The sequence below is a fragment of the Athene noctua genome, chromosome 22 (genome assembly GCF_965140245.1).
Source record: "Athene noctua chromosome 22, bAthNoc1.hap1.1, whole genome shotgun sequence".
Lineage (NCBI taxonomy): Eukaryota > Metazoa > Chordata > Aves > Strigiformes > Strigidae > Athene > Athene noctua.
The window spans coordinates 5830521-5964454 of NC_134058.1; the positions used below are offsets into that span (position 1 = coordinate 5830521).

Here is a 133934-nt window from a genome sequence, read left to right on the forward strand (position 1 = left end):
CACTGTGCTGAAGTGGTTGTGTGAAACAGCCTGTTACCAGTTTCATTCCCTGAATGTTCAGTGTGTCTCAACCCCTCTGTTCCTGAGCCTAGAGAAGGATTAAAAATCCCATAGACTCTCTTCTATGTGTTCATCATATAGCAAGCAGATTATATGAGGCGCTATAAGTCCCCAGGCTAAGAATTCAGTTCTGCAAAACTCTAAGCTGTTCCTGAGAGTCCAAGAGAGTCAATTGGAGTTCTGCATCTTGGACACTAAAATCTCAGCAGTGTTCCTCTGTGAGTACCTGTCTCTTGCTCAGGAACTGTTGGCTAATGGGGATGCCACTGCTGAAAAAAAGAATTAGACCCTCATGAGCGAGTCCAGTTCTTCAGGTCTTTGATTTGGACACTCATTCAAGGGCCTGCTGCTGGTGCACCATGTTACATGTTATGCTATAATGGTTGAAAAGACTTCACTCGATGAGAGCAGGGACTCCCTGCTCCTGCTTCCCAACTTACTCCGCTTTTAACTCTCTCTGGCTATTAGTGCCACTTAGGAGGCAGAGGAGTTTTTAATCACCCTTTTCTCCAGTACCATCTCTCTCTTGATTTTTCTTTCAGGTTTCCCTTGCTTATTCTGCCTGTTCTGGGTGATCTGCTCCAGCTCTGGTTATTTATTTTCCTTCGTCTTATGCTCCTTTCTCTTTTTCTTTCACACAGACACAAATGCACCTTTAGCCATTAGTCTACAGTAAAACTCACAGCTCTGTGTTGTAGCTCAACTCAGATCAATCCTTGTCCTTGTGTTTTGAACAGTAACCTCCATTTTGTTTGTACCAAACAAAGAGACATACAAGTGTTCTTTGATTTAGCCTGAATCAGAGACAGCTGCTCTTCTCACTGGTTCCAATGAGATTTAACCTAGCCTCTAACAACAAGGTCCATACTGCCATCTCCCTTCTGCTTTGCCCCTGTGCCAGAGTGATCCTGTTTTCCAAGCAGCCACCTGCCCCCCTGTTTTTCCAGCTGCCTCCATCTGTTCTCAGTAGAGTCCCCAGTTCCTTAAGAGCTGTTTCCTGGCTGGTCTAAACCAGACTCATCCGTACCCTTGGAATAAATTGTACGATTGTTTTGGCATTTCTCCAAGAACAGTTTGGCCCCTTCATGTTGGACTGTGGTGGAGGATGGTTTTCTGCTCTGTCTCCCCTTCTGTAATGTGTTCAAATGTGCTGTTTCAGATGGCCTCTCCAATCCTGCTATTGCTGCCTTCAATGAGACGGAGGAGGTGAAAGAAATAGATCCGTAATTTGGTTCTAAATCACTTCCCCAACAAAGCCAGTGCTGAAGGTCACTTGTAATGAAGCTGTCATATGGGTAGGGCCTCACAATCAGGGAGAAAAAGAGGAAAAAGAAAATGAGGCTGAAGATGAGTTCATGGTAATCTTGAAGCAATTTCATGGAGATGCAGGTGCTTGGATTGGAGTCTGGGATGCTAACAGGAAGGTCACAAGAGAGAAACTGCTTCTGGGGAGTTTCTCTGTTGTGGGAGGAAAGACTGTGCAGTCCTTGAGGGGTGTTTAGCCCTAACTGCATGAAAATTTATGAGCAGATCCCCATACTCCAAGATTTTCAGGGGAAGCAAATTAGGAGATTAAACCCTTGTGACCCTGCCCGCGTGCCTCCAAAGTGACTAGGCATAGATTCACGTCCTCTCAGAATTGCAGGAGGGTTTGCATGGAGATTTGCCGCTCTAATTTGGAAACTCCAAGAGTGGTAGTGTGGAGAAAAGAAGTTCTGATTTGCAGGAAAAGGAGGAAATAGAATTTCTTAATCAAAAGCATTTATAAATTGTTGAAATTACTCTTTTTTTGCATTTAAAATTCATGCTTTCAAACAAGAAATTAGTTTACAAAAAAAAAGTAAGTATGTCTTTTAAAGGCTGACATAAAATGAGTTGGTTTAAAATTATTGCCAGAATACCTATTAATTGCCTCAACTTTAGTTTTTTTAGACAGGGAGTTTAGGTTCGGGAAGATTTTTGTGGTATTTGATTTTCCATCTGGTTTGAGGATGGAAATTATTGTTTGTCAAGACTGACATTCTCTGGCTTCCATCTCAGGCTAGCACTGTGTCTGGGTGTGGGCTGCTTAGGGCTTTGGTGTCCTGTATGAATCCGCTCCCTCTGCTGCAGTTCAGCTCAGACCAGAAGTCTTTGTTGGCACAAAAAACTGTACCCAAAGCTTCGGAGCTCAATTTGCCCATCCAACAGCAGACCTAGGACATTGAGAAAAATGCTGTGTGCACAGGCCTGAGACTTGCATGTGAATCTTGAGCACTCCCCTTAGTGCTGCTTGTCCCACAGCTCAGTGCCTCTGTTCTCATCTGCCAAAGTCTCATCCTGGATCCCAGTGAAACAAATTGTTCATTGATGCAGCTTTTGATTAAAATTCTTACCTCTTTTCTAGAATTATTTGCCCTGGAATTTCCCAGAAAAGCACTGTAGCAGAGAGAAGTGGGGCTGAGGGAAGGAAGAACAAGCAAGGTTCCCTCGGATACACAGCTCTGAGAGCTACAGAGGTGTTCAAGAGAGTGGGATGGGATGATCTGCCTTTGTGGTGACCCTGTAGGGTGCATCATAATAGCTCTTCATTGAAATCCATGGGAGGGGGTGTGAAATTTAGTGTGAAAATATTTCCTGCTGGTGTCCTGGATCTAACTCCCTCCCTTCCTCCTTCTCACCCACCATCACGTATTTCTTGTGATCTCTGTAGAACTCAGATCCCCAGCCCAAAGAGAGCATTATTTTAACTTGGCACTTAGCCCCCAGGACTCAGGGTGATATTTATATTGGCAATGGTGGGAAGAGGAAAAGAAATAGTGCACTTGCTGGGTTTTACGGTGCCTGTCATGTTTATCATCATTGAAGTTCACTGGAAAAAGACTTCAGGAAAGACAAGCAGGAAGTAAATCTCTTTCTTCTCTGGGGAGGCTGTTTGGATTGTGAGAGATTTCCATGGCTAGGTTCAGAAGAAACTTTATGAACTGCTAGGCAGGGGAATTTTATATCATAAACCATGGATTTCAGGGGGTATCCTCAACAAATAGTGGTGTGTCTCTTGGGTACAGTGCCTTTTGGGGAGGGCTTTGGGCCACTGATGATGAAAAGGCATCAGTCATCCTTTACAGCAACATTTGACAGTTGCTTAACTGTGGTGTAAGAAATTGCATGAGAAACCTGGCATGTTGAACTAGACTTTTACGTGTCTTTCAGGGCTTCTGGAATGAAGCCTAAAAGGAAAAGTCTTGAGGGTGTTTTGTCATAGGCTTTTGTTGGGGGAAGATCTCAAGTGTCTGTTCTTTGGACATCACAAAGCCGCCATCCTTGGAGAGCTTATTATCACAACTCCTTGAACAACTGGCCACTCCCAGAGGGCCCGTGGGTACAACAATGTAATGAAGAACTGTTCAGTCTCAGGCTAGAGCTCCTCTACATCACACCCCCTGCCTCTTCATACAGCTCTGTAAGTGGGGCCTTTGTTTGTTTAGTGAAGCTATCTGGAGCTTTGAAAGTCCAAGCATTCTCCTAGTGCTCATTGCCTGGCTGCTACAGCAGGAGCCTCCACCAGTAGCAGCCTATCTTAAATACCTGTTATTTCATCAGAACTAAAAGGATCAATGTAATTGGGAAAGGAAGCTTGGAGATGCAGTCATTTCATGGGGAAAACAGTGCAGGTAAATAGACTTGACAAAACTTTTTGGTAAGTGACTACTGCACCATTGAGGGGAACATGAGCATCGTGTCTGTACCCCGAGTAGTACCACATGTGCATATATAGACACAATGACAGGCACACATGCATGTTTGTCTTTGAACACATGCCAATGTATATGCAGTATACACGGCTGATAGGCAATATCATGAGCTTGTGCATGTAAAGAAATATTCTTGGTCATAATACGGCATAATGCTGCTCATGTGTGTGTAAGTTGTGATGTGCACATGTGACAGAAGCTTGGAAATGACAGAGAAATAGTTAATAACTCCCATGCTCTGCTTACATTTTCTGCAGTTAACAAAATATTCTGTAGCCAAATAAGTTGTTTTGTCTGATGGAATTTTCCATCAGCATCCCTCTGTCCTCGTGTGTGGTTTTATTTTAGTTATTTATTTGCATGCCACACCTGTGACGATGCCTTTGTCACCATCCAAAGGAAGCCTGTGAATGTGGAAAAATAAACAAGCCACCAAGATCTAGCTTACATACGTTCAGATAAGCAGATCTCACAAAAGCGTACTTTTGAGTGGCGTCACCTGGTGTTGCCCTGTGGCATAGCAGTGAGAATGGATCTCTTCCAATATTAAAAAAAAAAAAATCTGAAATTTTCCTGCAGAGTTTTTGTGCTAGAAAATCGTGTCCTTGGTTGCAGGCTCATCTGTTAGACAATGCACCTTGACGTCATACATCCTGAGCCAAGCTGTGGTCCATCGTTTCCTGCTAGAACACATAATTGGGCTGGGGAGCAAAGAGCCATTGTGGGATACAAAACCAACTCTCCATGGGACTCTTTACAAAGATTTTTCACAGTGGGAGCTGGCCACATTCCCCTGAGCTGCACAGATGCTTGAAAAGGAGGCTTGAATTTCCATGGCAACAGGCTGCATTCTGCTGACTCTGGTAGTCTGTCACTCTCCGGATATGTCTGTCACCCCTGGTGCTCTGAGTTTCAAGGCCAACAATGTGTGATGGACAAAGACTGAAGTGGGGTTGTGCAAGGGGTCAGACATCCTGGTCAAGGGAATGTACTGCAAACACACCGAGGGAGAGGCACTGTGAAGTTGAGATGATACAGGCAAATCCTCTGGTCTGGCTCAGACATCAGTTACAATAGGATCTTGCTAGTTGAGCCATTGTCTGGTTACTAGGAAGCTCAAAGGCATCATGTCACAATATGATTGTGTCCTTGTCTAGCTCCTTTCATCTGAAGAGTTCAGTTTTTTATATATGTCAGATCACTAAGTCTCACAGTGTTTCTGTGAGGCAGTCACAGTGGGGAAACTGAGGCAGCCCTAGGAAGTAGCGAGATGTACAGAAAATGCTAGTACCAGAGCTAAGAGCAGGATCAAGAAGTTCTCGTTTCCTCTGTTTCCCCACCTCACAGTGAGGAGTTATCACCTCTCATGGAACTTGTGAAGTAGGAGGATATTCCTGGTTATTTCTTGAATCGCTTCTAAGAAGAAATAACATTTAACATGCACATACTCAAAATAGTATGTAAAAATGTTATAGTGAAATAGAGGACAGTGGCTATGGACAAATCTGAGGAAAGGGAATTGTGTGCTAAGAGGTAAGGGCGAGATGGTGGTGTGCTTTAACCCCAGCCAGTAACTAAGTGCCATGCAGCTACTCTCTCACTCCTCCCCTGCTGACCCCCAGTGGGATGGGAGGAGAACCGAAAACAAGTAAAACTCGTGGTTTGAGATGAGAACAGTTTAATAACTGAAATAAAAAATATAATAATAATAATAATGATGATGATGATGAAAAGGAAGGTAAGAAGAGAGTGAAATAAAACACAAGAAAGACAAGTGAGGAACAATGCAATTGCTTACCCCTTGCAGACTGATGCTCAGCCAGTCCCTGAGCAGCGATCCACCTGTCCTGGCCAACTCCCCCCAGTTTATATACTGGGTATGACATCATATGGTATAGAATATTCCTTTGTCCAGTTTGGGTCAGCTGTCCTGGCTCTGACCCCTCACAACTTCAGCCTTCTTGCTGGGAGGCATGAGAAGCTGAAAAATCCTTGACTTTAGTATAAACACTACTTAGCAACAACTGAAAACATCAGTGTGTTATCAACATTATTCTCTAAATCCAAAACACAGCACTATACCAGCTACTAGGAAGAAAATTAACTCCATCCTAGCCAAAACCAGGACAGATGGACTGAGGATTTTTCTATTTCTGGGTGGGATTGAAGCAGAGGAGGGCAAGGTATATTAACGGTGGGGTGAGGCTGAGTGCAAACTCAGAGGGATAGGAAAGGCCTTGTCTGTTTTGAGTTTATCCTGAGGTCAGTGCAAGCTCAAGAGCTGGCACAAATTTTGCTTCCCATGACCCATGTATTTCCCATGAGCTGCAGGAAAAATATGGGTTATAGCTTACAAGAGTGTTTACTGAAAGGGCTGTGCATTACTGGAGCCAGAACACTGGGCCTGGGGGAGAGGGCAGAGGGGATCGTAAAGGACATTGCTGTGATGATCGCCGAGATCTCTACCAAGCTGTCTGGAAATGTCTTCTTTTAGACATGTGTATGAGGATCCTGGATTTCTGTTGTCACAGGAAGCCACTCCAGCACAGAGGCACTACACCTGGCAAGCTGGGCTGAGAGGAGGAGCTGCGGGAGGGGGAAGATGTGGTGTCCTCTTCCATCATGTGGGAATGTATTGGTGTGGCTGTGCTGCAAAATGGAGGGCTGGCAGGCAGAGCACTAGCCTCAACTAGCTATGCTAAGGGAAAAAAACACATCTTGGCCCCTGTGGACACCACTCATACTGTGAAAGAGATATCCAATGAATATGTCACTTCTGTGTGCAAATGGGAGAGGAGTGGGATGGAAAAAGTTGCATCCCCTTTGAGAACTGGGTTATCCTTAGGGAACTGGCATGCAGGGGAGGCTGAGCATCTGTGGGGTGGCAGGCAGCATTTGCCTCCACTGAGCAAGTGTGTTTATCTCTAGAGCTCTCAGCAATGTTTATGGCTGAGGAAGGGTGTAAATCTCATTGAATTCAAGTCCTTGGTGGATAATTATTCCCTCCTTCTTCCTCCCCAACTCCCCATGCCCTCCTGCCCCGGATATGAGACACTGTTCACAGACTATAAATGGATGCAGTGCTATGCTTAATGTGGAAAGACACCTTATGATCAGGTGAGGCACAGAGTGGGAGGTGAGGCACAGGGTGGGAGGCAGCTTGCCAATTCCTGCTTCTTCTCGCATGTATTCAGTCCCTGAGCCTCCTATCACGCTTATCTGTGGGAAGCTCATTTCTTCCATTTCCCCTTAAAATGACTTGTAGCCTATAAAGCCTGGAGCAGGACAGCTGCGTGCTCAGAATCCTAAGGTGCTGTCCCTAAAGGAGAAGGTGGTGGGGTGCAGGGAGGGAAGCCATGCCACTCTAATTCCACATCAGGACTCTAGTTTGGCTCTTGCGGCTTATGAGGCTATGAAAGCCTCTCACTTAATTACAGCCATAGCAATCAATCTTTCTTCCTGTTCATTATGCTTCCAGCCAGGGTTAGCAGTATTTTTATTCTTGAAGCCTCAAGAGAATTTTCAGCTCATAAGGAATCACAGCAAACCATAGTGATTCGTACAGGCTGTGTCTGTAGGACTGTATTCCTGCCCCATGACTGGAGGAAAAGTGCAGGGCAGTAAAGCTTGGGACATCTGGCACTGCGAGATTTGATTCTGTTTTGCACCATGAAGGCCTATTGAATGGGCCCTGTGCCTAGAGAGGCGTACAGGGCTTTGCATTACCTGGACATGACCAGCTGAGATGCTAGAGCCCTCACACAGTGGCAGTTAGTTGTTCCAAGGCATTATGACTGGGCTGGTGTAACATATCAAGTCATTACGGCATTATCTCTTCATTACACGCAAAGTGCTGTTGGAGCTCAGGGAGCAGAGCAGGGACAAAGATGGAGAGGAGGGAAGCGGCTCATTAGCTGCCCAGAGGAATCAAGGTGAACATCTCTTTTTCTCAGGCAGATGCTCTGTCATCACCTGCAAAGGACGAGTCGATTAGAAATGAGGGCTTGGCTCAAGGACAGCTGTGTGTATCAGTGTGTACGTGTGCTAATGCACAAAGAGAGCATGTCACCTACACACCCCCCTACCCCTGCACCAACACACACACATACAGTGCACATCTTGGATACTCCCATAATGCAAGAACAAGCATCTTCCGTCACTGTCCACTCAAACTTAGAAACACATGTACCAAAGCATGCTCTTGCATCCACAGACATGTTCATCTGTTTTATAGGGACTGCTTACAACCATGGCCAGCACAGTTACATCTAACAATCTCACAAGTGCCTAGCCTCCTACCAGAGAACATGCATAGCAACTTCATCGGGCCTGCTCCTTATGGACAGGGAGTTGTTTCTCCCTGTGTTCATTCCTCTGTTCTCACACTGTGCATTCTGTCCTTTCAGCTGTGAAATCTGCTCCTACACAGACGCATTCACCAGCGCAAGTATGTTCTTGCTTTTCCCTTCCTTCCAATTTTCCTTTATCCTGATTTCCCTGAGTTCTGCTGGCATGTACTGGTGCTCCTGCAGGTTTCCCCACAATCTGCCCTGTCAGAACCAGCCGGAGCTCTTGCAGCACATACGAGGACTGGCAGAGTGAGCTGACACCACAGCTGGGTGAGCTTTCTGGTGTAAAGAACCCTTTCATGGGGGCCAGGAAGCATTGCAGTTTGCATGTTATTCTGGAAGAAGCGTGGGAAACAAACTCCCAGTGGTCTCTTAGCTCACCCACCAGCTGCTGGACTTTGTCTGCAGTGACTTTGCAGCACTGCTTATCCCTGCTGCTGCCCCTCTTCAGACATGGATCAGGAGGCCATTAACTTGTTTACTCCATGCTAGCCCCAGCCTCACAGACTTCTTGCTGGACAATATATCAACAGAAAGCATTTGGCAAGATTTATGGGGCTGTTGCTGCCAACTGTGGACTGTGGAAAGTAAAAAATGTCCTTTCTGAGGCAATAAAATATAAAACGGGACCCAATTTCTCTCCAGGGTAGGAATCATTATGTTTGACAATGCTGTAAAACACATGGTGCTACAGCACGGGTGTGAGAACCAGAGTAAACGCTGCCTTCGGAAACCTCATTCATTGCAAAGCTGGGATGTGTGATTCATTACAAAGACAGGAAGGGTCTAGGGTGGAGATAGTCTCCCTTCAGTTTTTCTCTTCTCTGAAAGAACCGGAAATCCCTTTACAAGCTTTGCACAGCTTTTCAGAAACTGATTTTAAATTCATTCAGTTAAATGGGAGCAAGGACTCTGGGTATATACAGCAAGACTGGTTTGCTCCTTTATTAAATCAGTTTACCTTAACTGGCTCACAGAATGATTAAACTGATGAAGTTATATGAAGGAGTTTTCACTAGTTACACTGTACCAATTAGAAATCAGGCCTGATAGACCCGAATCCTCTTTGTGTCTGGCACCTGAGCTTGTAGAAAGACTTTGTACAAGGACTTTGTCTAGGGGAGAAAATGAGTAACAGCTCTCGGCTGATTAATTTCCACTTGTGCTTCTGCCTGTTTATCCTTTATTTTGTCTATACAGATTATTGTGCTGTCTGTATATACTGTGCATCTCTGGCAATGTTACTGTAGTGAAATGCTAGCTACAACATTTTGATTTAAGTTACACTATCCTAGGGAAGACCTATATTTCTAAAATCTATCTGAGGCAAGGGAAAGAGGAGGTGTAATGTCAGGCAGGAATAGAAAATGAAGAAGAGATGAGAAAGATGTAGCTGTAGGGCTCAGTTGTTCCCCTGAGTGTGGATGGGAAAGAGATGTTCATGCCAGAAATACAGTGCAAACGGTATTGTCTCATCCCCTATGCACTGTGCTCTGCAGAGCATGTGTGCTTAGCAAAGTTGTGTCAGCCTGGTGGGAGAAGCATCTTCTCTGGGTCCTTTTAACTTCATGTCAACATTTCCAATTCTTAATAAAATCAGATTGCCTCAGGACTGAAAACTTGTGATGTTCAGTTCTAGGAGGGCAATAATGAAAAGAAAGCCCTCTGAAAGGAAGAAAAAATGTACTATGTCTGAGATTTCTGTCCTTTTCTCTAGGCTGACTTCTGCAAATACACCCTGTTCTTGCTTTGTGAGCACTAACCACTGGCCCTGCAGTAGTAGTGGTGTCCCAACAGTCTCGTGTTTGGCTGAGATTGATGCTGGATGTCCCTTTGTAGACAGACAATTATGTTATAAAGGGGGGTGGAGAAAATGTAAGGTGGACCTGTCCTTCATTCTTATGTATCTCAGGAAATTCAGTGTAAAAGCAAGAGGCAGTGAGATCACCTGAAGCCAAGACAGCAGGGGTTTTGGCTTACCAAGAGCACACCTTGTACGGACAGGAGACAGAGTACTCCAATAAATGCTTACTTTAACGGCGTTTGTAGATGCAGACGTTTACCTGAGTTGGGGCACTGTAATCACTGACAGCTCCCAGTAGCACAGTAATAAAATTGTGAACAAATGCTGTTCTGGATTAATAGCTTTGGTTACCACTACTAGCAGGCCAAGATTCCTTTGATCCTCAGCAGGGCACATTATTGTTAGCTTTTTCTTTCTCAGGGGGTTCCTTCTTTAAGGAAGAAGTTTATTTTCTGAAATATTCTCAGATTCTACTTATCTGGTGTCAAATGCTTTGTATCCAGCCAGGGCTTAATTTACTCCAGTATTGAATATGCCATATAGCCTGTAGTATGTGTTCCATTATATCCTAATAAATCTGTAGAATATGGACTATATGGGTTAAATTTTGACATGGTCAAAGCTAATGCCAAACTGTTTGGAAGAGATAAGCACTCCTTTGATATCTCACATGCTGAACTATTTGGGAATTCTGATCCACGTGGTGATGAACTGCATCTCCCTGTGCCAGCCTCCTCTTGCTTCTCCACAGCCCCTTCCACAATCTGTCTTTCGTACATCACAGCAGTTTGGTAGACACGCAAAAATCCCAGTCCCCACTGGCTCTAAAACACCGTAACGTTCTCACACAGCAAGTGTTGCAGTGTTGGTAAGTGTATCACACAAGGCACTCTTAATGTCAGGCAAAGGTGGTGGTGTGATTATGATGTGTGAAAGACAAAGCAAAGAACGCTTAAAAACAAAGAGAAAAGAGGTGAAAAAACCCCACGTTGAGGGCAGCAGTTTCTCGTTTGGACAAAAACTGGTTTTAGTGAAGAACCCTATTTTTTTATTTCCCCTGCTTCCCCTTATCATCTCCCAACACTGTATCTCCCTCCTTCTATCAGGAACCTGCTCTGGGGTTTATTCTTTACTATGCAAGCTTGTCATGTCTGTGTTTAATGAAGTTTAATTATCTTCTGAGATTCAATGAATAATTATAAATCTCTTCAAGATGCAATCACAAGCACTTCATGGTTCATTAACAGTGGAAAATCAATTGTAATTCACGTAATCCCTCTCTCCTGACCAGCCATACGCTTGTCCCCGCTGTGCACCTTGTTGTTCCTCCCTCATTTCAACACTGGGGAATACATTAATCTATTTTCCTATGAAACAAGTTAGGGTAAGGGCAAAGAACTGGAGAATGCAGGAAGTGGGAAATGGGAGCCTCGCGAGGTTAGATAAGCCTACACGTGAACAATGTCTCATGCTGTGGATGCTTTGGAGCCGTCATGAGCTTCAGATTGCCAGCTTCCTCGGTTTGGAGACACCTCCAAGAGTGCAGTGCTCTCCCTTTGGGAATTGCCTTTGGTTGGATACATCTTGTCTTCCTCTTGACCCAGTCTTCAATCTTAAGTTACAATTTTCCCTGTTGAAAAATCTCCTGACATCTGTGAGCCTTTGCACTATTTGAAAAGTAAGGATTTAAAGTTTATTTTTGTTGGGATTGAAAAAGGTGGAGGTGTCAGCCCTGGCGCAGGAAGCTATTCAGAGCTATCTTTAACTTTCTGAACGGCAGGCAGCATGTGAATCCAGCTGCACAATGATCCTGGAGTGACCTTTCTAATTGAAACTCTTTAACCTTTCTGCACAATTATAGCTACAAAATTTTACTGAATGCAGAAAAGATGGTTGTTTTTTAATTTTTTTTTATAAAGGTTAAAAGATTGAAAAATAAAAGAGAAAGTGAGATAGAGAAAGGGAGATGGAAATTAATGCAGTTGAGTTGCAGTTTCCAGCAGCCCCAGGAGAGCTCTGCAATGAAGATGACATTTCCATACAATTGACATTTCCCGGCTGGAGCAGTCCTCTGATTTGCAGCTGCTTGTGTGTGAAGACCATAATGAAGAGGATCATTTAGTTTCTCATATTCATCAAATGGGATTTAATTTTCCCCTATCCCCACATACCCCACATCTCCTTTCCAGAACTGGCACAAGTTGTAACTCTGCCTTTCCTTCACCTTTTGTAGGGGTGACCTTTGCCAGACCTCCTGCTTTTTCAGCTCTCTGTGGAGTCTTGCAGAAGTGAGAACTTGGTTTTTACTGAAAAGATGGATGTGATGGGAACAATGTCTCTCATGATTTCAACTTCCAGTTTTGGAAGTGAGTTTCTGTGTATTTTTCCATTTATTTGTGTGTTTGCATGTTTGTGGTTGTGTATGCACATCTCTTCTTGGCAAAAGTTGCTGTATGGCACTACAAGGACTCCTCACAGAGCATAGCTTTGTGGCTTTCAGGGTCTGCTCATACATAGGCTTCCAGCATCTTACACACAAGTCCTTCATGGGTGATACTTCCTCCTGGACACAGGTTGCTGTTGTGGGACAGAACAGCTTTTCTTCCAGATTGTAGAAATTTTTCCAAAGTGCACGTATCAAACTGGAGATGTATGCTCTGTGACACTACATCACTTTGAATCTGCTTAACTCAATTTAGATGAGTAGGATATGCATCTTCAGCTGAATTATTCCTCTTCAATAAATATGTTGCTGCAGTAATCAATTGGAACATAATTAACAAACAATAACTATCATATTAAATCTAAATGAAATGCAAATGCAATTCGGATTCATTTAGATTCCCAGTGATGAGTTCTTTTGCTTCCCCTTCAGCCACTGCTGCTCTTGAACAAGAGCTGCTGCACGGCTGTCACTAGATACAATAATTGGCATGCTGCCTTCTAGGGCAGTGTTGAACCAATGTTTCATGCATGCCTTGTGCTTGCACAGCAAGTCACTATGGGCAAAGCTGGATCAATTCAGTCAGCAGCTGTAGGCCACAAGGCACAGTGCTTTTATTAACCCTCTAATCCTGATGCTTTCCTATAGGGACACTTCAGACAGCACAGAGATCAAGGCCAGCCCTTTCTTTTCACTCCTTGCCACCAGCGCTGTAGCTTCTGTCTTTGCCCCAAACCATGGCTATTCTCAGCCTCTGCCTCCGTCTCTCTAATCAGTGCTTTGCTACCCCTCAGCACCTAGCTGGGGTGCAGCTGCAGCACTTGCCTAGACTGGAGCCACAGCTGCCGTATCTGTGCTAACTGCTTGCCCTGTCAGCCCGCTGTCCCTTACTGCAGCTGCTCCCCTGCCTGCCTCCCCAGACCGGGCTTTCTGAACATTGCTGCTCACTGAGCACGAGGGTGGATTAATGCCGTTCCGGGCTGGGAGCTGTTGTGTTGCTGGGAGCCCTGATGGATGGATGAGAGTAAACTAGAAACCCCAGCAACCTGGTGACACAGGCTTTGCTAGCAGTCAGATATATGTTGTCCTTCCTGCTCAAATCTGAACTCAGGTTTTTACAACTGTGTACTATGTGGTAGGATTTTCAATTGGATGACACAAATTGGAGACAACATCCAAATCGCCGTTGTCCTAAATTGCCAGGTAACATTGGTACACAGTGCTCATAGCACACAGTGTCAGCTGAGAAACGGTTGTGTTCAGTGGTGAAGGAGCTGATCTTTACCTGGTGTCATCCAGAGCATTGGAGCAATGCTCCAGGCACTTGAGTTTGTTTCTGGCTTGGGCAGTAATCTGCTCTAATACCTTAAGTGGGTCGTTTAATCTCTCTGTGCTTTCATTTTCCTGTTTATAAAATGGTGATAATGATACACACTTTCTGCATAAAAAGCTTCAATATCTTTTGCTGAAAAGAGCTGTGCAAGACTAGATGTTTTCTTTAATATCCTCTAGTTTGATGTTTTGCTAAAATAAAAGAGGCTACAGATGACATGATTAGATACAAGTTTGATAAGTGTTGACAGATTGTTATTAGCAAGAAAGCCACTGGAAAGCATTCCTTGCAGATTTTGACCATCACAGGCAAATTCTTTCCTATAAAAGTACCTCCCAAATTTTACTTGAGTGCAGATTACCTTTTGACCCTGCTTACACTGAGAGAATTGATGACTGACAACAAACTTAATTATTTAGGAGAGAAGCTGAAGATAGGAATGTTATGCTGGTAATTGTGCTTCAGTTACACAGAGTAACAGAAAGACTTTGATGAGTGGTATTCCCGTTGTCTTAAATGTGTCTCCAAAGAAGGCTACTCCTGTAAAACTAAATTGCCTCTGAACTTCTTTCAGAGCAGAGATATAATGACAGAAATACTTTGGCATCTTTTAGAGAAGAAGTGCCAAACAAAATGGAAACTTCTGCCTTAAATTTTCAGACTAGGATCTCCAAGCCATATTCACACAGCTTTTAGTTAACTGATGGTTCAATTCCTGGCATCTTGCAGGTGCAAGGTAAGGCAGTCCCAGAGCACACGTCTGATATTTCTCAATTCCTCATGCTGATTTAGGCCTTATTCTCAGCCCAGAGGAGCTGAATAGGAGTTTATCCTTGGATTCAATGGAGCAGGGGCAAGCCCTTTACAGAAGGAGGCTTTGATTACTGTGCTGTGGTGGAAAGGGTCACTTACAGGACCAGAATATTTCACTGGTAATGTGTCAGAAAGAAATGCGTGTATGCTTCTGACACAGAATACACAGAGCCCAGCATCCAGGAGCTACCAGATCCATTGTGCATAGGCTATGGTGGAGATAAACTAGCAATGAGCCATTAATGTGCAGACTTACAGCTGCTGAAGATCTGGTCTAGGGTGATAAACTGAAAAAATATGTACTTTTGTCCTTATGAGATGCTCTGTATTTGTAAGGAATCTAGCAACTGCCGAGATTGAACTATGGCTTTTGAGAGGGTCTGTACAAAACTGAAGGAGTGATTTCATACTCTGTCATAGTGGTCCAGGCTCATTACTGAGCAGAATGTCATCTACTACATGCCAAGAATCTTGTTTACATAAATTTTTAAAGAAATTTTAATCTCAACACTTTAATGCACTTGCAAGTAATATGGGAGATGAAACTGGGAGGAAGCCACAGGGGACTCTGATAGGAAAAGAACTGGTTTATGCATTTAGAAATGGAATATTACTGCCAATGTAAAATGCAGTGGGCCAAATGCAGGGTCTGCCTGAAAGCATTAGAACAAGGGCTGCAAAAAGGTTATAAAACATGTATTTGTTTTCCCCAGTCCTGCAGCTGTCTGCCACGCTACTGAGTGGGAAACTGCTGAGGAATTCTGTAACGTGTGCTGGTTGCCTTATGAAGGTCTGTGTCCTTGCTCCTGGCCATACCAGAAGTGGGTGTATTTTTCCATGTATTTGAGTAGAAAGAAAGAAGGAGAGATCACCTTCCATCCTTGTAATTTTGATGCTGACACTCTGGAATATATCCCACCAAGGGGAGCAGCCCCTGGACCCGTTTCCTTATTGCTTCTTATACACTTTCATTATTTTTTATCAGGGTGCAACACAGTCTCGCTCCCAGTGGTGACTGTTCACAACTGGTTTGCACTGATATAAACTGGGATACAAGAACAAGGTGAAGAACAGACAAGGCCAGTACCTGGTAGGAATTTGCCCTACGTCCTGGAAGTTCCCTGTACTGCAAACTCTTGCCCTGCTCTTCTTCGGGGAGCAGGGCTAAGGGATGACTTGTGTTAAGTGAGGGAGCTGCTGTTTGGGAATCATCTCTATTACAGACCCATTAGATAGATGTTCCTGAAATAGCAGCAGATCAATTGATTCATAAGTAATTAATGCATTCCCCTCCCCTTGGGCAATTCAAAATCTATAGCTCAGGAATTAGATTACACAGCTCAGCTCTGTTCAGTTGAGAAAACATTGGCACTTGTGTTCCTCTCAGCTCTGCACATACTCCTGTGAGCACCATCTCTTCTACTGCAGAGACCTTCCCTTCTTGTGTTGGGAGCCCTGACAATTAACTTCTGTGTGAAATGGAGCATCTCCTTCTGTAGTTGCTGGAGAGTTCTGGGTTTAGCTGTTTAAAGGATGAATCACCCGCATGCCCCCCAAATGCTGCAGCTGTCTCACCTTTTCCCCATTTGTCCCACTTTCAGTGTTGTTGCCTGCAGCAGTCTGCAGAGTGAAAGAGCAAAAGATGCTTCTGATCAACGCCAGTGTCGCTGAGAACAGAATCTGTTCCTCTGCAATGTTACAGCAAGAGCGCTGCAGAACTTTAGAAAGGGAACAATGTCTGGTGCATCCATCTATGGAGACTGGTGCACAGAGATGGGCTTGAGTTCTGCAGAGGTTTCTGTATCTCTCTTAGTGGAGCACCAGGACTCTACAGCTGTGTACCCAGGAACAACTTTTCCTAGGCTATATAACTTCTGACTTCAGAGTAGAAGAAAATAACTCCTTCTTTTGATTCCTGACCATAAACAACCTGTTCATAGCAGTGGTCCTTGTATGAGAAGAGACGAGCAGCAAAAACCAGTGAACCTGCAATGTGGCCAGCTGGGGGGCATGGTTCTTGGGAATTCCAGTGGTGTTCTCTGCTGTCAGGGACAGTTAGATTAAATGGAAACAAAGACCTTCAAAAACTTAGGCTGAGTTACTACAGCTTTCTAATCTTCTAATATCCTGCAGATGCTCTGATTTAAACTATCTGGGTATGCAGTAAGAAATGAGCAGTGAGCATGCCTTGGACAGAAGGGAACCCAGCTCCTAATATTTCTGAAGCATACAGGAATATTATTATTTTTATTTATTATTTGCAGTCACTACAAACACTAATTAGCAGCCTCCCAGGGGAATCTGCTAGCTGTGCATCCTGCTGGGCTTGAAAGCTACTGCATTCATTTTGTGTTTAAGTTGATGTTTTAATTAAACTGCCCCCTAATTATCTTAACTACCTTTTAAATAATAACTTTCCACTGAACCATTCACATCAGCTGCTAATTGACTCCCTTCTGTTTACATAGATCTGGCTGGCTCAAACAAATGTGGCAATGGAATGGCAGGTAGGTTTGGGAAGGGACTATGCTCCCTTTCATACACCATGCTTCTGCTATGTTTGTCTTCACAATAATGAATCAGATTCCAGGGTGAAATGGAGATGGCTATGCTGGCAAGTACTTCACCGTTTATTCATGTGCTATGTGTGATGAGGTTATATTATATGCTCATGTTTCCACAAGTTACTCCATCTTCAGGGCATCTGATCACTGGCCCAATGGCAAATTATTCTGTTTCTGTGTTCACCCAGTTTGGACTGATTCACGGTGCATAATTAATAGACCTTGACCTTGGCTGGGAGCGGGGTCAGTTCTTGGCACAGACAGTGGCATTAATAATGTATGCAGTGGCTGCTGCATATTGTAGAGGTCACCACCACACAAGCTCAGTAGTTCAGGGGCTTGCTGTGTCTTGTACTCAGTAGGACTGGAAGAAGGAGCAGTGTATCCAGAATTCGTATCCCTCAGCATGCTCAAGTTCTGCCTCCCCTGGGGCAGTATTTCCTGTGCTGGGAGGAGGCAAGTGTTGCCTGACTCTCTCCCATTGCAGCCTTTCCCCTGCAACCCACAACAACCTTTCGAGTGATGCTCTGTGGTGGCACTGCCCACCACTGACTCATAAAGCTGGGCTGAGAAGAGCTGAAGTGCAGACAGGACATCTGATGCAGTGCTACGCAAATGTGTCTTTGGTTGCTGGCGTGTGCTGGAGTTTGGGGGTGTCTGTGTTTAGGAAGGACTAGGTGTGTATGTGTGGGGTCCTTTATGTGCGCTGCAGGTGAGGCCTGTGGCCACATCTGCACGTGGCTGCACGCTTGTTAGCACGTGGGGATCAGATTTGATTCAGAGCTCTGTAGTCGAGTGTTATTTAAATGTTCTCTGCTGGATTGCATTCCCAAGGTTCTGATCTATATATTACATCTTGTTCAGTTTGTCAGCCTGCTTCTTCCTTCTTGTTTTCCTGCTTTTGTTTAAAACTTCTACCACAAAACCAACAAAACATGGTGTGAAGAAAAGCGGTAGCAGGTAAATGTATGTAATCCTTCACTACTTGTGTCACCAATGCAAAACCATCTTAGGTGCCATTAGCTCCCATATGGAGATGTGTGCTAATTAGACTTTTATTACAACGTGTATTTGAAAACAATTAGAATTACAGTGCCAGCATGTGGCTAATTCAACCTCACGATGTTGATTCGGTTAAGTCAGCAACTGGAGACTTAGTCTGATTGCCAGAGTGCATGTGTGTGTGCATAGCCTTTGATCAGGTGCTACTGCAGCCACCTGCCAGCGGAGAGGGACACACATACTCTTCAGCACCCCTTAGTGTCGTACAGGGTCTGTCTAAATTTTGGGCCTCTAAATGTCCCAGGGCCCTTGAACATTTATGTTGAGCCAGGAGTAAAAAGTATGCATGGTGGGTGACATGCCAGAATTGGGTGGGCTGCAGACAGTCTGTCCTTTACCTTAACATCAATCAATTTTCTTCTGAGAACAGTGGGGATATTACGTCAGTATTTGCACCCGTATGCTCCAGCACCAGGCGGTTGGAATGCAGAGATCATCCAGCTAAGGGTGGAGCAGCACAGATCTCTGTCACATTTCTTTTGAGTCAGAACTCCAGAAGTGCTTTTAGAAGGGACAGCTCTGGAATTATTGATGTGCGCTTGTTTCTGTGGTTTTCTATAGCTTTATGGAATGAGACAGGACCGAGACCACCAATTTAACGTGTCTGACCTGAGAGCATCTGCAAACCTTGGGGCAGTGACCACTGCTGGCTGACTAGAACCATTACCCGAAAGAGAAAGGCTTTCCCTTCATTGCTATTCCCCTGATTCGTCTGGCATTGCTCCAAAGATCTCTGTTGCCAGAGGATGCTGAGCAGAACATATTCTTGGAGATAAGTGATTCTTCCCCCTTGAGGAATTTGCATTCAGCAATCCTCATCTTATTAATTTCCATGTCACAAGACAAAATAAAGGCCTACATCTTCTAAATTTCCAAACAGCAGAATTTTGCCTGCCTTATAGGAGAGGCCTCCTTTTGCCATCATCACCGTCTGCTTCCAAATAGTCTGTCAGGGAATCAGGTTTGGTTTAACGGAGAAGACTTGCTGTTTGTCTATAAATCATTTTCCCTTTGTAAAGGCAGCACTATTTCACGTCATAATCATGACAGGTTTAACCTCTGTAGCTGTACTTTCATGCTTTACATCCTGTATGTGGTCTTTCTGAACTGTGGTTGTTAAATCCAGAGCTCTGGAAAAGGGAGAACGGGAAGAAAAAAGCCATGTGTTTTGCAGGGAATGGCTACTAACTTATGTGCATGGTCTGCCCAGCCTCCTCCTTTGAATGCATTAACAGGTGCCTTCTTTGGCAGCCTTTGTCTTAGCTTCCAGTCTCCGCCTGGATTAATGCAGTGGTAACACGGGTTTTAAGCACCATGCATGCACATCAATAGCTGTAATTGTCAGTTAAAATTTGGTACTGGAATAAAATACAGACCCTTGAAGGTATAAAAAAATCTAAATCTGGAGATAAGAAACTGTTTCATATTGACTTTCATTCCAGATGCTGGAAGAAGAACATAGGTTTTTGCCATCTGAGCAAAACCTTTATGCACCAAAAAGTACAAAAAAGCAGACAGAAATACAGAGGCTGATGGATGAACAGGAGGACAGTGGGGAGGATGCATAGAAAATAGAGTGGTGAAAGGGATGCTTTCCTGTGATTTCAATTCTATATTAATAGACATTAAGTTGCTTTCTCTAATGGCACCTTCGTAATTCCAGAGCAGTGCAGATGTGAGCACAATGGCCCTTCAGCATTTTGCTGGCACCTAAGGGGAGCTTGTGGGGCTTGTTTAACAACACACACAAATGTCTGATGAGAGAACTACCAATTTTTGCATGCAGGCAAGAAAATGAATGGGATGAGGTTTGTTCTCCCTTTGTGCATCTTCAACAGAGCACGGTGAGGCATGTCTTTTTTGACAAGCTCTTTTTGTCAGGAATATGAGAGCTTTGATCTGCCCAATGCTCACCCTGGTGAACTGTCCTTACTGATCTCAATACGCAGAATATAGCCCAGAGTTAACACAGTCGAGAACGAGGGTAAATTCTTTTACCTTGAGTCAGTAAATCAAGACTCAAGCAGACATTTTCCACTGAAATTTCTGAACATTTTGGCACCAGATTCAGTAGAATCAGGGTTTCACCTTAGCAGTCTCACTGAAAGGCACACTTTAAGCTAACCACAGACTCCTGGACTCTGTGCAGCAATGTTTGCCTGAAATGCTACACGCTGTCCTATGCACACTAGATTACTGCAGGACTTTTAGAGCTGATAGCATCTCAGAATAATCCAGAAGACCAAATCCTCGGTTGGGCCCCATGATTTATCTCCTTCCCTAAACTCACTGTACCTGTCTATTTTAACTCTTGCTATGGCTGGAAGCCAGAACATGCTGAGAGCTTCATTCTTCTTAACCAAAACCTCACATTTTCCTTCCTTTCTCAGGGAGGCCAAAAGAACTGAATTATATTCTTTAGCTTCCTTAACTTTATTTAAGACAAGCTGTGCTCATTTTCTCCGTTAATCAGTTTGCACTATTAACACCACAACACAGAAACAGAATCACAGAATCGTCTAGGTTGGAAAAGACCTTGAAGCTCCTCCAGTCCAACCATTGACCTAACACTGACAGTTCCCAACTACACCATATCTCTAAGCGCTAAGTCAACCCTACTCTTCAACCCCTCCAGGGATGGGGACTCCACCACCTCCCTGGGCAGCCCATTCCAACGCCCAACAACCCCTTCTGGAAATCTAGTTTAAACCTTCCCTGGAGCAACTTGAGGCCATTACCTCTTGTCCTATCACTTATTACTTGGTTAAAGAGACTCATCCCCCCTCTTTGCACCCTCCTGTCAGGGAGTTGCAGAGGGCCAGGAGGTCTCCCCTCAGCCTCCTCTTCTCCAGACTAAACCCCCCGTTCCCTCAGCCGTTCCCCAGCAGACCTGTGCTCCAGACCCTGCCCCAGCTCCGTTGCCCTTCTCTGGACACGCTCGAGTCATTCAATGGCCTTTTTGGGGTGAGGGGCCCAAAACTGAACCCAGGAATCGAGGGGCGGCCTCACCAGTGCCCAGCACAGGGCTCAGATCCCTTCCCTGTCCCTGCTGGCCATGCTATGGCTGACACAAGCCAGGATGCCATTGGCCTTCTTGGCCACCTGGGCACACTGCTGGCTCATGTCCAGCCGGCTGTCAATCAACACCCCCAGGTCCCTCTCTGACTGGCAGCTCTCCAGCCACTCCGCCCCAAGCCTGTAGCACTGTTGGGGGTTGTTGTGGCCAAAACAGTGAGACTTTATGCCTGGACAGGAGTCAGATTAATGAGTACACTGGAGCTATAACACAAATGAACTTTGCCGTGAACACAAATCTTGTGAGAGCTCATGTGAGTACCAGGTGTTATCTAGTGCTTTGCCATCCTGGAATGATGGAGGTACAGAAGGCTTGCTGGATTTTGCTGTAATGGAGAAACGGGTCTTTGGGGATAGCTTGATCCCTTTACAGCTTTAATGTTAGCAGAACTTACTCATTTTGGCCTGTCTGTTACACTCATTGTAAAACTGAGCTTCACCATTAAAACATTGTAACTGAAAAAATTGGAGAAAGGAAAAGATTGAATTTTCTTGGTTACATAATTTTCTTTTAAAACAAACAAGCCATTTTCCATCTGACAGGATTTATGTGGCTACTTAATCTGGAACCAGTCATAATCTCTAAAAATGCAGCTTCCTAGTAGCTGGCGTTCTGTAATACCAAAAGTTTATAGAATTGATGCAGCCAATCTGGGACCCTCAGAGAATCATATCACCCCAGTTCCTTCTGCTGAGAGAAGCAGCTTGCTTCTTTTTATGATGTTCTCCCACCCTTTCAGCTTCCCTTGATTACTGTTTTCTTGAAATTAGCTCCTTAAAATTCTTATAGCCAATCTCCTAGACCTCCCAGCTGACACATCTATCTTATACTGCTGTTCTCCTCCTTCATAAGAATTCACACAGAGCATGTGAAGTACTTCACATTTTGTTTGCTAATAAAGACCATGGAGGGATGTTAAACGAATAGAAACCACCTTACAAGAAGATGGGTTGAAAAAGATTATGTCGCCATATCCTTTCTTTGATTCATAAGCTCAACTCCCAGTCTGGCAGTGGTTTAAAGCTTGATGTTCCTAAGAAAAACAAGAAATAGAGGTGGAAATAGAAGGCACTGTGGTTTAATGGTGAATGCACCAGCTGCCAATTTTGCCATCAGCTCAGTTCTGTGGCTTCAATGTCTTTATGTGTTTTTATTTCCCTGTGTGTGAAAAAACAATGTCATATTGCATTTTCTTTCATTTTCCTGTGATAATCCCCCCCTCCAAGGTATTTCTGGTATTTTATTCAGGGCGCTTTAGTAAATCTGTAGAGTGCAGACCTGCTTTAAAACTTGAACTACTGTGGAGATGATTGGGTAATGTCTTGCAATTTGTTTATCTTTTATTTAGGACTCCAGGGTGAAGCATCTGGAAACCATTCCCTCTGCCATGCTCTTGTCTCTTCACTCAGTTTATTAATTAAATATTTCTTTCTTTACTTCATTATTTCAGATTTTTTGTTGCCTCTCACATCTAGAGGAACTGAGAGAAATATTTAATTCATTGCCTCCTGTATATGCTGTTTCCTGGGGAATTCCTCCTGAAAGTGCTGGGCTTCTTTGGTGCTTTGTTGAGTTGCCATTTCTGAGGAGTTTTATATTTACTCAATTAGGCAAAGGTGATTATTTATTCAACCGGAAGAAAAAAAATCATAAGCAGCTGGGAAGCTTTATTTGTACTTGCGTTTTTCTCCTCAAATCTGCAGTTTGTTAAAACCCGCTGTATGAGTATTTAACAATCATTTTTTCCCTCATGCATGCCTATTTATGAGAGGAAAAATAGACACTGATTGCATGGTGTAGCTGATTAGTTAAACAAATGCTCTGCAAGCCTCAGCCATACTGGAGCGTTCTGTATTGACCCCATATACTATTTCTCTGCACATAACAAATACCAGCGTGGTCTATATTCACACTCGGCATAAACTGGCATAGCAAGTGCTGCTGATTTATGCCACCTAAAGACGTATTTACCCTTCTGGTAATGATGGATTTCATCAAAACTCCTGCTGCCACTAGCAGAGCAGATTGTAATGAGAACAGGATGGGCTGGGATCAATAGCATTTTGATTTCCTTAGGTCTGCAGTCCTGTAGCAAGCACATTTTTTTCATTATGATTCTTTCAGAACCATGGCCGGCAGCCAGAGTGGTTCCATGCACTGCACTGAGCTCTCTGAGGTATTAAGTTGTGTCTCTTGGTTACTGACAACAGCATGTGAGTCTCTGGTGGGAATGTATAAATTCACTGCAGGCCTGAAAAATGGAGAAATGGCTCCCCAAATACATTTTCCTAATCCAGAAATGCAGTAGAGTCCAAAGCAATAAAAGGAAACAGACTCTGCCTTGTTCTAACAAAGTTTTGCCTTCCCCGTATCTCTGGGGATCTAGTGTTCTCATTATCACTAATGTGGTGGTAGCAGTCACAAAGTGACTGAATGCATGGGAGATACTCATTTATTCTTACAGATGAGACAAATACAGAGAGAGCAGGCAGGGGGAGTTGGCAGGGAAGATGCAATACTGCCATCTGCAACTGCTGCAGCTTGAAGACACATCTTTAGAAGATGTTCCCAAGACACAATTAAGAAGATAATTAGATAATCCTGTGAGAAAGTATATTGTTGGCAAGAGCTGAAGAAGTAGTATACTGCTGTCCATGGCAGGGGGTAGGCATGAAAACAATCTGTTCTTCTTTCTACCATTGCAATGATTCACAAAGTCTAGTCCCAATTCTGTAGAAGTCCAAACAGAACTAAACTAATGAGAAGTGGGTTGGTGAAAGGGCTCTTCATCCAAGGGACTTTGGGCAGAATAATGGATTTGTCTAATCTGAAGTCTTGGATTGACATGTTATCGCAGTGAACCTAGCATTTGCATCTTTTGTTTAGCTTTTCCAGATAACAATAGCAGATGAGATGCAGTGGGAATGCAGCCACAGAAAGATGCAATGGAATGGATGTAAGCATAGGTGAGCCACGCACCCCAGGACACCTGGAAAGTGTGTGCAGCCCATACTGAAATTTATCCTTCTGTCTGAAGCTAGCTGAGATACTCACATGGCAGACAGACTCCAGTTCCATGGCAGGTGAAAGTAACAGGATAAATTAGCTGCTAGTACTCTTTTTTACAGGATAAGGGAATGCAGAATTCCACAATGATCACATCCAACTGGAGTAATATCAAGGCACAGGCAGGACTGTTTACATTTTCTGGGTTGCTTTTTTGTCAGGGGACCTCAACACTCTGAATTGTGTAGCAATTACGGATGCAATAACTTGACAATGTTAAATATCATTAATGTCTGATCTAAGGGAACTTGCAAATGACCATGTAGTTACACAGTGTTTGCAGCATAAATAGCAATTAACGTTGTAGCTGTAGCTGTTTGTACTTGGTAGATTATATCAGGGAATCACACAGAGTGGGAAGGAGTGTCAAATGATCTAACACAGGAGGAAAGGGGGGTAATATGAAACTGATAATTAAGGAAAATCTTGGTCTTCCCTATGATACATCTGCTAAAGCAATAGGGATGCTCAGGAGTCATATGCAGAAACCTGAAAAGCAGTATTTATGTGTCTGTATCTACATCCATCCATCTGTCCCTACCAAATTAGGCAAGGTAGAGGAACTACTCTGGCAGTTAGCTCAAGGAATTTTTCTTTCGCATAAGCTGCCGAGGCTGTATTCTTGGAGGTAAAATCTTGGAACTCTGGATTTTGCTCTCAGGGATTTATACAGTAATTGTCTGCAGTATGTAGCACATACATTTATTTCAACAGGAAGCTGGAACATGCTCCAGCGCAAAGATACTTCTGGACTCCCTGCAGAGCCCACACTGAAGGCCAGTGAGTGTCTGTCACAGTCACAAGCTGCAGTGCTCTGGGAGCACCAAAATGATACATCAGCTCATCAATTTCAGCAGAATTTGTATCTCTGACTGATGCTTCTACTAGATGTTTGTCACTCTCACGGAAAGGGGAGAAAGCAGCCAGTTATCCAGGGTTTGCTTCACGAGGAAGCTTGGGAAGAAGAGTTTGTATTTCACTGTAGGCAGAAATTGCTGATGCTGTTTCTTTCCCCTTCCCTTGGCTATAGATGTGACCAGGAGAGAGGCATGGAGAGAATAAGGAAAAAGAACTGATAAAATGCTATACTCATCTTTGGTCAATAAACCTATTTCTAATTAGGAGCTACAGCAGCAGCAGGTGCACAGTGCATGTTCTGCTGCAGGGTAATCATCCTAGCGGTAAGATACCAAACTCTAATAATATTTGCATCAGCATGAATCTGAAGTAATCCCAGCAAAATCATGGCATTTATCCTGCATTTGTACCAGTGTCAAAGAAAGAAAAATCTGTCTGATTTACGTCAAAGACCTTCTTTACTGTAATGACTAAGACAGCCCTGCATTGCAGCTTCCCTTTCTGCAGGCTCAAGGATGCCCTTCTCTTTAGTACAGGGTTTGGGGATTTCATGTCTTGGCCCAGTGGTAAACACTTCTTCCCTTCAGAGATGGTGGACACTTTCCTAATTGGAATTCTTGATTTTATGTTCAGTCCTAGTATATGTAAGAGTAACTCCATGCCAAGTGTTGGAGGCAACATCTTTTGTGCCTGGCCTGGTATCCCCATTTCCTGCTGGGGACAGTAGCAATCAGGCATTTGTATTTGAAAGAAAGAAGCTGTAAAAGGATTAAGCAAGTAGAAGCGTAAAGGAAGGTTTGCAACTTGTACGGAAGAGGCAGGAAGAATAAGAGAGGAGAGATGCAGTGGAAAATTGAAGTGACAGGGGTGGGGCATTAGGTGATGCAGATGAGCATCTGGAATTCTTCCATATCACATCAGAAGAGGCCTTGTCCCAGAACTCCCACCTCAACGACTGTTGCATTAAAAATCTATCTAGCAAATCAATCTCAAGTGAAAACCAGCAGCAAAAGGCATGTTGTAGGGTGAAGTCTAAAGACCTAGATGAATAGATGTGAATATCAAATGTACATAAGAAGTGGCAAAAGGCTTCAAATGTGGTGACTAGGACATGAGCATGGGAGAGCAGTACAAGGGAGAGCAGCACAGGAAACACTGCACTCTCTAGATGTGTCAGTCTCAGAGAGGTGACAGCTGTCAAGGCAGATGACAGCCTGACGGATTGTCACCTTCACTGACAGACAAATGAGCTCTGCTTATTATGGAAGACTTTATTTTAATGATGTGCGCTTTTTTTCCCTGTTTTCCAGAATCAGAGAGAGTTGGTCTCAATTCTGATCTCTGTAAGATGCCGTTAGTGGTTTCCACTGAAATCGAAAAGCCTTTTACATCTCATCAGAAGCATGATTTGGTTCTACCTCCACTGGTCTCACTGGAGTTGGTCTTCTCTGAGTGGAGTCAGAAGGATTCTAACACAAATGCATGCAAGATGAGGGGATGTCCATAAAACCTGAGGATGGCACTCTGATGTGGCCTCAAATTAGTGTAACCTAGCAGCTCGGAGAATCCATTCAATTTTTCTTCTTTTTTCTCCTTTCTCCTTTGTGGAATTGAGAAGAGGTTGAACTGCAATGCTAACCACTAATTCAGAAGACATTATCTACAACTCTGCTTTATTAAACGATTCAGTTCTGCACAAGGATTAAAAAAATCTCCCTGCCAAAACATGCCTGTTCTGCTCAGTGTGTTGGCTGACAGGCAAGAGCAAGCAGCCTTGGAAAAGCATTGTTCATCATCAGACAGGCCAGGCAGGGAGACACCACCTATCCAGCAATTTCTGGAGCAGATTGTCGGGACATCAGTGTTTTGTTGACACTGTTGCATCTTTTTCCCTACCAGAGAAGTGATAGCAAGGGAGGGCCTGGTGATTGTTTAGTTCTGCCATAGCTAGGAAGGGAGCGGGGCCATACTTCATTCTTGTTTTATTATTAGAAGCTCACTCAGTTTGTTCTTTCTGTATGTTTCTTTGTTTTGTGTGTGAAGTTAACCCTCTAGAAGTACCAGCAAACCTTTCTGCACTCTTGCAGAGTCATTCACTGTGCATAGTACCTTAACTAGGTCTTGGCTCTTGTCCTGGAAAGATGTTCTGTAGCAGGAAGGACTCAAGTTTTATACCTGACCTGCCATTCTGTGTTTAGCTCTTGCCATCTCTGTGAGCATCTGCAGATGCTATCTGCAGCTGTGATTCCACAATCATTGTACAATATCAATACAATCCCAGTTCTTCGGGCAGGATAAATTGGATTTTTGCACTCTGTTACACATGGCTGCATTTCTGTTGGATTAACCCATGCACGTAGATTAGACTTCAGGCCAGTTTCACTTTTATGTCAGCTTACATGCTGCCTGTGGGAGGACAAGCAATATGGCAGACAGATAATATGCACGTTGCTTGGCAATGTCATGTTTTGTCCAGGACTGTCCTCCCAGCTGGGGAGAGTACAGGGTTTGAACAGAAGGGACATTGTGGAAGATACCTGGAAAGGGAGTGGGCGACTGGCTAAGCTGAAAAAAGAATGGCAGAATGAACTAGAGACAGAAAAGCAAACAGGACCTAATCCTGTATTGTACTGAGTTCTCTTTAAGAAGCATCAAATGCCCTCACCTCCCAGTGACTGCAGAAAAGGTGGTTTTTACTGAGTATTTATATCACTTTGTTATTATTCTCACTCCAGAGTTACAGACAGGATTAGGGTGGAGGCGGGGAATGCTTAGTACCATGTTGGATCTGACCCATGATGAAAGAGAACAATAAGGGCACAGCTCAGGGGTTGCAAAAGAGCCAGAGACCGGGGACAGGCAGGAAATCTACTCTACCATTTATCACTCCTGCTCCATGGCCTCTTACCAAATACGAACAAACATCCCTTGCACTCTCCAAAGAGCAGGAAACCATTTTACAGGAGGGGAAACAGAGGTGGGCAGAAAAAGGAAATCTCCATTTTCCAAATGAGGCTATCCGTTTTGGATGACTCCGTTTCCTCCTAAGACACGCACCAGGTTTGTGTGAGATCCCTCATATTGCCAAAAGAGAGACAGAAACTGAACCCAGAAAACCAGGTTGCCTGAACAGGGCATGGTGCAGTCACATCCCAAAGCAGCTGTAAGTACAATCCCTCCATCAGAGCAGAGAGGAATCTGCAGCTGGGGTGCAAGCTGAAATAGTTAATGGAAGAAAATATTCACCTAATCCTTAATTATTTAGAATGAGAGTTAATTTTGCAGTTCCTCTGGCAGGTTTCTCTGGTCATTAGGGCACTGGCAATGAGTCTTTCCCAGCAATCCAGCTATCGATCAATCTCTCTGAAGGCTAATGTGTCACTGAGAGGTTGGAGATAGCTGTGTCTCAGGGCAGAAGCTGAGCAAGGTAGAATTTATCCGTGCTCTTAAACTTTACTTTTCCTTCTTTCCGCCCCCTCCTCTCAGAGAGATGATAAAAATAAAGACACATAAACTCAAAAAGAAAGAATAATGGCTTCATCCTGCCGAGGGACTATATTTTGAGATTTTGGCTAGCTTTCATCATAAGTGCTGCTGACTTGAAGAAATTCTTTTGATCATCTAAACCTTGGCTGGAGCAAATTGCCAAATCCCATTAGATTCCTTGGGATTTACAACAGATGCTGAATGAAAGATTTATCTGTGGCCCACCAGGCCTGCATGGCTATTCAGAGCTCTGCTGTCCCCAGAGGCATAGGGCAGCATTGGAGGAATCATCTTTAACTCCTCATCTATTGTGCAAAGGTCTGAGAAGGTAGAGGGGTCACCTGATCCCACCCAGGGCACGAGGATAATTTCTGTTGGAAGGAGGTCCTCAACAGGGACACTCCAGCTTCCCTGGGAGAGGAGCGATCTGTCTGTGCGAACCCTGGAGGGACAGAGTAGCAGTGTGTAGGAAAAAGGAATTCATTCTGGGCAACACTCTTGCACGATTTGTTTGCATTAGCTCTCTACTTTCTTGCTTTCTCCTCCTGTCCACACTTTTAACATCACACAAAGGTCTGGGAGTACTGGGAGTAGCTTGTATGTTATTAATGCTTGTAACCAGTGGCCAGGCTAACGGAGCCATTAGAAAGTCAGCTCCATTTCATGCCCTCTTCCCACTTTCTCTGGCTTGACTTTTCTGCTCTGTTTGTCTGAAACGAACAAAGATGAAGTGAAATGACTTACAGCCTCTCCCTGTTTTCCATGCTCAAGACCTAGAGGGAGAGTAGAGTGTTTCTGTGTCTGGCTCACAATTCGTAGCTCTACTGCAACATAGCCTTTCCCCAGCAAGCGCTAGCATGCACAGAATCCTTCTCTTCCATTCAAAACCTAATTTGCATGCACCACCCCCTTCCTTTTTGCTCTTGCTATCCCTATGCTCTGTACACTTTTCTTCCACAGGCTCAAATCTGCCAGATGTTGCGTGATCTCTGAGAATTCCAGCAGTGCACAAGACTACACCAGGAGTCCATATGTGATAAGTGAACTAATACTTATGTGCTTCCTCACTCAAAGCCAGAGGGATCTTGGGGACTCAGTGGGATCCTTGCCCAGACTCCAGGGAATAAGCAAAAAGTCTACAAGGAGAAAACAACAGTGGCATTCATTTTCATGAGGCTTTTTCCTCTGGGATCTGGCTGTAGCTTGCATTGCAATTGTAAGGTAGACACACAACATCCACAACCCCCACTGGGATGCGATATTACAGCATTGCTGCTGTTGAGGCTTCTGCCTTGCCATGCTGTGTGAAGAAGTTGCCTGGAGTCAGCCAGCAGTGGGAAGCCACCACACACTGGGGTTGCATGAAGAACACCCACCAAGCATGTCTTCTTGTGCTCTTTGCTGGTTGAGAAATTGTTCCGGCTCTAAGTTTTAATCCTTTCCATATAGAAGCTTCCAACTGGTACAGCTCATTCTTCCTGCTTAGCTAAATGTGTTTTCAAACACTAGCCTGAAACTTAGCGCATGGTAATTACACTTTGACATTAATATTTAAACCACAAACACAGTTAGCACTCTAATACCATCCCCAAAGGCTACTGCTCATTTAAGTTTCATCCTTATGAGACTTAATTATTGTCAGGGATGAATCCTAAAAGGCAAGAAATATTACAGCTCAAAGACTAAACATTCCCTTGATTATTAGAGCTACAGGATTTGGGCACAGAATATGGAAAGGACCTTGGCTATGCTGGTAACATTTATACAGCTACTAAAATCCCATGAGTTTATAAATCTTAAAGCCTGATTTTAAATGGCTGCTGAGATTTCTTTGTACTTACAATTATACAGAGAACACAGTGTTCAGTTAGTTTAGCCAAATAATATCTTTGCAAAACTTAGACGTCATTACCTGTTGTACAGATGGAGAAACAGCAGTGTTTTGAGGGCCTGACCCAAGGCAGCATCAGAACTCTTGTCATCTTGGCCTTCCCCTCTCTGGAATAAGTAGCTGAGGTGGCAAGAGTAGCAAGTGTCTGATGTTTCAAGTCTGTCACTTTAACTATTCTTCAAGCTATTTTTCCAACATAACGTCTTTATAGACCTTTTATAAGAAAGAACCCTGGGATCACACATTTTCAAATCAGTTTGTGCAGCTGCAGTTAAGTTCCCAGGATACGAAGAGCTAGCCAGCCATTTTAGATGCTTTTTGGCATTCTGAAACACACTTTATTGTTTGCAGTACAATAGGGCAATCTGTTACAGAAACACCAGTAAAAAAGTTAGATTTTCTGCTGGTGTAACTCCAGAAGCATCAAGAGACTGAGCTGTGAAGGGAGTTTGGCTAAAACACCACTGATGTGATCCTCAGACAAAAATGAGTCTGTTCGGTTACTCCCGGAATGTCTCATGTCTCTGAGATAACAGCTGCATGCTGGGTCAGAGGAGAACAGTGAGCTGGAGCATGGAGGAAGAGCTCCTCATGAGTCCCTACATTGACAGGCATCCCCGAGAGATGCCACCCAGCAATAGGATGCCAACTGTTCTTGAGGAGACAGGCTGCTCAATAAAAGCATGTGCTCCCAGGGTTGTCATGGGAGATCTATGAACTCAACCAAGTTCTGCCCTGAAAACCAGATAGGATCAGAGGATTTTCTCAATCAACAGTTAAGATTTGTTGCCCTTATCAGGTTTCAGATGAAGGCTTGAATCAGAGTCAAATCAGGTGCGGGTTATAGATCTACAACATATTTATAACACATAACGGCTCTGCGGTTATTCATTCTTTTCTGTCATGCTGCGTTAAAGGAGGAGTCAGTGTGGGTAGACCAGTTCATGGCTGGGGTGGATCAGGATCAGGGTGTGTGTACAGAGGTGGATCTCCCCATTTTTGTTTTGACTGCCAACAGATAATGAGCTGAGATCGCCACTTCCACCTGGCTTAAACATAGCAGTTGTAAAATGGCTTGTTTCCAGTCTTCTGAAGGAAACTCATGAATTCCCAGAGGTCTGATCAGAACTGAAGCCAGGTTTAAATTTGCCACCTTCTGTTTGGAATTGGGTCTTGGACAATGTTGCGCTGGACCCAAGCTTACTCCAAATTTTGCAAGTCTTGGCAAGCCTCTGGCTCAGCCTGGGATGAAATTCAAACCTGAGGCTGTACCCCGAAGTATGTGAGCTTTCCCATATTGAGATGTCATTATTTACATTTTCCATGATTCTAATAAAAATCACAGCCAGAAAGCTGAATTTTGTTTTTCCTTCTGCCTCCCTCCCTCTTTCTCTCAGCTTCTGTGCTGTGCTGGCTACCTAGTGATAAGTAATGTGGGGGGAAACCCAGACCTCAAGGAAGAAAAGAAACCTTTTGACATGTATCTTTAGATTAATTGCTAGTTTGTTGAACAGTCTCAAAGTCTTTAATGAAGGGTGGTGCGGAGTCAGCCACCTGTGTCCAAGGAAAGTTAAGTCTGCTGCCATCTGCTCCCTCAGCCTAAAACTAATGAGTGCCTTAACTTCCAGAGAGAGATTCATAAACTTACACTGCCTGAGGATGCTATGAGTTGTTGATGTTTAAAGAGTAGCCTCCAAAGATGGCTTAGCCAACTGTGCTCCATTTTCTGTAGAGAAACCCCTCAGAAGGCTCCCATTATTCACAAAAAGGTGTGTGATTTTTCTGGGGGTGATAACTGTGTTATAGTAGATTAAACCCATCATTTACGTTGCTCAGGAAGCAGGGCTAGGAAGCTCACTCCTACCACTCTAGCAAATGATTTAAAAAATAAGGAATACAGGCACAGTGGATATGAAGTCTCTGTCCCCCTGCACAAAGGCGCGATGTGCGCGATGTGCGTAGGATGCTGGAGCACCAGAGTGGCTATTTGTGTATTGATGTAAATGAGGATCCAAGGAGCAGTGAAACCAGGAGGGTGTCAAGAACTCATGAAAGGAAGCGAGTATCAGGAGCAAGAACAGAAGTCACAGGTCCTATTCCGCTTCCACTTTAACCAGCGTGAAAGGCTTTTTTCCATACTGCCACAGCACTGCATTAATTTTCTCCATCTCCTTCTAGTCAAATTAGATTTGTCCTCCCTTTGAGTGTCTAATTAGTCTCTATTTAACATGCAAGTGCAATGTTTTAAATGAGAAGCCTTGATTTGTGGAAAGAGGCATTGACGTTCAATCTATATTTAAATTCATGGGCAAACAGCCTGTGGACTGAGATACAAGCTGACAGAGTCATTGAAGTCCCCGCGGAGGCTGACACTGAGAACCTGAATCACTGGTGTGTTTACCCCCATAAATTGATGGTATAAATGCAGATTAATACAGGGGTGACTCACATACTTTGACTTTAACCCATCTTGTTCGGCTGGCGTAGAGGTGGGGTGCACACTAATACGCCTGCTTTGAATGGCCCAGCATGTTTTGACTTGTATCTCAGCTAAACGCTGACCTAAACCATTTCATGTATGGTTTTCTCATTTTTAAATACCAAGCCCCAAAATTTTCCAAGTAGCTCTTTGGGGCTTTAACCATGTGACTCCCATTAAAGACAACAGCAGTCACGTACTACATTCTCATGTGCAAATTTATCCCATAGCATCCTGGGATGCAGCTATCTGGTACCATTCTGCTTTTTGGCTGTTGCAAATCAGGGAAGGGTGTTGAATTTCCCTGTTGTGTTGTCAGGTGAAACGTTATACTGCGTGAAGTTGTTGAGCACCTGCTTCTTCACAAAGGGAGAAGGTTGAAACTGCTCCCTGATGCCCTGTCGACGTGCTAAAAAGGTAAGGAGGGAGTTGGGGTCAGATGGGTAATTGCTAAAATGAGCAGCGTGCTAAGTGCTTATAGATTTTGGCATTGGAGCTTTGTGCAGAGTGGGTTTAATGAAATTTAAAAATGAGAGAAAGCAAGTTTTTGTTGTTGCCATTGCTGGAGCTGACGTTCTCCTAGAGCGTGTGATGTTAAGCACTAATGCAAAGAACACAGCAGAGACCATTTGCTCTACACAATCTTTCTTATGTGTAATACACAACTTTCAGAGTGTGGTCTACCGGCCCCTTATTTGTTAGTCAGCTGCATGTAAACAGATGTCTGGGTAGCATTTGGGTAATATTTGAGATGCTAGTGACCCAGTGGTGGCTGGTACAGGAGTTTGGAGAATGACACAGCCTATAAAAATGGAAATGATACACCGCAGTTTTAAATCTCATTTTGTTAGAGACATGACACCATTTCTGAGGTGGAGAGGTTAGGTTTTTTTCCCTTGGATGAATGTGCCTAGTGCTTTAAAGAAAATATTCAGTGATTTCCAAGACCGACTTCTTCTATACATGGGTGAGAGGTGCCCTGGGAATACTGATGATCAGACCAGCTCAATGAAGGGCCTGATTCTGTCATAGCACCTGACTCTATTTAAGCAGTTGGATTTGTTGTGACATAAAATCCTATTGATGACTCTGAGAGAGACTTGCCAAGAGATAATAAAGAATAAAAGTGGAAGAGTGTTCATCTGCAATTACCTTAGCTGCTTTTAGTAACAAAAGAATGAATAATTTTGCATTCAAGTGAAGTTATGTAGCGATTAATTTGGCCTAAAGCTTTATTTTTTTGTGAGTTCCCGGTACATTTTTCTTTTCAAAGTCTATTTTCCTGCTCACTATTTGCAAAGAGAGATTGGCCATGACACAGAATGAGCACATGGTAGTTTTAGGTGTAGCCTGACATGGCCTGTTTATCCTTTGATTTCAAAAGCACATCAGGTAGAACTATCTGTCTAGTCCTCCTTCTGTAATTCCCTCATTTTCTTACTTTTTTTCCTGTTCTTGAAAATTATAATAGTAAAATTGCATGGGAGCTGAGATCTGCTTGGCCAAATTGTAGCACAGGAGTAAGCTTTCTGTGCCAAGACATGAAAAAGAAAACCTCAGAGGAAAGGATATAGGGAGTTAAGATGGAAGTGCTGATACGACCTTAACTCAAGTGTCATCCACAGCAATGCTTTAATTTATTCAATCAATTTCAGGGCCCTTAGGCTGGGAAAGGATAATGCTAGGATATTAAATCTGTCCCTCTCTCCAATCTGTCACTGGTGTGTCAGAACACATTGATTCTTCTAGTCTTGCTTTTATTAACTGTCTCCTCAATGTGGCCTCTCAGTCTATCACACACTAACCTGCAATTGCTTGCTGAGTTCAAGACCCCTGGAAAACCTCTGGATTCTCTGCTGACCCCATTTTTTAGCACTGTCAGTACAGATGTGATGGCCTGCTATTACTGTCTGTCATTCATCCCCACATACCTGGGAATTTCCGTGGAAGACTAGACTGGAAGTCTACTTTGTCTTCTACTTTCTCATAGACTAGTGATAGGCGCATCAAAAAAGACATACTGAGCCTAACTGTGCTGTAAATCCCATGGCATGAGGAAGGGAGGTCTGAGGGATGTTCCTCCCAGATCCCCGTTGATGATGGTGTGTGGGCTGCAGGGTGGGAGCTGATCACCCTTGTATTTTGTCTGCAGCTTAGTTAGTTTAATTGCACATGCCATTCCTGCAGATGACATTTCCAGCTTGGAGCTGTATTAGACCCTGGGGCAATCTCTGTCAGGCAAGTGGCCGCCTAGGGCAGTAGAAGGTTTAATAGTTACTCACTGTGTAAATAGCTCAGAGCTGAAGGGAAGGCATTTCCCAGTTTGACTAAAGCGTCGAAGCACCTAAGGTTGGCCTGACTGTCCTTAAACTTAACTAAGTGCTTCAGAGTATTATAAAAAGGGCTAAACTCATCCCTGCTGCAGCTTGCTTAGTATAGATTCAAGTCCTTTTTAAAGGCTAAATCTACTTGTAAGCTTCCTGTGGTTGTTTCCAATGGTACTAGTTGTTGTTGTCACTAGTTTTTTGGATGTCCACCTCAGTGGCCAACGCTGGCACACATTTATGCCTCTGCACAGCTTTACCTCAGTGATTACTGACCTCCAACAGCACAATGAAGCACACAGTCCTGAACATTAAAGCTGGAAGCAACGTTTTGATCACCCACTGTGGCCTGCTGCCTAACACAAGCTAAGTACTCTAACCCAGGCTACCTGACTCCTCAGTCTGGACTGACCAATTAATTTTGGTTTTAGAAACTGCCAGAGCTGGAAAATCTACAAGGCGTCTTTTGTACAAGTTGAAATGGATCAGATTAATCAGAGAAAGTAAATTGCCCGGGTTGCTCAGCAGAGTAAGGGTGCAGCACACCCCGTGTCACATCATGAGTGAGAGACTGAGAAAGTCTTGCCTCACAAACTTTGTCGCGATGGCTTCATCTAGCCCTGCTACTCCTACAAAATGGGGGGGGAGGGGGGCAATTGTTTAAGGTTCCCATACTCACCTTCCTAGCTGCAGCATCCAAATCCATTCGCAGCTTTGAAAACGTCAGCCTTTTGGCTATTTCCCAAATACATTATCCACAGCCCCAGAGTGCTTTAGAGATGGTCCTAGTGTTTTAAACACTGCAAAACTGGGCCCGGGCAGTGGGCTGCTTTGAAAAGCTATGAATTTTTTACCATTACTGAAAACTCTCTGCTGTAAAGAGAGGTACTTTTCCCCTCTGCAGTCTGAGTAATTGAGACACCTCTCTTTCTTGATTTATTTGCCCATAAAATTCCAGGTGTTTTTGGCACTGTTTCTTTCCCCTGTAGCATGAGCAAATATTTAGCAGCAAATCCTCACCTTAATTTCATTAATTATCTGCTAGGGCTGGAAGCCTCTGAAATAATGTTGGATTTTGATAGAGATCTCACAGGCAAAATAACTCCCAGCGCTTCCACTTCTTTCAGAGGTCTTTTTCTCCTTTTACTTTGAATCTGGGTTTAACTCCCTCTCCTTCACCTTCCAAGGACCTTCAGGTTTCTTTGGTCTCATCTGAGATGGAGAAGAATAGGTAATTGTGTTTCATTACCATGTGCAATACAGTCTGATCCAGGGTAAGTTTCACACTCCCACAAACAATTAAATAAAGTCCCTAATTCATCCAAGCAATTTTTCTTATTAATGCCTGCATGCATAATTATTCACTGTATCTGTTTGTGAAGATCAGGTTGGAAAGAAAGAAGCCATCTTGCTTTACTGTACACATCCTAACTTGAATAATACACAGAGTGAGGAAAGGAAGTGGAGGAGAAACAGCTGACTAAAGTCTTCCTGAAATGATCCTATTCAAGATGCAGACTCTTATTAGCTGAAGTTCTGGCCAGGGACACTAAAGCAGCTGAGAAATCAAGATTTTTTTCTAGACAAGTCCCTGATGCCTGGGATTCTTATGAAGTTGAATCTCACTTTGATAATCTGTGATAGTCCTGATGTGTTCTGCTGCCCCTTACTTCCCTCCTGCTGCTGCAGCAGCACTGGGACTGAGAGGAAATTAGCAAAATGAAAAGACTCCCTGTTGTTTAATTAAAAATTAAATATTCGTGGTGATGGAGGATGGTGCTGAGTGTCCAGATCCTCACTAGCTTGCTGATAGAAACACCCGTGTAATCACTTTGAAAGCAGAGTTGCCTAGGAAAAATACCAGAACAGCTAAATAGGTGAAGGCCAGCTTAAGGCAGTCTCCACTGGTTGACGGTGCCTTGAGGGAAACTGTTGCAGGCTATGGATTTCTCTCATTATTTGTAATTGGTAGGGAAGAACTCCAGGTGACTGAAAAGGCCATTTCTCCTCTGATAGAATTTGACTGTCAGCTTTCCCTTCTTCTCAACCCTCCCCTCTGCAATCATTCAGCCAGGGCCTACAGTGATGGGCTTTGGGAATAGTCTTGGTCTCTGAAAAGAATAATGCCTTTGTCCTGGGCTTTGTCCAGGCCTAAAGTTGGCCAGCTCACTTTCCAAGTATTGTACCATGTGCTTTGGGGGACCCAAAGACCACATTTCTCACCATCTGATCCACAGTTTTACACTGGCATCACTCTCTCTTTATTTAGATGGCATTCTCTGGGTATGCTGGTTGCAGCCTCTTGCAGCCAAGAAGCAAGACTTTAGTCTGATTGTCCTTTTGGTTGCAGGCAGGCTATGCTGAACAGTGATCAAAAAGCTAAGCAGGGTCACTTGTCAGATGGAAGCTCTCCATGGCATCTCGGGGAAATAATCTATTTATTTTAATAGATCAAAGGCTGATCCATAGCTCCAGGCACAGAGACGACTCAGTAGCACTCCTCCATCCAAGCCAGCTTGAAATTAAAGCCCAGCATGACATTTGATTATGGAGAACGCACATGTGCAGGATAGACACCCTCTCTATCATGACCAGCTGTTGAAAAGTTGTATTGTTTTTCATCAGTTGCAGAGATTTGTCCAACTGCAATGTATGTAATTACATCCTGCCTGCCCGTGCTTTCCTGTTCTTCCATTGCATTCCTGGCTCTTACAGTGGGGGGCCTGGCACAGCTTCTCTCTTCTCAGTGGCAAAACCTTGTCTCGCTTCAGCAGAGCAGGGCCAGACTCACACAGTCCAGATATCCTTGTGCGTCACATCATTAAACGCAGTTTTAAGTAGCAGTTGTGTTCCTCCCCAGACGTGACTGTACTGCAGGGAGTGGAGCCTTTCTGTTAGAAGACACAGAGCAACGCTCATGGAAGTCAGGGGAAATCTCCACTGGCTACAGTGATGCCTTTCAGGCAGCCTGGTACTGCCTTGCTGCAGCAGCATCGCTGACAACCCCCGTGTGACTCCATCTGTGTTACTGTGCTACCCCGTGTAGCATCTTAAAATGGCAACAATCCTCATTTTTCAAAACTTGACTTACAGCTTTTTAGAAAGCAGGAACAGGTTACTGTCATTCTGTTTGTGCCTCTCTGCTTCTCCATTCTTGTCCCTTTCAAGAAACATCCAGCCCCTTGGCCTTTAGCCCAGAGGAAAACCCTGTCCTGCTGTGCCCAGCTAACAGGCTCAGAGATGAGCTGGGTTTCTGTGGTTTTATTCCCCAGGGTGAGGAATAGTGCTCTGTATTTACAGCCACCTTTTAGGTAGGAATAGGTGGCTGTTCAAGGCACTGCTGGGTTTCCAGATAGGGAAGTTGGTGGCTATCATAGCAAATCAATCTCTTGCACATAAAATATCGCTATAAAGAGGGAACACATTTCTCATCTAGTCACTCTTTCTCCTGGGACAAATAGGCATATCAGAAGTTCCAGGAAAATGAAATACATCTTGCAGAGGATAGATCGATGTTCTCGTTTATAGGGAAGAGCAAAGTGCGGACTGTGTGCAGGTGTAATGGGGTGACAGCTGCTATCAAGTGCTTTCCAAATCCTATTAAAAATGTTGCACTGAAGAGCTTGTGCAGGAGAAGGCTCTGTGAGAAGGATGAGGGAGCCTGAGAAAGGGAGGAATGTAGGTTTCATTGAGTAAATTTTCTTACTATCACTCCTGAGAGCAGTCTGTGATATGTATGAAGATGTGGTAGATTGGTGTGTTAGTGAATTTTAAGTGGAAAAAATCACTTTCGTAGGAAATGCTTTAAGACAGGATTTCAATCACCGTGAGCATGGAGAACACAGTCATTTGCAGAGTGCTTGTAACTAATTAAATACACAGAGGGAGGACAGTTGATCCATCAGGACAGAAATCCCAGAACTGGGAGAACTCACTTTAAGAGTGTCATGGGAAAATAATTTAGAAGGTCCCTCAGAATAATTAGTGTTGTCTCTTATCTTCACTCCTTAACATATTTGTTGGGTTGTCTCTTTTTTTATCTAAATTTAATTTTCCCATACATGTAACAGGGGATATTAGCAGAGAGCCTTTGGGGACTAAATACACCAGCCATTAACACAGCACACAAACATCCTGGCTGGAAGAACTGGCAGCAGTGGGTGCACAAATAGGTAAGCAGGTAGTGGTAGGTAGATAGATAGGTAGATAGAGACAAGCAGACAAGCAAAAAATGGCTATGTGCTGGATGTTTTGCTCCTATACTTTATATGAGACTCACTGTTGCAAATCACTTTCTGAATTTCTGCTCCCATCAGGATATGACTGTGTGGTTTGGGGCCCAGTCATGAGCACCCTGACATTTAAGGGCTTCAGTGAAACCAGATATTTGCTTGATATTGTGCTTGTGGCATTTCTTTCTGAACTTGGTGGCTCCATCAAGTTAAAGGGAGAATTGCAGCAATTGTTGCAATCAACTGATAGCAACATAGGTTTCTGAAGAAGTACGTTACATGGGGGAATAGCACACCTCAGGTGGAAAAATTAGGGCTAACATCTGTTTCTAGGCCTTGAAGCAAGATCAAAGTATTTGGGCTGGAAGAGAAGGATATAGTTCCCATAAATACCTTTGCAGGCACTGACTAGCATACATGCACCGTCTAGAACATGTTCCTAATTGTCTCTCATCAGAACAGTGGCAGTCCCAAACTGAATTGCCTAGTTAGGTCATCTCTGTGTCTCCTAATCATATGTGACATTAAACACTTATTCAATGAAACTCTTTTCTCCAGCACTAATTATTAAGCCTGAAAAGTTGATATTGAGCGAGGCCATTGAGCCAAGACAATTCAATAACTAGCAGGGAGGGGAGATTATTTCAATAAAATAAGTTCGCTTGAGCCAGATGGAGTTCCCAGGATGCACTGGGACAATATGACACATGAAATTGTCCTCTGGCTTGTGTTGACAACTCTAACTGTGCTATTAAAAAGCCATCAACGAACTGGAGTGAGGAGTTGCAAGAAAGGACACAATGAGGGGGAAATTGAAGGCATTTTAGACAAAATGTAGGTAACTGGTGAATATAAAATGCAGCAAGGCATGTCTGGGAGACTCCAAATTCCTCTGTGATCCTCAGAGAGCGAGATCAAAGAAAACTGCTGTATTTCTACAGGATGAACAGGCAGCCATTACGCGACCTGCCCCTGCACAGTGGGACAGACTTGTCCACCCAGTGAATTTCTAGCTAAAAGACCTCTGCATCCTAGCCCCCAGTTTAAGGAGGAAATGTTTTGTGTTTGTGCTGGGAAATACCACCCAGTAAATCAGTCCTCCCTTTAGATGCGGAGGCTGTTCCCAAAGCTGTGACTGGAAGACCAGTGTCAGTATCTGCCATGTGAGACCTACACATGTCCTCTCAGCTCTGGAGGTGCTAGTGTACTGAAAGACACAGTCAGAAAAACAGAAACAACATTTTGAAACCAAGTTCCTTCTTCTACCTTCTCCTCCTCCTTTTCTCTCCTCTTTTAGATTTGCTCCTTTCCCTTCCATTTTTTCATGTCCTTCTCATTCCATACGCCTTGCCTTGTCCTGTTTTTCACCCTCTCCATCACCAACCTGACCCCAAGAGGTCCAGTTAGTAGCCAGGACTGCTCAGAGCCAACACCTCTGTGTCCTTACTTTTTTCCCCATACTTCATGGGACCTGTGCCTTGTGTTCTCTGTCCTGGGATGCTACTAACAGCCTCTTTAGGGAAGGAGATGCCATCCTATAACAAGTCGGGTGGTATATGACATCCAATTATCCAAATAGAATATAATGTAATTTCACCCATGGGCAGCGCTGAAAGGAATGAATTTCCTCTGAGTGTGATGTATGAAGCCGCCTCTGCTATCTCTGTTTGCTGAGCCTCTTGCTTCATTCCTAGCTCCCCGGCAAATCTCTAAAGCTCAGAAGACGCTGGAGCACAGCACGTTTCACAGCTGAGGAACCAAGATAAACCAGAGACATAGCAGCTTGTTGTTTAAATCCCAGAGCAAACAGAGGCAAATTAATGGGTCTATCTATATCCCTCCCTTTCACTCTTCTGTTTGTCTTTTCCTTTCTTGTTTTCTCTCCTCTTTCCCTTTTCCTTTGTTCTCTTCCTTCTTTGTTTCTTGTTATGATAAACATGATTCATGCCACAGTGGCATTCAGCCTTAGAGGCTTTGCTTTACATCAGGGGAGTGGCTAGGACAAGACAGGACAGTTCAGGGGATTTAGCAACTTGTACTTAACCTGCATTTCCCAGGGATGAGGGGCTGGTTGGGAAAGAGAATGGAGCTGTGCTGAGATGGTTTAGTTAAATCCTGAAGGGAAGGGTCAGCAAAGGTGCTGGGCTTTTTCCAGTCTTGTATACCACAGATTTTTGATAATGCTCTTAAATAATTTAATACTTACCCTCCAGTGAGGAAGTCTATAGCATTCCCAACTGACTCCAGTTTGGGACAAAAGTTCAAAGGTATGAGGGCATCTACAGAAAGACATCTAGCAAAATGATCAAAGCACCTAATCAGTTTGGGTGTCTGACTGAATAGGAAGGAGTCGCTCAGCTCTTTGGATGCTTACTGGGGTCTAGCTGCATGACTACCTGCATTGTTAGGTGCCAACACAGTAACTCTGGCTTTGTGTTTTAGCTCTGGCCGGTGGAGCCTGTTGTGTTGCCTCTGAGTGCTTGCACCGTGTGCCTGCTCTAAGCATCACATTGTTGCTCCTGAGTTAGAAACAAACCATAGTTAGAGCAAACCATATTCCTGAAAGTACAGTGCCTCGGGCAGCTTTGGGAGGGGTAAACAGAGACCTGGATATTATTAACATACTACCCCGAGCACTTAAAACTCTCCTCTTAGCAGAAAATTGTCCAGATGAGAGTACCAAATTATGCCATGATTAATGAATTACAGGTGTGAGAAAAGAGGAGGAAAGGAGAGAAGAGTTGCTGTGAAGGAACATGTTGGGTGTTTGTCTGATCCCTGGTCCCAGCTCTGCTCCCTGACCAGCTGGGTGCTGCCCCAGTGGTTGCTGTGTGATTCCTCAGGTCAAAATTGGGCCCAGAGCTTCTGTGCTTCGTGATGAAATGCCTTTGTTGCAGAATGGAATTAATGAGACTAAGGGTTGATTTTAGTCTTTTTGAGGCTCTGCTCTAGCATAAGCTTTAGGACTTCTCTGTGGGCTGTCACTAATTTTGCGAGCTGAAGGTGGTGTCATTTATGCCACTACAAAGTTAGAGCCACTCAGGTCCAAGCAGAGGAGCTGCTTCTAATGAGTACTAGTCTGTCTGAGATCAGCTGCGGGATTACCAGAATGTAACAGAGTGATGGTTTGTCTAATCCAGGACTGTGCCACTGGAAAAGGACCATGCTACACGCTTCAGAGGGAAACATAAAATGTGTACACTGCACAGCATTCATCATACAGAGGCATGCAAGTGGAACACTGAGGACTGTTTGCAAGACACTCTCAGTGTGAAATTACTTTGGCTAATGCATCATGGCCGTGCCTCCTCTCAGGCATTCCCTGGATTGGCACTGGCTCTGTGCAAGCTGCTAACTGCCTGATAAAAGGCCAGGGTACCTCTCTGACCTCTCTGCCCTGCAGCAGGTTGCTGGTAGATTCTTCCCTTCTCGGAGTTTAAAAAGGGGTGAGGAGGGTCTCCTCTATGCAGCACTGGCGGGAGACTTAGGAAAGGCTGTGCTGCAGTGAAAGGAGCACCCAGCACTGCCCTGCACAGTCAGGAAACATGAAAGCAAAAGTTGTGCTAATCCTTCTGGGCTGGACTGTGATGCAGCCTTTAATTGTAGGATCACACACAATCTCCTGCATCTTGCAACACATCAAACGGCATGCTCTGCAGACTCCAGCTGTATTCTCCTAAGCTGCTGCCTTCATGTTTATTTAAAAGAGCTGACTGAAGCTTGTTTAAAAGTACATCCAATGGAAAAAGACAGCAAATGGTGCTGAGAGCAATTGTGCAGATCTCAAAGGCCTGAACGTGAGGGAAACCCCTTTCCTATGGGTGCAGCACATGGAGGATTCAGGAGAGCCAGTCCTGCCAGCCATTTTAATATTTCTCTTCCACCTTCCTCTGCCTTTCTCCTTGCTGTTTAAGGTAAATACCAACCGGTTGCTCGAGGCATCTTTGGCCCCCTGAAGTGGTGGTGCCTATTTGATCTGCCATTTGAAAGGACGCTGTCGCAGTTTGGCATGTGTACGTCTTTTCTGCTTCCTTGCTGTGTCTTTGTCAGGGGTATAATTTGGGACTAATTAGTTCTCAGCTCTCAGGCCTCACAAAGGAGCATCAGCACCTGGTGGACTCTATTTGCTAAAGCCTTTATGAAATGGGAACATGTTGTTCTTTCATCTTATTGTACAAATAATTAGAATAACTTAGCCAAAGTCCCCTGGGATGCAGTTTGTGCTTAAAACACTTCCCTTCAGTGACCAGCTTACTGTGGCAGCCAGAGTACAGAAGAGCTGGAGGGGCCAAGACCTCTTGCCTGTAGATGCTGCCAGCCTTTCGTCTGTACCCCTGTGGGCTCCAATCCTTTCTAAGAAGCTGTATTTCAGAATTGTGCCTCTCCTAGAGAGCAGCTGAAAAGGCTTGGAAGAGGCAGGATGGATGACAGATTGTGTATGTGAATGCAGCAGATCCTCTAATGACTCTTCTAGCTTTCTGATCTGGTACACAGTGTGTGCTCTGTTCTGGGTGGCGTGGGGGCCTGTTGCCTTTCTGTCAGACACTTCAACTCTCTGCGGTTCTGGGTCACCCCATCAGCTCTGTACGATGGAGAAGCGCACGCACATCTGCTCAGTGGCACTATCTTCGGCTCTGGAGTACCTTAGCATCTTTGAGGCCAGTGGAGTTCAACACTAAAGGTAACACCACCCCAGTCAAGTGGTTCTGCATGTTGCAAGGCTGAATCCTATTTATGTCCATGGAGATCAAGATCTCCGAGATCTCTTCTTTTTTTTTGATGTGACATCTTGTCACAGACAGACCTGAAATGTTTCACATCTCTGGGATTTCAACCTTTCGCAGTCCTTCCACTGTCAGTAACATAATCCCCTCACGCATATTCAATTGCTGCCTTGGGTGATAATTTCCCTGCTTTTAATGTATGTGCACATTGAGGTTGAGTTACAGTTGCTGTGGGAACCATAACTTTGAGTTTTATGATTCAAAAAGAAGAAAAAGAGTATATTTATATACTTTCTTTATTTTGCTTATGAATCAACATGTTAATATTGATGCAATGGAAGAAGAAAGAGAAACATCTTCTAAACAGAAAGCGTAACATCAAATACTGATCTGTTTATTTTCCTTTCTGCAAGTTCCCCTAACAGGCAGGTTATCCCCGCAATAAAAAGGGAAAAATTATGAATTAGGAAGAAGACAAAGGTGAAGAAAAAGCAGCAGATAGCTGAGAGGTTAAATTAAGTTGTTGAGAGATAATATGTTTGCATTTATCAGTCATAGATCACAACATGGTAGGAACCTTTGTATAAAGCCAGCCAGTAACTTGAGGCACTGAGATGGGCAGAGTCCAGAACTTATTGTGGGTAATTCAAATCACACTGTTGTTGTGGTTCGGGGGAGTATACAGGGAAACCAGACAGACACTGAAAAGCACATGGGGGAGACCTAAAATCTGTTTATGGTGTCTCTCCCACTGCCCTGGGGGAGCTCACGGGTTTGTGAATTTAAAGCAGAAAGGTTTGTTCCTCACAGACTCAGAGGAACTGGAAAATATTTGTAGGAGGCTCGAGCAGGAGACTGCATTACACTCTCTTCTGTTTCTTAGAATGAGGAATCTGGTTTTGATCTTGTACTGGTGTTAAGTCAGAAGGAACTTTCTTCAAGTTAATGATATTAGATGGCATAAATCAGAAGTAATGGGGGAGAACCAGGCTGTGTAGTGTACTACACAGGTGTTTCACTTTCTAGCAGTGGCCAATATCGTATCCTAGTCACAAGTTAATATGATGTAGGATGCTAAAGTACATTCTGTGTATACCAGTACCTTTCTAAAATGGCTACTTCTGATGAAGCCACAATGTTATCTTTTTTCAATTTCTCTCTAATTTAAAAAAATACAAACCCTTTCCCTCTCACAGCCCACAGCCACTCTTTCACTGGTAATACTGCCTACTGTGATTTAATTTGTTATTGATTTTTACTGAAGTAGTGTCCATAACGGAAGTGAAGCAGCCCAAATCACAAGTCACTTTTGAAAACTGTGACCAGCCTCCTACCAACCTGCGAAGAGGATGATAAAAAAAGTAACTGGAAAGGCAAAATCAATTGGGCCCCTTCAGAAAGTTGTTTGGGTGCACAAAAACAAAAAGCAAACATTAGCGATATTAAAATCAGATTCTTTCAAAAGCTTCAGCTGGTCTCCTGTGTGACAGAAATAGCTTTGTTTCCTAAACACAGAGCAGGGATTTATTTCCACAGCAGACAGTGATGGCTGAGGAGGAGTCACTCTAGTGTGTCAGATAAATAACGTCTGTTTCTAGCATTATTTTGCACTCCAAAGCTCACAAAAGTCATAACGGCCTTCAGGGCAATAAATCTAGAGAGTGTGTTATGGATTTAACATTTTAGCTCCTGGATAGCTGCTGTGAGAGAGATATTAAATGGGCACACTGGTAGATCAATGGATTCTCAAGACACTTGTCCCTGCTCAGTTAGGCTCTGACTCCGCTGTGGTGAAAGCACTCAGAAGACTCCTGTGGAGCTCACTTGTAGCCCCATGCACTCATCCCAGGACCAGCTCCAACTCCTGTTGGGATCAAGCATAGTTTCAGTGATGTATCCACAGGGTCACTATTTTCCTATGAGCACAGCATGTGGATATTTATAGATGTAACCCCAAGTGAGGCGTTACCATACCTGTGGGAATCAGACTGTGACTTAGCTGGTGCGGCCCAGTGCCTCATTCAGCACTTACCATCAAGGTCCTCAGTGGATATAAACTACTCTAAATCTATCAGATCCACTGGCAATACAGTGACCACACTGATCAACGCCATGAGAGCTGGTGATTGCGGTCTCAGATGGAGTTGAGGTGGTTGCTGACTATGAGAAGTGTCTCTCATCAGGCTCGGCTGGATGATGTATTGTGGTATGTTGATAAAGCAGGTGACTGCAGGGAGAGAAGTCCAGCAAAATCTCTGCATCTCCTCTTGTAAGGCATGAGTAAGGTTTGTCCAGGCCGTTTCTGTTCTAGCCTGTCAAATATGCTAGTTCTGCATTTCTGTTACATCAATTATGGCCACAGCAAATATCTGATTTCAGTGAAACGTGAAAGGAAAGAAAACTCCTTCTCCTTCCTGGCTCAGGGTGGGCTGGATGTGAGTAAAGGAGATGAGGAGAGAGCTGGGGAAGCAGCTCTCAGTCTGTGGATGAAGTGCCAGGAATATATACAAGACTGTAATTGACTCCCACATGTAACCGAGGTGCCTGAAGGCCCAGGTGTCCTGTCTAATTGTTGTAGACAATTAATAACTTAGATTCTACTAATTCCGTATCATGCTGTGCAACTCATTACAGTAGCAGAGTGAGATTCTCTGCAAAAGCTGCTTGGAGATAGGGAGTGTTTGGGGATCCAGGCTCAGGGGCAGAGAATGTCACAACTGGGCTGGCACCATTCTTGGCTCAAAGAACATTGAAGAGTCATCTTAAATCACAGCCTCAGCAGGAGACAGGGACACTCAGTCTGTCCATCAGCCTTTGGCTGAGTTCTGGAGTCACACTGAGGGAGAGCTCTCACCCTCTTGCTCCTCCCTGGAAACAGGAGCTGCATAATGAGTCTGAGGATTTAGTAAAGCACAGAGCAGATCAAGCCACATCCTTGCCCAGTGACCTGGCTTACACATAGACCTTTCTTGGGATGATCTGAATCCCATAAGTCAAAAACATAATTAGACTCCATTGTGTCCCACCCACAGGGATCCCCTGCAAACTGGATGACCAGTGGTGATATGTGACTTCCTGAAGCCCACCTGAGGCTTTCATGATAACCTGCCACTAAAACCAAGTCTCCTTGATAGGAATCACCAGTAATTGTAAGAAGGGGATGCGGCAGCTACCCAGGTTGCTCTCTGTTGCAGGGCTGGGAAGAGATGCAGACAGTGTATGTGGGAAGACTCATGCTGGCACAAGCAATGCCTCCCTGCGTGCCCTGGGGAAAGCTGGTATCGCTCTCAAGCCAGACTGTTGTGTAAGTACTCTGAGCAAGTGATGGATCCTGGTTTTCAGGGTTTAATAAAGCTCACTTTTCCTGGGTTTAATGCACTTCTCACAGCAGCATTCATCAAAAACAAACAGCACCCGAGAGAGTGCAGCTCCCTGGTGCCTGAGCACCCAGGAAACGGGTGGTGTTCCAGGCTGAGATTTTTCAGGCAGCATAGAGCACATTACATTTGGAAGCAACTGATTTTTTATGGTGTTCCAACAAGCTCCTAGATTAGCTACCTTTTCCTTCCCCTTTCTCCAGCATTCATATACTTGGGCTTGCTGGGGTTTTACCTGCACAACCTCACTGTATTTCTGTCTCCTATTCCTATTTTAACTTTCTCCTTTTTCTATTAATTTTTTTCCTGGGGTTTCATGATAGACAAAAGAAAGTTTCTCCTCTGCAACTTTTCTATCCATCTAGCACAAATTCTGTAGCAGCGACTATAGGTACCAGTCCTATGCTGTAGTTTTCCTCTTCTGTTTTACCATTTTTAATCCCTTCATCTGTCTCCTTCGCTCTTTTTTGTCTATTCTCCTTCCTATACCCATGTATTCTCCTGCTTTTTCACTTTCCTTCCTGCTCTTTTGGACAGCCTGACCATGGCAGAGGAGGTTCTGCAAGGCCACAGTCCTATCTCTGTGGGCTGAAAGGGGCTGAAGTGTCTCACAGATTGATGCCTGGGCTTGGATTACAAGGGGGATCCTGGGAGGGATCCTGGATGCCCTCTTTTGGGGCAGAGTCATGTGAGCTACACTAGATGATTATAGAGATCTAAATAACTACAATTCTAAAAAGTAACTGCAGGGAAAAATGTGAAATAATTATAAATGAATGAACGTAACAGACTGCTGATGGGCACTGGTGGAACTTTAATCTCTGGGCCTTATTAAAGTAAACACATCCATGCCACCCACTAGCTCTGGCCATTCTCACTGCTTTGCCATCTGTTGCAGGATGGCTGGATGGACAAAATTACCATAATTTGCAGAATGTCCTCATGCAAAGCGCAGTAGGAAGGCTGCTGATAGTTTCTGGTCTTCTGGCTCTGAGGAGACAAAGCTGGGCTTTCACTATAGGAAGGAGATCCAGACTACTTCATGTATAAATCTTTCTCTTTTGAGTTGCAGAACTTGCAGAACTTTTCCAGAATTTTATGAAGCTCTTCTCATTTTTCCCCAGGGACAATAAATTTCCAAAACATCCCATGGACTGCAACTTCGACAAAACAATTCTCTGCTAGCACCTGAGGCAGTCTAGGAAGCAAAATAAACAAGTAAAGCCCAAGCCACACACACTCCTGGAGCTTAATGCAAATAAATCACAGAAGTATTAAGTTCAGTTCTAAATCTCTCTCTCCATCTTCCTGTCTTTCATGCTGTCTGTTTCTTGCCTAAGAATATTTTATCAATCTGCCAATCTCGGTTTATGTACAGTTTAGCTTTTTCCTATGGCTATGTTTTGTCTGTCTGCTTCCCTGCTTATACTTCCCACTTTACCTTTATCGTAATAACACTGTTGGTAGATAGGAGCATGCCACCAAAAACAACTGCAAAAGGTATTTCTCCAGCCCCACCTCCCAAGGGACACTTTTATTCATTTTGAGAGACATGGGGCTCTTTTGCAGCGGTGGTTCTACAGCTGCAGCCTCCGCTGGAGGTGACCACTTCCACACTGGAGGCAGCACAGCTGGATCTGGCCCCACACTGCCATGGCTGCAGTTCACAGCCTTCCGTATGGACGCAAACCCATGACAGTGGAGCGAAGGGCTCTGGTGAATGACGTGGAGCCACCACAACAGTCAGGGCTGGCCTGTCAGAGTCTGAAGCCACCCTCTTTGGCAAAAAGCAATCCACATCCTCTGTCTGCCTGGGCTGCGGTGCTCACACACACATGGCCCCTTTTCGTGCTTCCTCTGAGAGAACCAGACCATTTGTTAGCTTCCTCACCCACGGGGCAGAACAGCCTTTCTCCCACATCAGCAGTTCAAGAAGGCTGATGTTCAGATGGAAATGTCTGCACAAAGCAAAATACAAAGCTTCACTGAGAATAGGTGGAGGGTTTCGATTGCACTCCCTGTTTGCTCGGGGTATGAAAAGAGCACAAGGTTTTATTGTGTTTCATCATCTAAAGCAAGATGCTTTTCTTGGCTAGGTGGAAGGACCCAGAGATGAAAGGAGCACTTAGCTGCTTAGCTTCCCAATATATAAATAGCTGTTGCTGAGATAATTCTGTGTGTGCTATTTTAGAGGGGGGACAAAAGATTTGTTTGCCAAGCGGATACCATACAGATCTCCCTGCTACTGGGTGTTTGAATAGACAGGTAATGAGTCATATGCTCCATTGCTAGGAACTGGCTTACCATTCTGAGATCAAAATGGAATGGGATTGATTTACAACAGCTATGAATTTTGTCCATGTTTCCGCCCCACGATTAATTTTTTTCCACAGTGGTAACATGAACATTAACAGGAAAAATACCCAAGATAAATGTGTGGAATTTGAATGGCATCTTCTCTTGCATTAATCATTAGGCTAGAATATGCCCAGTGTTTGTTATGTGCACACTGGAACATTTCCCACATATTTTTCATGGTGATTTACACCAGGAGAAGAAAGTTTGATTTTGAGGAATCTTTTTGCTTGCTAGGAATTTCTGACCTAGAATCTTCCTAGGAATTTTCTGTTCTATAGGAATTTTTTGCTTTCTGGTAATTTTCTGACCCATAATCACTTCTGCAAGCTCTCCTCGTTCTCCAGTAGTTGAAGAAATTGGTAACATTTCCAGGTGTTTCCAAAGTGTTTCAGCATGGGAATGGGTTAGTTTTATTGCTTGTCCTCTTTTTTTTTTTTTTGATTCTTAGTCTGTACAGAAGCACTTTTCTACTACCACTGCCAATATGGAAAACCTTTGGATCGTCCCCACTGCACAGCTGGTGGGGAAGGAATAAGAAAGGGTGTTTTGCTTAAGAATATTTAATTTTTATTACTTAAAAAAGGAAGATCTGAAACCCCAAATTTCAGCTTAAACTAATATATTTTGGCTCCAGACAGTGCCTCTTAAAGATTTGTGTTTCCAGTGAAGAGATGAAATTTTTTGCTGGTACAGTAAAGCATTTTTTGAGAAGCTCTTTTTTTCCTGTTTATGTGTTTGGAAACAAATGGCCAGGTTTGAAAAGCTTTGAACACTCATAAATTCTTTTACAGGTAATGGGAGCTTCAGGTCTGATGCTTAAGCATTTAAATATAGATTTGACTACCTTTTGGCATCTAGATTTGAACATCTTGGCTTTTTATTACAGAAATGCCTTGACTTTTCCCCAGTGTGACTGCTTCTCTTTGTGGTGTATTCCTCCTTTGTGATCTTGCCTTCATCAGAGAGATAATTTCTGAAATGCATCAGGACACAGAAGGCTCTGAGTGATTTCTGACTGTGACACACAGCAGCTGAGAGGACCTGAGACTTCTGCTACATGAAGGTCAGGCAGCTGGTAGGGCATTTCTGTCAGTGAAAATGCAGTTGAAGAGCTCAGTTAACAGCTCTCCCTCCGTGGTGTCGGGGGGGCTCAGGGGACTGGTAATGGTATATGGCACTCTTTGCCTCTGCTTTACCAGTTAATATTCTCTCTGGTGAGTAATAAGTGAAGGCTAGTGCCAGCTGACTGTGATTTTTGGCCTCTTTGATGTGACCTTGTGGAGTGAACTTAGTTTCTAAATGCCAGATTCAGCAGCCTTCCTTCAGTGCTGTACATGCGGGATGCAGTGGGGGGCGTGTGCAGGCTGCAGGTGGCAGCGTATAGCTTTGAAGGGGCAAGTTTACAAATCACCAATTTACCCTTCCGAATTCACTAACACTGGGGTCTGAGTGTGGTGAAGGCAGCTGATAAGAAGAGGCAACAGTGGACAAATAAATGGCACCCCAAGCCCTCCCACCACCAGGCTGTACAGAAGGAGCAGCAGGAGAGGAAACCCATGGCAGAGATAACCAGTGACTTATTCAAGATCCCACAGTGGATCCTGGGGGTCCAGGAATAGAGGGATTGTCTGTGATGTGCCTCAGATCATCCCCCTTCTTGTTATTGTTTTTTTATACCATTCAGAATTTGGAAAAACCTATCTATAGTAAAAGTCACTTACTATGTCTCCCCTTCTGCGTTCAACTCCTGCGATGATCTGTATGGCAGAATCTATTTAAGGACAGCCTTTAACTAGAGGGCAGGTAAAATGGTATTAGATGCTCTACAGGTGGATGTGAAAAAGAAGAATTGAACAATTGCAGAGGGGTTTCTACAGACTCTGGGGCTCAAGGAAGGGACCAGCTCTACAGAAAAACACAAGAGAGACACAAGGCCAAAGATGAACTGTGGAATAGGAATAGGAATAGGAATAGGAATAGGAATAGGAATAGGAATAGGAATAGCAGTAGCAATAGGAAAAGGGGTAGGAAGGGTTGAGCAGCATCTGCCAGAGGAAGACCATTAGGAACCGGGCAACATTTTCCCAGTTCATCAGTCCCTGCAGGGAGACAGCTGGTACATTTGTTCTGTTGACTTCCACCTCAGAGTGGCCTATAATGTATAACCTCACCAGGAGGCACAGAAATGGCCTCATCTCTCTCCTCTCCCCTATGTCCTCTGACGAGGACACTGAAATAGAGGAAAGTATGTCTTGTTCAAGGTCACACAGTGAGTCAGTGGCAGAGCTAGCTGGGGACAAGCCTCAGGGCTTCTTGAGTCCCTGGCCTGCATCCACTGTGCATTCACTGGCACGAAGCAGCTCTGCAAATCCCGCATTCATTACAATACAATAAAGCTTTGCTGTATGGGTCTTTTTTTTTTTTTTTTTTTTTTTTACAATGTCTCTCAAAAACCCAGGACTGATTTGCATTTTAAAACCACCAGTTACAGCTCAGGAAAATTCTATTCAGTAGTTCCCGGAGCTCAGGAGTAAAGATTCTCTCTCAGTTGTTCTCTCCCAGTTCTTTTGCCTAAAATATATTTTTGTCCAAATTGCACAATACTTATTGCTAATGTTTATGTCATGAATATTCATTACATCCTGGGGCTTGAAGACTCCAGTGGAAAGGCAAGCACAGGAGGCATGGCAGCCCCGATACACTCCATACATAGAGGGTAGAGACACCAGGGTGAGAAGGCTTGTTTGGTTAGGATGGGAGCTGTGGGATACTAATGCAGTCTGGAAGCCTTTGGGGACTGCTGGTGAAACTCCATTAAACGGTGCAGTGAAGGCCTTTTGAACAAACAAATTCCATAAAACCATTAGCTTCACTTAATTGCGAGGAAAAGGCCCCCCACACAGCGGGGGTTTAGAATACACTCTGTCTCTCTTTACATCTGTTTCTTTTTCTCAGGCAATCTGCAGATGGGCCTCCCTTTCCCAGAGAGCTTGAGGACTGGGGAAACTCTTCCTGCCCTCTAAAGTGTAGGATTTTACTTGTCAGCAGTGGCAATTTAGGTTTCCACGTGCAAATTTACGCTGCTGCCTGAATGCAAAAAAGCCCACCCCTCCCGTGCCGTCCCATGCCCCCGTGCCCGCAGAGAGGCAGCTGCGTGCGGGCAGCGTGGGCCTGCAGCTGCACGCCGCCCGAGCCAGAGCGGGCTCCAGCGCTGAGCTGCTGCGTGCCCAGGCCTGGGTCACGCTTCCCTTTCGCTGATGTGGCTGAAGGCTTCCAGGCTCACTGCTGTTCAAATGGTGCCATCTGGCTCTCATGAAATATATGAGAAATGTTATCCAATAAAAGAGAGGGCTGGCTGGCTGTGTGCCTTCACCTCTGTGCTCTTTGGGGAAGAGATTGTTTTTGCATCTGGGAAATGTTTAACATAATTTTTGAGTACTAGTGTTGCCTGAGTAAGAAATAATAGGCTGGCAGTTTGAATACAGGCCTGAGTCAGTGGTAACTAGAAGCTATTTTGTTTGATTGGGTCAGGGCTGAGGTTTATAAATACACAGCACAGAAATAGCTTGCTATGTGGCTTCGTTAGTTTTGTGGACAGATAGGAAATATCCCTTTCCTTGATGTTCTGTCAAACTGGATGTTCGGGTTAGGAAAGATGAGGAGGAAAGGTCTGAGTTCTCCGACAGGAAGACGCTAGGAAACAAAGAGCACAGCTTCAAAAAGGCTGAGGATGTTTCTAAACAGAGCATTTTGTCCCCAACCCCCCTTCTTTTCCTCTGAAAATCTGCTTTATCTGCAGCTCAGCATCCTTCAGGGGTTGCCTCCAGGAACTGAGAGGTGTTGGATGCACCTGCACATTCTCCTGGGACACTTAGCTGGCAGCTGATGAAACAACCCCTCTGGCATTGGGGATTATTGTCCTTCCTTCCTGGGTTTCCCAATTATTTTCTCTCCACTTTACCAAGCTTACTGGTGTATTCAAAGAGCCTTGCTTTGAGCCCTGGCTAACAGCAAGCACTTGGAGAAAGCTGCTCAAATAGGAAAGGTCTGAACTCCCAGGGCCTGATTCTGTTCTCAGCTTTCACCATAAACCCCACGGACTCCTAAGCACTCTCTCTGCACTGACATTTGTGTCGCTGAGATCAGGCCCACAGACATAAGCCCACACCTTTTCTGTGCACCCACAGTCCTGCACTCGCTCATGCACAGTGTCACCCTTCCATCCAGACGTTTCTCCCTAACAGCTGAGCACATACATTCATTTACGCCAACACCGGTAGCCTTGGGTATACTCCAGGGACATGCAGGCAGGCTCTGCGTGCGTACCCACTCACATGTATGCATTTCACCTTCCCCAGCCTGGCTCCCAGGCCAGTGGTGGTGTTTAATAGAAGTTCAGGGCCCAGTTGTTACCCAGCCTCGCTGCTCTAGGGCTTGCTGTCTGGTACAAACTTGAAAGCCTTTCAGGCAATCAGGCAGTAATAGACCTTGTGGAAGCTGAAAGTCCCCCAGATAAAATTTACAAGGCCTAAGAGAGCCTGCCTGGCATTATTTAATGCTTTAGTAATGAGCACCTGAACGGGAAAGATTGCTTGGGTAGTTTTATTCTGCATAGATGAGCAGTCAGAATTTCAAAGAGGGGCGATAAATATAAGCAAGCGGAATGGCCAATGATACCCGATTTTGGTGCGGAAGGCAGTCGTGCTGAGGCTGTGAGAAGGTCAGAGCGCATGAATAAAGAAGATGTTTTCCTTTGGCTTCCCACTCCATCCTTTAGCCAGGTATGGCTTTAGGTGCAGTAGCAATCCTTTCCCTGCCTGCTTGTGACGGCGTGCCTCTGTGCATGTGGCCAGGCATTGGTGAATACGCAGCTTGAGAAGGAAGACTGCAGTACAGTGCTCATGTCTCTTGGTGTCACGCGTGTGTTTGTATACCTGCGTGGTTAATGAGGACAACAGCAGTGCACAGCACCTCGGTCTGCGCGCTGCTTCCCTGTGCAGTCTGGGGTCAATAAAAGCCATAAATAATGCTAATTCTTTGTAGATGCATTTGCATTGATAGTGGAGCCTGACTAAAGCACTGAAACCTTTGTGTACAGGTATGTGCAAGTTATGGTGGCGCAGTTTGATACGGTTTGTGTTTACGTGCATGGATAGTGCTGCTTATGTAGACAGTTCTAACCTGCATCTGAGTAAACCATGTTCAGTGTTGCTGATTTCAACTAGTAATGAGCTATTTATTCATTTTGGCAACACATGCTGTTTTGTGGAACACTTCTGTGAGGCCTGACGGAGGGAAATTATAGCAGTCAAAGGCTGATGCTCTCTGAGCACAGAAGGGCATGGAAGGAAATGTTAAGCCAGGTATGAAAATTTCCACTGTGTGCCATCCTGACCCTCCCATCCCCAAATATTTGAAATGTTACGACCTTCCAACGCAGAATGAAAAGAGACTGAAATCACAGAAGTTGCCATAGAGCAGGACTGTAAACCCCCCCAGTCACCCCTTCCCATCCAGGTGAGTATTCCATCACGGGGCTTTTCGAGTGTTGTGCAGACCCCTGCGTGTTCAGGGAGTGATATTTAACAGATGAGTGTGGCAGTCTGAATAGTCTGTATTGACAGGAAAAGGCATGTTCTTCGTGTTTATACTGTAAGTGCTAACACAGCAAGAGAAACTTCCAGTTCAGCTAAGGGCTAGCGAAGCTCTGTGGCGTGTGTGTGGCGAAGGAAGATATCGTGTGTTTACACTGTCGGAAAACCATGTACAAGTTTTGAAAGCTAAAGCTGTCAAGTTGATGTACTTTTGCATGCGGAGAGGAGATGGGTACGGTTCGTCCGTGAGCAGGTGTGTCAGCATCACTTTGTGTCTGTCTGCCCCTGGGTGCATCGCAGGCCTGGGTGCGCTGCACGCTTGTGTGAAGAGGGGAGCGGGGGCCCAGTGATGGGCTCCCACGTGCGTCCCTGCCTGTGCCCAGAGGGCTGTCGGAAACGCGGCCGAGGAGAATCGTGTTATTGTCTGAGTGCTCGTACGCAGCGCTGACTGATAACGCCCCGCAGTTTGCTGGGCTCTGCTGCGTGATTGATTGAGCGCTGTCCCTCACATCAGCGTGGGCTCCGCTCGCACCACCGGCAAACTTTGAAAAAGCAATTTTTCCCTTTACTGTACACTTGCAGTTTTCAACAAAATTGCTAACCCCTCACCATCACCTTCTCTGCAGAAACCTCCATCACTGGCAGAAATGTGCAAAGCTGGTGGAATGCAATTTTACGTCAGGAGCCTCATTAAATTTGCATTCCTTGGAGCCCCACAAGGAAGATGATGGTCTGGCTTTGTCTGCCTGGCTTCCTATTCGCTTTGGGTGATGCATCAGGAAGAGTGCAATGCCTCTGACACAGCCGCCTGCCTGGAGACACTCAGGTGATGGGCGTATTTTACTGTGCTGCTCTCTGTTATTGACTTGACAAATCTGTCTAAAAACTGGAGTGAGGGATATTTTTCCGAGGTACCATCAACACTCAAATAAGCGAGAATATTAGGCAAAACATGCTTACGTCACCTCTGTAATGTAGCCTGATTAAAAGCCATTCCCATCAGGTAGATGTTCATCAATTTACTGACATAATCCTGCTCTTGCAGGAGTTCACATTGTATGAACAGGTCACACCAGTAAACAGGCACAAGGATGGGGGGAATATTCTCTCCCTGCCTCCAAAACCAGAGTGAGTCACAGAAGAGTGCACAATGAATAAATGCAAGACCGCTGTAACCAGCACAGTCATTAGAGACCTTCTGTCAACACTAAGCAAAGCCCCTGTACTCAGGGATGTCTTTATCACAAACAGGACTCCTCAAAGCCCAGCCAAGGGGCCGTGGTCGGGTTAGACGACCTGTGCAGGATGCCTAGCTGCGTAAGGGCAAGCACGAATATAAAAGAGATTCTCTTTACCACCGTAGTTAACAAGCCTTGCCACCTCCCATTTAATGACTCCTACTTAATTCAGAGATTGTTGCTGCATACCTCTGCCACTGAACGCATAGAGATGTCTCCTCCGTGGAGCATTTATGTAGCGGTGAGAGTGCCAGCAAGGAAACCCGAGGAGTCCTTCCCTGCTCCTAACGCGGGGCAGACCTGCAGCGCTGCCCAGTTGCTGCAAAAGTTTCTGGCAGTTTCTGTTCCAAGATCTGCCTGGTACCGGGGTGGGGGTCCTGCCTACCCTGGCACGGCCGGATTTAACACACACACACACACACGTCCCCCCCCCCCCGGCAAGTCCGGAGCTTGTCACCCGGGCATTTCCCCGGTGAACCACCGGCTCCCTCTGAGGGTGCGCGGGGCAATCCCGGGAGGGGTCCCAGGGCCCCGCGGGGGCTCTCCCCCCTGCCCGCTCCGATGAGGAGCTGCGCGGGCCGGGCGCGCACCGGGGACCCTTCCCGAGCGCCCTGGGCCGCGGCCCCCACGCCTGAGCCAGGCGGCGCTGGGGCCGGGCCCCCGGCGGGGGCTGCCTCTGCGGGGGGCTCCCTCCTCCCTCGGGGGGCTCCCTCCTCCCTCCCGGGGCTCCCTCCCCCGCGGGGCTTCTTCCCCGGCGCCGCCGCACCGGGGGCCGGCGCGGGCGGGGGCCGCGCACGGGGCAGGGTTTATAGCGCGGCCGCAGCGCTGCCCGCAGCCCGGCGGGGCGGCGGCGGCAGCAGCGGGCAGCGGCCGCGCCCGGAGCTCCGCACCGCTCCGCGGCAGAGCGGCGGGGGCTGGCGGCCGCCCCTCCGCCCCCGGGGGCCGGCGGGCCGTGCTAGGAGTCGGCCGCGGCGCGCGGCGGAGCGGCATTAAAAGGCGGCGGCGGCGGCTGCTCGCCGCGCTGGCACCCGGCGGCGGGGCCGGGCTGCGGGGACCGGGACCGGCGCACGCCGGTGCTGGGCGGGGGACAGCGGCGCTGCAGGGCGGGCAGGCGATACCGCGGCACCCGGCTCTGCCCCGGCATCGCTGCGAGCCCGCGGCTGCAGCCGCCCGGGCGGGCGGAGGTGAGTGCTGCGCTCCGCGAAGCGGCCGCGGGGGGGGGGGGGGGGGGGGGGGTACGGCCATCTCCCGTTGTACCGACTCCTCGCTGCCCGCCGGCAGCACCCAGGCGCTCGGCTCTGCCCGTGAAGGTCGTCCGGGGGGTAGGTCGGGCTCCCGGGTCCCGCTGTGGCAGGCGGTGGTAAGAGGAGAGCACAGCTTGTAATCGCTCCCCTTCCCCTCACTCCTCACTTTACTTTTTTTTTTTTTTTTTAAGCCTTCTCTTCCCCCCCCTTTTTTTTTTTTTCTGCGAATACAACAGCTAAATCCTTCACTTGTGTGTTTAACCAACTCTCCCTGGAAGCTCCGGAGAGTTCATGAATATGCACAGAGGAGAGCGTTTCCCGGGGAGGCTGCCTCTATAATAAGCTGATTGAGCTGTGCCTGCAGCAGAGCTGTTCTCCTGGGGGAAAAGTTGGGCGCCAGAACCGAGCAGCTTTGTGTCCCCGACTTCACGGAGGGCTGGCCTGCTTCCCTGGGGAGGAGGAGAGTCAGCAGAGCCATGCTCGGGGATGTTAGCTGGTCCAGCCAGGCAGGATCCTCATCTCTGACAGCAGCTGGTGTCAGATCTTTATCTAGCAGATGTAAAGAGAATCATGTACCTGGCACATGTAAGGTAACCTTCCTGTTTTATACTGCCTTGTGTAGAAACTGACTTTTCTTGCCTAAAAACCCTGGCTCACTTAGTAAGGGCATGACTTTGCTTAGCAGCAGTCCCAGTTGTAGCCCAGTCCTGGGCCCTTTACCATTCCAGGTGGTCTCCAAAGACAAGCCAGAAAAGCAGCCTGTGTCCTGGGGAAAATGGGCTCTTCCGGTGTTCTTTCCTCTTCGGTGATGTGATGACCAAACCTAAGGAGTGGGGCTGGCTGCCACTGCCCAGGTGTTTGAAAGCACTCGAGAAAGGTGGGAGCTGAGTATAACTGAAAACCTCTGGGACAGAGGGAGTGAGATGCAAGTGGCAGGTCCCTCAGGCATGTGTAGGACCTTGCATCTTCCTTGCTGCTGCATCCTGTGTCGCTTGCACTTTTGTTTTGTGCACAGGCACAGCAGCGTGCTGGTTAGCAACCTTAGCTTAGGCAATTTTTAGGATAGTATTTTGACAGCTGTGCTGAGTCTGTTAGGATTTAATGTAATATGCAAGCGAATAAGTTCCTTTAAAAAAAAGCCAGTGCATGCCCTCTTCTGCGGCTGCAAGACATGACTCAAGTTAAGTGGGATGAGGAGCACTTTTTTAATTCAAATGACTTTTTGCTCACAAAGCCACATGCAGATGCACATTAAATCTGCTACCCTAAAAGCTCAATTTTTAAAAACAATTTTCCCATGAAAATTTGGGTGAGCTTTTGACACTAGCTTTCTATTCTCACTAGTAAAACTTTGCTCGGGGACAATATTTTTCCCTCTTCCTCCCCAACAACCTTGTGAAGTGTTGATAAAGATATTATCCACAGCATCAGCTTCCTTTGATTGCTCTTTTAGGCTGTGTGTCTAGATGGAAACCTAGCAACACAATAACTGTATTGAAGGGAGATGTTTCAATAGCTATACTTCTTTTATCACGCTGGATACATCTTCAGAGGTTAGACTCATCAAGCCAGTCTCTTTACCCCTTTGGAGCCTTATGGTTTGATTCCCTAAGCCTGGAATAAAACAGACTCAAGCTAGTGAAAAAGACAACAAAGATGGAATGGAAGTGCTTATTACGATGAAAGATCCATTCCTCCTTTCTTCTTGCTGCCCCTGTGAATACCTGCTGTATTCCCAGGGGGAAAATACTCCACTACGGAGGGAGGATGCTTGTCTTATAGAAAGATGATTCAAGGGGAAACTAGCCATCAACATTTGTGACCGTTTCACCTAGACACACACGGGGGAAAGCTAAGGGACAAATGGCCCAGAGCAATATAATATGTGAGAATCAGACTGGCATTTGGCGAGTAACATCAGCATCATTCCAATCACCTACTGTGATGAAGATTGTGATTCAGTTTCTGCAACGCACAGAGCCAAATTCATCCTCAGGGGTGAAAAAAACCCCTAACCAAACCACCACCTGAAGTCACTGACACTCTATCAAGATTTATCTGACTAGCTATATTATAGTGTTCTCAGCTCATTGTACATACTGTCTCTTTACAGCAGTGGAGCAAGGCACTTATAGGGAGTCACGGTGACAATATCTGACTGGCTCTGTGTAATTTGGGGGCACAGAAATAAGGGATTTCACACTGCTGAAATTTCTGTTATCAGGTGTTTGGGGAGAATGCTTTTGAAAGGTGCTAAAAATTCTCTCAATACCTAGAATGTCCTTGGCCACGCCTCCCAAGATCTCGTACTTTTTCAGCATTAATGAATGAAACATCACAAATGCCTTTGTCACACCAGTAGAAAAAGTGGTCAAGTTACAGGAGAACTTTGACCGCTTCTGTATCTGTGATTTCTGGGCCATCAATGAGAAATGTTTTTAACAAGCTGTATTGTGCAGGAGTTTATGGGGGTAGCTGTGATCTGTGTGTATGTATATGTAACTACAGCATGAGAGTGATAGGATGTGTGCATTTTGGTATGGCACTGGGGGAGGGTATGAATATGGTGTTAACATTTTGCATCCAGAAAACCCCAGCACATCTGAAATCCTCTTGTGATGCTAGTGCTCCGAGATAAGTGCTGCTTTATACAAAGACTTGCCTGTTGGGTACAAGTGTTTAATAAGTAAGCTTGACTGAAACTGGAGAGGGATAGGAGTTCATACCCTGACGGCATATGGAAAATCTGGATAAGCTGTGATTTTTATTTCTGGAATTTGAACAGGTCCTCCTGTGAGTCCCAGGGTCTCTGGGTGATGCTGCCATCGTCTCCGTGCATGCCAACATGCAGTAAATCCTGGCAAGGCTCTCTTTAGCACGAAGCATTTAGCATACAGTTGGTTTAATCCTCTAATCTTATGAAGCACTAACATAAATGAGAACTGAACAGATTAATTCATTCTAAAAAATCAAACCCTCTTATATTTCTCAATGTAGAGCACAAGGTTTTGCCTTTCACTTACCTGATTGTTGGCGGTTTTTTTATCCATTGTTTGTTTAAAAGTATTGGACTATAGATTTGGGCTCAGTGATGAAGGTACTTGGTAATCGGCTCTCTTGTGATGTGAGTTTATTTGCTATTTAAGTAGCCTCAGGGGATTTCAGGATCAGAGCCAGTAATGTGGTCAGGGAGGCTTGGCTACTGGAAGTCGCAAGGTTGGCAGAGGAAGGAGTTGCTGGTAAGTGTGGGTACTTGTAACCTCCTTGGTGACAAGCAGTCCTGTTTACTTTTTGTTCCTTTTGTGCCAGTCAAGAGGATTGGAATATGTCCTTTACCTTCTTTCCACAAACCTCCCTGTTTCTCTATATATAGAGAGATACAACGGTCCTCACGAGGTGCTTGTGCAAGCTGCCATTCAGCTCTGTGAATGTGTGGCCAGGGGCGGGGGAATGTGTTTCCAGACCTTGTGATGAAGTTGAACAATGAAATATTAGTTTCTAGCACTCCGTTATGTCTCCCCTGTGATACCACAGAACAGGCTATCTCTTTAAATGATTGATTTCACACAGATTTACTTGAGTTCATTCATCTTGATGCAGCTTTACCAGGGTGAATTTTCTCTGAGGTCTGGCCTTACTGATGTCTTTTCTAAGGGCTGGATCCTGCCTCCTTTCCCCTTGCAGAGGAGTACCTTATTTCATGAATAGCTCTGCTGCATTCGGTGAGACTGTTTAAAGAGCAAGGTGCTGTGATGCCTGTGACTCAGACTAATGCAAGTCAATTTAAAGGACAGATTAAGCACAGTGTGAGTATGGATTGCAGTGTCTGGCCCTTAATGAATAATTCAGGAGCATGGAGGAGACAATGTAAGAGTTAAGTGCTTAATCCAGCTCTAGGTGAAGTCAGCAAGAGACTTTCCATTGACCCCAGTCTAGAATATGTTTCAGCACGGGTTTAACTGAGTTTGTAAATTGTCCCATTGATAGCAGTGTGCTTCAGGCATGAGCTACAACTCCTATCTAAATTAGCACCCAGTAGAGTATTATTTATGACCCTCTTGCCTGTCATACTGTCATCAACTGTCCTCTGCAGCACCATGAGAGAAGTTTCCTGAGGGCTCAGCACTGCTATTGAGTCATGTTTTTATAGTATTGAAAAATAAAAGATTAATAACTGGAGTGCCACACTGTTAACGGGAGAAAACACAGGCACAAAGTTTGGCAAAACAAGCTTCAAAGGTTTAATTTTGGTTGCTTAGAGCTGGGGATGTTGCCCTCCTTTTGCAAGAACAAGGCACTTGCGCGTCATACGGATTTCACCAGAATTGGACACTCAGCACTGCCCAGCTCAGGAGTCCACTTGTCCATTCCTGCCAGCAGCTGGGTGATCCGCCTTCACGGGGGTGACTTGAACCCCCAGGCACTGGAACTGCTCCTGGGAGACCCGTTGTGGTGGGGATGGCAGAGCACCTGTCTTCTGCTGATGGGAAGCAGAGGATGCTCTGCAACCACAGCTCTTGTTTTATTTATGCTGTGGGTCTGCAGGAACTGTGGGAATCCTGTCCTTCCAGCTGTCCCAGAGGGGTTTGCTTTCCCATAAAGGTAGAGTTCAGTGCCAGTCATAAGCAGTGCTGATTATTTGATGATGGCAGCATCATTGACTTGAAGGGGCAGAGCATCTCCTCTTTCTTGTAACTCTGGAAGTATAAAGCTTCCAGTGAAACCTGTGCCCTTGCTCTCCACCAGCAGATCCTGGCAGTGCAGGAGGCTTTGCCCGTTCGTGCCCATCACAGAGCAGGGCACCCCAGACATAGGCCATCTCCTGCACTGAAACGAGGCTTTACAGGTACCTGTCCCCTTTTTTCCTGTTATCTCTGGGTTATCTCTGCTTGCTGGGAGGAGAGGTTTGGGGTACAAGGCTGGGATACTTTTCCTGCCATCTGCCTTAAGGCAGCAGGCTTGAAACTTGGCACAGTTAATTCCTGATCTTTGCCAAGCTCTGTTAATAGAGAACAACTCCTCCTGAATAGAAGGCAGTTCATGTTACATAAATAGTGGAGAAGGGGGAGAGGCCAATGTCTTTGCAGGGGGTGAAAGACATACTGGCAGTTGTCTGGTTCTTAAACTGCTTCTGGCCTTGACTTTCTGCTCTTTTATGGAGTGGAGTCAGAGGTGAGAATCATTTTTCTGCCTGGACTTCAGAGTGTGGATGCTGTTGCTTCTGGGGCCTGGTGCCACAGCTGCGATCTCACTCGCTCTGTGTAAATGCGGTCATGTCAGTGAAGTCACATTGGATTTGCTCTGGGAACATGAGCCCGGGATCTACCTGCTAAGATGAATGAGATTGTATGGGCTTCAGGGCATCCTGTCTGATGTTGCCGCAGATATGCTTCCCACCTTACTTTTGCATAGCAGAAATTTCTTTGACTTAAACAGAGTAGGGTTCTGGGAGATCTCTAGTCTTACTCTGAACTCACTTAGCTGTCTGATGTTAGGCTAGCAAGTTGCAGAGTCTCTGTTTCTTCATCTCTATGTGGTGATATGTATTTAATAAATAATAATGATGCCCAACATTAAACTGGCACTTTCATTTCCAGGATCATTTGGCTCGATACATTTCACAGTCCGTCTACACAAATGTGTCACAGAAGCCCTGTTTACCCTTGCTTTCCCATGTTCTTAAAGGATCTGTGTGTTTGCAGACCAACAGCAGAGAAGGAGATTCATGTGTTAGCATCACAGACCTCTGCTGGGTATTAACTTGTTCACACTTTATGATATTGAGCATGGGAGAAGCTGGAGCACATCTGGTAATCAAAGCAAAAGATAAGGAAGAGTTGGGTCCTGTTGTTGCTCTGCCACAAATCTTGTGATTTTTGAGCAGATCTGGAAAGTTGTTGTAGCAAAGATGACTCTCTGGTTTGGATGCCTCCATTTCTGAGCACCCAGTTTGTGTCACTGCTAACTGGAGTTGTAGGTACCACTGCTGCTCCCCAGATGGCAACTAAAACTTAATGTTGGTTGTAACTTGCCTGGTCTTTTTAGCTTCTGTTAAAAGTTGGCAAAAGTAATGGCTGAATTCCAGCAGAGCTGGAGCTAGACTGTGGAACCTTCTTTAATTCATTTGTAAACTTGCATATAATCCGACCTATTTCCCTAGAGGAATAAGGGAATTGGATCTGATAGGTGTTTGCGAAGGGTTCATGCAGTCTCTGATAGAAGCTGATATGATGCACACATGCAAAGTGCTCTTTGCTCCTAGGGGGATGAGCTATGTGTTGACTTGTTTCTTGGCTCTGTTTTACACCCAGGAGCTGAGAATGAATTGCTTTTGAGTGCTGTATTAAGGTCTGTGGAGACAATTTGGAAAAAAACAAAACAATACCTAATCCCTTCTACTGCTTGGGGTACTGCTGAACATGCAGCACACTTGATTCTCTGAATCAAATAATTTGTCTTTTTGTTTCTCCTTTTAACAAGTCAGATGAATTCCTGAAGAAGATGAGGCTGCAAACTTGGATTTGAACTAGAGCCCAACAGAGGATTTTAAACGTGTCTGAGAAAAGCCCAAAGCAACCCTGGTTCCTGCTTGTAAATCAAACCTGGCCAAATCTCTCTGTTGTCTTATTTCCTCTGCCACCTCCTTCCCTCCACTTTCCCCCCTGCACACCCTCCCACTTGCTCTCCAGCCAACAACTCATGCGCCAAGTTTAATCTCCAAGGCAATTTTTATGGCTGAGTTGAAATGGGAGGGTGGATGGGCCCACAAGAGCATGAAAGTGACTCTATAAAACAGTGGGCTTCATTTAAACTGAGGGCCGTGAGTCTGGACAATATAGACAACAGCTTGTTTTGAAAGCTAAATCTATTTTGCTGGAAAGCTTGGGCTTGTTCTTGAACCATGCAGAAAGCAGCTCTTTCTGGTGCTTCCTGCCAACAGTTGCAGTTTCCAAACTCCAGGCACTGAGCTGTGGCTCTTCAGAACCCGTTGAGCACTTGTCAGTGCCCTGGTCTCACCTGAGCGTCAAATCTATGGACGTGCTTTTAAATAGAGTGTCTCAGAATCTGATGTATATGCTTCTAGCCATTTTTTTTTTTTTCCACATCCAAACTGAATTTTGCTCTTTCTCCCAATCCTAACCCTTGCATCTCAGCTTGGTCACTTCACATGGGGCTCTTTGAGACAGGCAGCGAGTGGGCAACTGAGCTGTGGTCTTTTGTGTTGTTAGGTCCATTTCACTTTTGTCACAGATGTCAATATACTTGTGCACAGAGCATGGTAGAAACACTGCAGCATCATAGAGAGCTATAAAACACCAGCCTATGACAACTGGAAACAAGATATATCAGCAGGTAAATGTTTCATCCCCTGTGGCACTGCTTAAGCTGAAGAAAAGAAGCTTCATTCCTGTAAATCTGCTACGTGGAACCAATTCCTTGGTGAAAGTTACCTCACACTGACTGCAGAGTTCATAGCATAGGTTTCCGTGTAAGTGATACAGTAAAGCATTTGACCTTATTTAGATTCCAATAACAGAAAGCTATACTGTAAGTAGCAGTGACAAATTCAGTTAAGACTGTGATGACATTTCCTTTACAAACCTCTTGCTGTTTCTTGTATTCCTCCTGTATTTCTGATGTGTTGTGGGGGAGATCATTCCTTCTGGATCCAAATCTTGGCACACATGCGGCTAAATTCATTCCTGCGTGTGCACCACCTGCCTACGTGCCCATCTCTTCAGTTATGTTGCAGATCCTGGTACTGTTTGCATTTCTATTCCTCTGGCTGATTTGGGGAGTGCCTGCAGGGAGTTTGCTCCCTTACTCAGCCAGCTGGGCCTGATTTCCAGAGGGCCAGACACAGTTCCACTTCAGCATAGGGCAGTGGAGTGAGTCCCTCCGAAAATCAGTTTATGAGTGTCTGTGCAAGAATAGCCTGTGTTTGCTTGTGGAGGGGGATCCCAGGAGGCTTTGGGACAAGGCATGTTGTGAAAGGATGGAACATGGGGTCTCAGACTGCAGAACATGAGAGCAGTTCAGAAGCACGTGATGTGAGCTGCCCCAGGAGAGCAGAGCCACAAATGTTTCCTTTGCTTTTGTGTCCTGCAGTTAACACAAGCAGCGCCTCAGCCTGCGAGTGCCTGGCTAAGTGTGGGATGCAGTACGGAACCGGGAACAATTGCCTGAAATGCTCTGACCCTTTGCCAGCTGGCAGTCCCTTGGTAGCCTTGGGGTTGGATGATGGTCGTTCATGAGCTCCTGAGCTCCTGCCGCTCACATGGCTGTTAATCTCTGAATTTTTGGTAGCAGGGGAACAGGGACAAGGGTGGTGTCTGCCTCCTCCTGAGCTGTCTTGTGCTAGGCTTAGATCATGCTTCTCCAGGCCTGTGCTGGGAGGGAGAAGGGACACCACTGCTGTCTCAGCTCAGTCCTGGTGGCCTCAGTCTGTATCCTATAGACATGGCTTCACTGCCAGTTTCTGGGAGCTGCTGCCAGCAATGTTTCCTTCCCTTGCACAGAGACTAACAGGAACCAGCTCTTAGTGTCTCCTGCCTGTATTAGATGAACTATCCTGGATTCTCCCTGAGATTAATGTGTCATTAAAGCCCGTTTGCTTATTCCAAGACCCTGCCCGCTCCTCTGCTAATGGTCTGCAGGACTGTGCTCACTGAGCTGTGGTAACATTTAATGTGAGTTTCTGCATGGTTGGTGCAGCTGACAGTAAGCTTTAAGTCCTTGTACTGGCAGGGGATCTGCTGACGTGCTGTTCAGGCACTGAGGCATCTTGTCTTGTCTCCACATCCTCCCCTTCCCCTCAGGAAGTTTTCCTTCTGTTCTGAAAAACCTTGTGTTCACCCAGGTCCTGCTCTGGAGCAGTCAGCTGTGGCAGTAGAGCCTCTGGGCTTTACACCTCTGCTTCCAGATATCTCACTGATCCTGGGAAGATGAAAAAGCAGTGTTAATTAATCGAACTCCAGAAACACCAGGTTTTCATGGGAGGAGAGCAGCTAGCTGCATATGTTTCAGAGGGAGAAGTGTGGGAGGTAAGAAAGACATACCTGCTCAGATCCCACTTTATAGACTGCTGAGAGCCAGCTAGCTACAAGCTACTCTGTGAGTCCCTCCTGATCCAGTATTAAGTTTTCCATGGGTGACAGTAGAGCGTGGTTTGCTGCAGTTATTCCCACTCAGCTGTAATGACTTGTCAGGATGAATTCTCCCCAAAATTCAGGCCCTCATGTTCTCAGAAATAAGAGGCCATGTCTATACCACAGATCAGCTCAGCTTGGAGCTGGGGTGGTGCATGAATGACCTTGGGTATGTCTTCTGCTCCCTCATTTGAGAGGACTACAGCATCTGCCATTCCTCTTTCATGCTGGTATGTGGAAAGCCCTGCTGAAGACGTAAATATGCCTGAAATGCTGTGGGAACTGTGTCCCCACCACAGATTGCAGTCCTTACAGCCTTCCTGTTGTGAATCTGGCATTTTCTGATGTCAGTAAATTATAGCAGCAAAAAGGCAAGACTGTTGGATCCATCTGAGTGAGGCTAGGTAGCATCTGGAGTGAGACACTCTGGCCCATATGACTCCGACACATGTGGAAATGGAACTTTCTACCTGTACCTCCTTTTCTTGGAAGATGAGAGAATGATGAGCAGAGCTGGCTGAATGCAGACACTTCAGGTAAAGGGGAGTACTTGCAACATTTTCTTTTAACCTTAATTGTACTTTTTATGTTGGAGTGGCAAGAAGTGGAGATGAAATAGCTGCCTGTGCTGTGCCTGGCAAGAAGGACTGTCAGCATAGGTTGGCATTCCTGTGTTACCTTTCACATTGCTGCCACAGAACCACATCCAGCAAAGTTCCCTCAGCACAAACTGCTGCTTAGGCTGCTGTCGAGAAAGCGGCTCACGTGCACGGAGGGGAGGAAATTGCCTTCCTCCTTCTCAGTAATGAACTAGCAGCTTATGGGGAGACTCTGGAAAGGGGCCTTTAGGAGAGGGTGTTTTGATTAGTCCCAGAAGCACAGTGTGCACACAAGCAGGCTATTGCTGGGGAGCTGCAGATGGAGGAGAGTGCACAGCCAGCCCTTGTCTTCATACTTCCTCCTGCTGCAAGGAGCAGGTGTGGGGAGCAGGGTCAGAGCTGGGAATCATGCAGCTGAGCATAGAGTGGTGACGTAAACTGGGGAGCTTGAGCACGGGGGGGGGGGGGGGAGGAATAATAAATGCCTGGCAGGCACTGACAGCAGGACTTGGCTTTCCTTTTCAGGTTGACAGTGGTGTGGGAAGCTGGAGTTTATAAAAGAGCAGCACACAAGCTTTGGGGATGGCAGTTTATTCCAGGGTCTTGGGAACTGGCGAATGCTCTCTGTGGTCTGAGATTCCTTCCTGGAATGAGTGACACTTCTTGGGATAATAATACAAGGCCCTGGTTTGTGGCAACCATCTGTATTTAATGATCTGTAAAGTTTTTGCTATGAACACAGGTGCTCAGGGGTAGACACTGGAGCGTGGAAATCCACACACCTTTAACAAGCTTGTTATCTTGGGCCCCTGGTAGGTGGGATCCAGGGTGCTTTTGAAGTCTGTGTCAAGGCACCCAAAGGCTGATCCAGAAGTCAACCCTTTACTTAGCAACAGCAAGTGGCTGGGGCTCAGACAAAATCTGAGTAATTTTTGTAATGGTTAGGTAAGTCATTTCTGAAGCATATCAGAGTCTCAGCTTGCTTGGTGTCTGTGCGCAGAAACCTGTAAGTGCCACATGCCTGAGTGACAGCAGGGCCTTATCATTAACACAAGCAAGTAACTCAAGTGGTGAACATGGCACGAGGCTGCAAGGCATGTTTCGTGAGATTATAACCAAGAAGCTGTCTTCTAACACCTACAGTCGTTAGTTACAATAACCAGGGGCAAATTGTTTTATCAGGAAATGAATTTTTTTTTTTTGGCAATTACATGCATGTAAGCAAAGTTCTCATGTAGCTTTACCTCTACAGCGATTCTGGGATGGCAGGGCACTGATCATACATGATTTGCCAACAAATCCTGGTGACCATTCTATGTGAAAAAGGCCAGTTTCAGTACTTGGGGGCAGTTTACTGCGTCCTTTTGGATTTTTAAAAAATCTGTCAGGATACAGATTATTCTGGGAGTTGCTTAAGAAATAACCCCCTCATGGCTGGTACCTGCTGGAGCTGTGGTGGGGCTGCCTCAGTTTCCCAAACTAGTGCCATGAAGGTCTCCCCATGATCCAAGGCTGCAGGATCACTCTTTTTCTTAATTAAGGAAACATTTAGGAAAATTGTGGTGTTAAAATAGGGAACTTGAATGGCTGAGCTAGTTCTTATTTGCAGGTATCTTACTGCTAGCAAAGCACAGTATTGCTGCTGTTGCACTCCTTTTTGTTTTTTGCTGCACATCTTTGTGTAGATCATAGCTAAGGTTAACTAGTTCTTCTGTCCATTTTCTTTGTGGTCTGTTCTGTGTGCAGGTAGTGGCTTCTCACATAGCAAATCAAATGTCTTTTAAACCAGTCTTTCTCACTTTTCCCCATATACTGATTTTGCAGTCCCTTTCTCCAGCCTGTTCCTTGTCCACATGGCCAGGTTAGAGGTAAAGAGAGATGAGGAAACTGATGGTCCTTGCACTGTCTGGCGCTGTTAAACCTTTCTGAGGTGTCCCAGGTACTGGCATACCTGTCACTGGTTAGCATAGATTGTGTGAAATTGGCTCTTCTTGTGGAGGTTAGATGTCCCTTACCAGCATAGAGATTATGTTGCACAACGATGGTTACACTTGATGTTACAGCTCAAATTATGCTCGCAGAACAAGCAGAGTTCACAGTTTGTTGCACGCAGCCCCCATCTGTGCTGTTCTGTGCACTCTAAGAAATTAGGTATGTTGTGTGTCAAGCAGGACACCCAAAAGAAGTGTCTGGGTTTTTTTTTTCCTTCCCATCTCCTGAGCTCCCGCATCTGTCACATGCGGACAACACCACCCCCTCCTTCTCAGAGATGCTAGGAGAAGATTCAGTTCAGTCCTGTTTGTTCAGCCCTCAGACTCTGTCGTGACAGGCAGTGTTGAAAAGCTCATGAGGAAATTAATAATTCTGCCTCTGAGCCAGGCATGAGCAGCGTGCAAGAAATGAGGCGTGAGACCACATGCTGAACAATGAGGAGAGAACAAGGTAGCAAATAGCTACTGGGTTCGGGGAACATCATCCATCGCATGCACTGGTGGAGGCCAGAGTCCCTGCCTTTGGACACTGGGCTTGGAAGAAAAACTGCACTGCAAAGCATTTACAGAAGGGGGGCAAATTAAGGATGCTGTGTCAGCCCTGAATTTGGCATTTCCTGACTGGTGAGTGCTTGACTTTGCAGCTAATCTTTCCACGCTGTTTTTGGCATGCAGTTATGAGTAGATCTAATCAGTGCTTGTCAGACCTGGAAAGCAGGCAGCTGCAGGCTGGAGACCCTCAGTGTTGTAGGCTGAGAGTGCTGCAACCAGCCTTTGTCCATTCTGAAAGCAGGTCGAGAGATCGTAGAATCATTCAGGTTGGAAAAGCCCTTTAAGATCATCCAGTCTGACTGGTTCCTTCCATTTCCAGCCGCTCTTGTTTTAGCCAGGGTGTGAAAGTGCCTGTAAGGGGACAGGAGGGTAGGACAGTCAGCAGTGAAAGAGGACACCTCAGTTAGGAGTGAGAGTGCATGCATGTACTGGATTTTGTAAAGTTTGGGAGATCAGACAGTTCTCCATCCTGTATACAGCCCTATCTATCGTCTTGCAAGTGGAATTGCAGATGATAGAGCTTTAAATACTATTTTTTTAAAAATCATTTTGTTGAACTTTTTTCCCAGCAAACACATATTTACATCATTACGCTGCAATTCCAACAGCACTGTACTGCTGGAGCATTTTTATGTTATTCTGATCTGCAAAGTGCCTGGGGTCTGGTGATGTTTTTGTGCATCTTACTGAAGGATTTAAAGCAAGTGGGAATGGAAATGCAAAGGGTCCAGAAAGAAAATAGGTTAAAACCTTGTTGCTGCATTGTGCTGTACAGTTGGAAGAGTAGATCTGCTTGATTAATAATGGTGGAGCCAGCCTAGCCAGCAGTTTGAACCAGTACCTTTAAGCAGTATGTGCATCTCTGGCTTGTATTCCACTGAAATAGTTCTGGGTTTTATCCTCAGGCACAGATTCTGGTCAATGGCTAAATTAAGCGAGTGTTTTCAGAAGTATTTCAGGAGATTCAGGGTCAGATGCCCAGTCTGAGGTGCCCTGGGCGTGCTTTGCATTTCCAGGAACGCAACACCTCTGAAAGTCAGACCTCCAATTAGGGGCCCAGAAATTGCATCTAATTCCTCCTTGCTGTTTTATTTTTCCCACTCATGAAAGGTAGTCTGCACTGGTGAAGGGCAACACACAGCTTTCTCCACGCACTCAGTTGCAGCTGTGTTGGTAAAGAGCAGGGACCTGAGAAAGCCTTTGTTGGTTGCTTTTTTAAAATGATGCTTCTAGACTAATCGCAGTGATTCAAATGCAGAGCAAAATTCTGGTCCTGAGTCTCGATGTCACTGTGGAGCCCTGCTTTGGAGTGGGTGGGTATACATTAATGTTGCACTCCCGTTGTTTAACACAGCCAGAGCTGTGTACAGCGTTCTTCAGCTGAACGGGGCCTGGGAGCACTGTGTCCATCCCAGCTATCAGCTGTGCATCCTTACAGAGAGGTGGCTTGTTGCAGGACCTGGATGCTCTTAGGATGATTTTGCAAGCACAAAGGCCATTTCTCTCCCTCTTTAGAGGAACTTTATATAGCTAACAAAGGGGCCTGAAGCTGCCTTTGGCAGAAACTCCAAGAGTCTTCAGGAGTACAGATAGGACCTCAAAACTGCTAGATCTGCTCTGAAAGCTTTGCCCATGGGAGAAACGAATGTGAAGCTTAATTATTTTGTCGATAGGAATCTCCCATATTACAGAAATTGTCTTTCCCTCCCCTTTTAGCCTTGTGCTTTCTTTCCTTTTTTTCTTTCTAGCTTGCTGATGCACAAGGCTTCCTTTTTCCTGTAAGAAGGAACAACCAAGTAATTGAAATGGAACACTAGTGAGAATTTTTTAATCTGAAAGTCAGCATTAATTAGTCAGGTCGAGTGTAATTAGCTTCCTCATCTGTCACTGCCTCTCCCCAACTTGTAAATGACTTTCTTCTATCCTAGATTTCACTGAAAAAGAACTGTTATATGGGAGCTGCATGCATGTTTTTCCTGGTTGGGGTGCAAATGAGTGACAATCCCTGCAGGGCTGTTGGGGTGGATCCTGCTTACTGCAGTTGAGGGCAAAACTCTTACTGATCTTAAGATCTCTCAGGTTAGGCTTTGTCCCTTCTTTTCTGCTGTGTGTCACGCTCACAGGAGTCATAATTATTCCTACCCTGTGCTTCCTAGCCCTGCAGTGCTTTAAATGCTTAATTCATTACTCAGACTGGTAAATTGCAGCAAGACATGGAGGATGCCCAGGTTAAATTGCTGAAAAAGAGGTGCAAATAGCAAGGAGCTTAGAGGCCCAGTCTGCCAGTCGCTAGTTCATCTGTGACAGTCACCCAGGGAGCAAAGGGGTGAGCCTCTTCAGCTGTGCTCTGGTAGCATTCCTGGCTGTGGTGCTGAGGGTCAGCTGCAGGTTGTCTGGTGTGCAGGGCCGTGGGGATGGCTCAGATCTGGTGCGAGATACCCTTTATCCTCTTCTGGATAGAAGTGCCTGTCGGCACTGAAAAAACAGCCTTGGCAAGGAGACCTTCCTTGTTTTCCTCCTAGTCCTGTTTCCACACTGTTGCTGTGGCTGCAAAGAGGCAAACCAGATCGTCAGCTGGATCCTGGCATTACTGGTACCTTCCATAAAGCTGTGTGTCTTTGTACCAATACAGGATTGGAAGATGTGAGTCTCTTCATCATGACACATCTCTCTGCTGTGATGGATTTTCTGAACTCACATCTTCGGATCAGGAAGGATCTGCATCCTGGCAGGATGCTGAAACTGCCCAGCAGTCTGAAGGCTGAATGCTAAGGGAGGAGGGTTTTTTTATGTACTGAACTACAGACTCCTCCTTCTCTTCCGCTCTTGAATCCCCCTCCTACCCTCCCTTTCCAGCTCAGTTTTCTACAAGGTCCCTCCAAGCTCAGCTGTGCTGCTGAATCAGCAGCTTGCTTGCCTCTCCCCCCTTTCCCCTTCCCCAAGTGGTTCTTGGCTGACTGAATGATCAAGGCAGCACAGGTGAAATTGTGCCGATATCAGGATAGGAGGTGGGTGAGCTGAACGCAAACCCTGCAGGCCCAGCTTTGCCAGAGGAATGCGGCATCTGGGGTTTATGCAGCTGTTAGGGCAAAAGGCTTGAGATTTGTCCTCCCTTTGCAACATACTCTGGCAGCTCTGCAGAGCTCTGCAGTTCTGCAGCCCTGCTGTTGGAACTTCATCCGTACCGTGGTGGTGTGGGGAAGGGAAAGACACCACATCTTCCCTGTGATAGGTACTCTGGGGAGACCGGCCCCTTGCTCTGTGAGCTGCCTGGCTGATGTGCACAGTCTGCCTGTGCATGGCTGTGTGGGAGGCAGAGCAGGACCTGCTGCGGACGGGGCGGGTAGGCTTGAGGAGCTCTCTTTGCTCAAGCACCTCTTTCAGGGCCTGTCCTTCATGGGGTGTGCAGTGACAGCCTAGGCCCTTCCCATCACACATCTATTCCGTGCTTGTATGTTCCTGCTGGAAGGACCCAAAAGCATTGGGACAGTGGGATGGGGTCCCTGCCATGGTGACTGCAGCTGTGGCTCTTGCTTCTTGCTTGCAGTCAGGACCAGGGCTGTCCGTAACGTGGCATTGTAGGTTCCTGCAAGATCTGGCTTTGTGTAGCCTGGCATGCGACTCAGGGTTTACCTTTTTCTGACTTGATGGAACCTGTGCATGTAGAGCACAGAATCTGAGCCAGAAACCTTCTTTATGGGAGGTTCTGCCACCCTGGAGAGTTCTGGCTGGTTTTGAACCAGGAGGAAGCCTCTTTGCTTTAGAAGGTGCAGAGGGAAGCCCAAGAAATCCAAGTGCCTACTCCAACCAGCTGAATCAGTGCCTCTTCTCTAAAGAAACAGATCCAGAACTCCTAGAAGTGCTCTTACCCTCTGTTCCTTCCAACCTGGAGCAGGCTAAGCTTTGTGAGGTGCCAGAAGTGAGGCAGAGCTTTGAGGGCTGCAGGATTAGGTCCACTGTGCAGATCCTGGAATTGAAAAAGTAACTGGGCCATTCAGTGCTGGGAGTCGGTGGGTAGTACAGGAGGTGGTGGAGAGAGAACAGGCCAGCCCCCAAATAGAATTCAAGCAGAAAAAATGCATTTCACTCCCCTTCTGGCTGATTTCAGGGTTTATCTCCCCCGCCGATTCAGTTTGCTGTGTTTTGGGTTGGATAAGCTTTCATCCTGACCCAGGCAAGATCTGACTAAGGCAGTAAAGCCAGACGAGTCCCAAGGGCAATGCTAAGTGAGCCGTGTCTGGCTTTGCAGCTGAATCATGTGGTTAACTCTCTTTTGAAGGGAGTTCAGAGCTGTGGTGGAACTAGGGCAGGATGCGCGCACGTGCACACCCCACATGCAGAGGAGGCTGTCACTGTCAGGGACAGCACAGCCCAAGTGCCTCCCGCCCTGCTCCTGCCCTTCTGCCTGGACCAAATCTTGATCCTTGCCTGACTCAGTTCTCATGTGAGTGCATATAATCTTGGGGCCTTTCCAGCACTTGCCGTGCCAGGGTTTACACCAGTGTCAGAATTTGTACCAGTATTTAGCTGGAGGGTAGAATGCCTTGGCCTTCATACATCGTGTGTGCCCGTCTGTTATAAGGTGGGTTTTACAGTCACTGTGAGAGTGGATAAGAGAGCTAGAAAGAGATGCCTAGGTCTGATCCCTTCCTTGAGTTGAGGATTTAGCTCTTGGTTAAAAAAGATGGTATGATCCTTTTTCTGCTGGCTTATTACTATCTCAGTCTCTCTTGTTTCCCTTTCTCATCACGTGCAGGCTCTTCTGTTCAGGATTAGAATCTTTTCCTCCTTCTCAGTAGCTCAGTAAATGGGAAATTATTATGACTCTTTACCTCCCTTTCTAAAGAGAGAATACATATGCTTGATCAGGTCTTGCAGGAACTCCATTCTGTTGAAGCAGAGTCCAGGCCAACAGGAGAAAGGGCAGCTGGGTGGAGTGGAGGTAACTGCATGTACACACCAGCTTGCCCAGATGCTAAGTGCCGATCTGCTCTGGTAACGTGAGCTGAAGTTGTAGCTTGGCCTCTCAGAGGCAGAAGGGTGCTAGTACTTGTCAGCCCAGTGATGGATGGGAACTGTACACTGGCCCAGGGGCTTGCATGCACTGAGGATGCCTGTCTGCAAAGGCGAGCAGCGTGGGGTGACCTCTGAGCTGGGGCTGGCACTCTGCTGTGTTTGGGGGGGGCTGATGTGCCAGCAGGCTTTGCACACATACAAGGATGTCACTGTCCTCCACTGCTTTGTCAGCATTGATGGCATTATGGCTACTCTGGGGAGAGTTTGGGAGTGTGGAGTGTGGGAGAGAAGACAGGACTGCAGAAAGGAGCAGCTGGCAGAGGATTTATACATAGGTTCAGGGACTTGGGAAAGCCTCCTCCCTGTCATGACGCAAGTAAAGCTTTGTGTAAGCAACAACAGAAGAGCACATGGGTGTGCATGCTGTTGAGGTGGAGGAGCACCTGCAGGCCGGTAGCTGTCTTTGGGAAGCATTGTTCATGTGCTCTTAGCTCTGACCCTGTGCCTAAGACTCAAGCAGTGATGTGTGGCTGTTCAGGGAAACTCTCAGATGCTCCCTGGCTGTTTAGGATTATGCATTCTGATTAAAGAAATCTTAATGGGGTCTAAAACCAGCTAGATTTCTCCTAAGCTTTCCAGAGACTTGAAAAGACCCCCACTTTGCTGCCTTCTTGCTAACAGTCCTACATGTGAAGGGGGAAACAACACAGCAGAATTTTAGGAGCCGCCTTCTCCTCACCCTGTTTCTTAGCCTCCTGAGAATTGGAGGTCTGGCAGAAGAGGGACTGTGGCCATCTGCCATCAGTGGTGCCCATCTGTTTTTGCACTGTGAGATGGCAGAGCAGGAGGCGGATTCAGCGCAGGCATACACGTGCGCTCCTGCACAGCTCTCCGCAGCCTGGCTGAGGTGGGTGAGCCAGCTGCCTGAGCCTAACCACGGCGAGGGGGTGGCAGAGTCCCTGCTCTCTCACTGACAGGAAGGGTGGGATGTTTTGAGACAACTATCAGTTGTAGATTAAAGCCACTGATCAGTATTCGTGCTTTCTTTGGTGTGGGCAGGAGCAGGGAGGCTGGAGCTCAGAGGTTCCCTGTTCTCCACAGGCTCTGCCACTCTGCGAGCGCTCTGCCCAGCCTGCCAGCATGGGTGCTATCCTGATCAGAGGGAATCCCATGGGAGCTGCTGTACCTCCCGTGAACTCCCTGAGACCGAAGCCACAGGTATCACCCAGGCTGCCCAGAGGCAGGGGGTTGCTGGGACCCTTGCTCTTCTGCACATCCCTCTTCTGCCAGGGAGCTTTTCTACCCCATTGCTTTTCCTCTCAGTCCAGGTTCAGGCAGCTCCCAGGTCTTTGGAGGACCTAGAGTTAAGGGGTGCTGGCAATTCATCTTCCTGCTGATATAAAATAGAAACACTGGTTAGGAGCAAAGCTGGCAAATTGCTTCTGGCCTGCATATAAATTGCTTGCAGCTACCAGGGTCAAGTAACAAACTGAATCTGTCCATTCAGCGAGCAGGGGCTGCTGGCTTTGCTGCCGGGAGCTGGGAAAGGGAGTGATACTTCGAGGGTCTGGGCTTCGCTCTCAGGGACCAACACCTGGCTTGGGAGGCTACTGCACAACACCCAGGAGGGGCATGTGGGGAGAGTCTGAGAACTTGTGTGTGCTGGCAGTGAAGGAGAGCACTGGCCGGGGAGTCTCCCTTTCTTTCCTGCCCAACTGTGGGCTCATCACGGAGAGTTTCCCCCTTACTCCACGGCGACAGTAACTGCTTTTGCTTCTGGTTGTTCCAGAGGAACTGGGAAGACCAACTCCATAAACAGTATTCTCAGGGGTGAGAGGAAAGTGGAGTTGTTCAGCCCTTCCCACGCTGGAGGTGGATAGCCCTTCAGGGACTAGGGCAGGGTCACAGCGTGTGCAAGTGCACGTATACATGTTTATCTGCCGGCGTGGGGGTGTGTGCTGCTGGTTTTGTATGTGCATACACGGGCACACTGTGTGGAAAAGATGAACACAGCTGTAAATAGCTGGGGGAAAATCTGTTGTCGGTTTTAAGGAGAGGGATATAGGGTCCCTTGCATTTTTCATGTGGTAGCATGAGGTCCTGGGCATGAGAACCAGGTTAGCTAATTAAATGTTCCTGATGCTGCAGTCTGAGCAGTGTGCAGTGAATCCCCTGCTGTCTCTGTGCCTGATGCTCCTGGAGCCATGCAGAGCCCTCTTCTCCCAGAGCACTGAGCTCTGGGACTATAGTTTGAACTTCTCCCCTCTCTAGTTCCTCTGCCAGCCAGGCTGTAGGATACCCCATGGTGAGCCTGGTCCTTCAAACCCCACGGATTTGCTACAGCCACTGAAAGGAGCCATGCTCTGCTGCTGAGGGAGCTGGAGTGTGCTTCCCTCCCCGGCTCTGCTGCCCAGAGCTTTCGGCAACTGCTGTGCCTGGTGACGCCCATAGCTGGGCCTTGCTCACTGATTTTCTCTACCCCTTTGTGCAGGCGCTGGACATGGACACAGAGGATGACCCCTTGTTACAGGATGCCTGGCTAGATGAGGAAGATGAAGAGGTAGCCATCAGCTCCCGGAAGAGGCGAGAGGGTGCTCTGTTGTGTGGGAAAAGTCCCTGCAGAGTCAGGCCCCTGCGTGTTACGCTGCCTGTGTCTGGCTTCTGGAATGTTGTTGGCTGGGTATTTACCAACCCGTACTGTGCTGGCTTCATCCTTTTCCTGGGATGTGCCATCCCTGCTGTGCTTGCTGTTGTCATGTTCCTCCACTACCCCACCCTGGATATTGACATCTCCTACAATGCTTTTGAGATCCGTAACCACGAGTCCTCTCAGCGCTTCGATGCGCTTGCCTTGGCCCTCAAGTCTCAGTTTGGGTCATGGGGGAGGAACCGCCGGGACCTGGCTGACTTCACCTCTGAAACCCTCCAGAGGCTCATCTTTGAGCAGCTCCAGCAGCTTCACCTCAATGCTTCCCACCTCGGGGTCAGCGCGCGGGTCAAGCGCAGCACGCCCGAGGGCAGGACGAGCTTCCCCAAGCCCCGTGCCCACCTGAACCCAGGAAACAGGACTTCCCGAACTGGGAGGGGTGCCCCACGCTGGGACTACTCCAGCACTTACATCAGTGCCAACACACAGACACATGCCCACTGGCGCATCGAGCTCATTTTTCTGGCTCGGGGGGACTCTGAAAACAACATCTTCACTACTGAGCGCCTGGTAACCATCCATGAGGTCGAGCGCAAGATCATGGACCACCCTCGCTTCCGAGAGTTCTGCTGGAAGCCCCATGAGGTCTTGAAGGATCTGCCCTTGGGCTCCTACTCCTATTGCTCCCCTCCCAGCTCCCTCATGACCTACTTCTTCCCCACTGAGAGGGGAGGGAAGATTTACTACGATGGCATGGGACAAGACCTTGCTGACATCCAAGGTGAGCTGAGGGCCGTGGGCAAGGGCTGGCGTGTTTAAGCCATGCATCTCCTGCCAGCTCAGGCAGTCACTTACTGCAGCTAAGAGGGGGTGACTCGCCTTGTGCAGAGAGGAAGATACTGACATGTTGTGTCTTGAGAAATCTTTTTCTGTGCTAGGGCCCCTTTTCAACCCTTTCAGCAAAGCCCCTGCAACTCCAGTCATGGCTTACACAGGCCCCAACAAGCAATTGGGAGGTGCAAATGAGGGGGAGTCCTGCATTGTACAGATGCCTTCTACTGCCCATGTTCCCTGTAATCCCCCTGCATTGTACAGATGCCTTCTACTACCCGTGTTCCCTGTAAATGACTGTGGTTAACTAGACGAATGTCAGCTCTTGGGCAGACAATAGGGATGAGCTTCCCTGCACGGTAGAGCAGATGAAAGAGGTCTGTGGGCTGCTCTGGAGCTTGTGAGTCACCAGCTGGAAAGGCTTCTATAAGGAGATGAAGGCCCTGCCTCCTCCTCCCAGCTCCGTACCCTGTACTATGCCCCTCTAGTAGAACAGAGGCTCTGGATGGTGAAGAAGAGGTGAATCATGAGGAGTCTGTGGGTGTGATGTGGCTGTGGGATGAAGCCTCCATCTGTCTCCCAAGCACAGGCTGCAGATGATAGCTGTCCAGGAGCCATACACAGAGCAGGCAAAGAATTAACTCCATCTGCTCTGGTGTGAGTAACAATTCTGCAACCAAAACAGGAAAGAGGATAGTTTCTATGGCTTTCTGGTGTGAGCTCAATGGAACTTGGATTTTGGGAGTAGACATGCAGTGTCTCTTACTCAGAACTAGCTGAGTGCCTCCATCTCTGCATCCCCCATGCCATCAGATGGCAGAGGTACCAGGTCACAGCAGAGGCAGGACTCCTCATCTTCCATGGGTATTGTTTAGCTCTTGTGCTTCCCAGGGTGGTGGAGCAAATATTGGCCCAATGTATGAGAAGTAAGTGCATCCAGCAGTGGGAGTGTTGATGGGGATGTTGTGTGCATCGCTGCTTGGGGGAGCTGCGGTTCAGATCACAGTTGGGTGGAAGATGCGTCCCTGATGGGGAACTGCATGTAGGCAGCGTGGCAAGCAGAGTCACAAAGCAGAAGTGGAGTCTTTGCAATCCAGCTTTTCCCAGCCCTCCTTGCTCTCTGCAAGGCAGCAGCAGTCAGCATTGCTCAAAGACAGGATCGCTCCCAGTTCTCCTTTGTCAGACTAGACCCTGTACCTTGCCAGGTCAACTAAGCAGGACCTAACAAAAGTGGCGCTGCTTTCTCCCGCAGGGTCCCTGGAGCTGGCCATGACCCACCCTGAATTCTACTGGTATGTGGATGAGGGCTTGTCTGCTGAGAACATGAAGAGCTCCCTGCTGCGGAGCGAAATCCTCTTCGGGGCACCACTGCCCAACTATTACTCGGTGGAGGACCGCTGGGAGGAGCAGCGCCGCAAGTTCCAGAACTTTGTCATCACGTATGTGGCCATGCTGGCCAAGCAGTCCACGAGGTGAGGGTGGTGTGTGCAGACAGGGCAGGGGCCTTGCTGGGAGTGGGTGAGAGCAGGGCAAGGCAGAGGCTGGAGAGGATGGTGCTTTGTCGCACTAAAGAGGTGGATGCAATAGGCCCTTCCGGGTGTGAAAACTGCGTTAAGGTTTATGCAGGGCAGACGTGCCTGCTTCGCTCTGATGGCCCTGCACCATTCGGTCTCACCTGGAAGGCACTAGGCACAGGAGGCTTGGCATGCCAGCTCAGACTGCTGGTCAAACAGTGGCCCCAGAATAATGCTGCAGGCAAAGGAGAAAAAGCACCTCACTTTGAAGTTGGGCTCAGGCACAGTGCTGTGAATGAGGGTGGGGAGCATATGGCAGAAAACCGCTCATATGCTTCCCTTCAGTGCCGCTTCCTACTGCAGTAACATGCCAGAGACATCAATAGAGACAATGAAAGGGAGCCAAAGATTGAATCCAGTGCCTGCCTTTCCACTCAGCCCCTGTCTGACATTGGGTCGGTTTGCTTCCACCTCACCACTGCCTCCAACAGAGATACTCTCCCTTCCTGGTGTGAATTTGGCCCATTTGGTCTGATGCAGGAGGTGAAATGGTCCTTACTCAAGACATCAACCTCTAGATCCAATTCTGCTTTTGCTCATGCCAGTGTAATTCCTTCCAGAAGTGTTTGTTCTTTGGTACAGAGAGGTGGAGATGGGAGTTTCAGGAAATGCAGGCTTTTTTCACCACCAGCTCTGTGTGACTTTGGTTGAATAGAGATTTGCTCAGTGCTTGTGAGAGGAAGATAGTAAAATAGAGCTAAAAGGGTAGCCCAGTATCCGGACAGCTGAGGGAAGCAGAGGAGTCCCAGTGTCAGTGTAGCTTCTTAGTGTCCACCTCTCTACTGCTCTGAATGTCAGTAGCTCCCAGAACGAAGGGATACTGATCTTCAGAGTGAAATGCAGCCAGCCCTTGTCAGCCCTGAAAGCAGGCAGCCACAGAGCGTTCTCAGCAATGGGCTGGCAGAGTGGGTTGTAGTTGGGGGAAGCAGAGAGAATTGGGGCAAGGCTCAGTTCTGAAGCTTGGGTTCCTGATAGCCTCCCAGGGTGCAGTGTTATAATACTCCTGGTTAAATTATTTTGGATTACTTCTGCTCAAAGCCAGCTTCCAGGAGAAGCTGGTAAATCATATGGTCTCTGATAAGCTCTCACCGTGCCTGCATCCGCTGGTTATTACCTTTGTGCTTAATATAATAAGCAATGATTAGGATGCCAGATGGAATTGGCTTTGGAGGCTTCAGGAGCTATTAGTGCCAAAGACCCACCATGCACTGGAGGAACTTTAAAAATATTAGACCTGCTCTTTTATTTTTCTCCCTTCTTGTGTGAACTTCACCTCCAGCAGCAATCTTGTTCAACCTACACTCACCACTCTGAGCTGTTTTCTCAGAGAACTGCCAAGTTTATTAGAGCAGTGACCTTCTTTGGCTTGGGGGGAGATATTGTGCTTTAAATCCCGTTGCTCTGCTCCATTTACACTTGACCTACTCCCCTTCCTTCCTTCCTTCCTTTCTTCCCTCCCTAGCAAAGTCCAGGTGCTGTATGGAGGGACGGATTTGTTTGACTATGAAGTGAGGAGGACTTTCAACAATGACATGTTGCTGGCCTTCATCAGCAGTAGCTGCATAGCTGTCTTGGTCTACATCCTCACCTCCTGCTCGGGTAGGTTGTAGTCACGGCTGCCCTGCTCCCACAGAAATCCAGATGTGCCGTAACACCCTGTGCCCGTGCAAGCCCCAGGAGAGGCTCTCATGCCCTCACACAGCACCATGCAGAAGGTCATGCAAGTCTGATTCTCCAGAGTAGAGATTTGTGGGCAGGGTTGGGGGAAGGCTCACAGGAAAACAGGAATAAGATGCAAATTCCGTCTTACTAATGCTGGTGTAAAGCTGATGTAATTTAATGGATAGGCCTCATGCGAAGGGGTCTGCAAGCAGTACTCTTGCAGCCTCGAGCTATTCTTTGCCACCCACACACTCCTGGGAAACAGTATTCCAACAAGGCAGGTGTAAGGTGTCTCTTCTCCCAGGGGATGGCCAGCGGTGCTATTTTTGACATGTTCCTTTCCTCCTGTAGTGTTCCTGTCATTCTTCGGCATTGCCAGTATCGGGCTGAGCTGCCTGGTGGCTCTGTTCCTGTACCACGTTGTATTTGGGATCCAGTACCTGGGTATACTCAATGGTGTGGCTGCCTTTGTCATTGTGGGGATTGGTAAGCACGTCCTTACTCAAAACCTACGTGTGCTGCCTTGCCATAACTCCTGCCTGCAGGAGAGAGAAAGGTGATGGTGGCCAATGCAGATTGAATTTTCCAGCCCTTTCCCTCCATTACCTGTAAGTTCACTATTTACAGGTCAGATGTTGAGGGGAAGCTGGATTTTTAGCATGTCTCTCCTATGAACAGAGTATCAAAATCTCCCCCCTCTTTTTCCAGGGGTTGATGATGTCTTTGTTTTCATCAACACCTACCGCCAAGCCACCCACCTCAAGGACCTGCGGCTGCGCATGATCCACACTATCCAGACAGCAGGGAAGGCCACCTTCTTCACTTCCCTCACCACGGCTGCAGCATATGCTGCCAACATCTTCTCTCAGGTACGCTGCAGCTTTGGGATTTGGGGCTTTCCATTTCTGCCAGAGGGCCTAATAGAGAGGGAAGCTGCCAGCACCATCCTTCTGGTCTCTCTTCCAGCACAGAGCCGTGCTGGACTTGCTTGCCCTAGAGGGCTGTCCCTTGCCTGCTCTAAGGCAGTGGACACTGCATGTATCAGCATCCAAGGCAGTATTTCCTGAGCCACTGGTCAAACAGGATCCAGTGGCTGTCAGGCTCTGGCTTGGCTCTTAGCCTACCAGGTTTGCTGACTACTGTGACTGAGGTCAGTGTGTGATATTCTCAGGTCCCTCCAGATACCTTTCTAGACTGGTGTGTCCCCAGGTCTCCTTCTCCAGTTGTTCTAAGTCTGTGTTCTCTCTCTTCATGTAGATCCCAGCTGTGCATGACTTTGGACTCTTCATGTCCCTGATTGTGTCCTGCTGCTGGGTAGCTGTGCTCTTCACCATGCCAGCTGCTCTTGGAATATGGACCCTCTATGTGTCCCCACTAGAGAGCTCCTGCCAAACCAGGTGAGCCCTGGAGCCTCCTTGTGTGGGTGGGAAGTTGTTGTGGAACTCATGGCCAAGGCAGCATGCAAATCCCTGCCCTATCTTCTCAGTTATCCTCATCTCACTCAGGCAGCTTGGCTTCACCATTCCCTGTTATTCTCTAACAGAAGGGAAATTTAACTTCTGCCATTCCAGACTGGAGCAAAATGGAAGGGCCAGGTTGCAGTCCCATTCCCCCTGGTGTACACACAGGTGCCTCCCAGGAGCCAGCCTCTGCTGTGCCAGTCATACCTCCGTGCTGAATCCCATGGAGTATTGGAGCCAGTTGTGTCCTCAGAGCACTTACTGCACAGCTCAATCCTCAAGCTGTGGAGACACAAGCCCCGCAAGGCAGACAGATCGACATTGCTCCTGCCTGTGAGCACAAGCAGGGCATGCAGATTTGTATTTGAAAGTCAGCACATTTCCCTTTTCCCCCCGCTCTTTAGCAGTGTGGATGACCTGGCCTGATTTAATTCATTAGCAGGGAGATGAACTGCTGAATCTCCTGTCACTCAGTGCCCAGTGTTCATGGCTCAGCCCTGCTCTGTGTATCCAGCCCAGCCTGCTCAGCCCCTGACCTCTCAGCACTTAGCAATGGAAATTGCTCATGGCAGTGCCTGTTGTCTTGCCAAGTAATTGGAGCAGGCTGTTGCTGCTTTCCCTGTCACTGAAGGAGCCCACTGGTAACTCTTTGCAGAGTATGTGGCTTAAAACTCATGGCTTTGTATCCTTCCCTGCTCCAATCCAGCTGTAGTCAGAAGTGCGCCAAAGAGAGTGCCTTGCACCTGGCTGAAGATCTCTTCATTGCCTCGGAGTCCACCTCCAGAGCAGGCAGAGACACGCTTCCCTATCTTGATGATGACATCCCGCTGCTCAGCGTGGAGGAGGAGCCTGGTACGTGCCTGCTGCATGGTGCCTTCAGGGGGGCTACACTGCCCTGTTCATCCTGCAGTTCTTCCTGTCCCTGCTACTCATCCATACCTCGGTTTCCCTAATTTAAACTGGAGATAGTGCTGTCACAGGAGGTTGTAGGAGTCTGAACTCATTAATGGTTGTAAGATGCTTTGAGATCTTCAGCTGTGTCAGTACATACTTTCTAACTACTTTGCTAATCCTCTTGGGTCTAATGTGGATTGTACTTTCTGATTGGAATCACTGATTGTGACATGGATGTAGCCATGAAACATCTAATCCGTAGCACCAGGACAGCTCACCTTTGAGTAAAGAGTTTTCCCCACTTCCCTGCTGTTCAGAGCACTGCATTTGGGAAGCAGGCAAGAGAACGCTTTATTATTCTCCAGCATCACCTCCTCAGAGTATCTCCTCCATCATGGTAAGAAGAGAGCAGTGACTTGCCTGAGACCACACAAGCAATCTAGAAAAAGAGTCCAGAAATTCCCTATCTGTTGTTAGCAGGAGATAATCCTTCTAGCCCTGATTGAAGATAAGGGTGCTTACAGAGTCATGCTCTGTTGTACTTGGCTTTTAAAACTTGCTGGGCTCTCTTCCTTTTAAAACCCCCATTGGAAGCACTCTGGGCAGTGAGTAGCTCTGAAGCCTAACAGCAAACTGGAGCTGGAGGCAAATGGATCAATGGCTGAGAGCCCGTCAATCCCACAGCAGTGTGCAGACCCCCTCCCTGCAGAGTAGGCTCTGTGCTGCCTTTGATAAGCAGACAGCTAAGCTTTGGCGCTGTGCTGCAAGAGCTGTCTCCTTAGTGTGCCAGAACCACATGCAATGGTAATGTATGGAAATAGCCCCTTCCCTCGAGCAGAGTAAACAGCAGGATGCTCTTCTCCAGGGGCCCCTGGGCATTAGGTAACTTGTGAAGAACCAAAGCAGCTTGTTCCACTCGATGACCAAGCATGGTTTGTGGGTCAGCTGTACAGCGTGCCGGGCACACTTGGACACCACTACAACAAGTGCCCACTTCTCACCCATAGAGAAGAGGACAGTTCCCTAGGCACCCCTGAGCTGGAGTAGAGAGATCAGCTCTGTGGCGGTAGCTGTAAGACATAGTGTGACGGGGACAAATTTTCATAGAATCATAGAATGGTTTGGGTTGGAAGGGACCTTAAAGGTCATCTGGTTCCAGTCACCCTTCCATGGGCAGGGACACCTTCCACTAGATCAGGTTGCTCAAAGCCCTGTCCAGCCTGGCCCAAGAAGCACAGAGTGTCCCTGTGACCTTACAGACAATGTTAGTGGGATGTGGTGGAGGAAGAATAGCCTGAAGCGTGGGCTTTGGGCTGAGCTGTGGATTTAGAAGTGTAGCTGTCACATGGCAGTGTCTTGACAAAGATGCTTCCTGTGACATCCTGGGAAGTCACTACCTCTGCCTGGGTCTCACTCCCATCTCTTTAGCTTGGGTGAGTTGTACAGCACCTTGCAGAAGTTTTTGTAAAGAGAGCAGAAAGCTGTGAGAGACACTCATGACACTGAGCACTGAGACTGCCTTTGATTTCTCTCTGTTTCTAGTCTCCCTGGAAATGGGGGATGTCCCCTTGGTATCTGTGATGCCAGAAAATCTGCAGCTCCCTGCAGAGAAGAGCAACCGGGGTCACTTGATAACTCATCTGCAGGAGCTGCTGGAACACTGGGTGCTGTGGTCTGCAGTGAAGAGCAGATGGGTGATTGTGGGTAAGAAAGAAGGGGGGGGTGGTGTTCCATCTGCATGGATTTTAGGGGGTTTGGCAGCATCTCAATCAGTCCCCAAGCCTGGATTATTAGTGACAATGTTAAGAAAAGGGACATAGTAGATGGCTTCTAATTCAGTGGAAGAGTGTCTCCAGAACAGTCAGTCCCTAAGCGAACTCTGAGACTTCTCCATCCCTCTCCTTTCACTCAGATTTGAAATGGCAAGTCTTGAGGGGCTTTTCCAGGCGTGGGGCTCATTACAAGAAAGCCCAGCTGCCACTGTGCTTTAAGGGCTATTTTTTTTTCTTGTTGAAAATACCATCTTTCTGACATACCCCTGCTGTCTGTGTCCTAAGTGCAAGATGCATGTAGGGTCCCACACGTTTACCCGGGCTTCTCCTTGCAGGGCTCTTTCTCCTTGTTTTGCTCCTGTCCATATTCTTTGCTAGCCGCCTCCATCCAGCTAGCCGTGCTCCAGTCTTGTTCCGGCCAGACACTAACATCCAGGTGCTGCTGGACCTGAAATACAACCTGAGTGCTGAAGGCATCTCCTGCATTACCTGCTCAGGTGAGAGTGCTGGTCCCCAGACCATGGTGGGTGCAGCCTGGCCTCAGTCTTAATCTGAAAGAGCTGAAATGTGAGGTGGAGGCCTGCATTGTTCAAATACCTCATGGGACATTGGATGGACCCTACTGAAGGGAGATGCATGTTGGGAGTGGGATGGTTGAGTTGCTCATAGGAGTATTTTGAGTTCCTGCATTAACTGGGAATTGCTTGAGTGTTTCTGCTGGAGTAATTCCTTTCTTGTCCATGAAAAGTGACTTATTTTTACTTGTAAGTGCTGGTCACATGCCAGGGACCAGCTGGGGGGCTGTGGCTCTGTTCCCTGCTTAGGCTTTGGTGTTCAGTAGCAGAGTCTGTGGTGTGTGCAGGGCCAGTAGGTCTCTGGTCACACCATTCACTCTCTCCTCCCTGACTAACCTTGTGGGACAGGTTTGTTTCAGGAAAAGCCCCACAGTTTGCAAAACAACATCCGAACCTCCTTGGAAAAAAAGAAGAGGGGCTCAGGGTCACCTTGGGGAAGCAAAGGGAGCTTAAGTGATACAGGGCAGCAAGGTAAGTGGGGCATGATGACTCTAATCATGTTTGGGTCCAGGGCTCAAGGATCCTCTCAGGTGAAAACTAAATCATATGATCTCTGAACAGCTGATGGGGAATAATGCTCTTCAGGCCCTGCCCTGCTGAGCCCTAGCTTGGTGCTGGATGTCAGGGGTGTTACAGTCCCCCTTCCCCTGAATGCTTACTGCTCTCTAGGACATGGTTCTATAACCCAGGCGATGGTACAGTCTAGTGACAAATACCTCTGCTCTGAGGACAGGGCTAGGAGCTCAGAGCTTTTGTATCCCAGTCCTGTGTCACAGCCATGTTTACAGACCATGAGGATTTTGAGGATAAAAAGAGTTATTGGGCCAGGTCCCGAGATGACATGAATCAATAAGTCAATCAGGAATTACTGCAGCTCCACATATATTTATGAAAACCTTTGGAAGGTGTGCTGTGCTTCTAGAAGGCAGAGGCTGTTCCTGCAGCCCCAGAGGAGATAGCAGACCAGAAGAACCCTCCTTTGCTGTTGTCCATGCCTGTAGGATTTGCTGATTGAAAGGTACTGCCAGCCCTCATGTGCTCTGTTTTCTTCAGATCTCCAGGGGACTGTGTATATCTCCAAGTCCAGAAGCAAGGGAAGACCAGCCATCTACAGATTCTCTCTCAACGCCAGTGTCCCTGCGCCTTGGCAGATGGTGTCACCGGGAGACGGGGAGGTGCCTTCATTCCAGGTGAGTCAGTCCAGAGATGTTGGACCCCTCTATCAAGAGTGCAGCACTCAACAGGTGAGCACAAGAGCCTCCTCCTGTCTCTCCATGGGATCCTAGGTAGCTCGGGGTGAAGTTTGCAGGGCATTGCAGTAAGGTAGCTAACACGGAGGGCACTGTGCCTGGCATTGTTAAAGATTATGCCTCATAGTGTCACAATACGTATCTGTTGCTGTTGCAGTGTGACTGTTAGCAACAGGAGCAGAAGTGTGGGTGTCTGTGGAGATCAGATGAGGCCTGGCATTGTCAGCTGAGCTCATTCTAACTAGAAACTGCTACTGAGACAGCTGGATTCCCACTGCCTCCCTCTGTCCATCCACAGACACAGGTGAGCAGGCAACACTGCTTCTGCACAGGCCAAATGCTTGGACACGTGCAGTCCCTGGAGGACTGGCTTTCAGATGTCCCTCACAGACAGAGCAGCCACTATCTATGGAGAATGGGGGTGGTGAGGGACCCCATCAAATGCTGGCCAACCCTGGGAAGGAGGCAGAGGAGGGGTTGGCTGGGTTCGTGCCTTCAGTGCTCATTCTGTGTGGCTGTGCCAGTGCTCGGGGAGGAGGGGAGTGTGTGATGCTAATGTGCAACAGGCTGCAACCCTGTGGAGTTAAGTGTCTGTTTTCATTAATTCATTGCTTAGGTGTATAGAGCGCCTTTCGGTAACTTCACCAGGAAGCTGACAGCTTGTGTGTCCACAGTAGGGCTGCTTAAGCAGACGAGCCCCAGGAAGTGGATGATGACCACCTTGTCCTGTGACACCAAGAGAGGCTGGAAGTTCGACTTCAGTTTCTACGTGGCCGCCAAGGAGCAGCAGCGAACACGGTAACCATCCAAAACCCACTCAGGGCCAGGCAGCAAAAACATCACAGCTGAGTGGCTGGTATGGGATGCCTGGTGCCCAGAGCCAGTCCTGTCCCCAGTTGGTGACATCCACAGCCCTAGGACTTGCTTTGCTGCAAATGTGCCCCCTCTTTGTGAAGTTATTTTGCTGGCCCATGGCATCATTAATGTGCCAAAGGCAGGACTGTGACTGGGGCCTTCTTTGGGTGGCAAAAAGATATTGCTGAGTTTGGTCTTGCCCTTACCCACCTGAACTCTTGGGCTGAACAGGCAGCACAGAATATGCGATGGCTAGGGACAGGTCTGGAGTCGCTCACCTTTTTCCTTTCCTTCTGTCCCTGAGAACAATCTGTTTTCATGTAATGCTTTGGACACATCATCTTTGCTACCTCTGGTCCCCCATAACAAACTTTCTTTGCTGCACAGGAAACTGTATTTTGCCCAGTCGCACAAGCCCCCTTACCATGGCCGAGTGTGTGTAGCGCCTCCTGGCTGTCTTCTCAGCTCCAGCCCAGATGGACCCACCAAAGGCATCCTTTATGTTCCCAGTGAGAAAGGTAAGCTGGCGAGGACCTGGTCAGCTGTGTCTGGCTGTCGGGTCCAGAGAGTCAGACCTTTTTTTCGCTGCCTTCTGATGTGATCAACCTCTCTTCTGTATTTGACAGCAGCAGCCAAAGCAAAGCTCTCAGCCACTTCTGGATTTAATCCTTGCATGAACACGGGCTGCGGGAAGCCAGCGGTGCGGCCACTGGTGGACACGGGAGCCATGGTGTTTGTAGTGTTTGGTATCAGAGGTGTTAATCGCACGAGACGCCCGGACAACCACGTCATCGGAGACATGGTACACACATTGTGGCGTGCTGGACAGGCATGCTGGGAGCTGATGAGTGAAGGATGATCTCCCTGGATGGTGTTTAGTAAATCCCACAGCCCAGGCAGTGTGGTCCAGCAGCCTAGACAGATGGAATAGCAGAGATGGTAGCATTGTGATGAGCCAGAAGTACATTTCTGTTTTAGCAAATTCACAAATAATGGAGATCAGAAAGCCCTTACTGAAATCACTTCAGGCTTTTCAGAAAATCCCTTTCTGAGTGCAATATCTAACCTTCTAATTTTGAGTCTAAATCTGGATTTCCTGAGGATTTTAGAAGCAAACACATCTTGAGCTCAGTATGAAAATCTCACTACAAATTCAAGATCCAGGGAACTGATATTTTTTTATATAATTGTTTATCTTGTTATGAAATATTAACATGAAAAAAATACAAATGAATTACTCCAGGGAAAGGTTATTAAATGTGACTTTTCCAAGAACAGCTTATCTCCCAGATCTGATACCTTGACACATTCACTGCCTTTCCCCAGAAAAATTATGCTTAACTGGTCACTTGGCAGATGCACTTCAGCTTTCTGCTGTTCTGATCAGGGGGCACTGTGCAGAATCAGTTTTTGCCTGTTTCCTCTGGAGGTGGGCAGTGCAAAGTGCAGGCAATGGAGTGGGCAGAAAGCTGGAGTTTTGTGCTGAGCACTGGTAGGGATTCAGAGCTGCTCCTTAGGCAGCCCCTAATGGTTTTGGGCATGGCATGGTGGCTATTCCATTAATCAGTGCTTCTGTCATACTGCCTGACTTGTTTTTTTCTTTTTTTTGAACGGGAGATGAGGAGGGTATGTAGTTTCTTCCTTGATTATCTGGTGAGGCAAAGCTGTCTGGGTTTTTCCACCGTATAACCTGTGGTCTGTATAAGCTAGTCCCAGGCTGTGTAGCCGGGAGAGGACTCATCTTCTGTCTTCTTGTGCCAGTTGCTGTGTGTACACCTCACGTGTGGTGCTCTTATTGTTGTGTCTCCTTGTGAAAGGGCAGCGTTATCTATGATGACAGCTTCGACCTCTTCAAAGAGATTGGCAACCTGTGCCGCCTCTGCAAAGCCATCGCCAGCAACACCGAGCTGGTGAAGCCAGGAGGGGCTCAGTGCCTGCCCTCTGGTAGGTGGGACTAAGGCCAGTGTCAGAGTCCTTGGGGAGATCCTGGGTCCATGGGTGGAGACTGATTTTCACCCTCCAGTCTGAGGAGTTTGGCTCCTAAGGGCTCCTTTTCAGCTTTCAGATCCCAGATTGATGAAGCAGGGAAGGGAAAGGGAGGTACCAGTCAATGACAAATGCAGGCAGTGCGGGGAGGAGAGGTGTTTCTCAGCAGTCAGCTCTCCTGACCTGGCTGCACAGCTCTGCCTGATTCCACCTGGCTTGAGTCACAGCTCCCATCTCCATGGGCCATTCACCTCATGCTTCTATGTGTTGTGCCAACTGTTTTGGGGATGAGAAATACACAGTGAGTGGGACAGGAACATCAGGCTCCTGTTCTGTAGCTCTGCTTGTAGCAGTGTTTGAGCTGGGGTCCTCAACACCCAACCAGAAAGGCTGGCTGCTTCTTGCTGCCTCCATTTTCTTCCCAAGGCAACTTTATCCTTCTAGAACATGCCCCTGGTCATGCTTTCTGGGATGAAAGAGAAATGGTCTCTTAACTTCAAAGACATTGGGCATATTCTTTGGGATTTAATCCCGTGAAGATAACAGAATTGCATCTGTTCTTTCCAGTCATGGGTATTGCTTACAGTCTTTTGGACCAGTAGATATCTTCTTAGTAACTCCTGAATAACCAACAAATCAAACCTGACCTCCTTGTGATGAGGCTGCTCACTGCCCCTGTGGTTTCACAAACCTAACCAGTGACTGTCTCTTCCAACTTCAGAGGTCACAAGGTTGTGGAGCTGTGTCTAGGAAGTATATATTGACTTCAGGCCAAAAGCCAAACTCATGCTTGGAGAGAATCTCTGCCAGGCCAGGCAGGCAGCTCCTCAGCACTTGCTGTTTGTACTGCCTCCTGGCAGCTGGGGACAGAGAGCGGTGGCAGTGTCTGCCCAGTGCTGATGGCACAGAGTGCCCTTTCAGGCCTGCAGCAGCTGAGGGCTCTGGTCCCAAGACCTCAAGGGCTTTGGCAAGTCAGAGTTGCAGGGGAAGCAACTGCTGTCAGATGGGCCCTTCAGATTTCTCTTGGTTTTTGTTCTTCCCTTGCTCCAATGTGCTATCCCCTTGCTCCCTGTCCTATCCTCCATCCCTTGCTCTTTCTGTCTTTCCAGGTTACAGCATCTCCTCCTTTCTGCAGATGTTGCACCCTGAGTGCAAGAACATCCCTGAGCCAAACCTGCTGCCCGGACAGCTCTCTCATGGGGCAGTGGGGGTGAAGGATGGGAAGGTGCAGTGGATCTCCATGGCATTTGAATCGGTGAGCACATGGCATTGCCATCTACCTTTGTGAGTTTCTTCTTCCAAGGGTTTAGCTCTGCTCTTTCTGCACTGGCCACTTTCATGTGGAGCCATAATTCAGTGTTAGCTAGTATTTGTGCCTTTTTGCAGCCTGCACTCACGGGTTGCTAGAATTGGCTGCTTATGCCACAGCTCACTCTTACTGCAAGAGATCAGGCGAAGAGCTGGTGGCAGATTTGCCCATCTGCCACTGCCAGTTCTGCCTGGTACTGCAACTCCAGCTGGCTTGTTCTACCTCTTCCCTTGTCATGCATACCCCTCCCCAAAGAGCAGGACAGGAGAATAACATGTTCATCTTGTTACAGACAACCTACAAAGGGAAATCTTCCTTCCAGACATATGCTGACTACCTGAAATGGGAGACATTCCTGCAGCAGCAACTCCAGCTCTTCCCAGAGGGCTCTGCTCTCCGGCATGGTTTCCAGACGTGTGAGCACTGGAAGCAGATCTTCATGGAGATTATAGGTAAGTGACTGCCAAGTTTCTCTCCCTGAGGAGCCCACGCTCTGATACATCTTCACAGCACACTGTGTCCCATCTGATGGGCACGTGTTATATCTTCAGTCCCTTATCATTGCTGTGCAGACTCCTAGAGCCTGTTTCTGCCCCAAGCAGTATAGACTGTAAAAACCCTAGGAGAGCCCAGGGAAATAGAGAAGGGAAGGGCCTCTGCCCCACTGATGGGAGAGGCAAGAAGTTGATCACCCACTTTCCACTTTCATCTTCCCCTTCCCATCTCCCCCAGCGTGAGTCCCTGCCTGCCTTGCGTCCAGCAGGGACACGGTGCCTTTCTCATCCCAGCTGTCACCTTCCAGGAGTCAAATTAGCTGGCTCTTTTCTTGCAGGAGTGCAGAGTGCCCTGTACGGTCTCGTCCTCTCGCTGATTATTTGTGTGGCTGCAGTGGCGGTGTTTACCACTCACATCCTCCTCCTGCTGCCAGTGCTGCTCAGCATTTTAGGTAAAAATACCAATTCCAATGTGTCAAACTCTCCCTTTGTCTGAAATTGGTGGGTTGTGGCACTGCTGAGTCTCTGGTGATTTGAACTGAATTGCTCTTACTCTGTGTAAACCCTTTTGGCTTTCCAGGAGCCAGTCCTGATACACCTAGGTGATCGGGAGGAACTCTTAATGAATGCACAGGAACCTCACTGGGAAAGCAGATTTGTGTGTCTAATTCCCAGTGTGTTTTATCTACCAATCCCTTCTATTTGTTTAAATAAGGGTTTTAGCTACACAAATGCCATCCCTGCCTGTTATGTATAATAATGTGATTAAGTCCCACATGCTCTGAATAACAATTGCATTACTTCCCAAGGATCTGCACCATGGCTGCTGCTTCCAAGCAGTGGGAGATTTTAAAAGCTGAATATTTTAGCGGTTTTGTTAGTATTTGAAGCAAATTTGTAAATAGTTCCCTTTCCCTGGCTGGTGATTTGACGATATCGTGGTCTAAGTGTGTTGCTAAACTTCTCAGTTGAAAAATCAAATCTATCATTTTAAAACCACTTAGTCTCCCACACATGACTCACAAACAAACATCACTCTTGCCTTTAAGAAAAACCTGTGTATGTGCTCAGCCTGTGTGTAACTCCAGCAAGCAAAACAAAGGGCCCTCTTCCCTGTAGTGCCTGTGTGCACACATGCACGCTTGCCTGGGCTTAGATTCATTTAGGAAGCATTAGACTAGATTGGCTTCGGTCTGTCAATTTGCCTAATATTTTACTAGGTGCTTCACTATCCCCAGCAGGTCTTATTACCTCACTGAATGGTCCCTGTGGCAAGGGAGGGTGAGGGAAGTGTTTTCCTCTGTGGGCAGGAGGGAGTATGTACAAGACGCAGACTGGCCAGTGTGCAGACCTGCAGGGGAAGATCCCCGACTTGCCAGCGAGTGACTTCTGTCTGTCAGTAGGCCTGGGCAGCAGGCCCAGAGTCCTTTAAATTTGCCTAACATGACCTTCTTTACACAGGGGTGGTCTGCTTGGTGGTGACCATCATGTACTGGTCTGGCTGGGAAATGGGAGCTGTGGAAGCCATTTCCCTCTCTATCCTTGTTGGCTCCTCTGTCGATTACTGTGTACACTTGGTGGAGGGCTACCTGCTGGCAGGGGAAAACCTGCCACTACACCAGGCAGAGGTGAGCTGTTTCCTTCCTACAGCCTTGTATTCATTCCTTTCATGCCCTCTGTGCCACTCGGCTGTGCTGCAGGACCTAAGGCATGATGGGCAAGGGGGGATGTGTCTTGCCACCCTCCCAGCATGCCTGGGACGCTTGCTGCTTGTCCCACTGACTGGTCAGAGACTGGTATGAGCTTGTGTACAGTAAACCCAGCTGAGGGTCCAACCTGTACGGTTGTCCCTTTCTTACTGGCCACAGCTGTGTCCAGAGCAACCCCTTTTCATGTCCTAGTGAAGACAGGCTTGTGCTGGTGTGGCCCTACACTCATTCTGTAACCTCTGCAGAGTCTGTGCTGGACCTCCAGGTCTTCTCTGGCCTTGTTAACATCTTTTCCCCTTCAGGAAGGAGGAGACCACAAAAGCTTGGGGATCTCTGATCCTGGGTGTAGTGTCTGCATGCAGTGCCTCTGTTCTGGAGGCCCAGCAGTCAGTCTGACGTGGCTGAAAGGAGGCACAAAATCCAGCAGACTTTGCCTCTACTGGCTTGTAACCTGATGGCTGTTAGCCCAGTGAGCTCGGAGACTGCACAAACTGTCCAGTCTGCCCTCATGTAGCATCTTTGTGCTGGCCCAGGACTCCATGAGCTAAGCCACCATCTCAAGGCTAAAACATGAGTGCAGCTCCGTGTGCTTGTCCCCACTCCCCCTTAACACTGCTGTCCCTTCTGCCAGGACCCCACCGCGTGCCGCCAGTGGAGGACGATTGAAGCAGTCCGTCACGTGGGTGTGGCAATTGTCTCGAGCGCCGTCACCACAGTGATTGCCACCGTCCCGCTGTTCTTCTGCATCATTGCCCCTTTCGCTAAGTTTGGGAAGATTGTGGCCCTCAACACAGGAGTCTCCATCCTGTACACACTGACTGTGAGCACAGCCCTGCTGAGCATCATGGGGCCTGGCACCTTCATCCGCAGCAGGACTTCTTGCCTCAAGGCTGTTGGGGGGGTGCTGCTTGCTGGCCTGCTGGGTCTGGGCATCTGCTTCGCCCTGCTGAAGAGTGGATTTAAGATCCCTCTCGCTAATGGGACAGCCATGTAGACCATAGGCCAAGAGCCACATGCTCTGTCCTCTTGCTCCTGTTCTTTTTTTCTTTTTTTTAAAGGATATTTTTTGTAAGAAAAAAAAAGAGGAAAAAAATCCGCTTTTTCCAGAAGTTTTTCAACTCCAGATGCACTTTATTTTCTAATGGGTTTTGCTCGAAACTTGTATTTATTTTGGGTAGTGATGGATGGATGACGGACAGTGAGGGCTGCCCAGGGAATACCTCAGCCCATGACTAGGAGGGGAGGAGGTCTCCTCTCACTTTTTTTCTGATTTTCTTTTCTTTTTGTCTTTTTTTTTTTTTAATGAACAGCTGCTTTTTTTTTTTCTTTCTGGAACCGCAAAGCTAAAAGGGGAGAAGTTGGGAAGGCCATCTGCTCCCTTTCAAAACACTTCCCTCTGTCCCTCCCCTCGGCCAGCATCAGCATTGCAACAATGACTCTTGATGTGACGTCCTATGCCCACACCAAGCTTGTGCCTCAATTTCTGAGCCTTTGAAAGCAGCAGTGAGCTGTTGGACAGGCCTGGGAAATAGCGTTGTCTGGACCCCTTTGCCTTGCCCAAGCTAGACCAGCAGTGAACTTGCTGCACAGGAGCATTCCTGGGTGTCATTGTGGGATCCAATCTAGAGATGTGGGGTGGCAGCACCTGCAGTGACGTGCTTTCCTCACTCAGGGAGAGCCTTGGGACGCATAGCTTGCCTCTTCTTTTTGAAGGGACAGCACACCTCTCGCTGGGATCTCCTGGGTGTGTGAACAGCCCTCAGGAATGCAGCCCCTGCCCTCGGTGGCTAGCCCTCCTCTCGCTCATCTCAGCAGTGAGGCCAAGGCAGTGATGATGCCCAGCCCCACCTCCTGCTCAGTGTGTCACCTCACCAGTCACTGCCTCCCCTCCTCAGGGCGGAGAGAAAACAGCCTTGAGGTCCCTGCAGAGTCTTTAGTCATGGCAGTCAGCTCTTAGGCTGAGGCTAGGCTCACCACTGGGGCCAGGTAGAGCCCCTGCCTGGTGGCATCCGTGGATACAGTGGTGCATCCTCTGAGGCAGCTGAGACACCCTCTGTTGTGGAAACATGAGGGCAGTGGAGTTTCAGCCTGGGGCTGCTGCCTGCTCAGAGCAGATGGTTTATATTAAAGTAAAATGAAATCGCAAACTGGTGCCATTAACAAGTACATTTTAAGCATCACTGATTCTATCATATTTTTAAAATTGAAATAGCAAAGTGTGCGCATTGATATGCGGCACATCTGGTCCTTGGCAGAAGGGGAGGGGTTGGGCCCACGGGGAGATGCATTAAACATTATTTACAGGGCTGCCAATAGAAGGGGGTGGCCAGAAACCATCCTGACTCTGTGATGGATTTGTGTTCCCTGTCTGGATTGACCCCCTTTTTAAGACAGAAATGCCAGGAAGCCCATCCCCATTGCCAGCCAAGTTCTGGGGACTCTGCTGCTGGACAGACCAGCAGCTGCTTCTGCTTGGCTCAGTGTATCCTCCCTCTGACCCCTGCCAGTCTTACACCTTTACATCATGTCATCCATGGATCGAATGTTTATTCCTAAGTAGGTTCCCCCAAGGTATCAGCTGGAGAGAGGAATATCAGGACAGGACTCTGATGCCAGGGGAAATCCAGAGCAATTCTACTGCAGGCAGGGAGGGTGGTAAGAGCATGAGCAGAACAGACCTGTTTTTTCCTCGCCATCCCACGGTGCAGCTGAGTTACCCCTTTCTGCGAAGTGTTAAATGTTCCTTGGCACGTACCTCTGATCTGCACCAGTCCTTTTGTAATGAACCCTGTGCCCATGAATAAATGGTTCTGGAAAGGGGTTTTGACTATCCTTAAGCTGTGCTGCTTTGATGGCTGCTGTGCACACTTCAACCCCAACATTGATCTGCAAGCCATGCTTTTCCCTATGTCTGTTCTCTAAATTTAATTACTAGTGGTGCCCTAAGCACTCATAAGTGGCAGGGAGCATAGAGGGCAGCGTGCTGATGACCTGCAGCCCCATGAGACCCGTGTGGGTGCTGCAGGGGAGGGTCAAGGTATGCCTTGTGCTGCTGCCAAGGATGCTCTGGCTGGCAGCTTGACCTGAATTTAACTAATGCTTCAACCTCCTTGGGGTGATTTAAGCTGATGGGTATTTCCAGGTCACCAGACAAAGAGAATAAGGTGCTGAATGCACCCTTAGAGGAAGTTCCTCCTTCTGTGAGCATGAAGAAGCCTTGAAAGGCCTTTAAGACAAGGCACAGATGTGCTTTGAATCCTGCAAAGTTTAAAGTTCATTTAAACTCCTGGTGTTTGTGCTCACTACAAAGAGGCTATGTAAGCCCCACACCTCCAGAGTGATTCTGGACACACCATGCTGGGACCATTCATTCAGCCATGCTTGGAAGGCAAAGATTAATTTCAAAGTAGTGGAAAACTTTTTATGTCTCTTGGGTCTGATCCGGCAGCATCTGATCTGCAGACAAAAATAACAAGAGTTCTTGGCACCTGACAGGAATCTGTCCTGTTTTCTGGAGCAGGCAGGGGAAAGGACAAGCCCTCACTTTCCGCCCTTCTCTCTGGCCAGCCCAGGCTCACAAGTGCTGAAGGGCTGGCTGGCACTAGCTAGAGGAGGGCATCACCTTTGCCCTTGTTCATCCAAAGTGGTACCAGGAGAGCAAGGACTGGAGTGATTTGGAAAGAAAAACGAGAGACTGAGATAAGTGCAGAGCTGTAGCAGATGATTCACAAGGCATACGGGGACATTGTGCCCCTCCAGCAAGGAGAGGAGGAGGAACTTACTCAAGAGTGTAGTAAGATGGTGGAAGAGCCAGGAGATGATCCTAGGTGATGCTTTTCACTGCAAGGACTCACTGGATATTGGTAACCTGAAAACTTGATTAGACATAGTCATGACACTTGAGATTTAACTAGATATTTGCCCCATCACCATTTCACTCTGCACAGCCCTGTGGTCAGGGTGGCTGGTGCTTTTTCCATGTGCTGTGGAGTGAAAAGAGGCTTAGAGGTAGGGTCCAGCCTTCCCCAGATTACTTACAATGCCCTGATCTCCCCAAGCGTCTGTGGAGACAGTAAATCAGTAGCAGATGTGTACATCCATCTCCATGTAGGCAGCATCCTCCTTGGGATTAGAAAATATTCATAAAATTATAAGGTAAGAAAATGGATGGGTTTATCTGAGCAAATGCAAAGGTGGGCCAGACAGCCCTGCTGGGAATCAGTGCTCCAAGGCAGATGCTTGTAGCAATAAAAAGCAAGGCCTCACCTGCCTGGTGCTGTTCCAGGAGCAGATGCTCACCCTAAATTAATTCCTCCCACATCTCTGCCTATCGTCTTTCTCTGATGACTCCTCTGTGGCCCAGACCATCTCTTGGGCCCTGTTGTCTTGCTGAGCAAGGTTCAGCCTTCTCCATGGTAGCTGCTTGTGCCTAAGGTATCACAGAATCTGGACTAAAAGTGACTGGAGATTGTCTCAGGGAGAATTTCTCACGCAGAGGAAGCTAGGGAGTTAAAATGCTTCATATGAAGCTGTCAGTTTTGATGTTTTTAAACAGTAGATTACAGCAGACCAGCCTTACTTGGAAGAGAACGTTCTGATTTTCCATTTCAAAACAATCTTGCTGCAATTAGAAATGTACAGGAGTTCTCAGTTACAGCACACTGCAGTGGAATATTTCTGTTAACTGCCCACTCCTTTATTTCTGGTAAATCCTGTTTTGAGGGTTACATTCTGAGAAGTTGATATTAATGTTTCAGGCTAGGGTTCATTCTGAAACTGCAGTTTCCTACAAAATGGAGCAGGTCCTGTCCGGACCAGCAGCGCTCCCTGCCAGCCCAGGGCAGTGGCAGAAGTGCACTGCTCCCCAGTGTTGAAGCACTGTGATACATGCACAGAGCTGATGGTGCTCCTCTTTGCCTTCAGTGGAGCTGCCAAGTGAGTTCAAGGCTCCCCATGGCTGTGGACACTCAGGGAGAGAATCTGCTCACACCAGCAGTGTCAAAATCAGCTTTGGAGCGAGGAGGAACAGAGCTGATATGATTTGTAAAGATCAGTGTCAGAGGAAGGAACAGACCCAGGCCTCCTCGCTCTGTTTCCTTATGTCCTGGTGCCTCTTGAGGTGTGGGTTCACGTGGGGTCTGTACAGGCAACTGGGACATCGGGTTTGGCCACTGATCTCAGCAATTCCAAAGGCTGCAGATACTGGAAGGGGAGCAGTGGCTGAGCTGGGCTGTGTTTCTTGATCCCTGATGGGTCTGAAACTATGCCAGAGCAAAGGCAGCCTGAGAAGTATCCCCAAGGAGGAGGACATGTGGCATTCTTACAGAGTTACGGGGACCTATGGCAGTCTGGATGCAATGGTCTCCAAAGACCCCTGGCTTTGTCTCTACTGAAGCAAACTGGGATGTTGCTTTATGTCACAGCATCTAATTCTTTTAGCTTGTCCTGCACTGAATTTTCTTACCAGAACAGCCTGCCCTCCTGGAAGGTTATAAAAGGCTTTTTATTTAACCCTGTGATATGTATAAATCCTCCCACACTGTCCACCAAGGAAGCTGTGCTGATTGATTTGCAGCCAGGCAGGACAAATTTACAGTCTCTTTGTTAGTTCTTCCAGAATCACTCCTCACCCCAGATAGCACACAAGCCATAGTTCACAGGTTTTTCAAAGGCCTCTGCTAACTGCTCTGACCTGGCTTAGTACCCAGGGTCCCGGAGTTAAAAGTCTTTCAAGGCCTGTCTCCATCTTGAGGATGTAGTTGTTTGGCTGTTTGGCTTTCGGTCCTTCCGCTCCTCCTTTGGGCTGGAGGGGACAGGAGGGTGACGGCCAGGACCAGACTAACAGCCAGATGAGGAGAAATGTTTGCAGGGGGAAGCAGAAGAGAACAAACGGAGGGAGGATGGTTCAAAAGCCAAGAGGAGGTGTGAGCACCCCAAGGACAGAGGGAGGGAGGGCACTCTCGTTTCACCACGTCGTGTGCAGACCTTAGAGTGTCGGTTCTCAGAGTGATGTAGCACAATTCCTGATGTAACGTACGCGTGTTACTTTTGTAAGTTGTCTCCTACCCTCACTATTTTCAGTGTTCCTTGATTTTTGGAGACTGTTGTAAATAAAAGATTTTGACATTCGCACGTTTGGACCCCTCACTCATCAGTATGTCACTGTTGCATGAAATGTAGTGCTGCCCAGAGTGGCACTGACAGATGATGTGTTGTATAAGTACTGCAGCGGGGATGAGGCCACAGCACAGTTTCCAACATGCACAACATTGTTTGCTTCTGCTGCTGAAATTGGGCCCCTTGAAGCCAACTTACCACATCCAGAAAAGCTGACAGTCTTGAAAAGCCATCTCAGAATCCCACACAGGTCTGCAAGAGGGCTGGCTTGAGCAGGAGCTTTAGCCAAGCTTTGTGGAGGCCTTTTACTCCTCCATTCCGTGCTCTGCTTCTTCCAGTGCATGAAGATTGCACTTCTACACTGACTCCACGAGAAGGGGATTCATCTGCCTGCTTCTGTGGCACTACAGCTTCTCACAATGCACAATGCCTGGCACGAACTTTGGGTCAAGGTTTTGTCTCAGTATCCTGTGCTGCAGCAGCAGAGTGCTACTCTGCACCTCGCAGGACCACGTTGAAGCGATGCACGCAGAGGCCAGCAGCAGGACAGGAGGACCCAGGCATTTACTTCTCTTTGCAGCTGTGCCGAGTGAGGTTTGCTCCTCACACCCTCTCATTTGAGTGTACTCACACTGCACCCAGCTATGACGCTGCTGGGAAGGACAGCACCGACAGCACAGTGCAGCAAAAACCTCCCCTGTTTTCAAGCCCTCACTTCTACAGATGAGGCCAAAGTTACTGGTGAAACCCCTGTCGTAATAAATAGCAGGAATGCTCAGGGTCACAGTCTGGCGAGTAAGAAAAAAACACAGTATCAACAGGAAGGAAGAACATTGTCCCTTTAATGAGAAGTTGGGCATTGCAGGTAGGGGAGGGTTTATGCTCAAGCCTGCTGCTGGGAAATTGCCAGGCAAGGCTGGAAGGGGGTTGGTTTTGGCTACAAATGCAGCCCCTTGCCCCAAGAGCAGGCACAACAGGCACTTGCTCGCACACTGGCGGCAGCTGTGTGCTGACTGTGCACCACGGAAGAGGCGTGTTTTGCAGGAGTGTGGGACCACCTGGCAGTGGTGAGTGCCCAGGGCTGCCAGATGTGGGGATGGGCCACAGAAAGGGGTGTCCAGGGGTACGGCAGCTGCAGATACAGGCAGTGACGGGTAGGGTCTCCATAGCTCTTCAGAAGACAGGCTGGGGAAGGGTTTGGGACAGGGGAAGCAGATCAGAGGATGGATTACACGGGCGACAGCTGCTCACTATTCATTTCAAGCTGGCAGAGGTGGGAAGGAATTGTGTTTCTGTCTGCAGGAGCCTGCCCGTGCAGGGCTGTTGGCTCAGCCCCGGTGCTAACACTGATGGTCCAAGCTCTGAAACCTGCTGCCTGCGATTTGGCAGAGCCCCATCTCTTCTTCCAGGTGAGCGAGTCTGGTGTGAAGTCTTCATTACACACAGTAAATTCCCCCCGGACTTTTCTCAAGCTGTGGCACAGCGAGATCTCCCTTGCCTCCCTGACGCCCCATCAGCATTTAGGGGCTCTGCCTGTGCGCCCTGGGGTGCTGCAGCAGGTGCACCCAGCCCCCCTTCTCCCACAGGCTCCTTCCCACCCTGAAGCTAAACGTCAAGCCCTGATTCTGGGGCTTTGAAAGGGAAAAAAACGCCTTTTCTCTGAAAAACTGCACGCCAGAGCCTGCCCTTTCCACTCAAGGCAGGACGCTGCCGCTGTTCCTTTGTCCCTGCGTCACCCACCCATCCCCAGGAGGCTTTTTGGGGGGCCGGAGAGATGAGTCTGGGCTCGTTATTTTGGGGGGGGGGGGGGGCAGCTGCTAAAATGGCTGAAGCTGCCGGCGGGGGCTGAGGGCCGCCGTGACTTTCCCGCCTTTGCGCGGGGCCGCGGCACGAGCCGCCGGTGCAGCCGGTCCCTCATCAGGGCGCCGATATCGCACAGCCCCGGCGGGGACTGAGGGGAGGCCGCTGCCTCCGCCGGGACCGGACACGACACGACACGACACAACGTCGCCCCAGGTGAGTGGTTCCTCCATGAGGGAGGCAAGCGGGGCTCTGTCGTTACCGCCGTCCTCCCTCCCCTCTGCTGCAGGTGGCTGAGCACAGAAATAGGGAGCTTTTAAATCTTACGCTCCTCTGACTCAGCCATACTGACGAGAAAAAAGCTCTTCAGGTTTTCTAATTTATTTTTTTTCCACACAGTCTTGAGCATGGTTTTTGCCTCATGGTGTTTTTCTCCCCCACGCTGTCGGGCTGTCTCTCTCCTGCACCTTACCCTGACAACAGTGCCTATGGGGGTAGTGCCCTGTGTTGAAGGGGGCTATGGCTTGGCCCGTGGCTGGTCTCTGTGCAGCCCAGGTAGCTGGTTACCCATTTCCAAGTAGCTCGGGAACAGTCTTCTCCCTCAGATGATTGACACAAAGGTCAGTCAAAGAGGATGACTCACTCTCTTCCCTTCCCTGGTAATTTGTCACCCTGCAGATGACACATTTTAGAGGGCTCCTCAAGCGATGAACAGATCTCTGGCAGACCTATGGGGACCTGTATCTCTGGGCTGCTCTTTTTTTATCCTCATGGCTGTTTATTCAGCTATCATGTTCTCCCTGAGGCCCGAGGATGGTGATGAGCAGAAGCTGGAGAGGCTGGGTGCCAGGCTTTCCTTTGCTGTAAGCCAGCGCAGGAGCTGAAGTGAGCCCAAAACAGTGGGAACTTGGAAGGTTTGTAGATCGTGTTTCTCTGTGTGTTGGCCCATGGTGCCTATTTCTTGTCACTTTTTTTTTTCCTCTCAAGTTAGAGCAACTTTATTGCCCCAGGAGCTCAGCATGAAAACATGTTTCAGACAGCTGCATGCAACAAGCAGTAGGAAGGGGCAGGGAGCTTGGTAGCACCTTGATGGATGTTTTTGCAAGGAGAAAAGCAGTGAAGGAGCCTGGACAGAACTAAGGCCTGAAGTGTGTTGGGCTGGGATGAGAAGGGTTGCCAAAAATGTGACTTCAACCCCAGATCTGAAGCAGAGAAGTTGCCAGGTGGGGTGGTGCAGGTGTCAGTCTGGGGGGATGTCAGTGAAGTGCAGCCATGGCTGGGCTGAAAGGCAGCGGCTGGTAAACAAAAGAGCACTGTAAACAACTGCTTGTGATGGGAAGTGGAGGGGGTTGGATTAAATTACAAATAGGTTGTGATTTAGGTAGATAGAATTCTCGTCCATCTTAAACATGAAAGGCTTGTGGAAAAGGAGATTGTGAGGCAATAATAAGGGCTGCTAAAGGTGAGTAAGGGCGGGGGGGGTAGGGGTAACTCCTGCAAATGGACTAGCCCAGAGGGGGAGTATCTGAGAGGAAGGTTTGTGGTGCTGCTTTGGGTAGCTGATCTGATAGAGTGTGGGTAGGGAGGTCCTGTCATGTCCTCTTCCAGTGGAAGATGTGGCAGTCTCAGAGTCCCCAGAATGAGGGTGGGTGTGAGGACATCCAGTCACTGAAGAGGAGCTGAAATGTGGCAGTGAGAGCATTGTGGCTCCTCTGGTTTTGGCAGGAAGGCAAGCAACTCTTACTGCCTCCTGACTGCTTTACTTTAAGGTTTGTTAGCTCATGTTCTGTGTTAGGCTCATCACAGCTACAGGTGTGGGCACTGATGTCTCATTGTCTCATTCCCCATCACCAAAGAACTTTGCAGCCTTGTTGGAGCACTGCAGGTGATGGGTGTTGAGTGATAAAAAGTTCCCACATGAAATGAGGTGATCTGAGATTACATCAGTAAGGAGACTGAACCAGGAGAGTGCAGATGCAGAAGAGATGGGATGATTTGCAGCCTGTGGCAAAGGGCTCAGGGTGAGCTTTTAAAACATCTGTGTGGAGGTGCTTTTATTGTTTTTTTTTAAACTTTAATGACTGTTTCAATTGAATCTCTTGGTGCTAAGAAGTGCAAGGTGACTGCACGGGAAGGTTGCATGTCTGCACTAGGACTTTTAATCCTTTCTAGCTGGTGGCCTCTGTCCCGCTGGGCTTTCAAGGGCTGTGTTGTGTTAGACAGAGGTGTACGGAGAGGCAGCAGAGGATAGTGTGTTCTCTCTTGAACCCATTCCCAAACCCCTCTGCTCTCTTGTGCAGGCTCTTGGGAGCCTTTCCCAGGATGTAATGGCCTGGGCTTCCCCTGAGCTTTGTGCAGACTAACAAAGGAGTTGGGGAAAACGAGCAGGTGAACTGATCAAGCAGTCAGTGCAAAGCTAATTGCCCACAAACGGCTGGGTGAGTCTGGATCAAAGTTTGTTGTCTCAGTATTGAGCTCTGCCTCTCAGAACAGCTCCATGCTACGGGGAGTGATGAGCGCCACAAGCTGTCCCTTGGTGGCATTCAAGACCAAGTTTGCTGCTGCCTGCCACAGCTGCTCTGCTTTGCTTCAGGGAGTTTGTGGTTGGACAATATAGTTTTGTCACTAGAGGGTGAGCAATGGTGACTCGTCTCCTTGAGTGTCACCTGGAGTTGTGGTCATTTCCTGAATGAGATGCAGCCCAAGAGCACTGAAGGGTCTGCTGCTGTCTGTGGGATTTTTTTTCCAGCTCTTTCTTAGGAGAAGGGGAAGTTTCTGTCAAGAGAAACTCCTTAAGCTGCAAAGCTGCTCAAGGGGGAAGGTAGTGGTGAGATGCTGCTTTGGTCATGTTTGCTGCCTTTACCCGTTCTATCTTTAGACTTAGTCTATTCCCTCTGGCATGGTGACACAGCGCTGCCTGCAGACAGCTGAAACAGTTTGGGGATCTGACTGAATTCTGTGAAAACTAGACCAGCTTTTAATTTTTCCTGCAAGCATTATTGAACTAGCTCTGGATGGTGCATAGTGCTCCCACTGTATGTTCTTTGGGGGTAAACTGCTCCTGAGGACAGTTTCTTAGGCTGGCTGCAGGGGGTGGTGGGCTGGTTTTAACTTTTTTTTTTTAAACCATTGCAGTCTTCCTGAGGATTCTAGTTTGTCAGAAACGTGGGTGTGAATGAGCAGCAGACCTGTCCCCTGCCCCTGGTATTCATGTACCTCTCAAGGGAGCTGCTATAAGGGAGCGAAAGGGTAAATTTGGGCTGTTGTGAGTGCCAGTTCCAGGAATGACAGTGATGATAAATCATAAAATCTTACCAGCATTTTGTCTGTATGTCTTTAAGCTTTATTTTTCCTCATGTAAAAATGGAAGTGACATTTGTGTCTAATGTGTGAGGCTGTGACCTCAGTGACATCCACTGATGGATGCTGCTAGAAGGCTCTCGTGCATCATCTAAGGCTGCTCTGCCCTTGCTCAGCCAGCTGTTGTGCAGGCACCCTCGTCATGTCTTGGGGCTCTTTCAGCTCGCTGGGAATACAGGAAGGCTGCTGTTTTCGTTGGGGCCTGACTTACACTGGCCACAGTGGAGCTTAGGAGGAGAGAAAGCATGCTCTGAACTGTCCCAGTGTGTGTTTCGGCACTGCTGTGGTGACAGGTCATCTCTGAACCCCCAGTATGCAGTTATCTTGCTGCTGCCAGAGGCTCAGTTTTGCTGGGCCTTTGCTGCTTTGGAGCTTTAAGGCTGAGTAGCCTGTGCAGCTGGTAATAAACCTGAGATAAGAGCATGCCTCTGACCCTGGAAAGCACATGGGGCACCAGGTCAGACACACCCAGCTAAGCATTAATTCTGTCCTCTGCAGGTTATCACCATGTGCTACCAGAGGAGTCCACCAGTGCTCTCCAGAAAGCCTTCTTTCTGCTGTCTGATTTGCTGAGGCCATATCTAATAAAGCTGACTACAGAAAAGCAAATTCAGCTCCCTGCTGATGCATGGAGACAAGTAAGGTTTTCCTCCAGCACTGCTGCTCTGACCCCATTCCTGCCAAGCAGAGAAAGCTGCCTTACCCTGCCGGCTCTGGTAACAAACCCTCCCTGCACACCCAGCAGCTGGCTTGGGGGGGCACTCTGCAGCAGTAGCTGTGCTGAGGCAGCTCCCGGCAGGGTTAACCGGGTGCTGGCGTGGAGGGCATGTGGGACAGAGCCACGCTCCCTGCGCCGTGTTTGAAGGGGGACGGGGGTTGGCAGCACCAGAGTGGAGCTGCTCAAGGAACCTGTCTGGGGAAGGCTGGTGGTGACCAGCCGCTAACCTCACGTGTGCTCAGCAGCCTGCAATCCCATTTATTAACACTTAAAATTTGCTGTCTCTGCTCCAAATGGAGTGTTTACAGCATTGACATGAACAGCTGTCCCAGTCAGCCAGATCAAAACAAATGGGAGCTCTGGCTGGAGTGTTATTTTGCTGCAAGGGGGCAATACATCTTATTACTAAACAATGAAGCTCGTGATGGATGGTGATGAGCGTCTTCGCTGTCTTGCTTGATGATCACACTGAAAAATAAACATAAAACCAAAGATGTTCCCAGGGATCTAGGCAAGGCCTCACATTGAGCCTGGGAAGAGACAGCCTTGAGGTTCTCTGGTGCTGTAACTGCAAGAGCCTTTGCGTCAGGCTGTCGGTTATGCTGCCTTCTCTGCAGGGGAGGTGAGCTGGGGGGGATGTGGTGGTTGGGGGAGGAAGTTCAGGGAGAGAGAGAGGAGGAGGTGCTGGTCAAAAACATGGTGTGTAGCAAGAGCTGAAGACAGTTGGTCTCTTCCCTGGGAACACTGTAGAGCTCTTTTCCTTGGTAATGTTGCTGTCTGATTATAAGGCAGCTTGGGTTGAGCAGTGGTGTTTTGATCCAGCCTGAAGCAGGCCCATGTTACTGGGGGAGCTTATGACTTGAGGGGGGAGGGCCGGGGGCAGTTGGAGACAAGGTCCTCTAGAAGGCTGCGGGGGAACAAGGCCCTCCTGAGGGCCGGGCACATCATCCTGCTGCTGTAAGTGATTTGCATGGAGGACTGTGAGCCTCAGCCTCTCTAAGCAGAGAGCTGGAACAAATGATATGCTTATTTAATGCCAGCACAAGATTGCAGGAGTCATGTTCGACAGAGAGAAGGTGAGCTGGTCTGATCAGCACCTCTGCTTCTGTGCAGCTGCAGCAGCAAAGCTCAACCCCGTGAGGGTACGTTACCTACAGTTCAGTTGCTGTGGAGATACTGATGGACTCTGGGCCTGAGCTCTGGAAGAGCTGCAGAGGAGTGCTGGCTGGCTAAAGACAGCGTGTGACTCGCTGATCTCGTACACACACCTTCACCCACACACCCTTCCCCTCGTGCTGGTTCTAAGAGCAGCCAGCACAGGGACTGCTGGATTTTCTTATCTGTTCTCTCCGGCCCTAAGGGTGTTTTCTTTTAAATGGGAACTGTGAAATGATCAGAACAGGTGGTGCTGTGATTTCACACCAGAATAAATATATTCAGAGCACAAGCGGGGCAAGCAGAACGGCCCCATGGGAGCCGGCGTGGCCTCTACGTGGGCTGCAGGGGTGGCAGCGCAGGGTGCAGATGCTGCACAACGGGGCTGACAGCAGTGAGGACTGGCACAGGGTGTTCGAGTAACATGGGTAGTGTTGGGAAACCAATTAAAGCTCATTTAAAATATTAGCATATCAGCAGGCAGGGATTCTTCCGACTGGATTGGTTTCACTAGGGGATGGGGGAATAGGGCCAGCATTCATCTGGCAGCTTTCCTTTGAGCACGCTTGGTTCAGTGCCTGACCTGGTGGGGCATTGCTGGGATCTGCTGGAGGAGAGCAGCGGAGGGGCTCAGCGTGTCCCTGGGGAAGGGTATTCCCAGCATTACGCTCCTGCAGCAGGAGCTGTGGCACTGAGTGGCAGCGAAGGGATGAGCTCTTGGTTGGGAGCCATGAAAGCAAACAACAAAGCAGCTCTGTTTTGGTGTGTGTGTGTGTTTGTGGAGTAGATGAAGGAGGGGGAAGCTTTCAAAAATCCCAGTCCTCTTTTTCCCAACAAGTTCTCCCCAGTATATATTTAGTATCTATTTAGCAGAGAGGAGGGGAGGGCTGTCTGGGAAGGGGGTTTGCTGAGAGGGGGTGGGTTTGTAATCCTGACAAATTCAAAGCCAGACTTAAATAGAGCATTAATGGAAGAGGGAAGCTTTGAGATTGCAGCTTTCTATTTTGGCAAAAAATGAGCTTTCTGTGTGTGCCGGCTGCTGCTCGAGCGTAGGGGTGGTTGGTCCCTGCATGGAGGAGCTTTCATTTATGTGCACACAAGCACTCCTGAGAGTCTTCATGCTGGCTGGGGGCATTTTTGGATCAGGATCTAAAAAGATCAGAAAGGGAAAAGAGGGAGTGGAGCTGGCTTACCCCCTGCCTCGTGTGCGTGCCATGGTGGAACAAGCAGTATTGCTGCCAGCTTTGGGGCTCGCTTGCCTTTCTTCAGACATAGTGGAAGGCAGCCTGGCCTGGTGATCTGCAAGTTCCTGCTGGACACTTCATCTGGGAAAGACCTCGTGGCTTTGCCTTTCTCATCGGGTGGAAACTGGGGCTTTGAAGTGCTGCTGAGCAGTGCCCCTCCCTGCTGCTTGGCTGTCCCCCAAGCTGGCTCTGCTGTGCTCCCATTACCTCACTCCTGTGCTGTCTTTTTACCTTGAAATTGTACTGAAATTGGAGAATCTAGTGTTGAAACATTTGCTGGACATCAGACTGCAGCTGAAATCATTATGCTCCCTTTCTTATTCCTGTCAAGGTCATGGTGCACTTGGAGATTTTTATTTCTGACTGTTCAGTAAAGGTGAGTGCTGGAACCAAGAAACTCATCCACAATAGATCTGAACCCAGTGACTGTTTAGGAGCAAGCTGCAGTTTCCTCAGGTGTATTTGCTCTTCGGGTCAGTCAAATTTCGATTTCTTTACACCTGTATTTTTGTTGGTAGATATCAATATTTGAAAATTACCATCATGTTGCCTAGTTACCGTGGGGTAGAGAAATTGCATGGACTTGATTTCTGTGGGTGGCTGCGGATGGGTGTGCAAGCAATTCCCAAGCAGCTGCATGTGGTAGGAGGGAAATTCCGGACCTGGAGTACTGCATGAGAGATCAGGGATACAAATCCAACTGGAGTCAGAGACTGAAGTAGGAGTTGGTTGAGTAGATACTTAACTTTTGTGGATCTGGGTACATGATATTGCAAGCAAATAATCTGAAGAAGGTCTCTGCACTGCAACACTAGAAAAAAGGAAAAGTTAGGCTCTAATACCTCCGTATCAACAAAGAAATCACAACCTGGTCCCAGGACATAGGCTTTGACAGTCATTTTGTGCTAAAGCTTTGGCCAGTGAGTCTGTCTCTCAGATATTTGCTGAGAAGTGAAGTTCTTAGCTCAGTCTGTGCCTGGCTGAGTCTTTGCCAAGGAGGCACAAGGATGATGGGAGAGGTGACCTGGGCTGGTGTTGGTTCCTGCACTCGGAGGAATTTTGCTTCTGAAAAATGCAAATGTGGTTGGAACCAATTTTGTTGAAGAACGTGAACAGACACTCAAAGGACCTTTTTTTCACTCTCCCCATGACTTCTCCTTCTCTAATTGCTAGGATGAATGCATAAGCCCTTATACTGAAGTGTTCAGAAGAGTGGGTTTAGTCATTTTACACTCTTTCTTGGCATAAAAGGCGTCTTATTAAGCGGGTTTTAATGTTTGCTCACCAAGAGACATGGATTATAAAGCTTTAGAAATAACTTGCATCTGGAAAAGCCAATTAATAAAACAAAAATTCTGATGTCATTTTCTCATAAATTAACAATTTATAGATAATTTACAGTGCTCATGTCATTAGGCAAATGGACTTTAAATTGATTTCAAATTAGTGGGTTAATGATTTCCCACAGGTACCGTTTCAATGGGCAGCATATGCACGGTGTTTTTTCAATAAAGGGGTAGGTGTGCAGGAGCAAACTCATGCCTCTGTAATTGAGGCAATAATTAGAGTGGTGGTTACATTCAAGTGCAGTATTGATCTGCAGAAAAAGTGCTGACTGTCTCCATCACTGTGGCAAAGGGGGTAGGAAAGGACTCTGGGAAAGACTGCAGTCTTTGCATATTTCTTGTATAATAACTTTATTTTGGTACACGTTAACTCCACATGGTACATTAAGGTAGCTGATTGATTTGGTATTGTTAAATAACCTTTCAGTTCATAGTACTGGAAAAAATATTCAGCCAAGTTATAATTCTAGATGTAAGGGAACAATATGTCCCCAAATTGATTACAAGTGGGGTGACGATTGTGTGGAGTCTGAGACCAACCTGAGGTGGGAGGTGAAGTGCTCTCCTTGCTGCTGCCATGGCCAGGCTGCGTGCTGCAAGCCTGGCCCAGGAGCCAGTCTCCAGCCTTCCCGCCACTCTGGTGCCAGTTTCCATCTCTGCGTGACTTTCCTTTCTCTTGTTTTTCTTTTTCTGTCATTTCAGCCACCTGAAAAGGTTGTAAATGCTTTAGTAGACAGCCTGACTGGCTCACAGCACAGGGAGCGAAGGTTGGAGCCCTGAGGTACTCGCAGAAGGTCAGCAGTTGATATCTTAGTTTTGTCAACTGGTAGTTGCCAGGAGGTTCAAGCTAGCACCATGCTGGAGCAAATCTGGAGCAACTCCACTGGCTTGAATAGCATTTCTGTAGGCTTGTGCTGGCATTAATAAATTGATGACCTGGGCTTTTTGTGTCTCATCACCCTAATGCAAGAGGCATGAGAAATGCTAATCAATTCCTCCTCTGGGAGATGAGGAGCTGTCATCCCTACCCCACGGCTGAGCAACTGCAGCAGGGAGAGATGCCTGCCCGAGGTTGTGAGAGGGAAGAAGGGGCTTCCCTCCCATTGACTTAGTGCTGCTTTCTGCAAACCCTGCTTCACGCTGGTGTGTTCCACAGCGTGAGGTTACCGAGGCAGGACAACGCTGTGCAGAGATGATGGTCTGAATTGTCAATATCCTCAGCAGCACCCTGGGCGTTGTTGGTTGGTGCCGTGGACAGGGAGGCTGAGGGCTGGGGAGGATTACGTTTTGAGCACGACAGACAGTAAGTCATGAATTAAATGGCTGTGGAAATGGATTTTGTTGGCAGTACATATTTGTGGAGTGCAGTTTCTCTGTGGCTGGCTGTTTACACAAACTCTATTGCTTCCAAGCTTTGTATTGCAAAATTAAATTCCTCCTGCATTAAAAATTTATGTTGGATGAAAAGATCAGTATATTGAAACTTAGTGAGAATATCCCCCTCCATGCACATACACACCTCATTTAGATGTACCTTTCCTATGAATGCCAGCTGATGATCCAAATCATGTGAGATAAGGTTTATAATTACCTTCTATCAGTGCTCTTTAGGAAGTGGAAAGGTGCCCTTAAATAGGAGGTGATCCCTATAAAGATGAAATTTATATCAACTGAGAAGTTGTTACTGCATCCCTTAGCATTGCCTGTGCTTCCAGAGGCGTTGAAAAGAACCTACAGAGATAGATTTATAGGAAAGTGTCTTTTCACAATATGTTATTTTGGATTGAAGGACACTGAAATTCTGTCGTTTATTGCACAGAGCTGCTTGTGTCAGTACACAATTCAGCTTGTAATTATAGCCTTTCATCTTATTAGCATATGTAAGAGTTTATATAAGTTTTATCCAAACATCTTTTAATTCATTAGGTGTTCTCCTTGTATCTGCTGTGCCCTGGGGCTAAGAAACACTCTGCACTTGGCTTTTATGTAAATTAGACCTTAAAGCCGCACATAAATCTGTAGACATGCTTCTACCAGTTAAAAAGATGCCTTAAGATGTGTACAATGAAGGGAATAAGGATATAAAACCCCATCTCGGTAGAATACGCTTAATTTTGTATATATTTTGCAGGAAAGCAGATATAGCAGCACATCTCGAGAGGAATTTGAGGAGAGAAGGTGGATGAGGGGTGGGAAATGAAAGGGGAAGCAGGCTGATGATGAAGGTGAGCAGCAGCTTGAGGTAGAGATCCAAAACAGGGCAGGGATGGGAGGGGGGCAAGAGAGAAGAAGGCTGGAAAGACCTCACAGTGAGGCATCACAGCAAACGTGGTCTTCCAGACACGGCCACCATGAGTGCTGTATCTCTTGTGTGGGGCAGGAGGGGCGCAGGACTCTAAGCACAGGCTTAGTGCTGCTGCTGGAGAAGTCTGTTATAAGCCAGGAGCAGTGATGCCACCCTCATGGTGTGAAGGGAGCCCCGACCCTCCTTGCACAAGGGCATGCTGGTGCTGGCTGGCTGTAGCAATGCTCCATGACTTGCTGGTGTTTCCTCTGCTCAGACAGGGCTTGGCCTCTTCTGTATGAAATTTCCTTCTCCTGTTAAATCTCACACTATTTATTTCTGCCTGTTTTGCTTTGGCTGCACGCTATGAGTCTGGAGGAGCAGTGACCTGAAGGGACCATCGGTTTCTGTGGGTGAAACCTGCTGGCAGGGGAGAAGGGCTTCAGCTCCCATATACTGCTGTTCCCCATGCCTCCTTGCCGCCACAGTACTTCGAAGGGGCAAAAAAACAAATCAGCAAGAAAATCCCTCCAGTTACTCTGGGCAGCAGTAGTGGAGTCAGACTGATCACTTCTCGCCACAGATGGAGGCTGGGAAGAGCGACTCATTTCCTCCCTCCCTTGGCAACTCTCCCTTGGTCCTGGGAGCAACCTGGCAGGCAGCACCCTTTTCTTCCAGCAGCTGCAGGGCCTTTTGCTGTGGTGGCAGATGCACTTGCAGGGACCCAAGGGATAGACCTGGGAGCACCCGGCTTCAGAAGGGCTTTGTCTGATAACATAGCTCTGATTTCGAGGTGGTTGGAGCCTCGGTCATCATCTTCAGAGACCCGCAGAAAGACTTTGGGTTTGAAGCAAGCACAGAGCCCCAGATTTGCTGTTGGGCTGGACAGGCTGCAAAGGGATGGTGAAGGCCAGGGAGAGAATTCCCTCCAGGGCCTTCCTTCTCTGTGGACTGTCTCCAGGCTCTGATTTGGGGGTGACAGTGGAGCCCCACCTTGGTGAAGGTCTGGTTGATATGGGGCTGGATGGTGGTGGTGCTGCTGCTGCTAAAATTCTTGCAGACCTCGGCCACCAGCTGGTCAGCAAAGTCCCACAGGGCCCTGTGGTTGCCCACGCTGGGATGGAGGCAGAGCTGGTGGCTCACAATGCATGTCATGATGGCAGGGATGAGCTGGTGGAGCTTGGGGACAGGAGGGAACACTGTGGGACATGGGGAGAGCACAGGAGTGGCCCCACATCGGGACCCTGGGAGATTCTGGAGACAGAGAGGGGATGCTCACGATGTGTTTGACCTCATAGGAGCGAGCCCACGCAGGCCTCTGTGATCTCCTTGTAGTATGAGTGAACTCCCTTGGATAGGGGGGGAATTTGGGATACAGGGGGATTTGGGGGTGAAACATGGATCTGGGGGCCGCCAAGGGTGATTTTTGGGGTGAAAAGACCCTCCTTTGGGGTCAGGGGACTCACCCCACCATGCTCAGGTGAGAGTGGCCCCAGTAACGGTGGCGGTGCTGTCCCCCATCCCCACAGCCTGGAGCACCACCTGGGTGCCTGTCAGGGTGCTGCCCAGTGCCCTCAGTCTCGCCCAGCTACCTCCCATTGACATCTGCCCACCCCACATCCCTCCCAGTAACCCTCAGGCCACTCCTAGTAGTCTCACACGACCTCCCAGTTACCAGTGACCCCCAGCCAACAGCAGATGTGTGGCTCTGCGCTTGCTTTGGCCCTGAACAAGCGTTCTTGCCAGACCCAGCCACACCATCCAAACACACCACCTGCCCAGCCACGCAGAAGGTGCAAGCAGGGAATTCTCTCCCTGGTTATCCCAAGTGCTTTGCAGCCTGTCCAGACCCAGCAAATCTGGGGCTCTGTGCTTGCTTTGGCCCTGAACAAGACCAAAAGCAAGCATAGAGCAAAAGAGTTTGGACCTGAAAAAGACCCACAAAGGCACTGAGGCTCCCAATTTAGGAACCTAAATGGAGTTTGATGATTTTGCTGCTGGCAGCCTGTGAATGAAAGCCCCTGCCCTGCGGTGCTATCCATAAGTATCTGTCGTTCTCCATGCTTAGTGAGAGTGGAAGATACAACCTCTGATTAATGCCTCCAGGGAGTTTCTGCAATATTGTTTTGCAAGCAATTGTCATTTAACATTAAGGTAAATACCTTGCAGCTATGAACTAGAAAGCCTTTTTTCCCTTGCTTTTGAAAACAGCCTCTTGGCTTCACAAGCTCTCTGGCTAAAGTTAAAACTGCTTCTCTCATCTGCCAGCTCTCCAGCCAACCTGCTGGTACCCCGGGGCCGGCCCTGAGCAGGATGCGGTCGCCTGCATCAGGTCAGGTCACGGGTAGAGCAGCTCGCTGCTGCGCCGCCTGGGAGACCTCGGGGAGGAGAGGAAGAAATGGAAACGTGGTGTATCTGCCCTTTTTGCCTCTTGCAGGAAGAGACTGCTGGTTAGTTGGCACAGGCTAGTGCTGAGTGGTTGGATATGTAAATGAGTTCACTTTCATTAGAGATCTTGGCTATATGAAAACACCATTAACTCCATCAAGGCTCATCTCTTTTAATACCTGTGTTTCCCCTCGAGACATCTAAGTTTCTAAGCTAATAATTTCTTATCAGACTCTGGTGACTTTTACTTAAGAAAGTAGCTTGATAGGGGAGACATCACTCCTAATGCTTTTCCTTCATTTCCAAATGATGTGAAGTCTTTTAATTACTATTGCTTCTCTGAAGTGTTTAGCTTCCACCTTTGCTTGGTCCTTGTTGCCTCATCTGGTTCTTGCTGATGTAACCCAAGCTGGCTAATGTAGCCAAAACCCACAAGAAAATCCTTCCCATCACACTCTGCTGGAAATCTAATCAAGTGTTTTTTGGGGTGGTCACTGCATCATTGTAGGCAATAATGGTACCAGTATGTGCTCCTGTGAAGATGGTGGAAGTTTCTTCTTATGAAGGACAATAGCGTCTCCTTTTTCCAGCAACCCCCCAAAAAGCTAGCAGTGTGCCTTGTTCTGGCTCCTTCACAGCAATGCAAACAATTACCGTTGCGTGAAAGCCACAACTGCCCATGCTTTAACAGCACTGCAAATTACACTCATAAATTCAGAGTGCAGCTAATTGTTGTTTTATGGAGTAGATGTTCTTTAGGAAAAAAAATTAATCTGTAAACACTCCGATGCCCTGCTGAGCAGAGGGCTATTTATCTTGGGTGAAGAATAGCCTTCCAGAGCAATGTAAGTGCAAGGTGGATCACAGACTTTTCAAGGGCACTCACATTCTCCCGGTGTAGTTCTGGGCAAGTGGGATCTGCAAGAGGTTTGGGGTGTTTTTTAATGTGGGTTTTCACCTGCTGTGAGAGCAATATGCCTTGTGATTATGGTATTATTACTTGTTCTGGAAACTCATCTGGCCTGGCAGAGATCAGGGCTCCCCTGTGCTGCCTGCTGCCCTTGTGAAGGGGAAGGATGCAGTTGATTTGAAGGATTACACTCAAAGTGGATGCGACTGGCAGGGGACAGAAGTATAAACCTCATTGTGCAGGGGAAGCAAGATGCTGGGCACTATGCGTTGTTAATTTGCCAAAATACTGTTGTGTGGTATTTGTCACCATAAGGAGTTGCCATGAGACAGTTTCTGCCCTTCATCTGTCTTGAGCCTGTCCTGAGGATTGATGGGACAGCCAGGAATGAGCTGCTCTGGAATCTTGGCCCAGAGCCCTGACCTGGGGTTGCCTCGTCCTGTACCCAGGGAAAGCAACCCCCCTGTTTACTTGGGGAGGTGTCCAGGCTTCCACTGCTGGAGTGACCCTAGCTAGGCTTAAGTTCCCCTCCTTCAGACCCTGGCACTTGTGAGTCAGCCAAAACCTGCTGCTTTCCATGGTGACAGTCGCACCTGCAGAGTCTGCTCCCCCATCCTGCTGGTACCACTCTGCCTGTGGTGTGGCCCTTTAAAAGGCCACTTTGCTTCCCTGAGTGCTACCATTCTTCTGAGCCCTTCTCTCTTTAATCCTCACTGGATCCTCTGTACTCAATTGTCTTCGTCTGCGGAAATGTTATGAGGATGAGGTTTCAGCACTTTTCTCTTACGGTTATTTATTGTATTTTAATTCTGGTTTCAGTGTGCAGTGACTTGGCAGGATATGTGATTTGCAGGGAGGCAGAGAGTGGGAGGCTTTATAAATAAAAAACCTGCGTCTGTTCCGTCTCACATCATGACCAGGGGCTGATGTTCATTATGCCAGGGCAAACCTGGGAAGCTTTCCACTAAAATTTAGGGTGGCACCAACATGGTGCTGGTGTAGCAGAGATGAGAATCTGACCACATGTGAATTGTCAAGGCTGCAGCTTTCAGGGCTCTAAATAGACAACGTATATGTGTTTTAATAACTGTAACCTTCACAGCAAGTGCAGTTTCTGCTGAATGTGCAGAATGTAAACCTGCATTATAATAGCTGGAAAGGTTGTTTGTGTTAGATCGGGAGACGGTGTTCGGACTGGGCTTTGCTTTGCCCCAGAAGGCTCCAGCAAGGCTTTGGAAGGGGATGATGTGCTAATGACAATTCAGCAAATAACAGCTTTTAAAAGGTCCTTGTCTAGTAAGGTAGGGGACACCTCCAAAAACATACTTTTATTGGTTAGAAGCACATAACAGAACGTCCTTATGGGCTGAATGGGACACTGTAATTACAAGTAATAATAGTGCTTTGAGCTTTGCAAATGCTCTGTATAATCAGAATGCTTTTGGTCCTTCCTTGTAGTGCTGAGGTGAAGCAGGTAAGGACAGGGAAGTTTGTTCTGTGTTTTTCCCCTTCAATGCATGGGGAGGGCTGGTGGGATCTGTACTGAAAGCATCTGCCTCTTGCCTGAGTCCAGCTCCTGAAAAGGACTTGGACACTGTGAAGAGCTTTGGTGTAAATGCCGAGGTTGGCGTATGTCTAGTGCTACAGTGAGTGTGGCTGGACGGCCAGGCTGAGATCTGACACTGAGCAAAGTGGTGCCCGGTGGGAATCAGACATTTAAGCTTAGCCCGCCTTAGTGAGCTGTTTCGGCTGGGTGACTCCTATTGTAACACTACTCTTTTAAAGGGGAAAAACTTTGTAGCCTGTTGAAAGTGAGCGAAAGTGTTTGAAATGTAAGGTTGAGCCAGGCTTTCATGTAAACAATACGCCTTTTCCTTTCAGTAGTGTGTGTGGAGTCTTGTATGGAGTGCACCCTTGGCTGACAGCCCTGGAATTGCTAATGGTGACCTCTTCTAGGAGGGGGAGAGGAAAGGTCTCCCCAGGAGGTGTAGTGCTGTCACACTGCTGCTGCCGCTGGAGTCTGATCCTGCTTCAAGAGGAACAGACGCAAAAAGGGGTGAGAACAATAGCGGAGCTCAGGAGTGGCTCTCTCCGAGCGTGGACTTGGCTGGCAGCTCTGCTGGTGGTGGACCTGGGGCTGACCTGTCTGATGAGCTGAGCTGGAGCACCTCGTCTCTGCTGCTGAACCAAGGGTTGCTCTGCTGTGGGGTGAAGGAGGCAAAGGCTTCAGTCAGTGCTCTGCTGTAGTTGCCGGGCTAGAGCATGTGTGCGTGTTACTGTGAAAATTCAATGTATGGAGAGGCCAGGCAGGAGCAGGTTCCCCCAGTAATGCTGATTCTTGGCAATTGGTCAGAACGACTTGAAGGGGAGAAGAATCTTCATCCATCCCCTCCAACCCCAGATGTGATTTAAAGGAGTCAGTTTTTATTCCCGGTCAGAATGTGAGCTTACTCTAAATGCTGAGTGTTACTGAGTGTACACTGAGCTATAGGTGTGTGTGGTTCCTCTTGCTGCTGTACTGGGGCCCCTCGGATTTCCACTGCTGTACCTCTGCAGCTTGAAATATCTCAGCTATAACCTATTTAGCTTTCCTGGAAAAAGTGTTCAAGTAGAGCACAAGGCTTTGCAGGGTGCGTGGGTGAATGTGAGCAAAGCCAGCAAGGTGTTCAAATTCAAGTAGGTTAAAAGTGGGAAAGAGATTTTCACAGGAAACACCAAGACATGTATTCTAAGTGATTTTTTCCAAACTAAAGCCAAATCTTTTTTTTTTTTTTTTTTTTGAAACTCAAGATTTCTGGAACTGAACCTAAAAAATAAATCTCTTCCACCCTGAAAATAATCAAACCTTCAGTTTAATCACACATTTATCTTGAGTAGATTGGGCGAGAGCTGTTTCAAACTGGTGCGATTTAAGCTCACTTTTAAGCTGAAATACACATGATCATTCATTCAACGGAGCATTTGAAAAGTTACTCATTTTTAATACGCATTTCAGTCCTGTTGCCCTCAACAACTAGCATGAATGTAAGTCCATTACTTTAAAAACAAATGCAGTGCTGCGACCTTGGTAATCTGCAGCCAACCTTTCCACCAGCATTCATCTCCATGCCATATTACTTTCAAATGCACACCCCTGGGCACATGGCTCAGGTCCTTTCTGAGTTGGAGCCCAGTGTACAAACCCTTGGTGAAGTTGATCTGTGGGAACAAAAGGCTTTTATTCCACTGTCACTGCAGTTGCTGCGTGGGAGTGTTACAGTGGTGCAGGGGGAAGAAGGGGGAATGTGCTTCTGTGCGTTCAGAAAATTGAATTCGTTCTGTGTATTAAAGTAGCAAGTGTCATTTTCTTTATGCAAAAGAGAAAGTTCAAGAAAAGAGGTTTAAGTCTTCAATACAAAAGAAATATGCCTCTGGTTGTACTACTGTAAACAAATTAAGCTGGATGTCTGTCTAAACAACCGATAGCTCGCAGGCAAGTAAATAAAAACCACTCAGATTGTGACATGTCTTCAAGGAGACCTTAATGTTTTGAGTTACCTTCACTAAGGAGCAGACCGTGGTTGTTGGCAGAGCTGCCCTAGCCCTGAACTTTGCTGGCTCCAGCCTGTTTCTGTGAGCTCAGCACAGGGGTCTCTGGGGAGAGGGACTTGACTGGAGCTGGCTGGTGAGGCGGCTGCTGTGCCAGTCGCTGCTGAGCTGGCTCTGCTTCTGCCCAGCTCCCTCTGCGCACCTGCATCCTTCCTGGGGCGGCTGAGGTTTTTGCAGGTTTTGGAAAGTTACTGTGGGTGTTGTGGCACTACACACAATTCGAAGTGCATGGCTGTATTGACTGTCTGCAAAGAGGAGCTGTGGACGAAGCTGTACATTAGAGCAAAGGGGCGATGTGCCCAGCGGTGCGGGGGGAGTGAGGCACGCGTTGGCACCAGGAGTTGGGGTGGTACAAACTGTGCCCTGGGAGCCTTCAGCCTGGTTTCATCCTTGGCAGTACTGTGCTCACCCTGTGGCAAAAGCCTTTGGCTGAGTACTGGGGAATGCAGGCATGAAAAGGATTGTTGGGGCAGTGTCCATCCACTCCATGGAGCAGGGATCAGCAAGTGCAGGGAGGTGAAACACCAAACGCCTCCTTGGCATTTCCTTGTTGTCCCTCCTCAGCCAGCAACACTGCTGGTTTGTGGCTGTGAGCAGCAGGAAGCACAGGAACGATTTCTTCTTTGACATTTAAATTGCAGGCAACTTTTCCAATTAAATTTTCTTTTTTTTTTTCACTAGATGTTGGTTCAGATGTATTAGGCTCTTTATTTTATTAGGGTTATTATCTGTTGTTGAGGCTGCAAGCGATGCAGAATTTGCTGACATTTTGGCAGAAAAGCGTCTGAAAGCATCGCCTGCTCTTAACCTTTGGGAATGCAGGGGACTGCTGTTGGGCATTTGCCAAGGCCATGGCTGTCTTAAAAGCTCTGCCCCTCTTCTGGGATCTGCAACCCCAGCAAATCCAACACATGCTGGAAATCCCAGGGCACCTTTAACTACATACCCCTGGGCTGCAGCTTGTAGGCTGCCTGGGTAGAAAATGGTGGGGCCCCTGGGAAGGATACAGAGGGAAACCCCAGCCTTGCCCCTGGAATTGCCTCCCAGAAAGGTGTAGAGCTGAGCCTGAATATTTCCTAATGGTGTTGCTTTTCATCTGTTTCATTTTGCTGGCCAGATAAAGGTTTTATTTTTCCCATCATTATGAGAGATGTTCTTTGTCAAGGCTCTTAATCTCTGAGGTTGTGCAGATAAACCTACAGACCTGGAAAGACAGGAGAGGAGGAGGATGTGGCTAGTCAAGCAGAGAGAAGGAGGCTGAAGAAAGAGCAGTGGGAGGGAAGTGGGTGGAGGAGAGAGAGGTTAGGAGAGGGTGAGTTATGTCACATTGTTCATTCGTGTAACTTGTCCTGTTCTCCCAAGCTGGAGGTAATTAGAACAAACTGGGTCAGCAAAAACTTGCTGGTCTCCCCACAGAAGCATCAGGAGGTGATGCACAGGGATTTAGCCATATGATTTTTTTATTATTTTATTTTCCCATGCACTGTGGCTGGGATTTAGCTTGGAATAGCTTTACTGAGAGACCTGCAAGGCAACAGTTGGAGCATTACCCAGAGTGAGCAGGAGATGTTTGGGGATCAGCTGTGTGGCTGTTCCAGGCTTTGCAACAAGTATGTTGCAGGGATTTTGCTTTGTACAGAGCTATGTAGTTAAATCCTCTTCAGCTTCCTTATGACTGTTGCTGTTCATGAAAGTTATTTTCTCATCTGCTAGAAATAGCTCTGGTCCTAGTGTGATATGAGAGGAATGCCCTTTGCTTTGCAGGGTGTTGAGGGCTAATGCAGCTGCCTTTGCTGATTATTCTGAAGGCATGTGGGTTGCAGGAGGAAGAGGGCTTGCAGCTGCTTACCCTAGTGCTAACACCAGTGGTGGTGGTCTGGATCTGAGCCGGAGAGCTGATCTCCTGTTCCTGGCAGGTCTGGAGGCTGTGGGCTAGGTGGGTGCACGGGGGGATGCCTTTTGAGGCTCCTCAGTCATGCACCCTGAATGGGTGGCCATGTCTGAACTGTGCCTGTGGCCCTGTGGGACAAGATTTTATGCCTGGACATAAAGCTGAAAACACCCTGGGCTCAGTTAGCCTCAGCAGTGCCTCCTGTATGCTGTACATCTGGGGGAATGTACTGAGCATTATTAAATGCCCCCGCCATGCAACACAGGGCCCAGTTTCCTCTTCTACATGTATGTAAAATCCATCTAAATGTTTTTCAGGGCTGGATCAGACCCCTGCTGGTATTTAGGGCAAATTGGCACCCACACCCCCAGGATTGATGCTTGCTCTAACTCACCATTTCTCCTGACAGTCCTTTTCCTCTCCTTAGCATCTTCCATGTTAAAGTCCCAGAGCCTTTACATGCCTTAATTACCTGTTTTTCATCACATCCCTGTGGAGTAATACAATTCCCCAGTTTATAGATAGGAACTTTGAGGTGCAGAGAGGCTAATGTCAAGAGGAGAGATGCGTGGAGAATACAGACCAGCGAAGTCTTTTGACACTTAAAATTCCTTCTGATTCTGAAGGAGAATCAGAAATGCCCAATTATCTCTGCCTTTACAAACTTCCCTAGCCACATATGTGCAGCTCACTCCTTACTGATACAAGGTGTGAAGAGTAATTAAGAGGAGCACTGCTCCCAGGTGACTCTCTTAGCAGAGCATGGAACTGTATGACTGTTAGCAAGAAAGGTTTGGGGCTTGAGCTGTGTAGCAGGAATGAAATACAATATATGAGGGCATAGATTTAAATGAATCGGTTCATTTATAAAATCAACTTCTCCAGGCTACTTAGTGTTTTGATGTCTCACCAGTATTTAATTGTCTTAACTTGGTCTTAATAGAATTATTAGGTTTTATATCTCTGTAGATCTTGATTTATTTCCCAGCTCTCAATCTATTGGCCTGTGGCAACACTTCTGCTTAGCTTTGATTTGCAGGGGCGGAAAAGAGTTATTAGACCAGCAAGTTTGTTCTGCATTAGCAAAGGGAACAGTTCTTAACCAAATCATGTATGTTTTGTGCTCCAGATTTTAAGTGAAACATTGCTATGGCAATACTTACCACACAGGATGTTATCTTGATGAATTAATTATTCTCCTTTCCCATCTTGGAATGGCCTCTGTCCCTCAGTATTACAAATCTGAGTCTTGTTATCCCTCCGTTCTCTAATGCAGCACTGGGTGTAAGACTGCCTTGGGACTCATGGGGATGCAGATCCAAGCAGGCTATATTAAGTCAAGGAGGACTTAATTTCATAGCAGATGTCTACACAAATAACTGCTGAGACTGTAGATCTGCAGCCTAGTCTAGGTTGTACGGCACCTCTGTTCCCCAGTGGGACAGTAGGGCCTCTCTTGGCTTGCATGACCCTGGACCGAGCTTCACAAGGCAGGAGTCATCTGTCTGTGTACAGCCTGTAGCTTGGTAGAGTTGGTGACTGAAGGGTGAAGTGAGGTAGGAAGATAAATAAGTTTCAATATTTGTGTTTTTCTGAAATACTTAAGTATGTTTGTTCCAAAGTCTTTGTTTTTGTTCTGTTTGGTACAAAACAGTATTTTCTGGACTTGAGCCAAGATAAAGCTTCACTTTTCGCAGCTTCCTTGGTCAATGACCAAGTTAAAGCAAACAAAGAAATGAACTTCCTGAATCAACTGCTTTCCCAGGCTGCCAAGGTTTTAGCAGGGAAAGGAGAGATTGGCCCTGTATCCTCGGGGATCCCGCTTTTTAGAGAAAGGCTGGCCAGCAGCAGATTGGGGAAGGCATCTTGGAACACCAGTGGATTTAGCTCGTAATAACAGCAGGGGTCAGCGACAGTTCTGTCTGTAGCTGATAAGTAAAAGAACAAGCTCAGAACTGCAGGTCAAGAAACAGCAGCTGTCATTACCCTAGAAGCCTTGATAACATAATCTTTTAATAACACCAACATAATACCAGCAGTGGAGGGCAGGGGAGGGAGAGCTAGAAAATCAGGCCCTGCATTTGTTGTGGATTGACATAGGAGGGGAGGATGGCGTATGCCCAGGTGACTGGGGCACAGAAGGGCTGGAGCACAAGGCAGGTGAAAGTGGGTGTCTCTGAGGGCAGGAGGTGGCTTTGCTGGGAAGGATGCTCTGCTGCATGTCCTGATGATGATGATGTTGGTTTTAACTTTTTGGCATAGGGAAAGGGAGCGGAAGGACCTGTGCTCCTGCTTGTGCCCTGAACTAATGGTGCAGCTGCCTGCTAGGAGGAGGAATCCCCTTTGGTCACTCCTTGTCCACCCTGTGCCTGGGCCAGAAGTACCAGCTGTTCAGGGCTAGGGATCCTTTGGCTTTGAAGACCTTGGCTCCTGGGGAAGACGGGGCTTTGGTTAGCCTCTGCAGAGGAGGTCCGTGTCTTCAGGGCTGTGCAGCTCTTCAGAAGTGGGGAGTTTGTGCATAGCACTGAAAATAATGCAAAAAGTATAGATTGCCTCTTACTGGATACATTGTCCCTCTGCCCCCCACTTAAGAAAACATTGGCCTCCAAATTTAATCCCGTAGCCCATTATTCATGAGGTCATTACTGTTTAATTTAATCACCAAATGTCAGCTGAATCCCATTTATTCTGCCAGCTCACTAGAGATTTACCTATTTATTTTACATTTCAAATGAATTGCTCATTATTCTGTCATTCTGGGATTTTATTCTGTAATTTATTTTCTGGGCCCTGACAAGTTGAAAATGAGCCCTCGTTCTCTTCTGTCTTGCATGTTAATTGTCAGGCCCATGGTTCAACTGCAGGACTGAGGGACCTGACCCAGTATTCGGAGGGAAGGAAACCAGGCTGTGTAATCCCACAGCTGCTGTTGCCAATTCAACTGTGACAAGAAGGAAATACTTTTTCTCTTCTCTCACTCCTCCGCCTCTTGAGTCAATGTCAAAGGACAAATTACCCTATGCAACTTGCTACTGAAATACATCATGGCAGTTCAGAGGTGTGTGGAGTCCCTTATGATGCGTGGGCACAGGTGTGGATGTGAGGTTGGCGTCCTGAGAGCAAAGGCTGTAAAATAGAAATGTTGGAAAGAATACACTGTTTGGGTTATAAATCAGCTTTGTTTTAATGACGTTAGGATGAAATGGTCCTTGGTGAGGAACTGTCCTTAGGTTGTCTATTCTTAGCTCTTCCTTTCTTTTTCTTGCTCGTGTTTTTGTCCTGTGTTGGTGCTGGAGAAGCCAGACCAGTGCTCTGCTCCAGCTAGCAAGGTCCCAGGGGCCCGGGTGCCCCCTCGCCTGGATTAGACCTTGCTGTCTGCTGTAGGGCTGGGTGCCTGAGCTCACAGATCAGCTCCTTGCACACACCAGTGGTTGTTCTTGTATGTTTGCCTGGCTGCTGAGATCACTGTGTGTGATCTAAGCCTCATCCAGCCTCTTTCTTTTTGCAGAACACGCAATATTATGGAAAACCAATTTTCTGTCTGGATTAGTTCTTTATCTGCCAATTGAGCGCTCTGCGCTTTTTCTCTGCTGCCCTGTGAGCTGCTGGGACCCATGGGCCCTGCAATTTGCCCCTTTATTATCCAGTTGAAGAGCAGCTCTTCTGTGCTGGAGAGAAGACTTGTTAAGGAAATTCACAAAAGGCCAAAGACACTGGCAGGAACTAGAAAGAGCAAAAAGGGAGAATTGGGAGGGTACAAAAGGGGATTTCAATTTTGAGGCTCATTTCTTGGTGGAATATAAACTGAGCATGCTCTCAGCTTGATTAGAGCAAACAGCAAAAAAAGTTCATCAGGTTTGTCTTTTGATGCTTTCCCTGACTGACACAAATCCAAAGCACCTCATTGATTTTCTGCTTTGTCCAGCCGGAGATGAGCAGTACGAGATTGCTCCTATTTGCTGGGCTGAGTTATTGCTTGCTGCTTCTAGTGAACTTCCCTGGCAGGTGTGAGAGTTGGATGGGGTAGACTTGTTTTGCTGTTCCTGGACACAATATTTTCTCATCCTCCTCAGCCCTAGTAATCAAGGTCATGTTTTGGAAGTCATTGTTTTACAGGGCTGGAAAAAGCTTTCTTGGATCTGCCTCACCATCTTTGTGAAATAAACTCAATCTGGTCAAGCCAGTATTCATGTAGTCCCACTAAGAAATCCTAGGTGCTGTTAGTAGCTCTGAGAGGGACTGTAGTCAAACTGTGCTCCCTTGCCTGCATGTCTCCACAGCTCAGTCTGTCTCGTCTGATTTACTAATAGCCAGCACAGATGTTATGGAACACGGGCTGAAACAGGGTCTTTCAGCTGCAGTATAAGCGATTGCAAAAGCACGTAAAACATGAGCAACTCGCTTTGGTGTTGTTCCGTGGGAGTTCTCCCTTTTCCTCGGGTGTGGGTTGAGCTTCTGTACACTCACTGGTGGTGAAACCTCCCTTGCTGATGGGGAGGGATGTGCCTGGTTTGCACTTGCTCCATGCACAGAAGAACAATGGTGTGTCCAAGTGCTCAGGACTCATTCTTGTGAACAGCTCAGAAAGCGTAATTTTCCAACCTGATGTCAGGCATGTTTATTTCTGGATACTTAAGTACTCTTGACTGGGCCCTAACTGAATTTGTGTCCTGACATTTTTCTTAATTATGTTCTCTGATTCCTCTATGTCAGTGTTTAATTGGAGATTAATTGGGAAAAACAGTGGTATGCATCCTGCTAGAGGAAATGGATCACCTGCGTGTCTGTCTCGTTTTCCAGGCAGGCTCTAGGGAGGAGCTAGTTAAATTTTGCCCTTTCAAGGTCTCTGTCTCCCCTGCTTCCCTCTCTGCTGCCCTGCTGATGCCAGGGAGGGTCGCTGAGTCTCTTGATCAGCACCTGTCCTGGAGCAGGGTGGCTGTGCTGAGAAATGTGATGGACTGAGCAGGCTCTCCCATGCGTTTTCCTGCACCCTGGCTCTTTGGGGTGCCATGGGGAGGCGTGTCAGACATCAGTAGGTGGTTGGTGAAGGAGTTAAGTCCTGCCCAGTTAGAGCCTGCCAGAGGAGAGGCTCTGGAGCCCCGCTGAGCACTTCTGGCTCTGCCTTCAGCTGAGCATGGGATGACGAATAGAGGTTATTCCTGCAAATGCTCCTTCCACCCATTAACAAGCAGTTAACGGTACAGAGATCCAATAACAATCCCTCACAGACTGGCTCGGGATGTTGTATGGCAGTGTCCCTGCCAAGCAGCATCTCACTTCCTCCTGTGACTGGGAGAGCAGTGAAGGGGATGAGAGGACTGCTGCCAGGGGAGCTGGTTAAATTTAGAGGCTTAAGCTCCTTATTCTGCCCCCATAAGGTGAGTGTAACCATGACTGACACAGAAGTAGCAGCTGGTGTCCCTCTGATAGCCATGGAATGCAGGTCTCAAAATCACTGACAGTGCTGCAGGCAAACACTTGCTTTAGGCTCATTTTCCCCAAGATTCAGTGATTCCAGACAGGTCAGGAAAGCAAGAAGCAACTTTTGCTCAATCTGGTAGGCTGTGTGCAGGTGGGGTGGCTGTTTGATGTTGCAAAGCTTGCTTGTACCTCTTAACTGTAAAAACTCCTGCTCCTTTTGAAGCTGCATAAGCAGTCACATTACTGAGAGTACTAAGTAGAAAATAGAGCCCCTCAACATCTTCCCTGCTGGTAACACATTGTGAAAAGCTTCCTTTCCTTTAAAAGGAGCAAAAAGCCTTTCTTTACTGCCAATAGAAGATGCATTTTTCTGGCAATCGATTGAACATAAATCTATTTAAATAGAGGTAATTTGGTGCAAAGGAATTGATTTTGCTATCACGGTATGTTGGATAACACTAGTTTGTTTCTTAAAAAAAAAAAAAAAAGGTGGGGGGAGGACTACAGTTTGCACAGCTGCATAGCTGTTTCCCTCTGTATTTTTGCAGTCTGTCTTGGAGATGTTGCTGTCCTGCCCTCCTACCCCACACCGGGTTTAGTTTTGTTGTCCTGTTTAGCATGAGAAACACCTGACTGATTGTTTCAGCAAAGTTCAGCCCCACACTCCAAAAATGCTCATTTAATTTTAGGTGATCCTGCTTCTGGAGGAGATGGGCAGTAGCACAGAGATGGCAATAGTAAGGCTTTGAGCACCCATGAGCTCTGGTAGAGGATGTGGGGGCTTATTGCATCTGATAATCGCACCATTGGTTACCTGCAGGTGCCTAAGGAAAATGGATATTCGGTCAGTTTAGGCTGTCTAGTTGGCTTGTTTTATCTCAGTTCTTTCCCTCTTTCTCAATAGGGTGCTTTCTAGCACTGCCAGACATGCCTGTTTCATGGTGCCATGGTGGCCTCCTCCCCTCCCGGCCACTTCTTCAGGCTGAGGTCTGACTTTCCCAGCAGAGGCTGTGAATGTTTTGACACCCAGGGTGCTGCTGCTTGGGAAGAGGCTTTCCCTCTCTTGCCACACTGGCGCTGGCTGGAGTGAGGATGCGGAGAACAGAGCTCTGGCAGGCACGAGTGGCAACAAGGTGGGGACAGCAGGGAGGGGTGGAGTTGGCCCAAATGTGTCTCCTCTCCTTGGTGCCTGTCAGTCAATAGCACCCTTCAGACTTTTGAGAGTGGGGGTAAGATATGGAAGGGGAGGTTGAGTCAAGGCTGGGAAAAACACCAGATTTCTTGTTTTTTATTAGGCAACCTTTTCAAATTTACCTTCATGGCCTGGCCAGTCTAATAATGAATCGATTTCTCTGCACCTTGGCACGTTTTACAGAAACCCTGTCAATATAAGGCACTTGATTTAGTCAATAAGAAATGGGCTGGGGACTTCAGACTGGGATTTAATCATTGCCACATCACTGGTGACATTTCAAGTGACAGATTTCCCAATAATCTAGGGAACCCAGTTTGGCTTGTTCCTGCAGTGCCCTCCAATCAGCTAATGTTTGGGGGTTCAGGAAATCCCTGCACAGACACTCATGTTTGTGGCTGCAGGACCAGAGATCTGATCAGTGGTGGGGAAGGGAAGAGCAAGACTCCAGACCAGGGTAGTGCTGCTGCTGCCCCAGCAGATGCACTGCTGGCTCTATACTCATGTCCCACCCTCGCGCTGCAAACTCTGTAATGTTCGGAAGCAACTAATTAACATTGTTTTCTGCTAGGAAGCTACACAGCCCCTGCAGATCAGGGTGCTCTCCCTGCCTGGGGGTCTCTCTGCCCTGCTCCAGTGGAGCTGAGATGCTGCCTGCTCCTCCTGAGCCTGGAGCAGAAGTTCCAGACAGCAGGTTGCTGCCAGCTCTCTGCTTTCACCAGGGCCCTTTCTTTTCAGCAGGGCAAATAGAAAACCCATGACCCCCTCTGCTGGCAGTCATCTCCCGTTGAAATATTATTTCAAGCCGATATAAAATTCATTTACATCATCATCAGTGTGAAATGAGGAGGCAAGGGTTTTCCTTGCTTTTCCCATTAAGGATAAATCTGCCCTCTGAGACAGCCTGTTTGCATCCTTTAATGAGCCTCTGCTGTCTGAAGCAGCATCACTGCCTGCTCTGCGGGGTGAGCCACACTTACTGAGCCTCTCTTGTCTTTCTGCTCCTCCTGCAAGGAGTGGGAAATGCTCCCAAGTCACTTGTGCAGGGCTCCTGGGACTCCCTTCCCTGGGGCTGGCTGTATATCAATTCTGCTGCTGATACTGGGAGTTCTGTTTGGCTGGTGCAGCCAGATGATGCTGGGACACAATGTAGAAACTAGCTGAGACTTCAGAAAGAATTTTCTTTTCGCTGTTTTAGTGAAGGAGGTTATTCTGCTAATTAAGCTAATGCAGGGCTGTTGAGGCTGGAGTTTGGAGTAAGTTGTGCATTAGCTGAGGAGGGGGAAGTAGTCAGCAGCATGAGGTCTGAGCTAGAAGTACTTGCATGGGCCAGGCTGCAAGACCCTACAAATATTTCTCATCCTCCTCTACGCTGTCACAAGCTGGAGTTTGGGGTGTAGGTTTTTTTAAGGGAAACTTTGGAATATCAGAGTTTGTTTCAGAGACCTTATTCTTTCAGGTTACTTTTAGCTTGCTCTGGCAGTGAGATGAAAGCATCTTCCAAGCCTCTCTGAATGAGGAACCACTTGCTTCTCTTCACTGGATCTGTTTTATAGGTGAAGGAAAAGAGTAATAGAGCCAGAAATGTAATTATATCTCTCACAGTGTGGGGCTGTTCCATGGCAAGACCTTTGCTCTGTGCTTGTGGTGAGGAGCGGTGCTCAGCTGCAGGATTTCCACAGAAGTGATGCAGTTGGCCCTGTCCCCTAACTCAGGAGGCCCGAGCGAACAGAGGGTGATGCCATGGAGCCCTCCTCGGGACAAGGCTCAGAGGTGCTGTGATTTGGTCTGGGCTGGTGCAGGCAGCTCTTTCGGTTTGATTGTTCAGTCTTGCACCATGAAATACAGAGCCCACTTGGGTTGATTGTGATGGGCTCTTGTGTGCAGGAAGAGCAAGCTGTCTGCTCTGATGCCAAGGGCTTAGACTTGAGATGACCAGAGATGATGTCTAATTTCTTTCCCCCACTTCATCTGTGCTGGATGGAGGCTCTGCAGAGCTGGGTGTTCTGTGAACTGACAGATCTGCAGTTTGTGCCTGACCATGTGAAATGCCGGGGTTTCAACCCCAAGCCCCAAATTAAAGTTGATATATGGGTGATTCCCACAGCCCTTCCCAAAGGGGGGTGAGTTTACCTTTAGGCTTCCCTCCAGGGTGCAGCCGGCCTGGCAGGTAAAGGAGCCCCAGGGGTCCCCCATTCAGTAACCCAAGGTCAGGTGTCCCGCTTGGGGATAAAAGCTGGGACCCCTGGCAGGAGGGGCAGTGTCTGTGTGTGAGGTGGGTGCCCTGTGCGGAGTTCCCTGTTGGGGAAGGACCTCCCGCCTCCCTGGGACTGGGCTCCAGTCAGGTCTGGCTTTTGTAAATGCGGGCTGTGTAGAGATTCAGTATGTGGCTTCCTTGGTCTTATGTGTTTGGCTTGTTGACTCGGTTGTCTCCCGTCCCTTCTATGGGAAACTGCATGTCACCATTTATTCCACCCATTGTTGGTCGTGCGGTGTCGTTGTTGGGGTCAGTGGGATTGATGTCGATATGTATAATCTGACTTGTTTGTACCCCCAGTGCTCACCCATGTACTGACCCTTTTGTATCAAATACAATTTGGGTTTCGGTTCATCTTTATGCTAGGCCTAATAATTGGCAAAACACCAGGGCATACTCTGAGGGAGTAGGCCAGTGCTGTCAGACCTGCCATAGCCTGGGCTTTCTAGGCAGCTTCACATGGCCAACACATACTCAATGCTTATGTTCATGAAACAGAGTTGAAGGAAACCACTCCACTTGCAGAAGTGATTTTCCAAGCATGCTCTGTGGTTAGTGGGGATGACCAGTCCTTATCCCCTCCTATTAGCAGCAAGCTGAAGTTTCCCAGGTTTAAAAACTCTGTCCATGCTCCTTGGCACTGACAGGAGAGCAAAGACCTTGTGGTTAACTGATTTTGCTCAGAAAAGTTCTCTTATCTTTCCTCTATGCTATGTTCTTCCTTTCAACCAGTTCCCTGAGACTGGGAATTAACTGCCTGCTGGCTATATGGGTTTTTCCTTCTTTTCTAGTGCCTGTGCTGTTTGTCACAGCCATGCCTGGCAAGAGACAAGGGGGTACCTGTAGGTAACTGGTGGAGCTGGAAGAAATGGGGGTCTGGGCACGTAACTAGCATGTGCTGAGGCAATTATTACCTTGTTCTCTGCTCAGAGCTGGAGGGGACAGAGGTCTGGGTGTGAGAAGGAGCAAGGGGCTCTGTGCTCAGTTCACTCCTGGGTTAAAGCAGTGTATGTTTTGCTGTCTGTGAAAACTGGATAATATCCTGAGCTGGCATTGCTTGGCTGCAAAACACTCTTCTCTGACTTGGCCAGGACTGTGGAGGAGAGTGAGGCATGTTTACACCAGCTGTAGTGCTGACCTAGTAACTAGGAAGTAGGGTTTTTTTGTTAAAAGATGGAATTGGTCCAATTTGGGTCTGTACAAAGCAGCTTTTTAAAGCTGGTCCTGCTGTGTGAGTTGAAAAACAGTGTTGAAATAAAAAAAAAAATCTCCATAAAGAGAAGATCTTGAAGACTTTATCCTAATTGTATGAATGCTTTCTGCATTAAAGCATTACTGTAATGAGAATGTGTCAAAGGCTTTGCTGGAGAAGCCATTAAAACAGATTAGAGCATCTATCTGCACCATAAAAAGGTCTTTTTAGTAGAACTGCCCATAATTTCAGCTGTCACAAAACAAGAGACTCCTGAAATGCCCTGTGAGCAGCCATTAAAACTGGGAAAGACTCAGCCACATGGTCTGCTTTGATTGTTTTCAGTGCGTGAAAAGTACTTTGACCCTTGGGCTGTCATTGCTTGGGGAACCTCTGCCTGGAGGAATTAATGACCCCTCATTAAACCAAGATAATCGTCACCTCAATTCCCAGCAGACCGAGGGGAGGAGGATGAAGGCAGTGCTGTGTGATGTGCTGTATCATGTGGCTTTCCCTTGGTCCCCAGACCTGTCCCCAGCTCCCTGAACACAAATGTGAGCTGGTCAGACAAAGGCTGGTGTGACCCAGGGCCTGAGGTGGGCAGGCTTCATCAAAGCTGGGGAAAAGGAGTTTGCAGAGACATGAGCCTAAGGTGGGATGAAAAACTTAGGTTTCTTAAGAGCTGTAACAATCAGAACATGTTCTTTTCACTGGAACAGCTTCAAATTTTATCCATATTCCCTCCTTTCTCCAGCAAATATATGGGTTCTTTTTAAAAATAAAATCTTTCCCCATCTCTGAGACTTTGGCTTAGCTGAAATGACATTTTCACTTGAGGAAAAATAACAGAGGAGGAGAAATATGTAGCCACCTTGTTCATGATTCACCCCCATCCCCAGTGAAGTAGTGGAGATAAAAGGATAGATGCACAGGGCTAAAGGGGCTGGGGAGCATCTGAGGGAGAACAGAGGTGGGATCAGATTGGCACCGGTGCTTTGGGGTTTCTGCCCTAGTAACAATTCAGCCACCAGTCCCCAGATCCTTGTTTTGATCCATTTGAGCTGGGAATATAAAAGGAGTGCTCCTTCATATTCAACAGATGCATCTGAAGAAGGTACAAGGGGGAGAGAAAGTGCCAGATCCTTTAACTTTCTTTGAAGAACGGAGCATATGAAAGAATTTTTTTTTATTTTAAAAGGGAGCAAATTAGGGTTTAAAAATTCAAGACAGAAAGGGGAGGAGGGAAACATAATTTTAACCTGTAATTGTCCTCTCCACATTCATTTTACTACTCCAGAGGCTGTTTGTTGTGCTGTGACTCCACGTTTTTCTCACTGTTGTCCCCACTCCTTGGGCATGACACTGCCTTGTCTCCTCTCCTCACCTCCCCGTTTTATTCCCTGCCAAAGAGTGAGGTGCAGCCCTGGGAGGAGATCTGGCCTTGTCATTATACTCCTGGTGTATGGTTCATGCCAGCACAAAGCTGTAGTTACTTCTGTGGGTTTTGTCTCTCTGTCCATGTGTCTTCAGCCACCTCTTTGTGCTGTGATAGTTCTGCTTCAGCCTTGAGTGAACAAGTATTGCAAGCACTGTGTGGTGTTTGAGGTGTCCCTTCTGGTCCCACAACAGAGCTTGTTTAGTCAAGGACCTTGGCACAGGCAGATGGCTTCTTGCTGTCTTAATTTCTGATGTTTTACCTTGAACATCACACTTCTAATGCATCCTCCTTTGGAATAATTTCTCTTGCAGTCTCTACCTTGTGTGGCTTTCCTTTGCCGATAGCCCCAGGTTGTGTGTCAGATGTAAGTATTTGAGATTGTGTCTGTCTCTCCATCCTTTCACAGATACTTGTGCCATCTGAAAAATATGTATTACGTTATCAAGCAAATAGCCATGGCTTCTGATGGGTGAAGAGGGGCTACTGTGCCTAAATTTGGGAGCACCTATGAACACCCCGACTTGTGAGAATAGTTGCTGATTTAGCAGTGAGTCTGCATTTCTTTTCCAGTGCTTTGGTTGTATATATGTTATTTTATAGTCCAGTTTTCTCTGCCGAGATCTGTTGGGGAATCCTACTTTTGTTTATCAGTTCTTCTAATGACTGTGTGGGAGGGTGACTAGCACTAGTGAGTGCAACTATAAAAGTGGTCACCTGCCAGCTGCGTGGTTTGCAAGGGGTCAGGTTGCTTTAACAGACCTGCAAATTACTGTTCTTCTCCAATTGAATCCCAAAGCAGGTGGGATCCATCCTCAACAGAAAATAGCAGGACTAGCCACATCATAGCTTTGCTATTACTGCGGAGCACTGAGCAGTGACTGTAAAGTGCTGTTGCATTTTATTTGCTTCCATTTGCAGTCAATTGACTGACCTGCATTCTGCATAGACAGCATGGGATTTGAGCTTAACGAATCAATGGCTTGTGGGACAGAGAAAGGTGGCTCCTCTAAGCATGGGTGAAAGGCCCATTGATGTGTCTTGCAAATTATGTTAAAATTGATGGGAGTAGATAATATCCAAACTACGCTGGCATTTAAAAACACTCTACAGCTGCCCCTGCAGCTATTAATGCTCACCCATACAAGTGCCTTGTAGCCCCAGGACCCTGTGGGACTGGAGCTGGTGTGGGTGGAAGATGC

At 47.2% G+C, this 133934-nt stretch overlaps 1 protein-coding gene across 2 annotated transcripts; it reads left to right on the forward strand.

The window, feature by feature from the left end:
- Window positions 1–57831: 57831 nt before the first annotated feature.
- On the forward strand, window positions 57832–100558 carry DISP3 (dispatched RND transporter family member 3). Of its 2 annotated transcripts, none has more exons than XM_074924877.1 (21): window positions 57832–58049; window positions 77908–78844; window positions 80147–80366; window positions 81931–82067; window positions 82482–82616; window positions 82839–82999; window positions 83388–83527; window positions 84297–84442; window positions 86027–86188; window positions 86592–86753; window positions 87180–87302; window positions 87885–88021; window positions 88698–88879; window positions 89324–89454; window positions 89563–89738; window positions 90754–90880; window positions 92032–92177; window positions 92524–92683; window positions 93064–93177; window positions 94187–94353; window positions 95066–100558. In XM_074924877.1, the coding sequence occupies exons 2-21, from the start codon at window positions 77917–77919 to the stop codon at window positions 95426–95428; spliced, it is 4017 nt and encodes a 1338-aa protein (XP_074780978.1). In that variant the 5' UTR covers window positions 57832–58049; window positions 77908–77916; the 3' UTR covers window positions 95429–100558. The 2 variants fall into 2 exon arrangements, with proteins under 2 accessions (XP_074780978.1, XP_074780977.1); XM_074924876.1 differs by having other exon boundaries at window positions 57954–58049; window positions 89566–89738.
- Window positions 100559–133934: the final 33376 nt, after the last annotated feature.

Bases quoted from the DNA above. Each gene is read 5' to 3' on its own strand.
- DISP3 (XM_074924877.1), top strand. From the start codon at position 77,917: ATGGACACAGAGGATGACCCCTTGTTACAGGATGCCTGGCTAGATGAG. The intron at 83,528-84,296 runs GTGAGCCCTGGA...GCTCCAATCCAG, and splicing joins GAGAGCTCCTGCCAAACCAG to CTGTAGTCAGAAGTGCGCCA. The intron at 89,455-89,562 runs GTAAGCTGGCGA...TGTATTTGACAG, and splicing joins TTATGTTCCCAGTGAGAAAG to CAGCAGCCAAAGCAAAGCTC.